This window comes from Phoenix dactylifera, unplaced genomic scaffold (assembly GCF_009389715.1).
Source record: "Phoenix dactylifera cultivar Barhee BC4 unplaced genomic scaffold, palm_55x_up_171113_PBpolish2nd_filt_p 000097F, whole genome shotgun sequence".
NCBI classification, from domain to species: Eukaryota; Viridiplantae; Streptophyta; class Magnoliopsida; order Arecales; family Arecaceae; genus Phoenix; species Phoenix dactylifera.
In genome coordinates, this window is record NW_024067681.1 from 1,055,544 (window position 1) to 1,199,722 (window position 144,179).

Below are 144,179 nucleotides of genomic sequence, written 5' to 3' on the forward strand. Positions count from 1 at the left end.
TCTTTTCGCAAATAGATAACTTCTGGTAGGAAACATGACTAAATCACTGATTCTAGAGGCCACACCAGATAGGCTATGGCTGATGATTGTCGAGGTTCTTCCATAGTAAGATTTTTTACCCGGACCTCTCATGAAGAAAAGTTTTTTGAGGGTGGCAAGGAAAGATGGAAGAAAGAGGTTTGGATACCTGGGATTTAAAAAGAGAATCTAATATGTAAATATTGAAGGGTTTTTAAATCTGCATCTGAGGGTCTACAGACTATAGAACCTTAGAACGCTCGAGTTCTTTTTGCTTCTCATGGGTATGAGCTTGGAGGCAAGTAGGATCTTGGCTCATCTTGTTGCAAAGTCGGAGTAAGGGTTCAAAAGCTCCAGAAAGGTGAAGAGAACTAAGAGAGTAAGAGCTGCTGGAAGCAATGGTAGGAGACGACCTCTCTAGGTCCTTTAAAAAACTTTCATGCCGTACAAAATGTATCCTCAAAGGATTCTAATCGACCATGGGGCCTCAAGAAATAATTTAATTAGAGGGATGAATCATCTTGTCAAGACATATGGATGATCCTCAAAGGGAGAGAAGACATATCGACAGGAGTTATGATCAAGGAATATCCTTAAAAATGCAGGAATTCCAAAAAGCACAAGTATTTCAAACTTTTGAATAGCGTACTTATTATAATTAATGTGGTAGCCAGTACATCCCATCACCTTCTTAATTGATTGTTTGCACCACATTATGAAGCCTAAGGATCACCAAACACATGGGGGTTTTGAAATAAAGTTTGAAAAGGGATTTCAAATCTTGAGCCAAGACCTAAAACTTTTGCATCATATAGTCACCTAAAAGGTTGGTGGTGAAAGGAAGGGATGCTTGATAAGCTAAAGTAAACAAATGTGATGCTGGGAGAGCCGGCCAAATTGATTTAAAGATACCTTTGCATGGGGATCGTGCTATAGATTGATTAAAGGATATCACAAAAATAATTTATTATGGTGCAAGCCGAATGAAGATATTATGATATGATTGAGGCTGATCAAGTATGATAATTGATTTGACAGATGATGCATGATTTGACCGTTATGATAAATATGAGTAGTGAAGGGCAGTTGGCATTGGTTGTCAAACTACTAGAAGTGAAGGCCTGGGCTATTGCTGTTGAGAGTGAACGATTACCATACCATTTGATTTATCTTCTTCTATAAATAAGTAGATATAATTAAAAAAGAACTTTTGGCCTATCAATGAAATCAATCGATCTTTATTTATCTTTAAATTTTTTATTCTTAGTTTATCCGCAAGACTTTAATTTATTTATAGGAGTAACATCAGAATACTTGGATCGTAGCCCCATTGTTATCCTTTTTTACCCTATCGATCTTCTTCAAACGAACGACGTGATGGTAGCAAAAGTCCTTGAAGGTTAAAGTCTCTGGACCTATGCTATTTCATTATCATCATTCTTTGATCATCCTATTTCTGGCTAATCCAATATTGATGGCATGCTCGTGCATCTACTCAACACCCTCCCATTGTATTTATGACCGGCAGCATTACTCCTATTAAATTGATGATTGATAGTATAAGTAAGTAACTTTTTTAGTATAAAATGACAGTATTATTTTTTTTATTAATATCTTTGAAAAATTTAAATTTCAATTTGTATTGTAAAATAATTATAATTTGTTACAAATTTATCAAGGTTATTAATCCAAAAGGTTGATAACTCATGACGTTACACTAAATAAATTTTTTATTAATATAGTCAAGAAAAATCTAAGAAGAGGGAAAAGTAGTTTGTAATTATATTTATATATATATATATATATATATATATATATATATATATATATATAAATCCTACGATCAATATATAGATTTTAAGCTGCCAGGCTCCGGTCCGACTTGTAGATACCCACACGCGCCGCACTACTCACCCCCACTATAAATACCAAACTCGGCCGCCGTCCTTCCACCCTTCCTTCGACTCGCCGCTCCCACGAGAGAGGGGAAAGAATCCACTTCGCGGGGATGCTGCAAAGCAAATCCTTCGTCAAGAAGACGAAGCAAGGGCGAGTGGTCAAGGTCTGCCACCCAAACCCTCACCCTAACCCTAACCCTAGCTCCCCACTTTCGATTCTAAACTTCTCTTCTTCTCCTAGGTCGTGAGGGAGCACTACCTGAGGGACGACATCTACTGCGGCGCGCTGTCATGCAAGGTCTGCGACACCTCCGCCGCGCGCCTGACTTCGTCCGCCTCCACTATTCTCATCGTCGACACCAACGTTGTACTCCATCAGGTTGGCTATCCTCTTCGATTCGTTCTGCTGCCTGTTCTTCTTGTCTTTGAACTCCTTCTCAAGCTCTGAGGGGTTTCCAGATCGATTTGCTGGAGAATCCGGCAATAGATGATGTCGTGGTGCTGTCGGTGGTGTTGGAAGAGGTCAGGAACAAGAACCTTTCTGTCTACAATAGGGTTAAAGCTCTCTGCACCAATTCCTTGAGGAAATTCTTTGTATTCTCCAATGAGCACCACAGGTTAGTTTTTCCCCGCTTTCCCTATCATTTTTGATGAATTTTTTTGTTGATTTTGAAATCACAAGTAAGAAAAAAGAACTGGTTTTTGCTTTTTACCTGGAATATGTGAAGGAGCAGTGAAACGTTTACATCTCTTCGAGTTTAGGTACAATGTGGGAATTTTCTTGGAACTATAGCGTTTGGTGGGACGTTAACTAATCTTGAGCTTTTATTTTGGATTAGGCTTTTTGTCTTACCAGTTTCATAAAATTAGTGTTTTTGAATATAGTGCTTTGCATTGTTTTGTTTCTTCTTGATTAAGTAGCCTTTTATGCATGTCATATAGTGTGATTGGTGAGTTGCTTTTTAACTAATTAAATTTCCCATTTTTCTAAAAACAATTTAAAACAGGGATACCTATGTTAAAGAGATGGTTGGAGAAAGTCCCAATGACCGAAATGACAGAGGTATGCATGTCAATTTTCGAACTTGAACCTAGAATTTCTTTGTTAACTCTATTTTATCTAGCATGATGCTAATGGTTAGGTAATTGCGAGGCTACTAGAACTCATATTGTGGGTCAGACATATATGACATAGGTCATTTTGCTTAAAAAGTTTTTGTTTGCCTTTACATGTGATTGCTTCTTATCAAATTTAAGTCAGAGCTTCCTATCTGCTGATAAAATATGTTTTAATCTATATATGGCTGGAAAAATTCATTTTTAAGGAGAATAAGAAGGGCATACTGACAATGAGGGGAAACTTTGTTTTTTAACTGTCCGCATAAGCAAAACCACCTCTGAAATGGAATAGATATTCCTAATTTCTGAGAGATTGTGGGCTCTGGATGGTTTAAATCATTCCTTCTCTCCAACATATATCCCCCTTTTACTTTATATTCTCATTGGATCTTATCCAAGCCATACAAATAATAATGTTATCAAAGGTGCTTTGGGTGGTAACCTAGGTGCTCAGGTGAGGAAGCCCTTGAGCGCCCCAACAGTCTCTAGGCGAGACGAGTTTACTAAGGTCATGATTGGGCAAACACCTGGGACAAAGTAGGAAGCATTCAAGCAAGCACTTCTCCAATGTCCAATAACATTCTTCCTATCTCTTTTTTGTGCCTTTTTTTAAGAGCTTTATTAGCTTTATTTTGAGAGATATGTTGGTGTATTGGGGGTAACTCTAGAATATTCTATGCTTTATATTTTTTTTCCATTTTGTTTAGAAACGTCTTTTTTGGGAAGTGGTATTTTCTATCATGTCCGGATTTTGATGTTTATAAAGAATATTCAGTAATTTTTTTGCCGACTTTTATTTAAAAGCAATATATGGGAAGTGGCATTTTGATGTGATATCTGAAAGATGTGAAATATAATATTTAATGTACAAAATAATTAGGATTTTTGATGTTGAAACTTAAATAACTAGTCTATCTGATCGGGGAGAAGGGCGAATTTTCTCAATCCGCTTAACTCGAATCTCTCAAAAGAAATATAAAAAAGATGAAGAAATTGATGAAAGTAGGGTTTAGGTCCTCTTTTTTTTTGCTGATGATTAATAAACTGAGATATAAGCCTATATTTATAATAGTGAGGTCTGCCCTTGCATAATTTAGATTGGATTTCTCTTCCAATTCGAATAGGACTATCTCTAAAAGTAATCATGGCTAGAAAAAATAAATATGAAAAAACTAAAATTCTATAAGGTAGATCTTGACTTCTATATCACTTTGTTTTTTGTCGCTCTGCCTAATCTTCCTTGATTGGGAGATATGTCCGATCAACGTCTTTTCTGAATAAGAAATTTTCAGTTTGACCGGCTCTTTCGGAGCCTAAATGATGAAATATGGGCCTGATCGCTAATTGTGCGGCTCCTTTTAGAGGGCGACATCATGCCGTAGATTTTGAAAAGTTACCTGATTTAAAAAAAATCATCTCAATTGGAAGTCGTATGACCAAGTTTTGGCTTTCAGAAGTTTGGCATGTGCTTTCTGATGTGGTAGATCTCGCTCCTGTACTTTGTCTAGCCCTATATGTCCATATCGAGTCCAGCAATCCTCTTAGATCATAGTCTTATAATTTTTGTATTATTTTAGATCAAAAAATGGGTATCTTAGTGCATGAGGCTCCTACCACTACGAGGCTTAGGGATGGTCAGATGTATGCAACCTTACGCTCGCATGCGGAGAGGCTATTTTTTTGCTTTGAGGTCGTGATACCCAAGTCACTATGGGGCAATCTTACCGTGGTACCAAGGCATGCCCTCTTGTTTTTAGATATATGTGGTATTTATTTCTAACACATTTATTTATCTTTTTTTTTGTTTTGAAATCAATGCTTTGCTTTCTTCAGGAAAGCACCTTTTTGGCACGTAGCACCTTAGTGATATAGGGTTCCTGTCACCTTAAGGGTGGCTTTTACTTTTGATAACCTTGTTGAATGGCCCTTAGTCTTCAGTCTTTTGTTCTATTCTTGTCATTTATTTAATATTTAACAATTTTTATATTTTTTAGGTCTAGTCTAGATCACTCTTGTGTTCTCTAGACACCACATACTTCTTAGGGTGGTTGGACTCTTTCTAGCATAGTTGGAATAATTCTAGCACAAATTATTAAAGCCCATAAGAAATGTAAATGAAAGGAATCAAGTAATTCACAAGTGGTTTTCACTCATTCATCTAACGTGGCCAACATTTATGCCTTTGTAGATATGCATGTATATGCATGCATTCATATAAATACATATATCTAAGCCAGGGTAGGCTGAACCGATGCCGATACCTGTATCGGTTAGCCACCAATTTGGTACGATATCGATTTGCTATTGTATTGACATACAATATTTTTTTATTTTTTCATTTTTAACATTTAATGAAATGCAATCAATCTTCTTTAGTTTTTCAAATGATTTAACCATAATTTGATTTCTTAATTATTAGGGTTAAAATCCTAATTTGATGGTTTTATCGGCTGGTATATCTTAAATGATGCCTTTTGATCCGAAATAGAGCATAATTATATCATGAAATGCAATCAAAGTAGATCAAATAGTGTATTTGTAAAGAAAATTAGGAAATATGAAACATACAATCATTTAGAGGTATTTAAAATACAACATACATACCGATATCTGAAATCTAGTAGAGTGTCAATATCTCTCGTAGATGTCGTGATCATTAATGTAATCTGGGGCACATTAGATCATTCTTCCAACTACATGGCGTTGTAGTTGTATATGCTAATCTCATAAGGCACACGCTCATGCTAGCAGAATTGTCCCGTCCGGTTCGAGGCATACCAGCTGTTCCATTGGCAGATCGAGATGGTTCCAACCTTCAAATCAAGAAATCGGCAAAGGAGGAGAGGTTGAGGGAAAGAGAGGAAAAGAGAGACGAGGAGGGAGGGACAGTTGGTGGAGGTCGGCGGAGTGTCGGAAGGGGCTTTACCCTCCAATTCTCCTATTTCATTCGAAGCAAGGGTCCTGGAGCGGGTTTCCTTTTTTATTTTGAAGAGTTTAAAATAAAAAAAGGCTTCACTTGATTTTTTTTAAAATACAAAAGAATTTTTTATTTTTAAAAAAATTAAGTGAAGGCCGCAAGGGGGTTGCTAACTTTACTTAAATTCTTTAAATAAAAAGGGGCCCTCTTGCAAGACCCCTGTTTCGAATGAAACAAGAGAACCAGAGGGTGGAGCCCTTCCGCCCCTCCATGCCCCTCTCTGGTCCTCCACGGCCCTCCACCGGCCTCCCTTTCTCTCCCTCCCTCCTCCCCTCTCCGTCCATCTCCCCCTCTCTCTTTTCCTCTCTTCAATTTTCCCTATTCTTTGCCCTCTTTGCTGTGTTGGGCCTCACTTCACCAGCTTTCTCCCTCGCTCTCCATTCCTTCCTCCCTCTTCCCTTCTCTCTTTCTTTTCCTCTCTCTTGTTCTCCCTCTCCCTCGCCCTCTCTGTTGTGTTGGTACGGGCCCGGCATAGAATAACACGGGGGCATATCGAACCATGCCATCGAGCAACCGGTACGAGCTTCGGTACAGGTATAACGATCCTTTGTATGTGCCCTAGGTTATAACTAGTTTCGGATCTCTCGCTAAAGCTCTGGTTCTGGAAAGTGTCATATGCCTGATAATACGATCATGGAGGGGTCATTCTAAATATGCTGGTAGCAAAATCTGACTCATAAGATGCTTTAGGATGCATAGGATGGCAGCCGCTAGAAGACGGCGCTTCAAAAGCACCAAAAAGTGAGGGTTGCTGCTTCTTTATATTTTAAAGTCCTTTTGTAATGAAAGTTCCTACTTAGAAAACAAGGGTTGATTTTCTGGTTGCTAATAATAAAGGAGTTAGAAGTAAAAAAAATTAAAGATATATCTATGCGGTCATGATTTTTTTTCATTTTTCACTTTTCTTTCTCTAAAGTAATTAATTGCATATGAATTATTACCCTAAATTCCTATTCTTTAGTGGTGCTAGACCTACTTTCTTGGGTGGTGAAACCCACCAAAATGTGCTCTAGGCCCTGCATGTGGCACAAAAACAGGATATCATTATTGGTGAAGCGTGCATTCATTCCAATCAATTAATGATGGAGTTGCACTTGTCTCTTAGCTTTTGCTTGGCCCAAATTCCTTTCTGCCCTTCATTTGGCCAATGCCCTTGTCCAGCCATGGGTGTTGAAAATTCTTGAATGTTCTATTGTTATTATGAGCAATGTTCTAGTGTGGTGGTCAAGGGACTGCATACTTATTGTGCATAATTTTTTTAACTATTTAAAAATAAATAAATTACAAAAAACAATGATGCTTCTTACTTTTTTTGGGATAAATAATAGCAATATTAATAACATAATAGCTAATAATTTGTACTTCCTACCAAAGTTCGCTATCTCGCCCGTGATTTGGCAGGATGTACTCACGTTCGAGTTATATGATATGAGTAGCCGTTTTCACCAAAAAAAAAAAAGTTCGCTATCTCGGTACCAGACCCCGTACCGATGCCACACTAGCATAGTGTTGATACCGTACGATACGAAATTTTTTTGGCGTACCGAGTGTTGGTACGCCATCCATACTGGTACCGGTACCGAATCGGTACAATCCAGTTCAGGCCAGTATGGCATACCATGCTTCCTAGAAAGTACATAATACCTAATAGCTATAGCTATATCATATTTAATATATTGATAATGCCTGTATCCAGCTTGCTCAAAATCCACGGCCACCCTACCCATTAAACTAAACCAACTCCACCTACATGGGCTCACATAACAGTGAGCCATATGTATGACGCACAATGCTAAATGAGATGCACATGCAGCAGAATGATAAGCAAGCCACATATGCAGCTGCACAAGGCCACGTGGATCATCTTTTGGCTCATATATGGTCTAATTGTATGTAATAACTGCATATGGGGAATGCGGTGCAATCAAGGGCAGCATCCACATATCTGGCTGCATATGCACAAGTGCATTTCCTTGTGAGAGGGGGAATAAAGGTGACTGTAAAAGGCAGTTATGAATGGTGAGTAGTAGTGGCGGTGCATAGAAAGTAGTATTTGTCCGGAGGCGTGGAGCTATCGATGGTGAGTGGTTGACAAAAGCAGATCTTTGTGGTAGGAGGTAGCAATGGTTGGGTCAATGGTGGGTATTTTGGTCTTAGTTCCAATGCGATTTTATCTTTCTATCTATCTATCTTCCTTCCTTCAGTCTATGTTCCTTGGGTCTGGGAGTGGAAGCTGTGAAAGAAACGGATAGAGAAGGAGAGGAGGCTATGTTCCTTGGGTCTGGGAGTGGAGGCTATCTTTCTCTCTCTGTGTATGTGCAAGCAATAGGACAAGTGTGGTAGGGCTATGTTCCTTGGGTCTTGAAGTGGAGGCTACGAATGAAAAGAAGGATAAGAGAGAGAAAGGCTATGTTCTTTGGGTCTAGGAGTGGAGGCTACAAATGAAAAGAAGAATAGAGAAGGAGAGAAGGACTATGTTTGTTGGGTGTGGGAGTGGAGGCTATCTTTCTTTCTTTCTTTGTGTGTATGTGCAAGCAATGGGACAAGTGAGGTAGGCTATGTTCGGTGGTTCTGGGAGTGGAGGCTATGAATGAAAAGAAGGATAAAGGAGAGATGTAGAGAGGAATGGAGCCAAGATACGACAATGGGAAGATGGAGGAGAAGGAAGGTGGATGGCTGGGGATATTTATCTCATCAGACATAACACCAAATCGATGGGATATGATATAATATGAAGCGCATATTTCTTTTTTTGTGCGAGGTTGGGGTCAAGCTTTCCAAACTTTCCAAGCTTTCCACTTCTAACATGACAATTTTAAAAGGAGGGGGGGGGGGGGAGAGTGAGAAAGAGAGAGAGAGGGTTGATAACTTGAAATGGTTGAGGGAGTTGGCCAGATGGTGATAATAGCATGGAAGCTAGTTGAGGTGAGAGAGCGAAGGGCACATGGTGGGGGAAAGAGGAGAGCACAAGGTTAATGACTCTCTTAAATTGATCGGTTAGAATTAGATTTTTTGTTTCTTGGAGCGATTTTTCTAGTCGAATGCCATGTTCACCTACTTGGGTGAGTAGATCTAGCAATCCTCATATTCTCTTGTTGAGGAATGGTTATGTTTCAATAGATAATCTATTATAAGGTTCGCCGTCTCGGTATCGGACCTCATATCGATGCCGCACTAGCACAGTGTCGGTATGGTACAGTACGAAATTTTTTCGATATACTGAGTGTCTGTACGCCACCCGTATTGGTACCGGTATTGAACCGGTATGGTATGGTATGCCCCGTACTGTCCGATTCAGGCCGGTATGGTGAATCTTGATCTATTAGTTTCTCATGTACCTAATATCATTCCTGACCTCCATAACCAATCTTGTTATCAAATATCTCTTGCATCTAATCTGTCATTTTCTTGTGTATGAATTATCATTCCTAACCTCTGAATCTATCACTTTCTTGACTCTCTAATATCATACATGACCTTGATAAATCTTGTTATCAAATTGGTGAATATTGTGCATTGGACATATAGTCTGTGCTGCATATTTTAGACATGAGAGTCCTCTCTCTGGTATGCCCTTTTGCTTTCTTCCTTACCAAGCCAGTTACTATTATTTATGATATGAAGTTACATATATTCCAGTCAATTTACTGGTGTGTGAACCTTTTGGTCCATGATGAACATGAATGTTTTTCCAATGCAGCTTTTTTTTAGCTAAAAGTTCTTTGATTTTCCCTACTCATGACTTTACTGCTAACTCTTTTATTCATTCAGCAATTAGAGTGGCTGCACGTTGGTATCAAAGTCATTTGGGTGGAAGCACACAGGTTTTACTTATTACCAATGACAGAGAGAATAAGAGAAAAGCCATTGAGGAGGGTCTTTCTGCAGAGACAGGTACTCATGTTTTACCAGAGGAAATCAACATCTAATTGATGAAACTTTGTAATTTTTTCAGAGTTTAGTAATGGGGATATGTCTGGTTTCAGTTGAATCATATGTAAAATCACTTGGGCAACCAAATTTGCTTGACTTGGTTTCTCTTCCAACATCTGAAGATGTTGGTATGGAGGAGGTTGAAGATCTGAGACCATCTAAGAGAAAAGTTATCTACAATGAGGTTTGTTAATCTTCTACAAATTAAATGTTAACATTGAAAATATCTGGCATATTCAATATTCTTTCTCCTTTATTCTACAGTATTAATATATAGTTTTAGTTATAACAAGCCTTTCACTTTGATGCAGCACAAACCTATGTCAGAAATTACGTCTGGTCTGCTTCGTGGGATATACCATCAAGGAAAACTTCGGGTTAATAGATACAATCCTTTTGAGGCTTATGTGGGGAGTGAGAGCATTGGTGATGAAATAGTTATACATGGCCGGGCAAACATGAATAGGGCTTTTGATGGAGACATAGTTGCTGTGGAGCTCTTGCCTCAAGACCAGTGGCATGAAGAGAAGTCCTCAATCATTGCTGATGATGGTTTGCTTCTTGGGACTTAAGCTCTTTTTTTTTGAATAAATACATGTGCTAGTATGTAATTTATTTGGATATCTTCTTTCAGAAGATGACGAGGAAGAAGATGTTCACTTGGTTCCAAGCAGTGCCGACGATGCTCCACGGAATACAAATCTAGTACAGCCTGCTGCTGCATCTACAGCTTCTACTTCTAGTCGTCCAGCTGGGCGTGTTGTTGGCATTATAAAGCGCAATTGGCACTCGTAAGTCAAAACAAGCATATTATCCTCGAATTGCTTAGATGCTTAATGCTTTTCGTTGTCCTTTTTTCGTTCAAAAAGTGGTGGAATATGATAGTTCTTAGTTTATGTGCTTCAATTGCACTGTTGGATCATATTGCTTCATAATTTTGGATGCTGTCTATTTAGGGCTTACTTAATGCTACAATTAATCTGCATACTGGATATATAAAATGCATGGTTGAGGTGATCTTTTGAAGGAATACATTGTTCAAATGATAAAATATTGTCCAAGTTTTACTGCAAAGAGGGATATTCCTTGTCTAGTCTGTTCTTAGTAGAACATGTCTTGCATCATGCGACAAGTGAGTAGTTTAAAGGTCACAACTACATACTTGCTAGCATATGTTGGATGGTCAAAATGTTATTCGAGATATTCTAAGATTTAACCTGAGGGCTCTGGATGTGCAAAATAATTTTGCCTAGACTAGCATAGGGACGCTGTTACTTTCTGTATTATTTTTAACTTGTACTGACCTCTGAGGCCCTTGCTTGATTTAGAGGGAAATAACTGAAAGGTCACAGGAAACAAGGAAATAACTGAAAGGTCACAGGAAACAAGCTGAAAAAATTTCATCTTTGTTTAGTTTGACAGACTGTTGCATCAAGGCTGACAATAAGCTTTCTCCATGATACAAAATTATACCATTTTAGCAGTTTACCTTTCTGAAACTTCATTTTTGTTATGATGTCCCTTAATGAGAATAGTTCAATAATTCCCATTACAAAATCTACATGCTTTTCTAAGATTATGGAAGTATATTTATTAAAAAATTGGGATAAGTTATCAAATCCTATGATAGAACTGCTTATTGTGATCAGGATGAGGGACCGAAGTAACCACAATCATAGTCTGTGTTTGCCAGCAGCACCAGTATGTCCAGTGGTGGGAGTATGCACATTTTTGCATTGCATTGCTTCAGAAATGCATACTAAAGCAGTCAGAGTCCTGGAGTAGAAGGAGGAAACAATGAATGTGAAATAAGCCTAAACGAAAGTTTGAAGCAGGTTGTGTGAATGAATTAGCGAAAAAGTGGAGGAGAAGGAATATTGTTTCTTCAACATTTAAATTATTAAGAATTCAATATTGAATTATGTAATGAACGAAAAGCAATCAGTATTCGTAGGAAGCAAGTTAGGTATTTGATAGAAGGGACATAGGTAGAAAGCTATGTGGAAAACAAAATCCTACTCTAGGCTAGGAGGGACAAAAAATAGTTTTTAATAGCAGATTAGGATGTGTAAATGAGCATGCCGTGTTAATCATGTTATAGTTTTCAAGTATAGGAAAGCTTTATAATCCTTCATTACACTTGGAAAGAGGAAAAATCCCTGTAAATCTAAGAATAATAAAAACATTAAAGATGCAAAATAACAATGACAGTTGATGCTACAATTTCTAAAGAAAAGGAAATAATTGAATAGTAAAGCAGGAAATCTGACAGGATGTACTAAACAAATGATCACAGAAAAAGCAAGGAAGAGGATGTGTAGCAATGAAGAATAGGTAGGAAGAAGGTCCATTCTCCATACACAAAGGAGTCTGTCTTGACAACAGGAGATGGCGATGCATGAGGTCAAGCCAGCTCATTAAGAGGAGCAAGCTGGCTCTCTTCCTTAGCCTACATGGATGAAAATGTCTTCACAATGATTCTATGGTGAAAAGGTTAAAATTGTAACAGGTTACTTTTCTCCGTGGATAGGTGGTTTGTGTGGTGCTAACCTACATAGTTACCTAGTAGAGGTAGAGCGAATGCAATGGAAATTGTGGAGACAAAAAATGAGTAGGCTTGTGTGTCGATGAACTGGATTTATGTGATTTCTTCTTTTATTTAGTTGTAGTGATATGATGCTTCTAATCTGTCAAGACTTTGTTGTATTGTGCATGTACATATATATGTGTGCATGCGCGTGCGCATTACTTGTCATTACTTCTCTTCTACCTAACTTTACACGTTTTACAGTTATTGTGGGTCTTTGGAGCCAATGCCAATGCCTGCGGGTAATGGTGGTATAGCCCATGCTTTATTTGTTTCCAAAGATCGCAGATTTCCGAAGATTCGGATTCAGACTAGACAGCTTGAGAATCTTCTGGATAAAAGGATTGTTGTTGCTGTTGATTCTTGGGATTGTTTGTCTCGATATCCATCAGGACACTATGTGCGGACCATAGGAAAGATTGGCGATCGAGATACTGAAAGTGAGGTGAGGCTTTTGGACTTCTATTAAATAATAGCAATTTCAATTTTACATCATTTTTTAGATCAGTCTGCAATAGGTGCAGATTGTTCCTTTTATGGATTGGGCTGCCACTATCATATGTTATGCAGATGAACAATTATGCGTGGATTTTAGTTTTCTTGTCTATAATTTTCATGCGTGAAACAGGTGTTGTTGATTGAGAATGACATAAATTCAAGACCTTTTTCTGCACAAGTTCTCGCTTGCTTACCACATTTACCATGGACATTATCTTCTGAAGTTTTGGCTAATCCTAATAGACAGGATTTGCGGCATTTAAGGGTCTTTAGCGTGGACCCTCCTGGTATAGTTCTATGTTACTTGTCAAACTCAGATAGTTGTATGTTTCTTATGGTCCTGTGATTGTTTCAGGATGCAAGGATATTGATGATGCGTTACATTGCACATCTCTTCCAAACGGAAATTTTGAAGTGGGAGTTCGTATCCTTGATCTGCTTTTTTTTAACTTCATGAGTGTAAGGAGTTTATCTTTGTGAGTTTGCATGCCCTTAAAAAACTATTGACATTATGTTCTTAGCTTTTCCTAATTATTACTCGTCAACGTGACCAAAATTAGGACAAGCTAAAAGGTAATTCAAGCTCCAAAATTCCTTGGTTTGCCTGTTTCTAAATTGCACTTGTTTAAGCTAGATGAATCTTTGATCTAGTTCTAGGCATCACAGCGCTAGCCTGGCCTTCTGCTTATGATTTTAAATTGGCTTAGTGGTGTTTTGCAATGTGAGTGAAACAACTTGTTAGAATATTTGCAGAGCTTTGGTAAATTCAAGAAAGGATTTGTTGAGTCCAAATGTTTTTTTTACATTCTATGACTTCTCCATCTTCACCACATCATTGTCATTGTTTCTGTTGCGTGACCCATGAAGTTCCATCCTCTACTGCTTATGCCTAAATTTCTGATCTGCTCAAAAGAGATTTTGTTCCTTGTGATATACCGATGCATGTTGTACTAGTGATCTTTATTGTTTTCTAAAGCTGCTTTTTGTTTCCTTTTATTTGGGACGTGCCTCATCTTATCATGGTTTGGCTGAATGTGTTTCATCTGGAATGTGTGATCTTTTATCATGTGTACATCGTATTTTTGGTTCTTCTGTACCATGGTTTTGAGGCTATGATCTTCCTAAATTGAAAAACCTTAATAACATTTCATCAGATATTGCTGATGTTACAAATTTTGTTCTTCCTGGTACTCCTCTTGATGAGGAGGCTTCACAGAGGGGTACATCTGTTTATCTTGTTGAGCGGCGGATTGACATGCTGCCCAAGCCTCTTACTGAAGGTATAGCTTTTGCTAAAGTTTCTCCGCATATGCATCAAGTTGTACAACTCAAAAGTCTTTTCACGGTTAAGTGGGTGCTTAAAGATACACATTAATTGTTTGTTGACTTCTAATATGATAAAACATAAAGTTGTTCTCCTGTATTCTGTTCTTTGCAGACATATGTTCTCTTCGCTCTGATGTGGAAAGGCTAGCATTTTCTGTCATCTGGGTAAGTATGTTTTTTCCTTCTTAAAATAAATGATTAGTTTAATGACCTTCTGTAATCATAATTCTTAGCAAAGTGGCCTTAAATGCAGAATTACATCGCTTTTGCATAAATTAATTGGATTTTCTTCTGCCCACCTGTCTGGAAATCTTAAAATGCATTTATTTGAACACACATACACACACACATATACATATATATATTAAGATTGCAGTTCATGCAATACATTAAGGTCAACCTTTTGCGTTTCAGGTCTAAGTTGACCGGCACACCACGAATATTCCATTTTATAAGAAGCCTCCTATATTCCAATACATTATTGTTGTAGAGTTTATTCTTTCATATGCAAAATTAATGAATCATTGCTTAGATTATATTTGATTAAACACATGTGGGCAGCTTTGCCTCCTCTAGATTTATTTGATTTTTGATTGTTGTAATTTCCCTTAATGTTGTAAGTTCATTATTAGGATTTAAAGAAGCTTTCATCTAGTTCTATTCTGAGAAACAGAAACAAGAAAATATATCTGAAGTTCAGAAATAATCAAATCAAAAAATGTTCCTAAAACAATAGAACTCATGAAACATATTTCAGCGTCAACTTCACTAATTTTTTGCATGATTGCTATACTATTTACACTATATTAATAATCAATGGTAATGAAATGCTGTAATTTGGTGGGCACATATGTTTTTGTTGCAATGTCTGAGATGCGTTTTTAACAAATCCATGTGTCCGGCAATGCTAGGACATTTGATTGTAGATATATTAACCACGTACAAAACATACATCTCCATGCATGTAGATGTACACACCATGTGTGTATATGTCCAGATTTTAGGGATTTGTAGTGTTTGACACCTGTTTACAAAGTCACCATGTGATACTCATCTTCATACTAACCAGATCATTGCAAGTCAATTTAACAGTATGAAGTGCATGTGCCTCATTCAATTTATACATGGTGCTTACATGCTGGTAGTTTCAAGTTTAGTCTGGTTAGAAGGGGGTTTTTAAGTCTCCAGTTTTGTTTCACATATATCAGAAATTTGTGTAATCTGGGATGTCATGGAAGCTTTTCTTGGGCAAAACAATCTAATGAAACCTACTTGAGTTGATTGAATGGATTAATTTCAGCCAAAATTCATAGTTGATATCCTGTTTTTTCTGAATGACAGGAAATGACATCTGAAGCAGAAATTATATCTACAAGATACACTAAGAGTGTTATAAAATCCTGTGCTGCATTATCTTATGTAGAAGCTCAAGCCAGGATGGATGATAGGTGCTCTACCCTGCCTTCTTTTTGTTTGTACCTCTATTTCGATTTATTGCATGAAAGCTGCTTCTTTATTTTATTCCTTATTATTTTTATGTTGGATCTGATATATTATTCAAATTAGTATTTCTTTATTTGTCTGATTTTACATGTCCAAACCAAGTCCACATATTCGCCATTCAAAACACAAGGAAGCCACATATAATCCCTTGAATGACCAAATATGAAAATTTGCCATGCTTAGATTAAGAGAAGAATAAGAAGAATAGTAAGGAGATGTGCTGTGCAGAAAAAGACATATATGTACCTATACTTCAATTTCATTTGAGTCTTCAAAATAGTTTGTGAAGAGAGATCAACAACCAATTCTTCCTCCTCTTTGACGTCCTCCTTCACTTTATCTATAAAGACAAGAAACTAATGTCAGAAAATTGACATGCTTTCAATAAAAGGTCTACATAAAGGAGTTATAATGAATTGACCTTGTAAGTGAAATACCCAATCCAAAGGCATATAATAGCTTCAACAATTTCTGGTTTAAGAGTACTCCTAAATTCATCTAACACTCTTCCTCTTGCACTAAAAGCGGATTCTAAAGCAATGTTGAAACAGGGATAGCAGTAATATCAAGAGTCATTTGAGCAAGTTCAAAAAATCTGAATCCATTAGCTCGTCACCAAGCCAAATATCTAGAGGTTGTTTTCTATCAGCATGAGGCTCGTCCAAATACATATCTAGTGGAGACTTCTTTTCTTGAACAAGAGAACCTTGACCCTACATTAAATATATGCTAGCAAATTAGAACTTATAGTTCAAATATATATTTATATTAGTAAAGTATAATAATAATTTTACCTCCATCATATCCTCTTTGTTGGCATTTCCGCTCGCTTGTGAAGATGATGCATGGTTTGTTTTGATGGTGCTATCATGTGGATCTTGGCTTCTATGTTCATCAAAGAGAGTGTACAAGCTATCAAAATATGCTGTGTCTGCTAGCATCCTCCTTTCCATAAATATTCATGAGTGCATACTCCACCACACCTATTTTATAGTGAGGATCCAACACCACCGCAATAACAAATACTGTGTTAAACTCATTCCAATACTAATCAAATGTTCCGTGCATCCTTGTGGTGATAGCATGCATGAACTGGTCATTACTTGTCACCACCTCATGCAAACATCGTTGTATCTTCCACACCCCATGAAAATACAAACTGGATGTGGGATAACATGTGCCCAAGAAAACATTTCTAGCATCATAAAAGACTAAAAAAATTATGACATCTTGCAGTCTTGGCCCATGCATCATCACTTGGACAATCTTCATAATTAAAATCATGTATCATCAAATTATTGAAGGTATTGCAATAAGTGTGTGCACTGTCGAGCATTAGAAAAGTAGAATCGATCTATAGGAACATCTTGACATAGTCCTCGTTCTGTCTAAGTTCAATTGTTCCACACGTTTAGCAAATTTTTCTTATAGACTTGAGATCCTTTGAAGTATTTGACATGTTCCTAAATTTGTAATTGCCACTATCAATTTCTTTTAGACCTTCTTGGACAATTAAATTATGATATGTGCATAACACCAACAATGAAAAAATTGACCATGAACTGGAAGTGCTTTCCTATTTTTCAGTTGTCCTTTGTTCATTTCAAAGTGTCACTGCTTGAAACATTATCCACTGTCAATGTTGGTAACCTATTCTCAATTTTCCACTTTACCATAGGTTAGAAATCGTAACCATGAGGGCCGAGTCAGTAGGTGGTGGAGGCATGTGTCTAGAATTCAGGATTCTTTTTTGCAGTGTCCAATCCTCACCAATAAAGTGTTCAGTGACGGAGATAACCATCATTGGTCAGAGAAGTCTATAAGCCAGTGGTAAGGCTGAACCCTTGAGGAATCGTTTGCAAAAATCCAAAATGGTTCTCCTGCTTCTTAAGATACTTTTTAAGGATGTCCGCCTTCCCAGTGTTATGTGAAATAGGTTTGAAGTCAGGATTAAGCAGTTCACAACAATGTCTAAGATCTTCATGCTCACAATTAAAAATGCATAGTCATGTCTCACTATGGCCATAGCCATTGCATCCCGAAAAGATTCATCATCATACTTATATTCTCTATTTCACTTATCCCAAACTTATGGATTGAGACAAAATCATTTGACTCACATTTTTGTTTTTTGGTCTCTCATGACTATCCATGTGACGAATTTTTTTTCCAAGCCTTGAAGTGGCAATATATACTTGGGAACATTTTTTTTTTACATTTAGCCCAGCATTTTCCATTAGGACCAACAAATCTTATTAATGCTTCATTGCATCAGTGTATACGACCAATACTTGATTGGACACTAGATTCCATAACATCATTTTCATCAATATCATCATCATCATCAATTTCATGATCGTGATCAATATCAATATCAATAATAGCATCAGCAAAGGCAGGCATTTAAAAAACAAATATAAAATAAATTATTAGTTATTTGTTAGAAAAATTTGAAAAACATATTGACATTATTAATAGGTAAAAAAAATCAAAACACTACAATGGCCAATATAATTGCGGACATCACCCTAATACACGAGTATAGCACAATCCTATTGAAAAAACATACATCGTTGTATAGAAAAATGAGAAAAAAGAGAAGAGAGGGCAGGCTGCATTTACCTGAAAATGTGCTATATTGGTGATGGAGAATGACACAGTGGGGCCTCTCTCCTTCAAAACAAGCGGAGGGCTTGTCTAACAGTTGCTTTGGTGGAGGGGTGGGGAGAGAGGGCTTGTCCAATGGTCACTTGGTGGAAGGTTGGAGAGAGAAGGTGCGGATGATGAAGATGGAGAGGGGATGGTGGTAGGAGAGAAGGTGGTGGTGGAAGAAGAGGGTCAAGATTCGCCATTTCGGCACCAGACCTTGTACCAGTATCATTCTATTATAGTGTTGGTATGCGGTACGATATGAGACGACAGCACATATCGAGTGTCGGTACGGTACGAGATGGCAATGCGTATCGACTGTTGGTACGATATGTGACTCGTACCGGTTCAATACTTATATAGTACAATACTTCCAGAATGGTACAGTACTGACGGGTATGGTAAATCTTGAAGAGGATGGTGGGTAAGTGGTGGTGGCCGTGGAAGAGAGGGATGGAGTGGATAGAGAGGAGTTGAGGAGATGAGGCGGCGGTCTAGTGCCGACGGCGTCGGTTGTGGCGGCAAGATGAGGTGGCACCATGGGTGGTGTGGTGCGGTGGTGTCAATTGAGTCGTGGAGAAGAAGAGAATGCAATGGAGAAGAAGAAAGGTTTTGCTAGGGTTGTATTTGGTGTTTACAAGTGAGTTAGAAGTCGTCTTATGTTTTAAGCCATAGAATCATTGATCCAATGACTCACATTCACCCCACAACCATTTAAACTTTAAGTAATGTAAATGTATATAAAATATATTAAAATAGTAATTATTATATACCCCCTCAACCTTACAGGTTGAGAGACCTTGACTCAAACCCACCCTGACCCGCTAGTGGGTTGCAATTGGCTGACCTGTACTCGACCTGCCAACCCAACTATTCAAGTTAGATGGGTTAGGTCTGGTTTGGATCAGGTAAATTGGTTGGGTCAAAAATTGCCATCCCTATTTATATCTGCATTTAATTGTGAAACTTATTGTTGGTCTTATGCTTTTTCAGTTCTTCTCTTTATGTGAGATGCTCTATTATTTCTGTTTTATGCTTAAGCAAATGATTTACTCATATATAACTTGCAGTCGTTTGATGGATTCATTAACCACCGATCTGAGAAATTTGAACTCATTAGCAAAGGTTAGCATTCCTAGTATAATGCCTTCATCCTTTTTTGGTGTTATAATTTGGGTCTAATTTGATGTGGATAAGAAGTTCCTCTTGTATCATCTGAGCTTGTTTTATCATTCATCATGCAATCATACAGGTTATGAGACACCGGCGTATTGAAAGAGGAGCTCTTACTCTTGCTTCCGCAGAAGTCAAATTCCAAATTGATACTGAAACTCACGATCCTCTAGACATTGGTATATTGTTATGCAATTACCAGCATATCTCTGTTATTAAATACCTCAGAACTGAGCTGAATTTTAAACTGAATTTTAAACTATGGTGGAAGGCATGTATCAAATTCGAGAGGCAAATCAAATGATCGAGGAGTTTATGCTTGCTGCCAATGTTTCAGTTGCAGAAAAGATTTTGAAACATTTTCCTTTGTGCTCCTTGTTAAGGTATGTATATGATTTTATTCCTTAGCATCTAGGTTTATTTGATGCAGTCAAGATTGTCAAAGGCTAAATGCACCCTTTAAATATAGCCTAAGGCTCTAGGTAATCAAACGAGACACTTGCATAAGAAAATGAAGTGCTAATTTGTGCTTTACAAATAAGTTTTTTTTTTTTGTATTAATCCCTAATATCTTCCTTCTTTGCATATTAATGCCTTTTTTTTGGTAAAATTTTTGTACTAATCCCTGAAATTACACCGGTTAGGCATATTAGTCTTTCTTCTTATTTATCTCAAGTGGTAAAATGGCCTAAATGCTCTTGTTTGTCCTTTAGGTGAAGAAAAAACATAAGATTAAGTTCTCTATGAGAACTTCGGATTGTAACTTCTAGATTCCTGTCCTCTTTTTCCATCTATCTCTTCTCAACTCTTGTGTTGTCTTCTGTCTTTCTAGAAAGCTCCAGTAATTACACTTTTAGTCAATACTGATGAACATTTTAGCAAGAGAGGTACAAATGGAAGATTTGTTCGTGCTTAACAGAATTTAAAAGTGAAAAATTTTCAATCATTTGAATATGAAACATCAGATCAGGGAGTGGGGAGAAATTAAGGATAAATAAGAATATCCAGTATAGCAACCAGAGTTAAGTTAAATATGCGTTGAGTTATATGTTTATGAGTCTAGACAATTATGGGACTAATATGCAAAATCAAAAACATTTTAGAGACTAATATGCAAAAGATCATTAAAAACTGCCTGTTTGAGGGATTTTCTATGAATATTTCTTCCAATTGTAGTGATCTAGACTCCAAGGACCTATATGCTATAGTTTATATAGTAGTAGAAATCAGTATGCGGATTTAAAAAAATGCGAGATTAATAATGTAAATAAGATTTTAGAAGCGAGCATGCAGAAGTCTGAAAAACAAATAGCATTTTTTATCGGAAAATAATGTAAGCATCAAAATTAACCATTGAGGTCGATATGTCATAAGTTGTAATGATTCAAATCAAGGTCGATACTACCGGAACTGACACTCGTGCTGGTAGGCCGGCGGTACGGTATGATATGGTACCATGCCGTGCCATTCCAATGTAAACCGACAAAGAAAAACCAGCAAGAGAGGGGGAGAGGGAGAAGGAGAGAGAGGAAAAGCGAGAGAGGGAAGGAGGGAGAGGGAGGAAGCAAGGGAGAGAGTGGGAGAGGGTGGCAGAGGGAGGGGGGAGAGAGAAGGAAAGAGAGGGAGGGAGGGAGAGGGAGAGGGAGAGGGAGGGAGAGAGGCAGACGGTGGTGGAGGGGCGGAGGAAGGGTATTCAAAACAGGAAACCGGAGGCGGAGACTGTCCTCTACCCTTTCGCACGGCTCTCTAGCCCTCCGCCGGCCGTCCGCCACCCTCCCCCTCACCTTCTCCGCCTCTCTTCCTCTCTTTACTGCTCTCTCTCCCTCTCCTTCATGTTTCTCGATTTCATTGTCGGAACTGACCCGGTTTGCTGCCAGTACAGCTCGTTACACTCTGAACTGGGTAGTTTGGGATGGTTTGCCTTTTTGCCCTTGGCATTGCCTTATGAAGCCTCCCTTACCTGGAGTATGTTGAGGCACTTCTTTGTTGGTGCTTTACCCAAACACCTAGGCTAGTGCCTGGAGCACTCTTGACAACACAACATCATTTTAGTGATGAACGACTGGGGAATGGCCCGTTAAGATATTAAAACAGGTGCATGAATTGACTACAGTTATTATACTTAAGAGAAAAGTTCTATAAAGCTGACTTGATATTGATGTGTGTAACCTCATGATTAGTGTCCAAAAAGTGGTTTAACTGGTAGACCACATTATGGGTAGATCATAAACCTGGGTAACTGGATTCTTCCACCTGAATTAGGTATTGATGTTGAAAATGTATCAACAACATGCCTATTGGCTGTTTATGATTCTTTTGGACTCTGCCCACTGAAAGATTCCAGTTTGATGGAATAAAAACTCTGAATCTATACAGAGAATCTCTTATAATTCTGATGCTTCATATTCACTTAGCATCCTTAAAAATTTCAAAATAATATATTGAGGTGAAACAAAGACAATCTCATGCTGTGATCCTATGGATTCATTTATGGACTTCTTGTGAAATAACCATGCTTCTTTGTGGGCTACGTTAGTTTTGGCATAGTCAAATGTTCGATGTTTATTTGTCTCTTGATTATTATCCTCTTGCAAGGAAACATATGTGATTCCAAATATCAAATCTTGCCTTCTTTGCTCTTTATCTAGGATAATGCAAAGTTGTAAAGAATATTGGAGGCTCTCCATTTGCGTGGGCTTAACTTGAACCAGTATGATTGGTTTCATACGTCTGAGTGGCCTTCTAGCTATCACGCACAAGGTACGTGGTACCGACTGTACTGACGTACCGGCGGGCATCGGTACCGATACGGTACCGATCCAAACCGAGCCGAACCGGTACGGTACCGATGGGGCTAAAAGCCAAAAAAAAAAAATTGGAGCCGGTACGGACTGGTCGGTTCGGGCCGGTACATGTTCGGTATGGATCGGTACCGGTCGGTACGGGCTGGTACGCATTGGTACCATCCGGGTACGGGCCGGTACGGTTCGGTACCGAAATATGTAACTGTACTGTACCGGTAGGGTCCGGTACCGGTATGTACCGGCCCGTACCGACCGGTACGGCAGACCATGATCACGCAAGTCCTTTAGAGTCTTGCTGAAGATTGCCTCAACCAGGAACCAGACACCAAGTAGCAGGTGGCATTTGGTAGTATGTTGATTGTGAAATGATCTCAACCTTAAGTGATCATACCCTGATCTCTTAGGATGACTACAGTGAGATTGGACAAGGCTTGGTTAAAGTTAAGAAGTATATCAAAAATATTTTACTTTGATCACACACGAGAAAAATGTTTGCACAAGATGAACAGCATCATACATGTTAAATTCACCCCTGAAATGGTCCTAGTGCCTCATAATGTTGCATTAACACCTGCAATGTTCATGCATCTGGTTGAGAATATCTCCATTACTGGCTTGCTACACCTTTCTATATCCCCCAGACTCCTCTCTGTCTCAGATATGCAATTAAGGGGTTATTACTTCTTTGTATGGATAATATTTAATTATTTATGAACTTTTCCCATACATTATCCAAATAACCAATGACAGTGAGATAATCCATAATTATTATGGCTTCCCAGTGCCTCATGATCGAGTGCTCTTCTCAAGTCATTGTTTAAATTTGCATTAGTTTGTGATTCTTGAACTATCTAAGTTAGCTTGAAGAATGTCGTCTTCTGATACATTATTAGGTAATAGTAGTTAGATGGCTTTTGTATTAGCTGTATGCCTCAAGGTATGCACATTTTTGTCACTGTAGAAAACTAAACTGAAAATGTTTTTATGCAATTTCCTAATCAATTTTAAGTATTGACATTATATATGTTTCGTAACTTTTGATTATGCAATCAGGCGCCACCCTACCCCAACCAAAGAGATGCTTGAACCATTATTGCGCACAGCTGCTGCTATTGGCCTGGATTTGGATATTTCATCTTCAAAAGCACTTGCTGATTCACTTGATCATGCGGTGGTAAGGACTCCCTAATTCAGTACTTTTGATGATGTCTTAGTATGTGTCTTTTGTGATTCGTATTGTTTATAGTGCATGCCTTTGCAAGTTGGTAACTTTTGAAACCGAATAATTTGTGCTTTGAGTTAGGTGTTCATCTTGAAATTTGCTGTTAATTGATCTGCAGGGTGATGATCCATACTTCAATAAGCTGATCAGGATTCTAGCTACTAGATGCATGACTCAGGTACATTAACTGGATTTTGAAAAGTAACATTGTTGCTGAATATTTGATCTTTGACTATGAATGTTTAATATGAACTTGTACTTAAATTATGTAGGCAGTCTACTTCTGTAGTGGAGATTTAAGCCCCTCCGAGTATCACCATTATGGACTTGCAGCACCTCTTTATACTCATTTCACTTCTCCTATTCGCAGATATGCAGGTTAGTTGAGTATGACTTGTTTTTTGTCCTATGCCTGTCAAAAATAATTATGAATCTGTTTCTTTTAAGTATTTGAATGACGAATTTTGGACAGTCAAAGCACACAAGTTGATTATGACTAAATGAACAGTTGATTACCTTAAATTTCTAATACTGTGTAGCCAGCTGATTAAATTTCTGATAATAACAAATGTTCCTGCAACTGATTGTGAATGTCACTGTATTGGCTTGCTACACCTTTCTATATCCCTCTGACTCCTCGCTTTCACAGATATGCAAGTTAAGGGGCTATTAATTCTTTGTATTATAATCTTTAATTATTTATGAACTCCCCCCTACATTATCTGAATAACCAATGATAATGAGATAATCCATAATGATTATGGCTTCACTAGTAGTTAGTCAACGTATTCAGATATTTTTATCAACCAATCAACTCTATGGTGTTCGTAGGAAAAAAAGGAATGATTTTGAAAAGAAACTTCATTTTTATCAGAAAAAGATGGGGGGCAATCCCCAATATGGAAAGAGACAATAATGTGTTTTTATACAATAAACTGGTCTACAGAGAAGTTAATATGTGTGATTACCTCACTCTTGATAATAAAGCAATGAAGATCCTTCATTTTTTCTTCCTTGGTTCGCCACCTTTCCTGAGTGTATTGTTTTTTTTAAACACCTGTGGGGAGATTGGAAAGTTATTGCTTAGAATTTCTTCTTTCTTAATCTTAGGTAATGGTAAAAATTGGAATCTGCGGATGTTTCTGTGGGCATTTTTGTTTTTTCCCTTGTATTTTCCTTCTTGGCATGAGCACTCCATCATCTTTATATGGTCGTATTTAGAATTTGAACATCTGATTATATATACCAGTGATCTCTTGTTAAGAAAGGAATTGTCAGATATAAAGAACATTTCATTTAAATGCACCTTTTTGATCATATCATCCTTTTCTTTGATTGACTTTGCAAACACTTTTAGATATTATGTTCTTTCTTCCTGTCTTTGTTATGTTGTTATAAATGGGATATGGGATGGTGGTGGACATGAATCTTTGTAGAAACAGGTGTCAAGCAGATATAGAGGGATATTGATAATAATTTTTGAGGAATCCCCTTTTTGTCTCATATTTATAAAGTTCTTGATAGTTCTACAGGATGTGCATATCTACTGCTGGAACTGCACTCCTGCATGACTTGAATAGAACATGGTTTTTTGCTCATCTGCTGAATCGCTGACAAGGCAGCATATTGATCTTATTATTCTGCAAGATTATTTCTCCTTTAAAATCCTTATTTCTTAATAAGATACTCGGGTGATTAACCTTAATATTTGTCAGGAATAGGGCAGTTTTTATAATCAAAGTTTGAAAATGTATATTACTAATACTGTTACATTATTTCTCGTAGATGTCATTGTTCACAGATTGCTAGCTGCAGCTCTAGGAATTGCCAAGCTTCCACCAATTTTTATGGATGGTCTACAACTTACAAGCATTGCTGACAGTATGTATTTAATTACTAATCCTATCCCTTCTTGTTGTATAACTTATTTATTACTTCCTAATTTTTGACTATTGTGAATTTAGATTTGAATTACCGTCACCGAAATGCCCAGATGGCAAGCCGAGCCTCGGTTGAGCTCCACACACTAATATATTTCAGAAAACGGTAATATTCTTGCTTTCAAAACAACTATTTTATCTTTTCTTCGGATGCTTCTATAAAACATATGGTGCATTTTCTGTTGCAGGCCCACCGACACAGAAGCCAGGATAGTGAAGATAAAGTCCAATGGTTTTATTGTTTTCATTCCCAAGTATGTTCTTCTGTATCTCCTATCTGTCCATATGTTCAAGGGACTGCATAATATGATAATGAGATGCTTCTTTGATTAGATGAAATTTCTGAGATTCTTAATACCTGATACTCAGTTGACTGCAATTGCCATGGACTTTGGTCTGTCCATAGTTTGTAGAAGTACCTTTTCTCTCTCTTTTTTCTTTTTTTTTTCTTTTCTTTTTTTTTGTATGTCTGTGTGCTTGTGTGTCTGTTCCTTGTGGGCTTATAATTTTTGTGATAGTAATGCCATAGCTGGTTGCTTCTTATTTTCTTTTAATCTTGGTTATTTATTGTATTAATCTTAATCTTACTCAAATATCACTACCGGACACTCATGCTGATTTATCTTTTTCTCCCCTTTTTGAGTAATATTAAATCATGTGAGAGCAAAGGGTTCTCTTTCCATTTTAATTGCTTTTAGAAATCTTTACTTAAAGAAACGACCTGCGAGTTCACCAGGAAAACTGAGTTTAAATCGTTACTGTTCGTGGAATGTTTTTTACAACTTTTAGATGGAAATTTATCAAATGACAACTAGGCTCTCTATATTGTATTTACTTGTCTAATGAAGATTAGCTGTTTTGCCAATAAGTTAGACCAGACTGCTCTTATTGGGGGGTTTTAACTTAGTTTACGCTACATTAGTTTAGTTTCCTTCTTCTGTAAATCAATCAATATTACACTTGATGCTTTCATAAGTTTCCCTGAACAAAGATAATTGTCTATTGTGCCATATGGAATTTGAAGCACATGCAGCTGATAGATATGGCAAAGTTTGGTACTGAATTTGGTATGGCATTTTCCAGGTTTGGTATAGAGGGACCGGTATACTTGATGCCAAGGGGGGACAAAGGAGGTGATTGGGTGGTAGATGAGGTGCATCAAAAAGTGATGAGGACAGGGACAAACATCAGTTATGGTATCTTGCAGACCGTGAGGATTCACATGGAAGTGGTGGAACCTCAGCCGAACAGGCCAAAGCTTGAACTCACGCTTACATAGGGATACATGTAACATTACTCCTCTCACTTGTGTTCTAGCACTTCTTTTTTCTTTTTTAAATTTATTGGCAGTGGTATTTGTTTTCCTATATTTATTTTACCTGATTATTATAAGATCTTGATTTTGTAAGACAGAATATGTGCCATAATATTAGCGAAATCTAGTCCAGTTGCTGTCAGTGTTCAGATTTATGCTCACTGAACATGCTGCACTTAGCTTCCTATTTGGAATGTTCTTTTATTCCTATCATTTTTATCTATACTAGTTTATGACTAGTTTTGAAATGAGAATCAGATGTAGGAATGTCAAGAAGGATGTAATGCAACTCTCATAGTGAAAGAGCGAGATACAAGCTCATACCACCAAGAGCTTCATCGGATGATCCCTTGCCTGTTGGCAAAGGGAATGGGGATTTGAATCCGGTTGGAGTTAGCCCTCAAAGGGTGGGGTGGATGCATGGGGGAAAAGGTTTGTATTAGCTTCTCTTAGTCTGCCAAGAAAATTAAGTTAAAGAAGTGTATAAATAAGAGCAGCTTCTTATTTGGAATGTTCTTTTATTACTATTATTCTTGTCTATAGTATTTTCTGACTATTTTTGAAATGAGGATCCATGTATGGTCGATGTAATGCGAAACTCGTTTCGTCAAAGGGTGAGATACATGATCATACCCTTGTGCTTCTTGATATCATATCATCTCTTGCCATTTGGGCAAGAGGGTGGGGGTTCTAGTAAATATGATAGTATCATGCAGCCACCGTCCCATGTACTGTGTAGGGTTATCATGTGGGTCTAGGGATGGCAAGAAACGATGGGACTTCAAATCCTGATTGGTCATGAAGGTATCTGGGTTGTGTTTGTTCAAGTATTTTCTAGTTAGGGTTGGATAGGATAAAGTTTTTAAGTAGATAAGATATAGGTTAAAAGTTTTGACCTGACTCAGGTCATGAAGGTAGAGATCTATTTGGTTCAAAGCCATTTAGATCAGGTTGAGTTATGATCTTAGATATATATTTTTTACATGGTTTTTCGTTTTTTTTTTAATACTAGTTTGAATCATATTGGAAATTAGCTAGTAAGAGTTGTAAGGATTAGTTTTGATAGGTTAGAGCAGGTTATTAGGGATTGAATCTTACAAAATAAATTAAGGTCAAATAAAAGATTTGAAATAACCCTTGGGTGGGTCTCTCAATCATGGCTGTTGTGCGTTATACGGGCGGCTGTGATTGAGGCTTAACGTCTTCCAGATCAACCGCAGAGTGGAAAGGATCCTAACTCTCAATGCTTACCACCACTGACAAGAATCAACTGCATGCGGGCTAAGAACGAACTCAATTTATTGATTGAAGAAAGTATCATTGGAGAAGTTTAACGCTGCAGTTTACACCAAGATCTTATTCATCATCTACATCTTGGTTTAATGACTTATTCTCATTGACGCTCTTCAATCCTCTATCCTTCTTAGATTTGCCATTGTGTCCGTAGATTTCCACATGCAGTGGGAAGGGCTCCTTTCTGAAAAGCCTAGTTTTCTGTAAGCATTCCATGCTAAATCTTTTACCTTCTTTCCAGAGTTTTTGGTACAAAATTTCCACTCGTTTCTCATGATCAGGAGAAGCAGACGTAGAGGGAAGATATTCTAGCTCTCAAGTTTTTGAATCAACTGAAAAACAAATTATGTCATCTATTCCTTTGAGATCCAGAAATACTTGTAGGGCTCGTTTGGTTGGCAGGAAGCATTTTCTCTTCTAGGAATATAATTCCTGAAAAATAGATTTCTAGGAAGAGAATGCCTAGGAAAGTACTTTTGGCATGTTTGGTTGACCATGGAAAAGTGACAGATTTCCAAAGTGCTTATGTTTGATTGACTGTCCACTTTCATGAGAAAGTTATGTATAATTCCTATTATACCTTTAATAAAAATTAGGTCTTTAATGCCTCTTTAATACTTCTTTAATGCTGAAGGTTCTTTTTGGGAAAAAATAAAAATGGAGTGATTCCCACCTCATGGGAAAGTAGCTTTTCCATGTTTCTCATGGAAAAGACTTTTCCATGAAATGTGGGAATCATATTTCCATGGGAATACAACTTTTCTATCTCTCTCCTTTGAAAACTCCAACCAAATAAGAGGCATCTCATTACTTTTCCGTTAACTACACTCCCCTCCCCCCCCCCCCCCCCCCCCCCCTTCTTTTTCTGTGAACCAAACGAGCCCGTAATAGTTGGAGAGGAAAGGCTCGGGAACCCCAAGAATGGAATTCTACAATCACGTCTGAGGGAATTTGGGGCATGAAAGGTCGTTGACAATACATAATCTAAAATTTTGGGATAGACATGAAAGATGTTGACCAAGCTGCAAGTGCAAGGGCAGCAACCAAGTAGGTCCTTAGAAAGATGGCAGAACACTCTTCTTGGCCTTCGTCAAACAACTGAGCCATTGTACCTGCATTCCGATCTGTCTTTAATCATCAGCATCCCATACCTGCATTGTAGATTAGTGAAATGGTTGTCTGCGTGCATGCCTATAAATCAAACCGAACCATAACTTTTTTTTGGTGTTCCATACATTTATACTCTTTGAAGCAGGTTGGAACACATTCTAAGCCGTTAGACAGTTAATAGAGTCATTGTGAGATGAAAACAGTTGTTTAGACTCGCAGAAAAACTAGCCATTACAGTTATCAGGCACAGAGGGGTCGACTCACCATTTTCGAGGGTCGACTCGAGATTTTGAAGAGTAGACTTGTGATCTTTAGGAGTTAGCCCGAGCTTGCTTCTGTTTCTGTTGCACTCTATCTTTCATCTATAGAGCTTGTGGAGTTGCTTTCTTAGTTCAGAGGTCGACTCAAGGTTTCAAAGAGTCGACTCGTTGATTTCAGGGGTCGATTCTTTGACGAACTATTTTTTGCTACTTTCTGTCCTTCCATTGTGGCCGTTCTGAGGTCGACTCGACTATTTCTAGGGTCGATTCTAGTTTTACTAGAGTCAGCTCGTGAATTCCACGGGTTGATTCGCCAATCAGTGATTTCATCAGCTATCTATCTTTTTTTTTTATAGTCATTCTGAGGTCAACTAGCTTTTATCTGTGGTCGGCTCATGCTATACTGGAGTCGGTTCGAGTACTTCATAGGTCGACTCGTCAATGAGATGAATTTCTTGGTTTTTTGCCTGTTCTGTGAGATTGTTCTAGAGTCGACTTGTAATCTGTTAGAGTCGGCTTATCAAGGTGCATGAGTCAGCGACAATGTTTCGGGGTCGACTTTTGAGGTAGCTCAGGATGAAATCTTTTGTGCTTGTATCCAAGGAATGTATTCATGGCCTTTTGGAGTTTGCTTTTGATGTAGAGCTTCAGATGGATAATCATTTTGAGAGTAGTTGAAGAGTTTCATCTTTGCTTCCTGAAATTTATCATTTAAAGTCAAAGCAAATAGATTAGTCAACTTTTGACTTAGCTATTTTGCATTATCAAAATCCACCTTTAAGGTTCAACAATCCTTTTCTTTTTTGTGATGACAAAAATCCTTGAGTTCTAAAATGTTATAAACAGTGATACGATTGCTTCAGTTTATCTCCACCCTCGAGAAAGTATAGTGGAGGAACAAAAGACCCTGTTGAAGCACCAAGCTAGCTGGGTCATTTAAATTATGCATTTGAGTCATATGAAAATCTAAGTTCTCTCTGCCAGGATGCTATTCAACTAGCCTATACAAAATTTGCTGTAACCTGCCTATTTGAAGCTTGAGCTATTGGCCTCCAATTGCTGGCCAACTGAGAACTTAGCAGCTAGTAACATAATCATGTTTATAAATGCCAACCTCATATTAAATGTTAATGATCCTTTTCATTAAAATCAGATATAAGTTAATGACCTTAAATTTTGCACACATATAAATAACTTGATAATATCGGTAAATGGCTGATATTTATTATATTGATGAAAATGCACCAACTAGTGGATTAAGCAATTCATTTTTTTATTATGTGAGTGCTCTGTAATTTTCATCAATATAGTCATGAAAAAAAGAATAGTCATCTGTTGCGCTACGGTATGTGATTAAATCATAAAACAGTTACTGGTTGCAAGATTTTAGACTTAATTCTTCAGGCTTAAACAGTCCTCGGTAACTTAAATTTTTTCATTAAAAAAAGAAAATTAACGGTCAAAATTGTTACAACCTAGTTACCCAAATAGCCGAGAATCAGAGAGAAAGAGTAGTAGGAACAGTGCAATTCATAATGCCTTGTTGCTCAGAAAAAGAAGGAAAATTGAAGTATGCAAGCACTCACCAGAGCTTAATCCTATGGGATATGTCTTACCAAGACTGCTTCTTAATCACAATACCATTTTTTCACTGCAAGAAACCATTAGCCAGTCATATAGAGAAAAATGTAGAAGGTCAGTAATCATATAATTGGCTAGACTGATAAAATTAAACAAAAATAAAACAAAATAAAAACAGGGATATATGATGATTTTAGAGGAAAAAGAACCACTTTTATCATCATAAAAAGAGGATTGATTGAGAAGACCGGCACCTGTAGATATGTGCAACAACCAAGCTTATCTTTCAACTCCAAATGGTTCTACAAAAACAGTAATTGTTATTTCATCATATTTATGGGCGGGTCATTGATGTGGTTTGTCAATTTTAAAAAAACCTAAAACATGAAAAATTCCATTTTATAGCGCATGGTCATCTCCCTCTAGAATTCTTCAACACTTTGTGACTTCTTTAGATAACGATTTACTAGAGCGGTCATATTTTGAGGATTCATTGGACAAACACAATGGTGTAAAAAAAAAATTTAATGCTGAAGCATCTAAATAGAAACTCCAGATTTTTGTTCTCAAGAAGAAGAAGAAGAAGAAGAAGAAAAAGAAAAAGAAAGACTCCAGGATGTTGCATGATGTATAGTTTCCGGCCAGTGAAAGCAATAGGAAATAGAAATCTTGTTAGGCTCAGGGAAACGGCTCTCGGATGACATTCATGTTTGAGAGAGAGAGAGAGAGAGAGAGAGAGAGAGAGAGAGGCTGAGCTGGAAGATGGTCATGAGTAGGTATAGAGGAGTGAAGAAGAGGTCGCTTCTAAAATTATAGAGATAAAGAGAAAAAATTATTAGTTGGACCAAAGCCATCATTGGGCTAGTGGACTAATCTAACCGCGAAGCAACGTGCACCAAAAAAAAAAAAAAAAAAAAAAAAGAGTGTAAAACACATGCATTTGTGTATAATATTGCTTCGCAGTTAGATTGATCCTTCGGTAGTGGATCTGATTGGGATGTTATTTCGTAGTTGAGCGTGTCCACTAGCTTAGCTGGTCTAACTAAAAATTTGGAGAAAAATTCAAAAAAATGATATATAAATAGAAAAAAAAAAATCTACAGTGTAAGATTGTTGGAAAGCAAATGGCTTTTCCCAGACAAAACAAACGTCACCTTCTGGAGGCGTTTGCTAGAGAAGTTTTCGCATCTAGATAAAGACCAGAGCGGAGCTGGCTACGCAAAAGTTGGTGGAAAAGGAGCAAGAGTTAACGCAGCCAGACGCAGCCAAGGCTGAAAAGCACCGGTGCTGCAGCTGGGACCCTCTTGCTTTGCGTTCTTGCAGTAAAATAAAGAGAGAAAGGAAGCCACGACTCTCTCTGAAACACAAAAGGAGGGGTGGGGGTGCGTGGGGAAGTTTAAAGAGGGCAAGGGAGACAGAGAAGTTGGTTTGTACAATAATGAGCTAAATGATATGATAGCTGTTGGGAGAATAAGGTTTTTCCCCCAAATGACACGAATGCTCCTAAGAAGCCGCACAATCGTCGACCCTGGAAGGCCGAAGTCGGCATCCGAACTCGGAACCTCCGACCTAAGAGAAACCCCAATGTCCGAGGCCTACTTTTGTCAGCCACCTACTACGGCCGTACGTCTCCGAGGTCCGGCCAGAGACCGTACTATGACGCCCCTCCGGCATTTATTGCGCATGACCGCTGTGATCCTCCGGCACACTCCACAATAAATGCGGATCTCCGGCTTACTCCACAATAAATGTGGATCTCCGGCTTACTCCACAATAAATGCGGATCTCCGGCTTACTCCACAATAAATGTGGATCTTCGGCTCACTCAACAATTAATGCACGTGACTCCTGTCATCTACGGACTCCCAGCTCTCCACGGCAAATAAGCCCAGCAGAGTCTAGTCGACTGTGATAAGTCTCTGATCTCGGCCATACCTCCGACACTGATGCAATAAATTCGCCTGGTAGCGTGCTAGTTCGGGTTGTACGACGCCCTCATCGCCGACATCAGTGCAATGATTCGCCTGACCAAGCGCCGACCTGAACGACATGCCGAGCCGTACTACGGCTTCGCCCCGTTACATCGCAGGTAAACCGACCCCCGGTCTATAAAAGGGGGTTGGAAAATCGGTACTCGGGACAAGCACTGTTGACCTCTACTCTACACGATTTGCCCCCTCCCTGACTTGAGCGTCGGAGGGCCGGCGCCGGAAGACCCGGCCACCGGTCCGTGTGCAGGCACCCAGACGGAGGACGCCGCCCACTGTCGGATCGTCGCCCAGCCGCTCCTTCTCTCCGATCGCCCCAGACGGAGGACGCCGCCCGTCGACGGACCACCGCCTCGCCGTGAGTAACCACCTTCCGCTCCCTCTCCTCGACCGAAGATTGCCCCCGGGTCCAATTTCTAGCAACAGTTGGCGCTAGAGGAAGGGCCCGAGTAGCAGTCATGGAGTTGAGAAGTAAGGGAGCCTCTAACGTCTCCCGGCGTCCCCCGCAAAGTCCTGGACACTCCGTCCAGAATTCCCCAACTCCAGCTGACCCAGGTCCTCAGGTCCAGCCGGAACAGTTCAATGCCCTGGTACAGCAAGTCCAGGCCCTGGCCGCCGTCGTTCAGGGCCTACGGCGCGTGGAAGCTTCACCGGCGCTTCCCCCGCAGGCCCAGGCCCCGCCGGAGTGTCTCCCCAACGGCCCGGTTCTCCCCAGTCAAAATCTGCATGGCTCCTCCAGAGCCAACAACGGAGAACGGGCTGCTCCCCGTAGGGAGTTACCAGGAGAAGGTTTCGATCGGAGACCCCAACTTTCCGAGGCGGAGTCAACCCCGGACCGCCAAGGGCCGGCGCAAACCACAACGACAATCCCACGGGTGGGGGAGCTCGACCGAAAGGTTGAGCATCTGGAGCGCCAGATTGCGGCACTCCACGGCAAGAAGGCAAGACAGGAAGGGGACTTTGAGTTCACTGCCAAGTCCCCCTTCTCCCGCCAGATCGAGGACGAGCCGGTTCCCGCGAGATTCAAAATGCCTCAGGTGGAGCCCTACAGCGGAATCACCGACCCCCTCGACCACTTGGAGAGTTATCGGGCCCTCATGGCCCTACAAGGGTCCTCGGAGGCCATACTCTGCAAAGCCTTTCCAGCGACCCTCCGAGGGACCGCTCGGCTTTGGTTTTCTGGACTGAAGCCGAACACGGTGTCCTCCTTTGAGCAGCTCGGCAGGCAGTTCGCCACCAACTTTGCTGCCAGCCGGCGCCAGCGACGGACATCAGACTCCCTCCTGGATATCAAGCAGAAGGAGGGGGAGTCCCTCAAAGAGTACCTGGACCGCTTTACCGCCGCCACATGGGAGGTCCGCGAGCTAGACCAGTCGATAGCCATGTCGGCTCTGAAAACTGGGGTTCGCTCCTACCGATTTCTCTTCTCCATCGAGAAGAGCTTCCCGGCCGACTTCACCGAAATGCTGGCCCGAGCCCGGAAGTATGCCAAGGCCGAGGAGGCAGTCGCCTCCAGGCGGGGAGCAATCGAGCCCGCCTCTAAGAAGCAGAAGAAGCGCCGCGAGGAGCGCGGCCGACAAAGGAGCCGGTCTCCCCGCAGAGAGAAAAATCTCCCCAGACTGAGGAGTCCGCCCCGTCAGCAGGGGCGACCTCAGCAGAGGACACCTCCTCGTCCGAGGTCTCCACCACGGCCCCGGATGTACCAGGCGAGGTACGAGAACTATACACCCGTCAATGCTCCCCGGGCCGAGATCCTGATGGAAATTGAGGGTCGGGACTTCTTCCGACCCCCGCCTCCTATGCGAGACACGGGATTTTCCCGAAATACCAGGAAGTATTGCCGCTTCCACCGAGACCGTGGGCACGACACGGAGGACTGCTTCCAACTCCGGGACGAGATAGAAGCGCTCATCCGACGGGGAGTACTCAACCGGTTCGTGAGGAATCGACCTGAGGAAAGAAGGCCGGCGGAGAATGTCGCACCAACCGAAAATCCAGGCGACAACAGGCCCATCGCCGGCACCATCAACATGATTGGGCGGGCCTCGGCAGGAACGGCCGCCCAGGGAACACCCCCGAAGCGCCCACGTACTGATGAAGTCATCTCGTTCTCGGACGAGGACTTAGAAGGGGTCGAGACCCCTCACGATGACGCTGTGGTCATCTCAATGATTGTAAATAGGTTTGATGTAAAGCGTGTCCTAGTTGACAATGGAAGTTCAGCCAACATTTTGTACTACCATGCCTACCAAAAAATGGGGTTGACAGAAGGACATCTCCGGAGAATCAATGCCCCGCTAGTCGGGTTTACCGGAGATGCGGTCTCGGTTGAAGGTGAGGCTAGCTTCCTTGTCACAGTTGGCCTCGCCCCCCGGGAGAGCACTGTGAGGATGGACTTCTTGGTGGTCCGTCTGCCCTCGGTCTACAACGCCATCCTTGGGCGCCCAGGGTTAAACACCCTTCGAGCCGTGGTTTCAACTCGCCATTTACTCATGCGGTTCCCCACCGGCCAAGGAGTAGGCGAGGTCCGCGGAGACCAACTGGTCGCCAAGCAATGCTACATGGCGGCCCACACAGTGAAACAACCAGCTGAGGCGCCAGACCGCCCGACGCGCCCTTCACTCCCCATAGAAACCCTCGATGCGAGGGACACCCCCTGGAAGAAGCAAGTAGAGCCCGGTGAGCTCCTTATTCAAATCCCACTACGAGAAAATTTTCCCGAGCTAACCGTGCAGGTCGGCTCCGGCCTCGGCGCCCATGAGAGGGATCGCCTCGTCAGCTTCCTGCGGGATAATGCCGACGTCTTCGCCTGGTCGCCCGCGGACGTGCCAGGAATTGACCCTGAGGTCATGGTCCACCGACTTCAGGTGAAACCAACCAGCAGGCCTGTAAAGCAGAAGAAAAGAGGCTCCGCCCCCGAGCGACAACGAGCTGCGGCCGAGGAGGTGGACAAACTCCTCGGAGCCGGCTTCATCCGGGAGGTCTCCTACCCGGACTGGCTCGCCAACATAGTCCTCGTAAAGAAGGCCAACGAAAAATGGCGTATGTGTGTGGACTACACCGACCTGAACAAGGCCTGCCCAAAAGACAGTTTCCCCCTCCCGAGCATCGACCAGCTCGTCGACTCCACCTCGGGACACCAACTGCTAACTTTTATGGACGCCTTTTCAGGATACAATCAAATCCGAATGGCGCCAGAAGACGAGGAGAAGACGGCCTTCATCACCGACAAGGGCACCTACTGCTATAAGGTGATGCCCTTTGGCCTGAAAAACGCTGGGGCCACCTATCAGAGGCTGGTCAGCCAGATTTTTAAAGACCAGGTCGGCCGGAACATGGAAGTCTACGTGGACGACATGTTGGTGAAGAGCCGAGCGGCGGAACACCACATAGTCGATCTCGACGAGACGTTCGCCAAGCTCAGAAAATATCAAATGAAACTCAATCCGGCGAAGTGCGCGTTTGGGGTCACCTCGGGCAAGTTCCTGGGTTTTATAGTGACCCAGCGCGGAATTGAGGCCAACCCGGAGAAAATCCGGGCACTGCAAGAGATGTCGCCTCCAAAGACAGTTAAGGAGGTGCAGCGGCTCGCGGGGCGGGTAGCCGCCCTGAGAAGGTTCGTCTCTCGGTCGGCCGAGCGTTGCCTCTCCTTCTTCAAGAGCCTCAAACGGCCGAAAGACTTCCGGTGGACAGAAGAATGCCAGCAGGCCTTTGAAGAGCTTCGGAGCCTTCTGGCTTCTCCCCCGCTGCTCACCAAGCCCCGGAAAGGCGAGGTCCTTTACTTATATCTGGCCGTCTCCCCAGCCGCAGTGAGCTCAGTTCTCGTCCGGGAAGAGGACAAGCTCCAAAAGCCGGTCTATTACACCAGCCGGGTTCTCAGGGATGCCGAGACCCGATATTCTAAACTTGAGAAGACCATCTTCGCTCTCATCATCTCGGCTCGGAGACTCAGGCCTTACTTCCAAGCCCACACGATAGCTATATTGACCGACCAGCCCATGAAGCAAATATTGCAGAGGTCGGATCGTGCGGGGAGGGTCGCCAAATGGGCGGTCGAGCTCGGGGAATTCGACCTCGAATATCGGCCCAGGCCGGCTATCAAAGCTCAGATACTCGCCGACTTCATCGTGGAGTGCACCCTTCCGGACGACCCCGAGCTGCCATCTGGACCCGCGGAGGAGGCCCCGAGGCAGCCATGGGTCCTGCACTCGGACGGGTCTTCGACCTCGGGGGGTAGCGGGGCCGGACTTATCCTCACTAGTCCAGACGGAGTGGTGGCTGAGCAAGCCCTGCGCCTCGAGTTTCCGGCCTCGAACAATGAGGCCGAGTATGAGGCCCTCATCGCCGGGCTCAAACTGGCGAAAGAACTAAACGTGGGAGACCTGACGGCATTCAGCGACTCCCAGCTGGTGGTGAACCAGGTCCAAGGAGATTTTGAAGCTAAAGAGCCATCCATGCAAAAGTATCTCCAAAAGGTGCGGGAACTCATATCTGCCCTGAATTCTTTCAACATCCAGTACATTCTCAGAACGGAAAACCTCAGGGCAGACCAGCTATCCAAGCTGGCAACCTCCCGCATGAGCGAGCTTCCTAAGGGAACCGCGCTCGAGTATCTTCAGACCCCCAGCACGGAGGAACCCGAGCCTACCATGTGCATCGGCTCCGAGCCAAGCTGGATCGACGGGCTCGTCTGCTACTTTCAGGACGGAACCTTACCTCATGACGAGATGGAGGCTCGCCGAATCAAGCGCCAGGCCCCCCGGTATGTCCTATACGAGAACAGGCTCTATCGACGATCATTTACTTCCCCCCTTCTCAGATGCCTCCGCCCCTCCGAGGCGGACTATGCTCTCCGAGAGGTCCATGAAGGGATCTGCGGAAATCACCTGGGGGGCCGGGCCTTGGCCCATAAGATCCTGCGACAGGGATATTACTGGCCCACACTCTGAAAAGACGCAACAGATTTCGTCCGCAAGTGCGATCGGTGCCAGCGAAACGCCAATATCCAGCGCCGACCTTCAGCTCTGCTGACCTCCATCATCGCCCCCTGGCCGTTTGCCCAATGGGGAATCGACATCCTGGGGCCCTTTCCCCTCGCCACCGGACAGAGAAAGTTCCTGGTCGTCTCCATCGACTATTTCACCAAATGGGTCGAGGCCGAACCTGTCGCCCGGATCACCGAGTAAAAGATGCGGGATTTCGTGTGGAAGTCTATAATCTGCCGATTCGGACTACCCCACAAACGGGGAAACCGAGGTAACTAACCGAACTATTTTGCAGGGACTTAAAGCTAGGCTTGATCGGTCCAAAGGACAGTGGGTCGAGGACTTGTACAATGTCCTTTGGGCGTACCGGACTACGTTCCGACTACCCACGGGAGAGACCCCCTTCAACCTAGCATACGGCACTGAGGCCGTCATCCCGTTGGAGATCGGCCTGCCTTCTCCCAGAGTGGAGCATTACGACCCCGACACCAACTCTTCCCAGCTAAGGAGCAACTTGGACCTTGTCGAAGAAACGAGAGAGGTCGCCCGGGTTCGCATGGCGAGATACCAACAGCGAACGGCCCAATACTACAACTCCAGAGTCAAGCCCAAGCTCTTCAAAGTAGGGGACCTCGTCCTCAGGAGAGCCGAGGCTTCTCAACCGACCGAGCAAGGAAAGCTCGCCCCAAATTGGGAAGGGCCGTATCAAATCGCCCGGGTACAACGACCAGGGGCGTACAAATTGAAGTCCCTGGAGGGGACTCTGATCCCACGAAGCTGGAACTCCGAGAATCTACGGATGTATTACCAATGAAACCCTAAGGGGTTCAAAACAATCAGGACAATGGACTCAGCTCCTTTTTCTGCAAATACTTCTCTCACCTTGATAACTGTAATCCTCTTTTAATATTGGGTCGTCTTTGATCCTCAGATTCTCCGGCCAAAATCGGGATGCCTCGAGGCTCGACCGTAGAGTCCCAAACTCCCTCGACCTCGGAAAGAATCGCAAGACGATGAAACGTGGAATGGAGCAGGATTCCTCGACACTTCGGGAAGACGGGGTAGTACCTTCGCGGCCCCCCGTGGCGCTCTTCACCAACAACGGGGTAGTACCTTCGCGGCCCCCCGTGGCGCTCATCACCAACAACGGGGTAGTACCTTCGCGGCCCTCCGTAGCGCCTCCTCGACAGTGCCTTCGCAGGTCGACAGTGCGTACCCAGACCCCTCGACCTGACGAACGATTCCTCGACCAAGGTCGGGATGCCCCGAGGGTCGACCGTAGAAAACCAGACTCCCTCGACCTCGGGAAGGCGCCGTGAGGGGTGGAAAGGGTGGCTCCACCTGGGGCGCCACGAAGTGGACCCCCAGGAGCGGTCGACGATCCCCGATCCCCGAAGCGAGCGATCCCTTGACTAAGGTCGAGATGCCCCGAGTGTCGACAGTGCGTACCCAGACCCCTCGACACTTCGAGAAGACGGGGTAGTACCTTCGCGGCCCCCCGTGGCGCTCATCACCAACAACGGGGTAGTACCTTCGCGGCCCCCCGTAGCGCCTCCTCGACTAAGGTCGGGATGCCCCGAGGGTCGACCGTAGAGAACCAGACTCCCTCGACCTCGGGAAGCGTCGCAGGTCGACAGTGCGTACCCAGACCCCTCGACCTGACGAACGATTCCTCGACCAAGGTCGGGATGCCCCGAGGGTCGACCGTAGAGAACCAGACTCCCTCGACCTCGGGAAGGCGCCGTGAGGGGTGGAAAGGGTGGCTCCACCTGGGGCGCCACGAAGTGGACCCCCAGGAGCGGTCGACGATCCCCGATCCCCGAAGCGAGCGATCCCTCGACTAAGGTCGAGATGCCCCGAGTGTCGACAGTGCGTACCCAGACCCCTCGACACTTCGGGAAGACGGGTAGTACCTTCGCGGCCCCCCGTAGCGCCCCCTCGACTAAGGTCGGGATGCCCTGAGGGTCGACCGTAGAGAATCAGACTCCCTCGACTTCGGGAGGTACCACAGGTCAGCAAAGCGTCCGCAGACCCGCCGACCCGACACAAGACCCCTCGACCAAAGTTGAGGTGCCCCGAGGTCCGACCACAGGGTCTCAAACTCCCTCGACCTCGCAAAGAGCTACAAATCAATAAAGTCTCCCCAAGCCCTCTCAACCTCGGCGGGTGCTGTCGGGTCCGTGAGAAGCCCGAGCCCCCTTAAAGTTAAAAATGACTCCGCAGGTCGACGAGGAAGGGAAGCAGCCTACTCCACCATGCGAAGCATAACTCTAAGAATGAAAGAGGTACATTCAACTGGACGCCCTCCTTGTCAAATTTTATTTACATATTGCTGAGCGGAATCTTAATGTTGGCGCCTTATCTCGCCCCAAAGTCGGGCCTCTCTAACGGGTCGGCTTAGGATCGACCTCCTAATTACATTATGCATGCACCGTTCGTCAAGTCTCCGAAACTGGTACAGAGGATTTCATAAATTAGTGCCCAACTCGGCTCTTCGACGTAAACTCCTACGTCCGGCTGAAAAAGTGGTCCCGGCCACGAATGTGCCAGCCAAACACGGGTACCAAGGCAATCTCTGGAAACCCCAGCCTTGCTCACCGAAGTCTCGGCAGAGTCCGAGAACAATAACTACGAAAACCTTCGGTAATAACCTGTCTATTGGCCCGCGCTCCCTCTGAGGGGTTTGGAGTTAAGTTCGGAGACCCGACTAAACTCCCCGATTAGCGGCACGCACAGACCTAGTCCGATCTTAGTTAAAGGGCTAAGGCCCGACCTCGACGCCTTGGGACTTCCCTAAAGGCTAAACGCAATGACCTCCACGACTCCCAAATCCGAGCTATAGGACTTAGAGAAATTTTCTAAAAAACTCAAGACTCGGAGCTCCTCTTCGTCGGGATGACTGGAACCCGAGAAGGCTAAGGCGTAGCCCGGGAAGAAGGGCAACTTCGTTAAGCAGCCCGGAAATTAAAATGCAAAGCTAGGCCATCGAGGCGGTTCGCTAAGGCCCTGGCCTCGGTCACGACAACAGAGGGAAAGATGAACACGGAATGGCAAAAATACTTTTTCATTAACAAAGGGCCGGAAGGCCAATTACAAAATTGGAAGTCGGCCGCTCAAGGGCCGACCCCGGATACAATGAAAAAGAAAAGAAAAATATGCTAAGTCCTAAGCGGCGGGGGCCACATCCGGGGGGTCGTCCGGCACATTGATGACCTCAAGACCTTCCTCCGGAACAGGCTCGGGGTCGGGAGCAGGAGCTTCGGGCACCACCTCCGGGACAACGTCCGTCTCGGCCGCCAGAGCTACCTCCATGACACCGTCCGCCTCGGCTACCCCCGTCGAAGGCTCGGCGGGGTCTTGCTCATATATTCCCGCCTCGGATGTCAGGATGGTGGGAAGGGCTCACACGTCGGACCCCCAGCCCCGGTCCTCCCTCGGACGGACCGTCGAGAAGTCGTACTGAGGGCAGTACAGGCGCACCTGCTCTCGGAAGTTCTCGAAGCCTCGGAGGAAACCGTCGACCGTCTCCTCCTCCAACATGTCGCGGAACTCTTGCGACTCTTTGAAGAGCTCCACGGCGTGCTCGGCTCGTTCGAGAGCCCTCCTCTCCCGGGCCTCAAGTTGCTCGAGTCGGAGGCGAAGGGCCCTCTCCTCATACTCGAGGGCCGCGACCCTGGCCTGGACCTCCCCCAAGCGCGCCTCCGTGCCGCGCATGGTTGCCTTGGTCATGGCGTGAGCCGCCTTCTCCTCCTCAAGCGCCCCCACCACGGCAAGGCGCTCGGCCTCGGTGGCCGCCCACCGAGCCTCGGCCGCGGCCGACACCGCTTCTAGCTCGGCGATTCTTTTCTTGGCCGGCTCCAGCTGCTGGCCGAGCTGCCGAACTTCTTCCCGATACCCGTGGGCGAGGAACGCCATGGTGTCGAGCTCGAGAATATGCTGAAAAAAAAAAAAAAAAGAAAGAAGAAGCGAGGGTATTGTGAGTTGAAAGGCACGTATGCACGCTAATAACTCCGGAAAATTAAGAAGGGAACTTACCCGGGCGGTGCTGCAGTAAGCACTGCCGGCGACCTCCTCCAGCGAAATCCCCCGGAACACGGCCCGGTCTGCTGGAAGCACTGCACGCCGCAACATGGAGCGTGCGACCTCGGCGTCCTGAAAGGCCGAGCTCCCCTCAGGAATGGAAGAGTCCGGCTCAACCGACTCTTCTCGGAAAGCTCGGGAAGAGCTCGGCACGATCGAACCCGAGGTCCCGGAGCCGCTCGCCTCGGGGCCTCGGGCAGGCCCGGGTCCTGGCTGCTGCGGCCGGGCCGCGGACGATTCCCCCCGCCGGGCAAGGGGGGCAGGGCAAGGAGGGGCCGATGGGCCCGCACCACTGACCACCCGCTCCCGCCTCGGGACGGCCGCAGGGGCCCCCGCCTCGGGGCCACTCGTCCCGGCCGACGAGGAAGCGCCGTCTGTCCTCGCCCTCCTCCGAGGCTGGGGATTAGCCCCCCCGGCCTCGGCCTCCCGCCTCCTCAGGCGGGAAAAAAGCGACGTGTTACTGGTCGGCATACGGGGAATATCTGAAATCAAAAATTTTGTTAAGTGTCAGGCCAGTGGCAGTAAAAGCGAAAGACAAAGAGTGAAAATAACGTAGCCGCCCTTACCCTCGGGGCGCGCCGAGCTCAGACCCACGCTCGCCAGGGCGTCCTCCCGCAGGAGCTCGGTCAGGTCGTTGTCCCTCCCGAGGGCTCGCACAGAGTCTAGGATCCTCAGCTCCCTCCCCGTGGGCTCGGAGAGTCTGTTGAGGGCCTTCAGCCGTGGGTGTCCCCACCTCGGCTCAAACCCCCAAGGCGCCGCGGACGCCAGGAAGAAAAACTTCAACTTCCACTCATGGATCGAGGAAGGGGCGCCCCGGAAGAGTGACATACCGCCCCGAAAGGCGAAATATAGCCACCCTGCGTCCGCCGGGTTCTTCTTTAACAGAAAACACCGGCGGAAAAGGCCTACTGTGATCGGGATCCCGTGCCCGAGGCACAGGGACAAAAACCCGATTATGGTCCTCCATGAGTTCGGAGCCAACTGCGCCGGGACGAGCTGGTACTCGGCCAGCAAGCTGCTCACGAACCCATGGGTGGGAAAACGCAGGCCCGCCCAGAGTGTCTCGCGGTAAACCGCGATCCGACCTGGGGGCGGCTGCGTCACCCTGTCCCTCGGCCCTGCGGTTTCAAGACGAAACCCGGGCTGGAAGAAGAAACGGGAGCGGATTGTCTCCAGTTCCTCCTCTGACATATTCGACCCAACTTCTTCGGGACCGAGGCCCATTCTCACAGAAGAATGGAGTAAAAATTAAGAGCAGAAAATGGAAGTTGGCGAGGAGAAGAAAAGAGGAAACTCTAGTGAAAACTGGAAGAAAACCTACTGGACATTGCCGGAAATTGCTCCGGGCACCGCCGGCAAAATTCGGTTGAGGGAGAAAACAAGGGGAAAAAGACGACGAAAATGAGGGGAAGCCAAACAAGACCTTTAGGGCAGACTCGTGGGGTTTATATAGACCCCCCTGACGGCCCAGATCGATGGGGTCGGTTCCCATCCCCCGATCGGGCTGCGCCACGTGGCGACCTCTGAGGCCGAGGCACTGCATCCACTCCGGATCAATAAATCGAATACGAAATCAAAGTGTTGTCCCATCGGATCTCGGGACCTCATTATGGGTCCACAGAATCCCACCGCCTCGAAGAATGAGCGGACGGCACCCCCGCTCCCCTCGTTTAATAAAATCTGGGACACGTGGAGCCCCAGTGTGGCCTCCACTCCCCCGAAATTATGACCCGGTAACACGAAATCGGAAGCGTCCGACCCCTGGTCATGCCGCGTGTCCGTTTTGAAACCCGAAATGGCATGCTCATTGATGAGCGGGAACTCTCGATTGTGGGGCCGAGGCGCCGCCTCGTTGAACCCGAGGACCCTCATCCTGGGTCCGCCTCGCAAAGCAACCTCGGTAATCCAAGAGACACCGCCCCCGCTATAGTCGCCTCGAAAGACGTAGGGATATGGACCCCATCATTAATTCGCCGAACAAAGTAACCTCGAAACGCCCAAGGGCGCAGGTCCTACCATGAAAATTCCAAGAAACATGAGGGTGCGGACGAAGTTCGCCCCTCAACTTTAACGATGGACTTTACTTCCTACGTCCGAGCCCACAAGCCGCTCGAACTCGGAAGTCGGGGGGTAGTGTTGGGGGAATAAGGTTTTCCCCCCAAATGACACGAATGCCCCTAAGAAGCCGCACAATCGTCGACCCTGGAAGGCCGAAGTCGGCATCCGAACTCGGAACCTCCGACCTAAGAGAAACCCCAATGTCCGAGGCCTACTTTTGTCAGCCACCTACTACGGCCGTACGTCTCCGAGGTCCGGCCAGAGACCGTACTATGACGCCCCTCCGGCATTTATTGCGCATGACCGCTGTGATCCTCCGGCACACTCCACAATAAATGCGGATCTCCGGCTTACTCCACAATAAATGTGGATCTCCGGCTTACTCCACAATAAATGCGGATCTCCGGCTTACTCCACAATAAATGTGGATCTCCGGCTCACTCAACAATTAATGCACGTGACTCCTGTCATCTACGGACTCCCAGCTCTCCACGGCAAATAAGCCCAGCAGAGTCTAGTCGACTGTGATAAGTCTCTGATCTCGGTCATACCTCCGACACTGATGCAATAAATTCGCCTGGTAGCGTGCTAGTTCGGGTTGTACGACGCCCTCATCGCTGACATCAGTGCAATGATTCGCCTGACCAAGCGCCGACCTGAACGACATGCCGAGCCGTACTACGGCTTCGCCCCGTTACATCGCAGGTAAACCGACCCCCGGTCTATAAAAGGGGGTTGGAAAATCGATACTCGGGACAAGCACTGTTGACCTCTACTCTACACGATTTGCCCCCTCCCTGACTTGAGCGTCGGAGGGCCGGCGCCGGAAGACCCGGCCACCGGTCCGTGTGCAGGCACCCAGACGGAGGACGCCGCCCACTGTCGGATCGTCGCCCAGCCACGGGAACCAGCCGCTCCTTCTCTCCGATCGCCCCAGACGGAGGACGCCGCCCGTCGACGGACCACCGCCTCGCCGTGAGTAACCACCTTCCGCTCCCTCTCCTCGACCGAAGATTGCCCCCGGGTCCAATTTCCAGCAACAATAGCTACTAAAAAAAAAAAACAAAAAGAGCTGATATATTAGAACATGAATACAACATCACAGCTTTGGTAGATGGAGAAAAGAATTATCACGTTCACCTCACCATCAATGATCAATCTATGTATATGCTTGGTATCATCATTCTCCTTCCTTGGCTTAGTAGAATATATTGCAAAGCATACTCTTGTTGCATATCAAATGTAAAAGATACAAGATAGGTGTAACAATAAATGCTTGTTATGTTTTGATGGGCTGCTTCTCCGATTCTTTACCAACATTAACCAAGCTTGGCTGATGGTGATTTGAAGAGTTTATGGGATGAGATGATGAGGGTCTATCAGCCTAACGTCCAGATGACTCCTTTTGAAGCTTTGGATGGAAGAAAATATAGACCTTCAATTTGTTGAGATGATGTGGGTGAGAGAAAATTATTAGACCCAGAGATTGTTCAGCAAACAATGGATAAGATCCAATTCATCCAGATGCAGCTCCTCACTGCTTAGAGTAGACAAAAGAATTATGCTAATAATAGGAGATAATTAAATTTTCAAAGAGAAGATCATGTGTTTCTCAAAGCATCTCTTACGAAGGGTGCAACGAGATTTGAAGTTCGAGAAAACTTGAATTCGAGATATATGGGGCCCTTCAAGATATTAGATAAGACCGAAGAGGTGGCCTATCATTTGGCTCTTCCTCCAAGTTTGGTAGAGCTGCATGATGTGTTCCATGTCTTTATGCTAAAGAAGTATATATCAGATCCTAGTCATGTAATCATGTTCAAACACCTATAGCTTATTGAGGATCTCTCTTATTTTCTTCTCTATGCCCGAGCCCTATCTCTTGGACTTTCAACCGGCCAAGATCCTATCCCACCGCCTCTTCTCTTTTGTTTTGCCTCTTTTACGCCAGTTGCCACTTACTGGCTACGGACCCACTGTCACCCATGACGCAGCCTCTAACCACCACCAGACTTATTTTCCCTTCCATATTTTCCCTCTATTTCAAGAGAGTTTTCTTGTTCATGCCCCTTCTTCCCCTCTTCAATTCCCTCTTCTTTCATTCACACTTTCTCTCTCTGCATATCTCTCTCATTGCACCCTATCGGTGACCATAGGAGGTTATCTGAGTACACTCCCTAATTTGGGTCCAGACTGAGCCTAATCCTAACCATTTAGCTTAATTTCCTTTTAACTGCAACATTAAATCTAACCCAAGAATCTCAATTTGATTAGGTGGAAATTAGGACTAGGATAGCTGGTAGGCATGATCGGGACTACTCCTTCATATTTAGGTAACTACGAACTCTATTTTATTGAGTAATGGTTATGTCAGTGCTAGGTTAAAGTTAATTATTAGATCTAAGGGGTCATCGAGACCTTTGGATATTAGGTTAGATTTGGTTGTGTGGACAAAGATTGGACCCTACCTTGGGGCCGTTACCAATCCACGAACCTAGAGATCCTTAATATATATGCTAAGACTCTTTTTTTTAATGATATCTTTTGCTTTAGAAGCGAATCTAACCATTAGGGAATACTTTTGTATCGGTCACGCCTAATATAATGAGAGAGTTTCTTGTGCCCTGTAAGTTGAGCTGTAAGTACGTCTATTTTAATATCTTCTCGTATACATGATTTGTTTTATATATTGAAATTTAACTCTGCATATTATCCGTATATCTATATATTATACGTTGTGTATGCTTTGCATAAATATGAAATTCTAAAAATACATGATCAAGCATTGAAATGATTTATTAGGGTATTAATTTGCATTATTGTTGCATTGGTATATTGTCTATTTTATTCGTGATGATGATTTGTTCTCTAGCCTAACTATGATCACACAAGTCAAGATCTAGTCTCCTTCCTGGCTTCCAGTGGGACAATCATCAGTGCATGTTGATTGATGGCATATTAAAGTTGGGAGCTAGTTTTTTTGGGGCCACATCAGTAGGGTGATCACTAACACATGCTATTACAAAGCATATTTTTCAAATGATCTCAGAGCTAGTCTCCTTCCTGGTCTCCAGTAAAGGGATCAATGGCGCATATCGATTGAAGGCATATTGTAGTCAAAAGTTAATCTCTTCCAGAATTTGCCATGGGCTGATCATGGTCATTATCGTAAAGATTAGAAGAGAATGTGAATGGTTAAATACATCGATTTGAAATTTTAATTTTTGATCAGATGCATTAAATATTTTTGAAATATATATTTTATGTTCTTCATCATTCTTCTAATTATAACTAAAACTCTTATATTATAAGAATTGACATACTACGGTTAATTGAACTAGACATAGAGGTAGCTTAGAAGGGTTTTTAGCTCACTTTTGTTTCTTTTACCTATTTCATATGCCGATAATTAATGCGGATAGGATCTTAGGTCGGATTTACAATCAATCCTCCTTTTTTTTTTTTTTAAACAAAATGATATACAGTCGAGTTCAAAAATTTGCTGAACTTTATTTTATGTATATTTATTATTGTAAGAAGTCTTAATATCTTAGTTACCTGCACTGTTACTATATGTACTTTTTTTTTTTTTTGCATATCCTATGGGGCACACTTCATAGGTATTCGGCTGTATGTCGCATGCCCATGCAAGTGAGATGAGGCATGACAATTTGCCCAATTAAAAGAGCGTCCTTCTCGATCGAATAGGCCGGCGGGGCTAATCAGGGGACCCCCGACCAAGTTTCTGAATGAGGCCACGACGTCCCCTCACTCTTCTTTCGGCCGGCAGCCATGGATAGAATTGACAAGAAAACCAGAAAAATGAATCTCTGTTTTCATGTTTTATCCTATCGTTACGTATTGATTGAGGTTTAGATAGATTTTGTCTTGACTTTCGTACCTCAAAGTGTGATTCTGCTGCATCCTATCACTTCCAGGAATTTTTGATTACCGATTCGCTCTTGAGCTGCTATTTCTTTAGCAACTTCTATCTCTTACTAATATTTGGGGTTTGTGAGAGCATCTACTACACCAGAGATAATCTCCATACAACTATACCATGACAGCTTTTTGGCCACCTTTTTGAGGAATCCATATCGCTTTGTCTCTTAATTATTGTAGCCGATGTGGTTGTGACTGACGTGTGAGAGCACTGAATGTTAGCTCAGTTAAGAGTTCTCAATTATTGAAGCTACCCTCACCCTGTGTGTCAGTGTGTGTGCTTGAGTGAGTGAGTGAGAGAGAGAGAGAGAGAGATTGTTATACTGTTATTGTGAAAGAGGAAGGGCTGAATTGCTTCAGAAGCAGAATTCTTTAATCGAATACAAGAGCTGGTGGAGCATAATATTTTCGGTTCATATCATATCATTATTACATTTAGGACAAGATCCACATAAATATTGTCGACCAAACTGTAAGTGCAATGGCAGCAACCAAGTAGGTCCACAGGAAGATGACAGAGCACTCTTCCTTACCTGCATCAAACAACTGAGCCATGGTACCTGCATTCCATTTCCAATCTTTAGTCCCATCATCAGAAACTAGAGACATTTCTGTTCTTCTGATTAGATGGCCAATGCATTCATATGCTGTAAAATTTACTACTGAAAGAAGATTAGTAAACATAAGCATTTATACCAATAGACATGGCGGGTGGCAGAGTGAACTGTATCAGTAACATGTATTGGAAGAGGGGAGATGGTGGCAGGAACCCAAGCTCTCCTGCTGCTTCTACCACGGCAATCCCGAAGAGGGGAAGGATCACATACCTCACACAGATAATTGCTACAATTTCCACAGGCTTTACTGCTGATCCACGGATCCCTGTTTATATTTATCAAGGAAGATCAGTGTATGTTTCGGGTACAAGTTACAGAGTTCTTAAGCTTTCAGTAAAATAACAAGATGAAGTTTCTTGAGCCTTCACTGAAGAACAGCTCACCTGGGGTTAGGTTGCCTCCAAGAATTAGAGTGGCGCAAGGTATCGAACCATCCCTGCGACGAAGACTCCACAGAGTAAGATAAGAAAATATGGAAAGTCTGCATGAGTTGAGAGGAAGACCAGAACAAGTGTTGAGATTATTTAGATAGTGATGAAACAGGATAGCAGTTACCCTAGTAATGAGATGGAGTCCTGAATCACCCTAAGTGGAGCAGTGGCTCCTATGATAAGTGATTTTAACCATGGTATCATGCCAATGACAAGGCCAAAAATCTGCGAAAGGTAAAGAATTGTTGATCAACACAAGTTTTATACTAACATTGATGAATGGACTGTATATATAAAAAAAATATTACTGCGGCAATAGTTGGTGGTGCTAGCAATTCATTTGAAATCTGGTGTAGAGTTGCTTTTAGGCTCATCCAGAAATTCACCTTATTTTCACTACCCTCTCCTTTGGATAACAGTGGGACAATCTGCATAGTGAAATATCTCAAAGATAATTCAATCAATTGGATTCATTTGTTTCTTTCTATTCATCATCATCATCATCATCACCATCTCTTAAACATAATTAGAATCAATCATTTACTTCTTATGCTAAGAAGATTTTTATAATTAAAATTGTTATCTTATTTATGAATTCCAGGACATTGAGAACTGGTACATAGTACTTACACTTTGATGTTGTGCAGCTCCATCAGTAGGTTTAGTTGGTGGCAGAAGCAAAGCTTCCTGATCCCTACGTCCTTCTTTGTACTGGTTTTGAGCTTCCACACTGGTCATTGAATCATTTTCAGGAAATTGTATCCCATTTTCACTATGGATTTTTTCATGAAGAACACTCGATTTCCGCATAAGACTGTAGGTATGTGACCATATGAAGAAATTCCCTAGCTGCATGAACAAGAGTGAGATGTCTACAATTTTTGAGAGAGAAACCATTGGAAATATTTGCCTTCGGGTAATCTTGATTGTTTTCGAAATTGTTGTTATTATCTTATCTCTGAACTATAAGCACCATGTTATGGCTACTTACTACATAGAGTGGAAGACATTACCGCCATCGAAAAAGATGCATAGGAAAGTCCCAGGGTTTTGCAATCACTGGACTCCCCAAATGGATTTCTATCTTCATTGCAGATTGCTGGGATAATGATCAAGAGCAAAGTTCCCAGGTTACCTGCATTTGGATGCTAGAGGACTAAGATTATGTCTGCAAACGGCCAAGACCGCAGATCCGTTCATCAAATTTTCAGTCATAGAATGAGAATTATTTACCAGCTGAGCAGCTAGCAATTACAAGGCCTTCAAGATGATGCTCGGGTTTCAAGATCTTCACCACTACCCATCCAAGGATTCCTCCAATTGAGAATATGATGCCAATATTAATGGGCATAAACCACCTTAGAAGGTCAGAAGATTGAGTCATTTTGAAACAAATTGTCACTTAGGAGACTAGGAATCAGATGACTTACCAAGAAAGGATGTCTTGGAGAGTAATCGTTTCAGATAGGCTCGCAAACACGAGGGCTGGGGAGAACACGGCAAACACGATCTGTATATCAAATGCATATTAACAACAAGAAGCGAAAAAAATCATAATCAGGGAGATTTAAACAACACATTATTTCTTCTGAAAACCTTGTTCACATCTCTTAGCGCATTGGTTGACAGGATATTAATATACCCAGATGCCAGAAAGGCTCCAAGCAGGCCTACAAGCAAGACCTGCAAGTTTGGCATGGATGCCACCATTAACAGGGACCAGAACCCCATCTTCCTTTCCCTCTCCTTCCTCCTCTGTTGCTGAATAGCAAGCTGTCTCTAGAGTCAAGAATCACAATGCTTAAGCTTGGATCAGCCTCAAGAATTCTTGTAGAGGAACAAAGAGATCCTGTTGAAACACTCTTGTAAGCTCATTTGGTAGTCTCTTTGTATTTCTTTCATTATAAAATTCATATAGTTTCCAAATGGTGGCATCTTTAGATTGCTCAGAGGTTACTGGTAAAGGTCATTCTAGTTTCAGCAGATCTGCTGTGTCACACTGATGCAATTTTATCAACTAAATTATAAAACATTCCTGCAACCCTGTGTCTGTGTGCTGGCCAGTGGTGGACATACTTGCTCTGGGGCCACAAAAAGTACCTGGTGTCTATAATTGATCCTTCCCTAAAAATTGCAAGTGGTTGGTTTTAAAACATCTTGATTCCTTTTTCTTAGTTACATGCTAACTAGTTGTTCTGGAAATGATACCATGCTGGTGTCTAATCCCTATCCTATCCAGTTTTGAACTGTTCAACAGCAACAGTACCATAATAAAAAATAGTGATTGCAAGATTTGAAACCTTACTCTCTAGCAAAAAACCATAGTTCTTGAAGCTCTCTCTATTTTCTTTTTTGGTACAAGCCACCAGAAAATCTACTGTGAGCGCAGGGAAACAAATAAGATTAAATCCGGCATGATGCCTTCTTTATAATATTTCCACTCCACCTAAACCATTGAATTATGTGATATACTGACCAAGCTGTATTCTCCGAAATATGTCTTCCAATATCGGTCTTTCTTGTTTATCATGTGATCATGCCTTTGCTGCAAAAACCATTAGGCAATTATTGAGAAATATAGCTCCCTTTCAATCAAAAAAAGAATTATTGGGAAATATAGACAGAATATAAGTAAATTCAATGATGACACTCATTTTTTTTCTTTCAAAAAAGAACAAAGCTAAGATGTTATTATGTATTATCCAACAACCATCACATGTCTGTATTATATTATTGTCTTCTTACTAAAGTAAGAAAACTATATATTATATGGAAAAGCTGGCGATCATACGTGTGTAGTATATCATGATTTAAGAAAAAAAATATTTAAAAAAGAGAAGATGATGATCTCTTTTATATAGAGAATTAGAAAGATGTAGAGAACATAAAACTACAAAGATTTCATATGCAGTATGAATTTATCGTATAGCGAGCGAGCGAGCGAGCGAGAGAGAGAGAGAGAGAGGGGGGGGGGGGGGGAGGCGCTAACCAGGGAGCTGGTCTTGAGTTGAGGTAGAGCAGAGAAGAGATGGGCAGTGGAATTGGAAAAGATATAGAGGAGGAAGAAGGAGATGGGGAAAGAATATTACTTGGACCAGAGAGGAATCCATTTGGAGATACTGAGCTTGTCAGAGTAGAGAGATGTCATGTATGAAAAAGACTGAGGAAGAGGAAGCATGGCTTAATTTTATAGGCATCGTATAGTTATAGGCATCGAGAGGTTCTGCCTAAAGGAAGCCGAGAGACGGATAACGGACGGAGAATTTTGCTCGCGTTTCAAAAAGTTTGTGAGATAAAAGAAACGGGATAATATTATACGATCCACGGCTGATACCACCGCTGCTGCAGTGGGACCCCCTCTTAATTTTGTCTTTCTTAGCAGCCATCGCTCTCCAAACGGATAGATTACGAAGGAACAATGGAGACAAGAAGAGGCGCAAGAATGATGAAAACGATGCCTTACAAATTTAAAGAGGTGAGAAGAGAGTTATTTGCTTATATAATTAGATATTGTTGACGCCGAGAATTGATTTGACCGAGGCACCGAGCTAGCTGAGTCGCTAAAGAGCTTAGTACTTGACTGTTTAGATTGTAGAAGACAGTAAAAGGTCGCGATATACCACTGAGATAGCTAGATGGTGATCGATATGCTCGGATGGTGATGGCTCCAACACCGATCGTTTTTTATTAGTGCTGGAAAGAGAAGATCGTGCTCGAATCTTCGCTCCAATGTCAGATCTAACCTGGACCAGCAAAGATGAAGAAGTCCTCTTATCAGAGAGTATCCAACGGAGGATTCTCTAATGCCTAAGTCAGATAGACTCTCAAAAAACAATGGAGGCATCGTGAGAGCGGCAGAGCGATGACACAGTATATGAGGGCTCAAGGACACTTACTTAAAGAGTCCCTCGAGATTGGTTTGTATAAGAAAGGGTCGGTGCTCGTGGCTGAAGGATTCGGGCGTGCAGATCGACCATTTTTGGTAACCCGTCGGACGTCCCGAAGGTTATGGGCTGCCGTTTCGTTCGCACATCATGTCCCATGCATCTCGTCTATGCATCTCGCCTATGCGGTTAAGGAAATTACTCTCGATCGTGGCCAAGATGTCACCAGTTGGAGAGAGATTTTGAAATTCGAAAGACTCTCCATATGCCTATGAGCTAGCCATATGCTGGGTTTGGTTAGTTGATTAAGGGCTTCATGGCGAGCTCTGATTGCTCGGTTTGCCACATCGGTTGTGGTCGGCTCCAAGGTGTATTAGGTATGATGGATCCAACTAAGCTAGTGGCAAATCAATGCAGTTACAATGATAACTAACATTTGTGCATATATGTCCTCTTCATCGTCCTATTCAAACTTTATTTGGATAGGATGATGAAGAAAAGAGAGGAGAAAATAAATAATTCTATCTTTAATGTTACGTTGAAGAGAAAAAAACTATATTTTATTAGAGCATCCACTTTGGGATCAAAGGAGGAATAAATGTAAATTTTAGGGGCATTCATTATTCTCTCCAAATCTCTCTAAGTTCAAGAGAAAAATTTCTAGGCTAGAAAAAAGTGATTTTTCTAAAATTCTCTTTCCATCTTTTTCTTTCTTTTTTAAACAAACAAAAGAAAAATTAGATTTCTCTTCTCATTTTCTTTCCTCTCACTTTCTCTCCATTTAAATAAGATATTAATCTTTTTTATCAGAAGAAGCAAGGGATACAAATAGGGTTAGCAAAAAGTGACCCAATCAATCAACTCGACCAGTATCCAACCCATAATAAACAAATTTAGGTTTAGGCTAAATAGGTTTTGGTCATAAACAAATTAATCCGTTTTGATCTATTTATTAAACAAGTTGGGTTTGGGTTCCAGCAATATAACCTATATAATCCATTCAACCTATTAAGTATTAATGAGATCAAGTCTAAATTCCAACACCCCCACAAGGCTGACCAAGCAGTAATGTCTGACATCTAGGTCAATCCGATCAAAGTGAAATTCATTGAATCATGCTCGAACTAGGAAACAGATGATTCAACAGAGATCGGAGATGATCAAATCTAACAGTATTGGTAAGGACCATAGCGGGGGCTGACACGCCGCCCGATGACTATGAATCAGGGCTGTTCACCAGAATCAATCCAAAATTACTGTGAAGTGTTCCTACTGCATCCAACTACCTTAGAGAAAGTAGAGAGAGAAAGTCCAATAGAGAGAAATTTTATAGAGAGAAATGATGAAGAAGAGAAAGAATCTCAGTCTAGGTTCAATCAGAAATTACGGGTCAACCACGATCAAGCAACATATATGGCCATGAATCAAGAGAGAGAAAATCCAACAAGAGAGAAAAGAGAGAGAGAAAGAACAGAGAGAGGTTCTCTTTTCCTCTTCTCCAAAATAGAAAATTCGTTCCCCCTTCTCGATCGGAACCAGGGGCGGTCGTGGTGGCCAGCCTCGATGAAGGCAAAAGGTGGTGAGGTAGGCTCGACCAACCTCGACGGCCAACGGCAGCACACACGGCCAACGACGAGTAAATACGGGCCGAAACATAGCACCCTCATTCGAATCACATTCCGGCGATTAGCCGGCTCAAAGCTAAGTTGGGTCACGACCGAAGGACCAAGAGAGGAAGAGAAGAGGATGTGGAACACTTACCTCGGTCTGGCGGAGTTCCGACGGCTCTCTCTCTCTAGGAACAAATCGAGGAAGACATCGGAGAAGCTAGGAGTCGGTAGCTCAATCTCGATGAACTCGAAGGACAGAGGAGGAGCTCTATAAATAGAGTTTTCCAAACCTTATTCGGCGGTCTCTAGATTGTGATGGACTTCCAATCCCATCACGATCGAATAGGAATCCTCCCCACGATCGGGAGGGAGGAAGAAGACTCCAGTCGGAATCTTCCTCCCATTTTCATCTCACATGCGTTGCACATGAGGTTGACCCAAACGTGGCTGGGCCGATCAAGTGGACTAGGCACAGTCCACCGAGTCTCACAATATATGATGTCCTCAAGCAACACAGGAGATTCTTCTATGTTTGTCCACTTGGTATCTCCCACTCTACAATAAGACAATGCCCGAGAGTCCCCAGTAATAGCCAGAACTACACAGTCACTTGAATGGGTTGAAGGGTCTGCAGATATAATTGCTTTACGTATATAAAGGCAGCCAACAGGTTCACCGAGCCTATTTATTTGTGTGTGTGTGTTTTGTGAAAGAACACAGAGATGGAAGTTGTATTTGAGCCCTCGTAGTTGGATTCAAGAGGTGAATCTCTTCACCACCAACATCTACTGTCACCAACCAACCCCAAGAAGATCCATATATCCATTTATTAATAGCCTCCAGCAGAAAGAATCCACCATAAACCTTTTCATCAGATAGGCAAACAAACTTGCATGAATCTGCGTCTTCCTTATATGGGCACAAAAGCAATGGAACTGCAAGTTGGCGAGGATGACAACGGCATATCAGAAGTTTCTGAGGAAGATGATGACGATTCTCCATATAAACAGAGCGCCATGTCTTGCAAACAGCACCGAAATGAGGAAAATTTTAGTTCTTCAGCAATTACTTCTAAGATATCTCTTGGAGCATCAGACCATGGGTCCATTGATAAACCTGATAGAGCAAAACAAGTTTTAAGTACCTCACCAAAACAATAACGCAATAACTTTCTTAAAAAGAAAATGGGATAAAAAAGAAGGAATGCTTATAGAAACATTAACAAACTAACACGATTATTGTTGAATATATACATGAAACAAAGTACCATGGGCAGTGATGCTGTAATGGATGTTAAGCTTTATAACATTACAGCTCCTATTTTGCTGACAAGACATCATGCTAACATCAAATAGCCCACAAATCAACGCACGATGACTATCCTTAAATTATAAGCAGACAACTAAAATTCATCTGAGAGTGTTATTAAATGGACAATTTAAGCTCAAAATCATCTTTGATACAAAAATAACATGAATTGGGAACATATTCAGAACAAGCCCAAAGGCCCTCGAGCAGAAACACATAAGCTCAAACAAAGCTTGAGTCTGTTTATGAAACTCAAGACTTCACGCCTTGACCCTAGTGACACTCTAAGAATAGTCAAGCAGGATCACATGAACTTGATAGCTTAATAAAATTGAACTTTATTAAAAATCTTAATTTTATAGGAGTATCACTAGAAGTAAGATCAACCACTTAAGGGATCAGGCTGATCAAATCTATAATCCAAGTAGCATATCACCATAGAGACTTTATCAGATTAGGATACTTGAAAATTGTATACATTTTTACTATTGTTAAATTTTTTTAGAACTCTAAGGCGCTAGATGGTTTTCAAATCTATTCAGCAACTTGCAAGAAACAAAAAAAAATCCCAGACTATAAAAACATGTTCTTAGAATGGTACTGGTTTGTAACTTGTTTTACTGTATTATTTGATAGGAGATGAAGAATGGGTGGATGGAAAAAGGAGCAAGAGTAGAAAAGCATGAAATACAGGAGCATAGTTTGATGTAGTACCAGGCATCATACTGGTAGTCCATTGATATTATACAACCCTTGTATCAACAAATGTTATGCTGCAGAGGTGAGGCAGCAATTCCGCCATTTATCATTTCAACACCATATCAAATCTTGCAATGGTACCTTTTCATTATGATATGCCTAATACCAGCAGCATGGCTTGGTACAACAAACCGTGGGTTCAAGAACCAGCTAGAGATTGAGATGAGAGTGGAGAACTGATGGACTTGTAGAGATAAGAAAAAAGACAGACATTAGTGGCAGATGTGGCATCTGAGGTAGGATTCGATAGTGGAGAAGATGTGGCGCAGCAGGAGCAAAGAGCGCGGCTCGAAGAAGAAGGGAGAAGGTTAGGTGGCATAGGCTTTTCTTTGAGGGGGTAGAGACAATTGAGAGATAAATTTGGTCTCTTCCATGTTTTTGAAAAACATGGTTCCCCAGAGGTATCCCATGGGATTCAATTATACTCGATTTGCCTCATGCTCCACCAGGCATCTCACCAAACCTAAGAATTAATAAAACTTAATAAAGCATGTTTTATAAAATCTTATTTGTCTATGATCTAGCAATCCAAGAGACTGCAAATATCCTTCAGCATAAAGACAGACCAACAAAACTTTAAAGCAAAGGGTAAAGAGACAATTATTAATCAAATACAAAAACATAACTATAAACAAAGAGCCATATCCAAACTATTAGGGTTGGCTCTAAACACCCCATTTACTGATTATTCCTATTTAAGGTTGCCTGTAATGTTATTGCAAGCTCTCTCATCTCTGCAAAGTGCACCATCATATCATAATAATATGCTAAGCGTAAAACTCAAGGCACATTAGATGAAGGCAAGTGATTGATCCCTTAGCACTATTTTAGTGTTATCAACTTAGTGTTAAGTGTTAAATGAAATACTTATTTTAGTCCCTTTCCTTTTAAAAAAATATTTTGCTGAAGAAGCATGGTTATAGTATGACTCCTTTGTCTTTAGATGATTCTTTTTAAAAATAAAATAACAACACGGTTTTTTTTTTTTTTTTTTTGCTGAAAATGGATGCTTCATATAATTCGAGTACAGATACACCCAATAAAATTAGAAAACAGCAAGTCTCGGAGTGCTCTCGACAACTCCCCCTCTCCGGCCTACAGGATGCCCTTGAAGCGACAAGCCACATAAGATGCCACTCAGTCTGCAGCCCCGCTGGCCTCCCTAAATACATGCCTAGCTTGAAAGGCCACTCCTAGATCTAGGGGATGTCCTCCTCCACCACCACTCAAGCCACCCTAGATCCAGCTGATCACGGTAGCTGAGTCCCCCTCTAGTATAACCAAGCTGGCTTGTAGGACTAAAATTATTTAGATGGGTGACATGGGTCATGGGTTATTCAAATGAAATATAACTGATATGCTTAAGAGTCAAAATATTAAAAATACCAGACTCTAAATATCACAGAGGAATAAAGAGTAGCAAATTTTAAGAGATTTCAAGACATAAATACAAATAGATACATCAACATCTTCACAATTTTTCTTACCATCTCTTTCTTATTACATATACAAATCTATTTGTGAATCTTAAATCTCCATGCTTTTGCTCCTCTTTTTCTCTAAATAAATCCATATTTTGAAGACTAGGTGATATATCATAGCCATCCATCCTTTTCACTTTCACCCACATGCAAAACACATGCTAAATACTTGTTTATCATAAGATAGGCATGGAGCAAAAATGAAATTTGTGACTTGATTATTAGTCTCAAGTTTCAACATGTCATAATAATAAATTATGTTACATTTTGTAAACCATGCATCTCGCTACTTTGATTAGTCCTTATTGTGACTACAAGATTATGGATTCACAAAGATGGATACCTGACCAAGAGTTGGATATCGGGTGGTAGCACTATAATAAATAAAGTAATGATCCAAGAGAGTAAAATACACCTATTGTAAGAGGAAAATTAGACATGGGATCGCCCGCCCAAAGCAACATCTAGCGAGGATTCGAGATGTGGCACTCTATCATAAAGTTTCTATAGATGTGAAGAAACTTACACATGCACATGTTTTACCAAAAAGAAAGAAAAACAAATTACAATTCAGTAGGTGACAGCAATAACAATGGTGATAAGGCTTTTGATAAGGATAAGAGATAGGGAATATAGGAATTACAGTTAAGAAAACCAAACACATACTCATACTAGATTTGTGTGATTCATCCGTCTTAGCAAAAAAAAAAATAAATAAAATAAAATAAAACCAAACCCACACATCTTGAGGAATTCAAGATACATGCAAAGATAGAAAGTCTAAGTATCACTTTGAGATAAGTATCAATACCATAAATTCAACAACTGTCAAAATGGGACAGTCAAAATATGATGTAAAACCGGCACCAACAAAGATGCCAGGATGCTAAAACCCTATGCACTAGTCCATGCCAGTCATATTGGTCCATACCAACACGTACCGACTCAATTTCTGCGCATCACCAGCACTAGCAAAATCTATTATCACCGCAAGGTTGAATTTATGGAGGCAAGCCTAGTGTAAACTTTGGACTCTATCTCGATTGCATATTCAAATGAGGAGGTGAATGAAACATGGATATATATGCACACATTTGAGAGGCAAAAGAATAAGTCAATTTGAGCACTAATATGTGATGGTTAGATAACACAAAATAGAACATAGTTAGTTTCCTTGTTTAGAAGTGCCATGGTATAGTGTTTTTAAATGAACAAAGCCGGTGATCACTTCGAGAGCAATAAGTGCATTTTTTTTGAATCAATTGATTTTATGGTTAAAGAGATTGGTAAGTCCTGAGTGGTGCACTTTGTTGCTAACAATGGTCCAAATTAGGAATTAAAAGGATAGTTATCGATGGAGAGAAGGAACAACTTGTATTGGACTTCATATGCTGCCCATTGTATTCATTTGATTTTGGAGGATATTGAAAAGGAACCAAAAAATTAAGGAGGCCATTTTCAGGGAAATATGTTGACTTTGGAGATTTGTAAAATAGATGATCTTCAAAAGGTTCGGATGTTCAATTTAGATGGCTTATTATTGATTCTAAAATTGTTTGCTCCTTTTCACAAGGAGTTAATTGTGTAATCCAATATATATATATATATATATGTGTGTGTGTGTGTGTGTGTGTGTGTGTGTGTGTGTGTGTGTGTATAAGTGGGTACTTAGTTTGATGAGAAGGGAGACAGGAGACAGGAAACAAGAAGAAAACAGAAGCTCATATGGCCTCACATTACCCAATTTGTCACTCATTTCCTAGATATAAGCACACCATGACATCAAGAGAATGTTCACCTAATAGATTTAGCAATAATGACCAAGCTAGGATCAAGATGGAAAGATTAGAAATAATATTTATACCATGGTTTTGGATGATACATTCTTGAATTTGCCTATGTAAGTACTGTAACACATCGAAAGAAGCAAGTATATCACATACCATTGGCTTGCTTAAATTTTTTCAGCATTAACAAATTCTGATCCATGTTTTCTCTAATTGGTGTGTATGTTCAATCAAAAAATTAGAGTCTTGTAGTTTTGCTCTAACAAGAATCGGTTTTTAGCAAGTATCCTTTCAGATTAACTGTGACCCTTAAGCAATAACTCTTTTTTTTTTCTTTCCTTTCTTTTGTTTCATGACATCGTTCCACCCATTTGATGAGAACCTTCTAAGCTATTTGATTATAGGGGTATAAGCAGTTCTTCTATCCACCTAAAACAAAACAAAAGCGAGAATATTATCTCAGCAATCTCATAATCTACACAAAGGATAACAGAAAACTTGCACACAATCTTGTCTCATCAGAAGAAGATACATCAATTGATCGGGGAAAAAAATAATAAACGCTAAGACAAGTCGAAGAAAAAAATAACCCTACAAAAAATTTCCATACTGATTGTGAGAGATAACTGATAGATTCACCAACCAGCCCAAGCCAATCAAGAACAAGAAAAGATCGTTTACTTTAAAATGGGCAGACAAGGAAACCAGAAGCTAGACAAAAAAAAAAAAAATAATGCAAAGAAAAGAACTCAAAGGGATCGCAACCGCGTACCTCTCTCCGTCCAATCCGATGGGTCCGCAATAGAGGTCGAATTGATCTCTGGCGTAATCTCCGAAGAGAGAGCAAAGGAGAGGACAAAGAGAGAACGACGAAGAGAGACGGAAAAGGAGGAAGAGTGGGAGCCGAACCAGTTTAGGAAATTGGATCCTAATTGTACAAAACAAGGGCAATGGACAAGGACCCAGTTCTACAAAACTCTTTCCACGTCCATTCGCCTGCTCCACTTCAAATTTTTAATGCAAGTAGCTTCTCTCCATGATTCCGTCCATTTGGAGCTTAATGGCCGGCCCAATATTATACTAATCTAGGAAACTCAACAACTTTTGACCACAGAACAAGCTCTCCGGCATTGTCCGAGAAACGGCCAACAGCCCCGGCGGCAGCTACTTGTGTTCATATAGCCCGTGTTTGGGTTTGTGGAAGAGCAGGATTACCCCATCTTGCAACAGAGCAGCTGAGCTCTTAACATCTTTCCGGCATGGCCGGCGGCAACCCGGCAGACCGTTCACTCGAAGACACGCCGACATGGGCGGTGGCGCTTGTTTGCGCAGTTATGGTGATCATCTCAATGATGATGGAGCATGCGATCCACAAACTTGGAAAGGTAAATGGTGTGGATGTTAGAATCAAGATACGCCAAATAGTATGGTAGAGTGTATCATACCATACCGATTCGATATTGGTATGTGGTTTGAAAAGCTTACCAATATTCGGTACACTGAACCAATCTCCATACTGGATGTGCCGATATATTAAAAATGTAGCACCGGTATAAAACTCGATAACGAGATAGCATACTTTGATTGAAATTAGTTTTTTTTTGCGAGAGAAGGCATTCCCCCTTGGATTGGAGTTTAGCATATGAATATTTCTGTTTAAGCTACTAAATTAGTTTTGTTGTGTCATGGCAGTTGTTTCAGACGCGTCACAAGAAAGCTATGAATGAAGCATTGGAGAAAATCAAAGCTGGTAATTCGCAAACTTTAGTAGCCTCTTTCATTATCACATCTTGTTTCTATGCACAGCTATATATGTCTGTTTTAATACACAAGAATAAGTGTTTAGATGATAGGTCCATCTTAAAATCGATCCTCTATATAAGTACACAAGATATCACCTTTTAGACATCTGGGCTTGTGCAATTCTTTGATAAGAATCTGGTAGAATTTTTTGAGCAGAAATATTGGAAAAAAGATCTTGACATGTTAGATTCTACTCTGCACTGCAAGTGAAAGAACAGGGTTAGGCTATATTAACTAATAAAAGATAAAATAAAAAATAGAAAAGGGTTTCTAAAGCCTACGATTTATGGATTAACTAATAGGTTAATGAACCAAAGCCAATTTTATCCTGCTGAGGTTCAAAAAATTTGAAACTAAAGTGGTAGCTTGATATATTGCATATGTACACGAGGATAATTTATATTAGAGGTGCAAATGAGACAATGCTCAAACTCGACTTGACTATTACCAAACTCCAATCGAGCTTAAGTAGCTTGAACAATTTTTCAATTTTATCTCGTATAACAAAATACTCAGCTCGAAGTCTTAAAAATATTTTTTTAATAATATTAGATTTTATTTACAATATATATTAATTTAATATTTTAATACATAATATTAGGTTATATTTTGTTTAAATTATATTTTTTAATTATGATCAAGACTTGAACTCGAGCTCAAGTATGAGATTTGAATGTAATATTCATTTTTGTCTCTATAAGATGCAACCTTAAAGACCACTAAAACATGTGATTTTTCATTTGTCAGTATTTTTATAGATTTTTGATTTGGATTTTCTACTATTGATTTTTGGAGTCGAAAGAAGTAGATATCCCCTACTATCAAGAGAAGCAAAGTCTAATCTATTTAACACTTTCACCTCATGCTCCATCAATCCAGCATAACCAACACTTGAACCTACGAACCTAACGAGTTCCTCCTCTTTTGCCCCCCTTTGTGTATCTCTCTCACCTTGTCTCTTCATGGGCACCCATTTCTCTCCTAGCCTCTTGCCTCACCATCTCCTCTAAACGAAAGGGAAAAGAAATAATTAATCATGAAGACAAGTCGGGTTTGGGCACCAAAATCTTGGCCAATACCTTGGATCCAAGGCACAATTTCTAAACTTCCTAGGTTCATAGGCGAAGTTACATAAATTATCTAAACTATTAACTCATATTCAAGCCATTGCCTGCCTAATTCACATTATCATGTCCTATCAAACGCATAAGTAACACTCTGTGCACTTAAAATCAGCATGACAATCCTGTATTCCCAATACCTGATGAGGACGAAAAGCGGCCGTGTTTCTTTCCAGAGGTATTGTCCGCTTTGGAGCATGTCGAAGTCTTCCTTATAGTTTTGCCCCACAAAAGGCGTCTCTGAAGAGAAAGAGGCAGTCCCCCATTTAAGGCACAGCCCTCTTCGTCACTCAAGCAGTATGGGACTAAAGGTCCCGAGGTCCGCCCCCTCCCCCCAACATAGCCCCCTCGGGACAGAGAGGGCTGTGATTCCACCTTGCGGTTTTATAGGGTATAAGGGGGGACCCCTACCTAGCGCGCCAACTGATGAGGATGAAAAGCAGCCGTGTTTCTCTCCAGAGGTATTGTCCGCTTTGGAGCAGGTCGAAGCCTTCCTCACGGTTTTGTCCCAAAAAAGGGGCCTCTGAAAAGAAAGGGGTAGCCCTCCCCAATTTAAGGCACAGCCCTCTTCATCACTTAAGCAGTATGGGACTAAAGGTCCCAAGGTCCGTCCCCTCCCCCCAACAATACCTAAATAGAATCTTACTAGGAATCATGAGATTTGCAAAATGAAAAGAAGTATTGGTGACTCCAGATAATTCAATTTATTGTAAATGAACTACAGTATTCAAATATTAAGCTAATGAATTAAACAAAGCCTTGGATTAGGTTATATTAGAAAAATAAACCTGAGTGGTGATTTTGTAATAAATGGTTCCTAGTAAGTCACAAAAGTTTATATAAGAACAGGACATGCCATAATAACTATAATTTTTCAAGTGTCATTGAAACATGAGATTTAGAAGCATGTGTTATATCATTTTGAGTATATTATGTAATACTTGTCTTGCCAAGCTGCACCATCAAGAGATCAAAAGAATTGGACTAAAGCCAATCTCAGCTATTGCAATTTTTGACCCAAGTAGCATCAAGCAAGGATTTACTCCTATAACCTTAAGGGGAAGAGATTATTGATTTGAATGTCATTTTATAGCTTTTTTAGTTATATTTTGAGTTATAGTCAAAACAATGTTTTTGACATATCTAGATACCTACTTAGACACAAAGATTGGTTAACTAATAGGCATTTAGGCTAATGCAATATAGAATCTAAATATATTTTATATTTAAGACTTTGTATCTGAGCTCAGAAGGCTTTGTAACTAAATTGATCGAGAATCTTTTTGTAATTTTTCTAGCATGACAAGAGGCCTAAATGATGCATCAGTACATTATGCATCTTCAATTTCCACAACTTTATAAATACTCTGATCTTTTAAAAAATACAGGCCTCTTAATTATTTCATGCTCTTTCAAGAAAAGTAAAAGAAAAGTGCAACTTCAAAACTGGATATTTATCAAATTACTTAAACAAAACAAACACTACTCAGTTCGATGGAAGGGTCACATCTATCCATGTATTCTATCACATTCACAGAATATGTTATTTAGCTATTTTGTGCAACATTTGGGTAGGCAATAAACAAATTTAAGATAAGGCCATGCATACATTATTGGAGAAGGGTGAACGACAACTCTATTTTCATTCTAGATAAATAAGAAATTAATAGGTTTTGGTACTTCTTGATGATACATCTAATGATAATCATTTCTTAAGAGAACATATTTTAATAACAATCACTTAAGAAATATAAAATAGGATAAGTGCACGAAATGGGAAAAATAAGTTAAAAATTGTTTCTAAACATAAGAACCATGATCCTATATCTATAAATTTTATAATTATTCTTTTTGAAAATTTAAGTATTTTGTATAGCAATTGCATCCATGAGTCAAGCTATTTGTCAAAAAAACTGTAATGTTCTTTAATAAATAAAGGTTGTTAACTGTTTTAATGATGCAACAAAGGGAATCTTTTTCACTAGTTATGAGTTAGCTTAGAGGTCAATAAGTTTCCTATTTTGAGAAGTTCAAAATCCTATCAAATTGATTAAGGTTTTTGGAAAACTTGCAAGTTTAGGATGCTAGGAAGGATATAATACAGCATGATATGAGGACTCATCTCATATAGTCTTGGCCTAAAATCCTAATGCCCTATAAATTTTTGGCTTCATGCCTAGGGTAACTAAGGTACCTTAACCTTTGAGAGAAAAGATACTTCCATCTTTCATCTTTGTTTTTGATCAATGGCTTAATTTTTTCTTATACTGATAGACTAACATGCATATATTCTGACCCTTTAATTTGTTATAATATTCAGAGTTGATGCTACTAGGCTTCATATCTTTACTTCTTACAATTGGACAAGCACCAATATCTAAAATATGTATCCCTGCAAAAGCTGGAGATATTATGCTCCCATGCAAGAAAGCACATGATGTTGAAAAGGAGGATGGTGATGGTCGAAGAAGATTACTATGGTACCAAGAAAAAGTAGTTTGGCATCGTATTTTAGCTGAAGCAACAGTAGATCATTGCTCTAAGTATGAGGCAAGTGATTAATTACTTCCTTTTCAGGGTAGTTAAGTAGTATTATATTTTACTTTCTATCATAACTTTCAATTTGATTTTTTCTTCGGAGTGGATGAAACTTCATTGGATGTTTACTTGTTCATTTCTAAGAAAATAAATAAATAAGAGTTACTATAAGAATTCTTTGCTTAGTTTTTGGCATTATTATGAATTAAGGATATCTTGTATCTTTGTAAAATTGATAATTTTTAAGTATAGATTTAATAAAAAACTATAGCTGTATATGGTCTCACAGCATTCCTAATGATTTACTATATTTAGTTAGAGCTAATGCTCAAGGGCTTGAGCATGTTCTTTTTCATTAGTCATCTAGTCCCCTTTCTCTTATCCCACACACACAGAAAGAAATAGAGAGAGAGAGAGCAGGAACAGAAGGTTCTTTTTCTATCAAAATTATGCAATCTCGATCACCTTAGGAGAAGAAAACAGCAAGACAAAAGAAAATTAAAGACATTTTATCTGAGATAATTTTATTATTGTTGTAAAGGAAGGAATCTAAAATAATACATGCAGTGTTAAGGCTTAAGGTGAAATCGAATTTCATTGATATGAAGCTACTATTTGAAAAAAGTTAAGACATACCATATTATTGTTAAAATCATAAAATGAATTACCAAAATATTTTTTCAAAAGATAAATTACTAGTGGTCAATATAGTTATGACAGCAAAAAAAGTTACAAAAATGTATTGGAAGAATATAACAACTTATTAGGCTCTTGAGTACAAAACAAGAATATATATTAGTAATTAATTTATTTATCGGAGATCACTCTTCATATATATATATATATTCCTATGTATGAAAGGACTTGTTATTTTTTAGTTCTTGACTATAAAAAGTGAAATGCAAATGTAGATAGTTGTATTACAAGAAAAGAAAAAGATCACTACATCAAAACTAATCTACATGCATCATACAAAATAAACAAGTAATAAATCATTTCACTATGTAAAAGCAATAAATGGGTTCAGCAACATTTGAGTTTATTATGCAAAATAATATATTACATTATTTGAATATATGATAAGTTGTACAACCATGTGTAGATATGTTGTGTGCACTTCTTACATTTCTAGACATGGTTTATCTAATGCCAATAATAAGCTCTGTTTATGCTATTTTTTATTTTAGTTTGTTTCAGATAAGAAATTGTTCTTTCTAAATGTTATCAATAAAAAAAAATCACTAATATTCTTTTTGACTTGTACTGGTGCAGGACAAAGTGCCATTGATCTCACAAAATGGAATTCACCAATTGCATATATTTATATTCGTGCTTGCTGTTTTTCATGTCCTGTACAGTATCCTCACAATGGCTTTAGGCCAAGCAAAAGTGAGTAATTTAATTATAAAGTAAAAATATTAAAACAAATTTATAATTAAGAAAATAAAAATATGCAACAATAAAAATAAAATATCTCTAAAAAATAAAAAATAAATAAATTATCTCAAACCAAGTGGAATTGGTAATTTTCATGTTCAAGAAGGCAAGATTCAAAATATTAGATTATAGATATCTAAAGTAATACGTATCTTGATAATCATTCATTATGGCGGCCGTTGGTTATACAAAAATATAATATATTTTAAATAAGTATACTCTATAAACTCAATAATTCTATTAAAGGCAAAAAATAATAGATGAAGGTTAGAAGATATGACGTATAAAACTTTGAAATAGCAGATTGTGTATACTCCTACAAATTTATTTGCGCAAGTGAAAATGGGTAAAATAAAGATCTGAAATAAGCATTTTAACATATTTTTATATAACAAGTATTTTTGAAATATATTAACAATAAAATATTCTTTAGATTACTAATGCTCAGATTAGTCTTAAATTAGCTTCAATTACTTGTTCTTTCAATTAGTATTTGTTGTTACTATTTACAGATGAAAAAGTGGAAAACTTGGGAGGCTGAGACAGCATCACTAGAATATCAATTTTCAAATGGTGAACACATTGTATTCTCAAGCTAGCTTTTTTATCATGTGGATATTCTTTTAATGCACATTACTATATCCTTTGCAGATCCCTCAAGATTCAGGTTTACTCACCAAACATCCTTCGTAAAGCGACATGTGGGCCTTTCAAGTACTCCTGGCATTAGATGGATGGTGAGACCTTTCTACTCTCCCCTTGTTTTTTTTAAAACAAAAAGTTGACATGAGATATAGGTTGGTTGATTGATATTAAAAAGACCAATTTCATTTCATAAAAGCTTTCCAAGCTAGGATTTATTTAGGTACGTTATCCTCCTAAAGAAAAAACGAAAAATTTTTATGCAAGATTTGTTGTCTCGATAACAGGCATCGTATTGGTACCATCCAATTATAATATCGGTAATACCTGGTAAGAGGGCCAGTTTAGCATACCGAATGTCGGTATGTCCCTTGTACAGTATACTAATTTAGTACTAGTGCGGTTTGGTATAGTCGGTACGCACCAGTACTGACTGGTATGCAAATTTTATTCCTATGTGATCTAAAGTATTGGCAATTCACAAGAGGTAGAGGATTAAGAGGACAAGTTTCATGGATTACATAAAATTGTTTCCAAAGCCCAATCTTAACAAGATAGTGTTGTAACAAGGGCATTAGTCTCTCTTTCTATATTGTAGATGGGTTTGTAGTGAACTTAGATTCTACTGTAAAATAGACCTAAATCATAAACATTTCAATTGTTAGAAAATTACAATTTTCTTTACTCCCATTATATATGGATTCATAAACTTGAATATAACAAAAAATATAAGGATAGATAACATTCTATCTTTAGAGGGTAAATGATAACTTTTATTTCTAAATGATATGAACCAATGACAATATGTATTCTCATTATTATATGCAAATAAATTATCGTATAAGATCTGTAATTGCTTTTCTTTTGCACTATCAGGTGGCATTTTTTAGGCAGTTCTTTAGATCGGTAACGAAGGTGGACTACTTGACCATGCGCCATGGTTTTATCACTGTAATATTTATATATTTCATCATAAATATTACTTTTATTTTTATTTTACAGTAAAATAGTATCTTTTTTTTTCAAACTAGCTATTCCTCTTAACATTGCGCCAAAAATGAATAAATTACAGGCTCATTTATCACCAAATAGCAAGTTTGACTTTCATAAGTACATAAAGAGATCGTTAGAAGATGATTTCAAAGTTGTTGTCGGCATCAGGTCGGCACTATCCAAATTGTGACTATTTTGCAGTTTCTACTCTTCATGTCTCTAACATTAAAGTTTGTTTATAGCTCTCCATTGTGGTTAATGGCAATCGTCATACTACTACTTGATGTCTATGGTAAGTGATCTTAACTTTTTAGCTATTTATCTGGAATGGATGAATGGAAGATCCTTCAAATCATCTCACTTATTTTATTATAGGATGGTATACACTTGTTTGGATTTCTTTCGTGCCTCTCATAGTAAGATCCCTCTTCACAAGCTTTCCATTCTCATTAATTACTTCAGAAACTTGTCATGTTATTAATTTTCATATTTGTTGTAGATCCTCTTGATAGTTGGCATGAAGTTAGAAATTGTTATTATGGAGATGGCCCATGAAATTCAAGGGCGAACCACTGTGGTTAAAGGAGCACCAATTATAGAACCAAGTAACAAATTCTTTTGGTTCAATCGGCCTCAATGGATCCTTTATCTAATACATCTAACTTTATTTGAGGTAATCTTGCCAACTTTTGTGTGCATCAGCAAATTCTTGTTTAAATGAACTTGAAATGGTTAGTTATTCATATATGTGTTTGAAATTTGAGAATAATTGTTGATTGTGATATATTAATCATTTTTATTTAAAAAACTTAAATAAGTATAGTAGGCTTGAAAGTATTAAGATACAATAATATTGAAGTGAATTTTGAAAGGTCCGAACACGCTAGAAATTACCCCTATCATCCTTTTGTGTTATATGTGTATGTATTTAAGCTTAATGTCTCTGAAACTTTATCATCTTATATTCGAAACCCTAACTGAAGCATAATATTGTGAACCCCTTGATGACTTATTCTTGAATCAAAATTTCAGTCCATATCCTTTTTGGACTAATTCTTTTTGTCTATTATCTACACAGAATGCATTCCAAATGGCACACTTTTTATGGACATGGGTATGTTAATAGCATCTTTTTTTCTCATTTTAAATTCTTAATTATAATGGATGGATTATCTAAATTAGTATTTTCATTTGTGCAGTATTCATTCAGTTTAAAGTCATGCATGCATGACAACTTGCCACTTACAATAGCGAAGATCATAATGGGACTAGCTCTTCAATTTTTGTGTAGTTATATCACTTTCCCCCTTTATGCATTGGTGACACAAGTAAGTTCATTGCCTTAGAAAGATTCAACAACACTAATGCTAAAGCAAATATTTTAATAGCAGGGTTGATTATACTAACTACTTTTCGCATGTTTATAGATGGGATCACATATGAAAAAGGCCATTTTTGAAGAACAAACAGCCAAAGCTCTTATCAGGTGGAGACAAGCAGCTAAAGAAAGAAAGAAGCATAGAGATGCAAAGTCAGATGCAGGATATTTGAGTGGAGAAAATACACCTAGTCAAGGATCATCGCCCATACATTTGCTGCACAAATACAAGTTAAACTCTGTAGATGTAGAAAGTATCCCGAGTTCACCAAGGTTTTACCATTCAGATAATGACAACTCTGAAATGGAAGCCCCTCCATTTGTCAATCATGGGGATTCGGAGCCAACGAGACCTATCTCTGTGGGTAGAAATCCAAATGTTGGCGATAGTGATTTCTCTTTTAGTGCACCACAATAATTGATCATCCTTTCTGTTGGCCATCAATTCTGCTTGTAAAAAGACTACGAAATATCAGTTGAACACTAATAGATATCAACAATACTTTACTTAACACTGTTCATGGACAACTATAGTGTAAGAAAATATAAAATATATAAATAAATCTATCTTATCCTATCAACTTAAGCTTTTGAGACAAGTGGTGATTTTAACATGGTATCAGAGCAGAGATTAAAGAAAAGTCCGGCCCACATGTGAGGAGGAGTGTAAGAAAATATAAAATATATAAATAAATCTATCTCATCCTATCATCTTAAGCTTTTGGGACAAGTGGCGATTTTAACATATAGGACTCAGTAACCAAGTAGTAAGAGTTACCTATTCAAAGATATCCAAAGGTTGGCTAACAAGTTGAACATGCAAGTAACAGGGTTATTCATTTATACATGTAATGGCCCTGTCTACATGATTTAATATTATATGTCTTGTCTTATATATCTAACTTTGCTATAATTTTTGTTGATTTATAAAGGTGATTTTAGTAATTAAAATTCAAAAATAAAAAGTTATAGATAATAGGATAAAATAACAGTTTCATGATACCTGGAGCAACATAACTTTTTTGTTATATTTTGATAAATTATAACTATAAATTAATGAGTTTAATTGTAGTCACTTTTAAAATATATCAAGTATGATATATTGGAACAAAGTTTTGCTTAAAAGGTCAATTTACAAAACAATAGTTAAGATATTGATAGACTTTAATGCCCTATTGAGAACATTTACAAGACTTTAATGGTCTAAGATATAAGTTTTGAAAAATCAATATAAGCCGTCGATAAAGAAAGGCTAACAACTTCTCTTTGACCTATTTAACCAGTGGATTAGTTGAAATACTTGAAAGTCATGGCTGACAGTAATTGGATTGCAGTCGACGAGTAATTTTGATCATTAGAAATGCCCATGACTAATGAAGATGATGTACATGTTAATGGTAAGTGTGGAAGGCCTAGAACCTTGAGGTCGAGATGAAATTATTAATCCCCAGTAAGTGCTTCAAAGTTCCTTCACATTACCAGAGGAATTTATTTATCCAACGAAAGTATCTTCATCCATCAACTTTCCCCAACTTGGAACCAATGATCTCACTTTTCAATGCCATATGACATTCTTTCTTTTGCTCTTATTTGTTTCCCCCTCATTAGAATAGGGCAAAGGTCAATATTGATAGTGTGTTAAAGATAATGAACTGAGAGGCGCAGGTTGTGTTATTAGAGACTACAATGCTCGCATCCTTTTAATTGGAGCAATTAGAAAGAATGTTTGGGATCTAAGCTCATCTATGCAACGATTCCATATCTCTCTTACCCATTGCGAAGGAAAGCGAGCTAGTTAGCTTATTGGGGAAGCATTGTCCATTTTAAATATGTTATACCAAGTATCTTTTGAGTTTCAAATGTTTGTTATTGGGGAAGATCTCTATTCCCTTTCCACCGGCCAAAAGGGCAGTTTGTAATTTTTGGATATATATAAAATAAAAGATTTTTTGCATAAATATCCTTCTAAATATCGGTTTTTGCATGAATACTTTCTCAAAATTGATATTTGCATGTATATTCTCGTAAACTACTTGTTTTACTATTTTACTATTTTTTATTTTTTTGCATAGGTGCCCATGCCATCTAATACCGTTAAAAAATTAATATTTTTAAATTAAAATAACTAAAATACTCTAAATAGATGTAAAAAAAAATATTTATAAGGCAATCGCGATGGGAAAAAAAAATAATTTTAAAATTTTCTTTATTTTTATGTATAATAAATATGGTTTTTATTAACGGTGTTAGAAGAATCATTATATTAGAATTATTTATGCAAAATCAGTTATATTAGAAGTACAGAAATAAATATTAATTTTATAATATATTTATGTAAATTTAAATTTTTAGAAAGATATTTATGAAAAAAACTCTAAAATTAATTATGAACATTCCACTTTCATACAACAGTAACAGCATCGGGTACAATGTGAGAAAGAAGTTAATATTTACCCTTGTTTTTCAAAGAAAGGAGGGGAGAGAGAGAGAGAGAGGGAGCCGCAAAGAGGCGGAGGATCGGCGAAAGCGAGTGGATTGGCGTCGGAGATAAGGAATTGTCTCGAAGGAAAGAACGCAAGGAAGGAATCTCTCTCGCTCCACAATCATCCTTAGAGGAAGAAGAGGAGAAGAGAGAGAGAGAGAGAGAGAGAGAGAGAGAGAGAGAGAGAGAGATTTGGGAAGGAGAAAAGAATGAAGGTGAGAGATCTTTTCGAAGGAGGAAGGAGAGAAGAAACAGGAAGGAAGGGAGGAAGGAGCGTGTGCCGTGGCCTCGGTTGGATCCAGGTATTGAAACCCTAGCTCTGGTGAGTACCAAGCAACGTGCTAGGCATGGGCTACTTCTTCTCCATCTCTCGTCTCATCTTTTTTTTTTCTCTCCCAAATCCGTGGCTTCCCTCTACCAAGCACGTCAGACGAGCAAGATCCGCTGTCGACCGCCTCCATCCAACAAAAATCGGAGGTTGTTCGGCATTTCTACACCGAAATGGCATGATTTTTTTTTTCCGCTGCAGCGGGTGATTCATACAACACATACATGGATACACGGACACCCAATAAAGCCGGAAAATATAATATTACAATCCTCCTCGCAGCTCTCCATTTTCTGCCCATATGGTGCATATATGGTCATTTAGTCTGCAGGCCTCGTTGGCTTCTCTAAATATATATTTAGAGCCGACAACTCTTCCAGCTGATGATTGTAGCTGAATTATTTTTCAAAATAACTAAACTAGCTGATAGCACACGATGAGCACATTAGAAATCAGCCCGGACAACCCATAGCTCCGCATAGAAAATCATGCAATTAAATATTTGGCAACCTCTCGCTGCCACAATTTTTAAATGGATTTCTAATGACGAAATCCGCTCGATCTTTTTACCTTATTCAACACTGACCGACCAAAATTGATCAGGTGAAGAACACCCTGCGGAATGCTGCCGCATAATGAAATGGCATGGCGTGATTTCTGAGCGTTTTCTAAGCGAGGAGAGAGGGATAGATGATCATGGCCGCCGCTACGAGGCTGCGCCTCCTGGGAAGACCGAGATTCACAAGACAATGCCACCAGCAACCAGCACGAGTTCAATCGCTCCTTGATGTCATCTCCACGGGCGTCGGCGGCCTCGATGACATGGAAGCCAGCCTTAACCGTCTGGGAGTCGCCGTCGCCCCTTCCCTCGTCACCCAGGTCGTCGACTCCTATACAAGCAGCGGCGGCGGCGGCGGCGGCGGCGGCAGACGGCTCCTACGGTTCTTCTCCTGGTGTCGGAGACGGAGCCGCGAGAGATTGGGGGACGAGGTCTTCGATCACGCCATTCGAGCCTTCGCGGGGATGAAGGACCTCACCGCCATGGAGATCACCATCTCCGATCTCGAGGAGGAGGGCCGGAAGATGACCTTGGAGACGTTCGTCCTGGTGACCGAGACCCTCGTGAGGTCAGGCAGGGAGGACGAGGCCGTCCGCCTGTTCCGGAGCATGGAATCCAAGCAGCTGCTGCCTCCGTCCTGTATCCCATCCATCGTCCACGCGCTGTGCGCCAGGGGCCACGCTCGCAAGGCCCGGGGCATCGTCTGGCACCACAGGGACGAGCTCCAGGCGGCGCCTGCGGCCATCGCCGCCGACATCCACCGTAGCCTTCTCCACGGGTGGTGCGTCCATGGGAACGCCAGGGAGGCCCGCCGAGCCATGGACGAGATGAGGTCGCTGGGAATCCGCCCGGGCCTCGCCTCTTACAACTCCCTCCTCCGCTGCATCTGCCAGAGGAACCTCAGGTTCAACCCCTCCGCCCTCGTCCCGGAGGCCGCCGATCTGATGTCGGAGATGCGGGCCTCCGGCGTCTCCCCGACCACCGTCAGCTTCAACATCCTCCTGTCCTGCCTCGGCAGGGCGAGGAGGGTGAAGGAGGCCTACCGGATCCTCCACTCCATGCGACAGCTGGGGGAGTCTGGATGCGCACCAGACTGGATGAGCTACTATATCTTAGTGAGGGTTCTCTACCTCACCGGGAGGTATGTGAGAGGCAACAGGCTCGTGGATCAGATGCTCGAGGAAAGGTTGTCGCCGGGGGCGAGGTTCTACCGCGGTCTCGTCGGCGTCCTTTGTGGGGTGGAGAGGATGGACCACGCCCTCAAGGTGTTCGAGAGAATGAAGAGGTGCTGTGAGCAGGACCAGGGGCCGACCTATGATCTGCTGATAGAAAAGCTCTGCAGGAATGGAAGATTTGACGCAGGGAGGCGTCTCTGGGAGGAGGCTGCGGAGAGGGGCATCATTCTCCAGTGCTCCAAGGATCTCTTAGATCCTTCTAAGACTGAGGTTTTCAAGCCGAGGGAGTCCGCAGTGAAGCTGAGTCCACGGGACTACAAGAGGGCAGTGCAGAAACGAAAGAAAGGTGCCGTTGGAACTCTCCCTTCTTTTTAATTCTTACATGTAATTTTAGCATCATGGTACGTGATGGTTGCTGGGTTCTTGATGACCGTTGCTGCATTTCAAGACATCAAAATGACACAGCGCTTGTAAAGTTGAAAGTTCGATGAGCATGCGAGCCCTAGTTCTTGCTATGGAAGTGTGACATGGAGTTTTGTCCATGATTCACGAATATTTATCATCTCGTCTCCTGTTTAGGAGGTATGCAATTGACAACAACCTGTTTTTTTTTTTTTTTTTTTTGTAGATTGGCGTCTCACTATACAGTGCAAGTACGCCATGAGAAGTCAAAATACAAAACACGAGCTAGGCTCTGGAAAATGTAGGAAGTGCCGTCCCATAAAAAGGCTCCGGTGTGATGTGCTGCAAAGAAGGCGACCCAATCAGCTACACTGTTCGCCTCTCGAAATATATGTGTGACCCAAAATGCGTCGAAACCCTTCAGAATGTGGTATACATTCCAGACTAGTAGATGTAGATCTGATCTAGTACGCATATTCCTGATCCAATTAATTATTGTAGCCGAATCACCCTTCAAGAGTATCCGCCGAGCTTCCAAATGCACTCTAGCGTAAACAAGGTCTTTCCATGCTGCGCGCAGCTCCGCCATTGGGACCAACTCATCAAATATATGTCGTCCTCCTGCCGCAATCATCTAGAGATTCTAGTCCCCGATCACAAAGTCCACACTACAGCTATTACTGCTCTTTGAAATGCTACCGTCAAAATTCATCTTGAGAAAATCATAATTCAGTAGCAAGATGCTGCTTTCTAAACGAGTTTTGGAAAGTTCTTTCCGAACCTCAAGGTGAAGCGTATCAGCATTTTTATAAAGGGAGAACCTCTTTTACGACATCTATATTGTGCTGCCACTTTATCTTACTATCATTGCTCTTGCCCTGTTCTATAGCTTTAATGTCAATAAATAGCTATTTTAGATGAATGATCCAGTTTGTACTCTGGTTTGTGTGTGTGACTGCACTATAAATGCCTCCTCTACCACTGTCGTTTATATAGGAGTATTGATTTGAAACTGTAACCACAGCTTTTCATTGCTTTATCTAAAAAAACATATTGTTTGGCCTGTTACACATCGTTGCACATTGTGTCGATGCAACCTAGCATAGAGATTATGGCCTCCACCCTCCAATATGGCCTAAGCCATTATGTATTGTAGCTCATTGTGCAAAAGTACTGCTGCTACTCAAATTCATTTCTGTGACTGCACTATAAATCCATCACAGTGATTTGTGTTTATGGGAATACTGATTGGATCTGTAACCAGTTGACATTTTTTCAATGCTTCATCTGAAAATCAAACTGCTCTGTTTTGTTACATATGGCCTATGGTGATGAAGTGTTGGTAGGGGGTATTTATCTTCTTTGGGAGGAGTGCTCTGCCTCACGTTGCCCGAGCTTTTCCACTCTAAACTTTTTACCTTCTCCGCCTTCCTGTTTACTTCAACCGTACATGCGGGCCGGCAGCGTGCGTTTTCCCGTGTGTCTATTTCTAATGGGAAAAGGGGCGGAAAAAATGGGAAACAGGGTGGGAAAAATAAATAACTAAAAGTATATTGATGTGAGAGTGGGGTATAGGTGGGGTGACGCAGAGGGGGATGAACATCCGCTTCCGGATGATATTGTGAGAAAATATGGTGCATTTCAGAGCATGCATATGTCACGCCTCCGGCTCGAGATTGCAAGCCGAGGGTCTCCACCAACCGCCGTACACCCATAGAAAACTCTCCTCACGAGCATGCAAGACATCTTAACCAAATCTCAAAAATGTAACTACAATAATTCAGCTGAAATAAATGCAATCTTATTCCATTGACTAACTCGAGTCATAAAGTCTCACAGTTCTAAATACGCAGTAGAACAATAAAGATAAAACATCAATTTAAATAAACCCTAATTCAAGATAACTTGTACCACAGTTCTTTTAGTCGCTCTCTCATTTTGAAATCCCAATAGACTAGTTCTCGGAATCTGTAAAACAACAAGAAAAATATTATTCCAATTCATCTATCTATTTTTCATTCGAATCATCATCTCGTAAAATTCATAAATCACATATAAATTCATTAACAATTTATTCGATGCAAAAATAATATTATATAAATGAAGAGTCTAGAGAAGGCTGTTCATTACTTACATTGAACGCGATCTACAACAAATCCAATTAATCTCGCAAATCCCTCGCAGAACCTAATATCCAAAAATCATATTTTTCTTTTAAAATTCATCACAATATATATAAAACTTAAATTTTAACATTCTCCCAGGGCCAACTCTGCAGAAGTGTCTAGCACCCCGGGTTCGGATTCGGATTCAAGTTCATACCCGTAAACCACCCTCTTCCTTTTATTTTATTATTATTATTATTATTTTCTTTCTTTCTTTCTTTTCTTTTTCTTTTCTTTTCTTTTTTTTTCTTTTCTCCTCTTCTTCTCCAGAAGCTTCTCCCGACTTCTTCTCCTTCCCCCTTTTCTTTCTTCTTCCTTCTTCTCTTTCTCCCACGAATGGAGGTCGGCGAGCTTGAAAGAGGTCAAGTCGAGGCCAGTGGCGCCCGCGGCGGCCGGCTCTCTCCTTCTTCCCGCGGAGGAGGTATGCGCACGGGAGAAGAGGAAAAGCCCGCGACGATCAACTTTCTCCTTCTTCTCTCTCTTCTTCTTTCTTTCTTCTTCCACTATTCCTTCCCTGTTTTCACTGAACAGAGAAGAGGAACAAGGGACGGGGGTGCTCTTCGGTCCTCAAGGTGGCCACCACTGAGGGCCGGCGGCGCCTGTGGTTGAAGGCATGCCGACTGCCACGGGTGCCTCCCCCTCCTTTTTCTTCTCTGTTCTTCTTCTTCTTCTTTTATTTTATCAAATGGTATAACAAAGAGGTGAGGCTAGGAATCCTTACCACAGCTCCGACGAAGATCCGACGGCTTCCTTCCAGCGGCGAACAGAGGAAAAAGACCACCCGGAAAAGAAATCTGGCTTCGACGGCTCCTTCTCTCTCTCTCTCTCTCTCTCGGGCGGCTGCACGTTGGGGTCTGGTGGCCTTTTCTTCTGGTGGTCTCAAAGGGGAGGATGAAGCCCTAAAAACAGGGGAGTCGGCTTCTTCGGGATGGCTCCCCCCTCATCACGCGCCCTCACGTGCGACGCACATGAGGCCAAAATTGGGGCTGGGTCGGTCAAAGGACCGGGCCCAGTTTTAGGGTCTCGCAGCATATATATATATCGAGAGGCGAATAGAGTTGAGGACTGGATTGCCTCCTATACTGTCCAGCATTCTAGAAAGATTTTTTGGACTCGACATTCTTCCATTCCTCCTCTACTGATTTTTTTTTTTTTTTTTTTGACTCTATTAGCTATGCTCATACGAGATTAGTGTAAATGGCCAGTGTAAATAAAAAAAATAAAAAGGCAAAATTGACAAGGAAAGCCAAGTGGAATAAGCTTCTTGTCATAGAATTAGACAAGCACGCTGAACGAGACCTATAAATTTTTATGTTTATTAAATTCTATTTTTTAAAATTTTATTATATGTTTACAATTTTATTAAAAAAATTATTTTATAATTTTAGGATAAGATTAACTGATATTTTTATTCTTTAATGATTTGATGATGGTCCTAGTGGATGCTTTTTCCTGTCTAACTTCAATATAAGTTAGCTTTGCTTCATTCAGCCTAAAACATTCGTCTTTCGTCAATCTAATTTAGTCCAGTTATAGCTTTATTTGACTCTTTCTAGTTTGTTGTTTGTTGGTCGCAACTCGATCGAAGAGGTTGGATTTATATTCTATAATTTAAATATTTTATTTTTTCTTTCTATTATATCTTACAGGCTTATACTTTCATTCTAATTCCTTTTCTTGCTCATATTTTCTGATTAAAATTTTCAAATTTATCCCTTAGCTAGTATTGCCTTTTTTAATATTTCTAGTGCTTATCATATCAACTAATAGATATTTTAATTCATTCTATATTTTTTATTAAATTAGTTTACTAATAAGTAATTAATTTAGAGTACTCTTTAATAAATTTTTATTTTGTATCTTTGGTTTTTATTGGTATTTTTTTTATCTTAGTCTATTTTAAAATAATTAAAATTAAGTGTTTAATTTATTATCTATTTTATGATTTTTTTAATTTACTATATTGGCTTGTGTCTTTATGACTTCACTTTGAAGGTTCCTTTTATTTTGGAATTATATTTTCTTTTATTCTATTTTAACTTATTATCTTATATTTTTATTTATCATATCATCTAATAAAATCTATAACTAATAAATTATATCATTTCATTTTAAAATCATGGAAACAAATAAATAAAAAACTTAAGAATTGGGCACAAATGTGTAAAGAAAGGGCATATAAAAAAACAAATATAGGTTCCATTTTTTTAAATTTTTTACTCAAATATTTTTTATTATATTTTCTCAATTCATTTGCAACATGATTTTGATTTTGTTTATTTACTTATTTATTCTCATAAAATGGTGGTAAGAAAATAACAGATAAAAATGATTTTCTTATAATTTTGTAAAACAAAATATTTTTATTATATTTTTAAATATGATTATAGTTAGTATTTTTTGTTTGTTCTTATTTTCAAACATAATTTTTAGTGCCTTTTCTTACATGTTTGTAACCAGTTTTCTTTATTTTTATTTTATTGGATGACATGATTTTATTTTTAATTGTTTTTTGGTATGCTTGTAATTAAGTAAAATCTTTTGGCATCTAAAATAGCTATTTTAGTTTTATTCTCTTATTTGTATGAGCCAATATTGTATAAGTGATATAAAAAAATGGAAGGATATTTTCAGCATGAAAAAAACAATATATAGAATTTGCAACAAATATATCTAGATATCAAAACTCATATTTCAGAATAATAGAAATTAGAGTTTCAAATATGCTATGCATGTGGTACAGCCATATTTAATGTGGTCTTGCTTAGTAGACTCCAAGATATATATTCTTTTAGCCTTGATTTAGAACTTGCCATGGATGATGCATGTTGGAGTCTACCTTTTCTTGCCTCCTCTTTTGTCTTAAGTTGTGTCTAGTAAAAGTTTAGCCAAATGCCATCCGCAAATGGGACATAGACTTGGAATAGGCTATGCCCGATGAATCATTTTACACCAATATTTTGGCCCTAAACTATTTTATCCATCATTTAATAGTCTTAAGCATATTCCACCCTTTTAGATTGTATCCTTCCAATCTAATTTCTATTGTTAATTATACTTAAAAATATTATAATATGACAATAATTATTATACATACAATATAATAGCTTATACATTTTTACATGTATAAAATATTTTTTTAATAATAAAATAAATATTATTAGATTGTTGTATTACAATATGATATGTAATAACTTTATATAGCTTCACATGCTATAATATTCATAATATTATTATATTACAAAATTTTGATAAAACATTATCTTTAAATAAAACTAATATTAATACATTAATATATAAATAATGTCATCATAAATATTACACTATATGAGATCATATTATTATATCATCTTGTAAAATTATATTATTACATAATATTTTATTAGCACGAAGATATTGCTATAAGATATTTATATTCTGCGACAATATTAATATTTATGTCAATGATAATAATCCTTCAATATCAATATTGTAACATAATATCATAATATCATTAACAATATATGATCTGTAATATATATTATTATTCTTCAATATTGGTATTATATTTAAAATATTAATATTATCATATAAATATACTAAAATAGGCCAAAGGTAGTCTTGTCATTTAAATGAACAATTTACTCTAGTGCATCATAAATATTTTGGCATAGGTATGCTACTTGGCATAGGTTTCCTTATTCCTATTTTTCTTATGCTGCTACTTTGATGTTGTAGGTCATTTTCTTTAGCACCTTGAGGAAAACTACATAGTCTGAGATGTGTATTGGACCATGGCCTTCTCATCATAGATAGAGTAGATACAAGATGGGAGGCCTAAGTCCGAGACATATGCTCGATTTCGAGGTTTTTATTTGTTATACTTTTGTAATAGGAGTAGATGATGCAGATATTTATAATAGAATCCACCTAGCATGTCATTTTATTAATAACACTTTCTGTGGCCTCCAAATGTCAACTTATAGAGAAACTTATAAAGAAGTATTGAACTATGAGCATGTTTTTGTTTGACCTGCAACAGAATATTGCAGTTAACTATTCCCATCTTCAATAGCAGTCTATGCCTACGTCTACAAGGATATGTTTAATGCAAGATTCCACTTAATGAGCTGCCAATTCTTTGTTAAACAAAAGAGCTGTCCTTGACCATTACTACCAAATCCCATTTAACAAAAGCCATTTGGCAATTAAAAAGTACTACCTATTGGGGCTCAGACCAGCACATGAGTAGAGCACGCCAAGAAAAGAGTGAATCGTGCTTTTAACTTAGCGAGTTAAAAAGGCTCCCATTCTGATGCAGGCGGCAAAGATAAGACACACATTACATTCTACCTCATTCTGATGGATTTTTGATAGCTCGGGACATCTGAAGCTTCCTCTCTGTTCAGGCAGCCTCTTAGATAGTGTTCTTCACCTAGGAGCCCTATCTTTGAGTTTCCTTAAGGTCAATTTCGACGAATCTGTTGTGAATGGAGGCAGGAGAGGAGGTGCAGAATTTGTCATTCGCGATTCGTACTTCAGAGTGGTGGCAGCGGACGTCTGCTAGTTATTTGACATTTCGATCCTTGGAACGAAGTTGAGGGCTGCCTAGGCAGGCCTTCGACATGCGAGACGAGTACTACAGGCCAGTTCGATTATCTTGAAGGGTGACTCGGCCACAGTGATTATGTGGATTTAGGAGGGTCCGAGATATGCAAGTTTGGATCACCCTTTGCTACGGAACATCTGGACGATGATGAGAGATGTAGAGGCTTTTTAGGCCAAGCATATATTCCGGGAGTACCCTATGGTTAGAGGAGGGGAAGTTGTCTTGAGCACTTCGTGAGATTGTCTTTTTCTGATTTTATTGGATGTGTTCGTACATGTATTGTATGATTGATGTGTTAAAAAAAAAAAAAAAAAAGCTCGCATGATTACAAAAGCCTCCGCCATGCCAGCCCGCACATAGCTTTTTCTTTAAAACCGCTGATTAGATTCTATTAATTGGAGCTCCACTTATTGGACGGTCCTGATCTAAGGTATAACTGGCAGTTAGCGGTCAAATTAAGATCAGACGGTTAAGAAAACAGGGAGCCGTCAGGAACGGGCAAAAGGCGAAACTTAGGAAAGGGAACCGAACGGGAAACCGACCTCGGTAAAAGTTAAAACCCTTTCGCTTCGCTTTCCATTTCCGCGGCCTCCGTCGTGGCCGATACGTTCAAACGCCCCGTAAACCCTTGGGGGTGGTTCCAAACTCCGAGACGGACTTTGGATTTGCGAGGATTCGGATCGGAATCAGGGAAAGGAGTGGAGAAATCCAGTTGGGATTCGGTAACAGTACTGAGTTCAAGCAGTAGATTTCGTAGATCTCGTGGCATTTCGGTCGATCTCCGACATGGATTCTGGGAGGTAATGCTGTTGTTCTGGCGCTGACTTTGGTAGTCTGGTGATGGCGAGGCGTCATGGATGGCAACTCCCAGCCCACACTTTCCAGGTAGAGGCGATTATCCGTTCTTATTTGACTCCAAAAATTCCTTTTTTTTTTCTTTTGGTATTGCGTTGCATATTTTTGTTGTTTCGTTCGTTTTTTCTGTTTTGATGGCATGAATTTGGCGAACTTGTGCTTTTTATTTTTCTGAGTGGGATCTAATGGAAGCTGTGAGCGGTTAGCAGTTCTTGCAATGCCGGTTGTGTTAATTTTACGGCGTGGGATTTTGATGTATTTAAAACATTCCAGGGAACATTATCTCGTAATTTGTATTGTTTGTTGTTTGTGTAAGGGGGGGATTAAAATACTTTATTTGTTGCAAATTGTTCAGAAGTTCTTTTTGCTGGTGGCTCCTTTTGTCAATCGCAAAGCCAGTTGCTGTTTCTAATGGTTCTCATGTCTTTGTAAATTTTTATTTTATTGATATTGCATGAAGCTGCACTTTTGACCATCTAGATTTGCACATCATTTGAATTACTGAGTGAATTCATATGCTTTAATTTCTGGTAGGGGCCGTAGGGCCAATTGATTCTTAAAATATTATATTTGCCTATTTATATGCTCTGTTTTTTCAACACTTCAGTTCCTTCACAAGATTTGGTTTTTCTTTGCCTCTTTTTCTTCAATCATCAAGAAAAGAAAAAGATGATCTTGCTGTAAGTTTCTTCTAACCAGTTGTTTTATCACATATCAGTTCATTAAACAAGTGTTCCAATAAGTGATGATGAAATTAAAATAAGCTAATGATGTTATTAATTGCAATTAATATATGGTTATGGTGTTATTAAGAGTTTCTAGATAGGTACAAGATTTGCAACTTAACTTGGCATGGAATTGGATCACAGGTAACTGGAACGAATACATGAAAAAAGATGTAAACTGAGAAATTAGTGATGATGAGATGACAATAAGCTAATGGTGTTATTCATTGCAATTAATATATGGCTATGGCGTTATTAAGAGTTTCCAGGCAGGTACAAGATTTGCAACTTAACTTGGCATGGAATTGGATCACAGGTAACTGGAACAAATACATGAAAAAAGATGTAAACCGAGAAATAGGTTCGTTAGAGGGGAAGAAGAAATTTATGCTCAATCCTTGACAAATCAAAAAGGAAAGAAAAATAGTTAAAGTCATTAACCTCCTAATTTTTACTTTTTTTTTCTTATCACATTAGATATGTTCATATGCAAAAACATATAACCCCATATTAAAACTAATGCTAATGTTATTATAACTTCTGTAATCACACCTTCACTTCGGACTTTTTTTAATTCGATGCCTTCTAATAGAATCAATTGACAAACGAATGCTGTTTGAGAAAAGGTATTTTGTATTATTTTATTGTTTTTTAAGTTATCTTGTGTCATATCTCATGTAATTTTAGTAGCTTTAGGCTAAACTTAACTGTCTTGAAGCTTAATCCACAAAAAACATCTAATAGATATACTTATCTATTGAGTAAAATTCCAAATATCTCTTGATCAAGTATAAATTAACAAGGCAAACGAATAAAAGTATCAAATTGGGTACATATATTTGTTTGGCAAGACATACTATTGCAAGGTGCACCATGCAAATTATTATCATTACAATAGGGTTGGTAGTTTTGATATGGACGAGGATAGTAATGAGATATCTCGTACATCAGCATTGTATCTAACTTTATTACACCGTACACTGCTGTTTATTTGTTCAGAATTAACAGCATATAACAAGATTGCATCTTTTAACAAAATTTACGTGAAATTAGCCCTTGATCAAACTATTAGAACCTTAAATAAATGTATGCCTTAATTATAAGATGACTTTTTTTTAAAAAAAAACTATTTATTTGTTAAACCAAAAAAAGTAATAAAAGAAGAGTTTTGGCCAGTTTTTGTAGTTTACCTAAACTGCCGAAATTGGTCGAAATGACTGAAATTGACCAAAACCAAATTTTTTTGTCAAATTTGGATATGTTTCGGCCGAAACTTTAAGCCTTGTTATATATTAAATATTACCATATCATTATAATACAATTATTATCCAAATGTGCATATATGTATAGAATGCTTTGTTATAATTATACAATATACTGTCATATAATCAAATGTATGTCATATATTATACTTATCACATTTTAGGATATAGTATGTGATGATATAATATAATAACATTAGTATGATATGTTTATTAATTGTATTATAAGTATATGGCAATATAATTAGCATTGGACTCCACACTTTACATTAACTCCTTGAAAAATGAGCTAATGATTTAAAATCAGTCATAGACTATCCAAATTCAAGATCGAAATTGTTGAACATGGTCTAAAATTTAAAAACTGCCTATAAACCAAAATTCATGCATTTTGATAGTTTCTAACCTAAGCATCGAGAGATGTCAAAATGGATGGTTTTAATAGCATGATATTATGTTATAATATATACTAATCATCAAAGCCTAGTGAACTGAAATCTATCCATTTTTTAAGATGTGTAGATTATAATCCATAAATAGATTTCCAATTTATGTGGCCTGTCATCTATTTTAACATGCTAGCGCAATTGATACTGTTCATTTTTGTAATGATTTGATGCATATATTAGAGACCGGTAAATATATGAAATTTGTTTTCTATGCATTATTTGTAGTTTAGATCATGTTTAACAATTTCGATCTTCAATCTGGATGGCCTATTATTGATTTTAAAGTCGTTAGCTCCTTTTTCAAGAAGTTAATATTGTAAAGTATGTAGGTTAACTCATATAATTATATTATATTTATGTGATGGTATATTGCTTCATATTACTATAATAGTTATTATGATTATGTTGTGTTTGTAATGGCAGTGTACTCTGAGGATGAGAGGGGTACTAGTAATAATAAGAGGGGAAGGTGCAATCAGTTTCAAGTCAAGTTGTGATCTGTGGGAGGGAATGCACTCGTGACCAAATATGGCTGCAAGTGGTTTTGCGATAAAAAGTCAAAAAGTTAAGTTAATTACTTGCGGTTGAAGCAGTTTGTCGCAAGGTCGAAGGAACCGGTACCGGACCCCGTACCGATTTCTTGGCAGGACGGCTCAGTACGGGCCTGCGCTGTGCCGCGACGGGTTCGTACCGACACAGCGGAACAGACGAGGGAGAATGAGAGAGGAAAGGAGAGAGAGAGAGAGAGCGGGGGAGGGAGGGAGGGACACCGGCAGAGGGCCGATGGAGCCCAACGCCGGCCCCCTCGCGGCCTCCGCCGGTCTTCGCCGGGCTCCGCCGGCCTTCCGCCGGCGTCCTTTCCCTCTCCCTTCCTCTTCCTCTCGCTCTCTCTTTTTGTTTCCCTTCTTAGGCTTCGGGAACGCGTCCCGTTTTTGGAGCCGAAACCGTACCGGTGAGCCATTGGTACGGTTCGAAACGGATGGAACCGCCCTGTTCGGATCGGTTTTGCCGACTTTGGTTTATCGGCTATCATAGACGTTGGTATAGTTACTCACAACAAACTCACTTACAGCTGGCATCATTGCAAGCAACCAAACAATCCTTGATTGAATCCATCCTCACAATGCCTTGGATGTCATCCAAATGTTGGATCCCCATTGCATCTCTAATATTTGATGATGGAGACCTAGTATAGGACTTATTAATGATCATACAGTTGGATGCCCAATCGGGTCTCCTTGGTCAATGATGAATCACCTTATTGGCAGCTGGACAAAAGCAGATTATAGAATCTTTAAATCATGACCGAATGGATTCAATAATTGATGCTAGATCGTTGGTTGTTGATTTAACAATCATGTCTTCTGGTTATTGCTCCTCTTTTAGATTTTTGTTGATTGGATCGTCTGCAGTGTTCCTTTCATTGTCAACTAGATTTGAGATTTTGGAGTACTATTGACATTTTCAAGGGATGAATGTCAACACAAGTGATCCCCCTTAGTTCATCCTCTACTATAGGATTAATAAACAATTGATCTTCAGCCATGGAAATTTAATTTGGTTTTCAATATCTTCATTGATTGTCTCAAATCCTTTTTCTCCCTGTTTGCAATGAAACTTGCTATCTGGAGGAAAAAGATCAATCCCTTTCATCAATACATTCCATTTTTAAAAATTTTGCAGTAAGCTCCTAATTTTTCTGCTCAAAATAGTGATCTATGCATTCAAAAGTAAATCATGTGTTAAGGTGACAGCTCATATTACCGATGCAATTTGCCAAATGTTGTTGACAGTGTTTTCAGTCCATATGCTGCTCTATAAAGAAGGCAGTTTGTTATTTTATTCTGCACTGAGGATATTGCTGCTTTAACACCATTGTTATGTAGAGATATGATCAATCTTAGCTTGGAAGATCTGCATGGAAATTAATCCATGACCTGGTCAAACTAATGCTCATCCTGGAGGTTCATGTTTAATCCTCAAATTAGAATCACAATAAGGTTGGAAACTAGAAGAAACAGATCAGAGAAGCAAGGAACAGAGGTTAATTGGATACATAGGGGAGGAGAGAAAAGAAAAGAAAGGAAATTAGAGAAGACAAAGGAAGAGAAAAGAAATCACAAGAGAAGAGAAGGAGAGTTTCTCTTCTCTCTGGCTTGCTGCATTCCTGGAGTTATTTGTCACGCTCATTGCACGTGTGCCTTCCAATTTCAATGAAGTTATATTATTACAATAAAATTATTTGGTTTAAATATAATCAAGATGCTTCATTCCAACTTTTGTACCATAAGTTCTCTATGCAAAATCACCTGTAGTTCTATATTTAAACTGCCAATAATAGTTTTAAATTTTGTAGCAACCAACTGAAGTAATCCTCTTTTCAACATTGTAATGTATAAAACTATCATATGCAAAATAGCTGCAGTTATGCATTAGGTTACTGTAGCTATATTATGTAGCTATTTATTACACAGGTCACTTGATTTTAGCACCTCTCATTAAACATTATATTATTTTCTACTAACATAATATGATTAAAATAGCCAGACTACTTTGCAAGCTTATGGTGAAAACCATGTAAGGAAGTCCTTATCCAAGAAAAAGTCAAAGGGAATGCTTGATCATTGCCATGTTATTGCAGTATCCAATTGGAAGTTTTGAACATATACTCCAATTTTCTCAGAAGTCCTGACATGTTTTGCTAAGAGACTTAGCATAGGTCCATAGGGAAACTGAAAGTGAATTACTGCTTCAGCATTAATGTGACTTTTTTTTATGAAAAGGGAAAAAAAAATTTCCACTTTGGTCCAGCTTGCAGTGCATGGAAGATTTTGCCCCCTCTTCCATACAGTATAAAAAAGGGACTTTGAGACACATGTTTGTTATCGCATGGTAAGTGTGTACGGAAAATTCATTATGAAGTCATATCCACATTTCAGAGCCCAATGCCTATTGCAGGCAGGCAGGGCCAAGTTGCAGCAGACCCCTAAGTAGCACAATTCAGTAATGGCAGGCCTGTATGGAGTTTGTTGTAGAAGACATCGGGTGAACTAGCCTTTCATTTAGCTTGCTATTACGATATTCTTCTGTAACATTACGACTTAGCAGTCTACCATGTGATCTTGAATTATAGGATGCAGTTTGACCTTGCTCCTAATGCACCCTCAGTTTCATTATTCTCACCTATGCAGCTCCTTCGTGAAAATTTCATGTCATATTATCATGATTCTCACCTATGTGGCTCATTCGTGGAAATTTCATGTCATATGATCCAACTGAATTGTTCACTTAATATAGTTAATAGAGGCAGGTGTTTGAGATCTATGTGCTACATGCAAAATATCATTTTGGTTGTTATGGTGTTTTGCATACGTTAAGATCTAGTTGATGGTTTCACCATATATTGAGTTCCTCCGATTACTGATGCTGAAGGATCTGATATGTTGCATGTAAGTGGATATGCATGGTCAAGTTAGTGACATAAATTGTACACCTTCAAGAACTTGTGTGTTTAAAACAAGTAACGCAACTATTAGGGTATATGCCTCCTCTGTTGTAGAAGTGATCCAAGCAAAGAAGGTTCTAAAATCACTTCTGACGACCTCTAATTTTAGACTTTTGCTGCTTTGGTTGAACATTATTGACGAAGGTTGATCATAATCAGATATGGTTAAGCATAGTATACCATGCATGGCATTGCAGCTGATTATGCCACTTTTTGTCGTTTCTAGAAGCTTAGTTCTGTTGCGCTAGATACCTGGAACCATAACTCAATTTTAAGAAGCTTGTATCGAGTTTTTATTCACTACCGGTACGGTATCGTATGCCTAGTACCGAGCAATAACAAAGCTAACACATCCTGTATTGAGTGTCAATACCGCGAACATACCTGTATGGACTCCATACCAGCATGATATAGGTACAGGTACTGAAACTGGTATTGCAAACTATGTTTGTTAGAACTTATAAGTATTGAAATTAAGTTTGAGAGATGTGCCTTTTTGAAATACAAGCTTGATTTTTGATTATGTGGCAAAATATGAGTTTCTAGAACTGACAAAAGTTACATGCTCAATTTTGATTGGACATGGCCATACATTTTAATACCGTTGATGCTCTTATAATCATACATAGCCAAGTATGGTCCAAAAAATGGCAAAAGTTTAAACTTGGTTACTTTGAACTTGTAAGAAGTGAATTTTGAATTTTTTTCCACATAAATTTGTCCTAAAAGTGACAATCAAATATGGGAGTTTCACCCGGTTGCTTATCAAAAGATAGGGATAAGTGTCACCTGACTCCATTACCTTCAGATCTGTTGACATGCAAGCAAGCAGATCTCTTTAGACATACTCATTTCCAGTCAATTATGTGATTTCTCGGGCTGTTGCATATCAAAAGAGTGAAAGAAAATAACTTCACCATCTCTAGATCCATTAACATGGAAGTGAGCAAATCTGAACTCACTTTTAACCAGCTCATTTCCAACTCTTCCTGGACTTTCATGTAGCTAAACTTGCCCAAAGTCCATTGAACCTTGTGTTATTCACTAAGTTGATTTGAAAAGAAAAAGGTTGACCAAGATAAGATCCAAAGTATTAAATAATTGACACATTTAGATTTCCAAAAAGGAGACAGGCATGTATGGTCTAACACCTGAATCATGTTCCAAAGGTCTGGGGTGATGAAGATTTTTAGAGCTAATATAGCATTTCTGTCCATATTGCGTTCCATTAGGAAAGTAAGAATAATGATAAGAGGCATATTTTTTATTGTTGGGGCTGTCATGGGTGGAGGGATCTGATGAACTGATCCAGGAGGAAACAAATTGCTATGTCCATTACAAAAACATAGGATGAAGAAAAGTTTTGATTATTTTGAATATCTTGTGTGCAGATTTGCAGAATTTGGTTATTCTCAGAAGTTTTTTATGTAGGCTTTACCCTAAGTGTGTGTGGGTGCGTCTCTCCATATCAAGCAGGTGGGCAGGTTGGTGTGGGTTTGTGGGCTTGCAGGTGTGCATGGGAGGGCGCATGCATGCATGCCCATGTCCCCTTAGATGTATACACTCGCAGAAAAGTAAGTATATTTATACATACACATATAAATAGGTATATATAAATACCCATATGTGCATATATGTACACAGGCACATGTAATAATTTTGTAATGCTAAGCATTTCCGATGGTAAAAATAACACAAGTGCACTTATGAAAGCACATAACGGAACCTAGATGATTTCAACCATATCCACAGATAGTTATGTGAACATAGGTGCATTATAGAACACACATACTCACGAAACACATGCATCATAGGCACACATGAGCACACAAACACAGTTATAATATCACACAACACAAACTCGTAAGTGTCGTAACACATCTCGCAGCCATTCATAGTGCATGCACATGTAGAGTCATGTAGACATGCTTTTAGTGCATTGGCATCTCCATGAGGCGCATTTTTAAGGCATGAGCACGCATGCATCATAGGCACACATGAGCATACACAGTTATAACATCACGCTACACAAACTCTTAACACGCCTTGCTGCCATTGATAGTTGCATGCACACGTAGAATCATGTGGGCATGCTTTCTAGTGCAGTTGCATCTAAGTGAAATTCATTTACGGCTCAAAGATTAGGGGTGTCAATCTCGACCTGCTGGGTTCATAGATCTGATCCCGCCCTTCCAGCAGGTCAGGTTGGGCTTGAGTTAAAAACCCTTTGACCCATTGGGTCATGAGGGCTTTATGTGTAATGATATATATATATATATATATATATATATATATATATATATATATATATATATATATATATATATATATATATATATATATATATAGATATATATATTCACATTATATATTGTTGTTTTATGTAATGAGTGACATGAGCCATCAGATATTTGATCTAATAACTCAAAATTTAAAGAAAAATAGATGGAGAAAGATTGATAATTTTTGTATTGTTAATGCATTTAGTTGTTAATCAGGTTTTGATTATTTGATACAGGTAAAAGATTTTGAGATAACTTGTAGTACAAATAGTATAATGAAAATGAAAAGATGTGCACTCAGTTGAAAATAGGAAAGATGTACTGTGTGGATAAAATTGCTTTTCATTTTTCATTTCTGTTTTCTCGAAAACTGCTTCTCATATAATTTATTTCATTGCGGTTTGTTGTTTGTCTATGAACTGTGTCTTTCTGGAGTGGAGCTTCTTCACATATGAATGTTTTACTACTTTTATTCACTGATGTTGTTTTTTGGTTGGTAGGTGGTTGCAATAACAGTATTCTTTGTGCTATCTATTGCGTTCTATGCCTTTTTTGCACCATTTCTGGGAAAGGACGTATATGAGTATGTAGCTATTGCTGTTTATAGTTGTTTGGTAAGTATTTTTGTTTCTGATTAATAATATCTGTATTCAAAATTGATAGTCTCTTGTATCTTCTGACATCCATATCATATTACTGTTGTTTCAGGCTCTATCTGTGTTTATTCTCTATGTCAGATGTACTGCTATTGATCCTGCTGACCCTGGGATTTTAATCAATTTTGAAGGGGCATCAATTTATAAGGCACAGAGTAAGATCAAGTTGTTTGTTGCTTGTTTCCATAGAAATTTATCATGTATAACATTAAAATACATTTTGATCTTCTTGTGTGGGAAATTGGGGATGAAGGTTCTCTAGAAGAGCCTAGCAAGATAGGCTTGAAAGCCGAGGAAAAAACTGGGGAGCATAAGTCAACAACCTGCCATAGTATTGGCTGTTTCTTTTGTGCTCTTTTGGTTAAAGAAGATTGCTGCAAAGATGAGGATATCACTGAGCAACAAGCCAGCAGCGATGAGGCACTATTTTGCACGCTATGCAATGCAGAGGTGAAAAATTCAAACTTATCTAGTTGTCATGTTGCTATTGGCAGGATAGTCAAGTGCCTTTTTTTTTCTTTTGCATAGTTGTCAGACTTTTCATTTTCTTTGATTGTAACATTGTTCTACGTAGCTTGCATTTGGGCTAGAAAAACTCATTATGCTTATATCATCTCCTCCATGATATTTCTTATCTTCATTTATGTTATGCCTTTTATTGCCTGTTGAAGTCCAACTGATTAACTCTTATGGCTTTGGAGTAGACCACTGACTTCACAAATCCTAATAATAAACAATTAAAACATTATTATTATTTTATCCCTAAATAAACATGTTCTGTGGTTGATCCAGGCATACAATGACTGTTATTACAGTTAACATAAAATAATAGCCCAAAAGGGTCCGTTAAGAGGGGATATGAGAGATACAAGGAATTGGTGTAAAGAGCAAGTCTTTTATCATTGTTATAATTCCATTATAATGGCCCCCTCTAAAACCTAGACTGTTATCAACTATAATGATCATTATATGCATAGATTTGCTTATACTAGGATTATTTTAAACAAAATAATAATGGTTGTAGCAGTTGTTATTTACTGTTATAATGATAAATAATGATTAATAAAAACAATGTTATTGCTAGCCCAAACTTTTCTTCACCTAATAAAAAAATGTATTCAGCTGGTGAAAAGAAGAATTTAGAATAGTTATTTTATCTAGTTAAACAATGTAAATGCCAAGTAATAATTGTAATTTACATTGTAACAATCATTATATTAAAATAACAGCTTGATAATAGTTAATTTTATATTTATATAATCATATGTTACTAGAATGATCTTTTTTGAAGCTATTATGGTGCCCATTATCTTGTGTTTCTACAAGGAATAAGAGTAAGCTGATGGGCGTTTCATTTTAAGGAAAAAAAAAGAGATTAAAAATATATTATTAAATGCAAATGCTCCTCAAAGGGCATCATCAAAGCCTTGCTACGGAGGAAAATAATCCATCAGCCACAAAAAATAATAATACTAGAAACAAGAAGGAGCACATGGATGCAAATAGTGGTCATGTTTCTTTGATTTTTTTATATTGGATGAAAGCCAATGTGGGGATGCCTTACCCATTGGAATTCTCCCAGCTGGTTTTCCAAGCCCTAAGCAAGTATCACTTATGGCATTAAATATGATGCTAGGTGGCGCTACCTCATGGCATGTAGGCATTTTCCAGCTACATGCACAAGTATACTGAGCAATCCTCCTCGGTAACATAGTTTGGTTTTATTTGAGGAATCTGCAATTGACTTTATTTAACAGTTAATTGAGTAGTCCCTAATTATTGAACTAGAAGAAAGCAATCAATCGTGCGATCTTTCAATCATGTCAAAGTCCTTCATTGGTCTTTGTTAGTAAGTTTTGAAATTCTAATAAAAACAAGATGGTAGAATTCATGAAGATCTTGGGAATGAGATCTACATGGTGGAAGCAAATGGGGAAATAATTTTTTTAGTTTTAAATTTTTATTGAATTTTCATTTTTTTTGATTTAGTAATTTTTTAATGCTAGCTCTGTAGTCCTATATTCCTATTTTAAGTTAGATTGAATTTAGAGGTCCTACATGGCTATATGTTGGATTAGGTAAGTCCTAAAGTAATTTAGGCTTTAATTTTCCAATTTTAGGTTTTCCTATGTGGTATTATGCAAATCTTAGTTTTATAATTTAGGACAGGTTTTGAATTGGAGAACAAATGCTTAGTCGTAATTACTTGGTTCAACTTAAGAAAGTTTAGAAGATTGCTCGAGTCTATGAATAGTTTACAAAGGCCAGTTGAAAGGGCTGCTTATGCTGAATATTTTATTTTCAAGAAGTAAATAGTTTCATTGGCCATATCTAGCCTTTTATCACTCTCTCTTCCCTTTGTTTTGACTCATTTTTCATTTAAATCATTTTCTTTTTTTTTATTCTAATTTTTGCTTTTAACATGCCAAATTAAAGTATGTCATCTTGGTACTGGGCTCTGTACCGATGCCACTAGATTACTATGTCGGTACATTCGGTATGGAGGCCGGTTCGGCATACCGAGTGTTGGTATGCGCTCCGTACTGCATACCAGTATGGAATTGATATAGTACGGTATGCCTTGTATCGTCCAGTTCGATACGGTATGTGGCATACCTTGTGCCAAATATCTATTACTTATTATCTTTTTTTAGTCTTGTGGTCCAGTATTATTTATTTGCTCACATTTATTAAAGCCTTCACTTATAAATTCAGAGTGGGCAGAGTTCCATATGTTGCCTGAATTAAAATTCATGACAGGACTAAGATCTCTCTGAGCACCTAAAAAACATCAAATCTCTTTCCCTAGTATCCACACTCATTCTTTAAATTCTTGGGTGGACCTAGAAACCTTTCCTATTTCCTTAAATTGACAAAATCATTCACAGACCTTTGTCCTGCTTATTGAGACTAGAGAACAGCCAATGGAAAAAAGCAGCAAAATCCTACATCTCATAGCCCATTAAGTCAACCCCATGTGTAGAGAAACATGGTTTAGACGACAAGAGAATAAATGTCAGTAGTGTCTATGTATCATCTACATGATATTTATATCAACTCCACATGCACCAGATTAGGTAAGCAAAGAGTGATCAAGTTTGCAGTTGAATTTACTTGTCAGAGAAAGATATGCACCTGTCAGACGGCTATAGTAATGCTTCTGCTGCTCCTACTAGGAACAGTAACAACAACAATAACCATAATGTCACTTCTGTGCTTGATGAATTCATTTCAGTTAGCTTCATCTTATATCCTACAGAATGTCAACTTATTTTTTATTTTCTAAATGATATTTTTTAATTGTTTGGATTGGGATATAATGTGCATAGTAAGTGTTGACATTTATTGTTCACACACACATTTGCAGCTACATGAGCTATTGAGATCTACTAATACTTGATCATTTTTGGAAAAATATGATATATATGTCCACTTTTACATTTATAATGGTTCTTAGGTGCGTAAATTGAGCAAACATTGCAGAAGTTGTGACAAATGTGTAGACGGATTTGATCATCATTGCCGGGTATATTTCCAGAGTTCATCTTGCTTTCCTTTTTGTCCCTGTATTTACTAAATTGATTTTGATGGTTCAAGGTTCTTGTCCTTTGGTGCAGTGGTTAAACAATTGTGTTGGGAGGAAGAACTATATTACATTTTTGTTTCTCATGGTCATGAGCCTTGCATGGGTAGGTGGTGGAGTGTCCAATAGTGGTTCTTATTTCTACTTCTGAAATCTGCATTCTTGGGACTTGACTATTCTCATGATTTGTGGTCTTTAGTGATGGTAACTTCTTTTGCTGTTTATAAGCTTGCGGTTGAATGTGGGGTTGGTATTGCTGTCCTTGTCCGGTGCTTCACTGATAAAAGGGCGACTGAAACTCAGATAGCTGATAGGCTAGGAGATGGTTTCTCCCGTGCTCCTTTTGCTACAATTGTGGTATGCATCAACAATATTTGATCCTTTTTTTAACCAAATTGCACTCCTATGAATTTATGTAGATGCTAAATTGAACAGTTCCATTTTATAAGGTTAGAACTAGGAATTTTTAGAGAAGATGGTAATGACATCTTTTAACATAACGTTGTGTAGTCCTTAAACAATGATTTTTTTAGTGCTTTTTATATTAAATGCTGTAAATTTTTAAATGTTCCTTTTCCATGATTTAACAAGAAAAGTTTATAAAAGCTTCTCTTTAGGATCAGTTCCATGTGAAAACGTTGCATTTTATGCAAATTTTCAAGTCTGTTGGAATAATATAGGACACTGTTGCTTTCGTACACTCTTAATAAAATTCTAACAATGTATTATAACAAAAGTTACATCTTTTTTTAAGTCTACAAGATAATAATATATTTTGTTATTGCTAGTATTAATATTTGTTCATATAAATCCTCTTGAATACTGATACCTAGAATAATTGTTTATTTTTGCAATTGCATGTGTCATAAATGAAATCAATTATTCACTAAATGTGATTATACGGAAGAATTTGATTTCATTCTTGGATTTGGAAAAGTCTAGGATGGAAGATTCCATCATTGGATGAGATGTTAGTATCTTACATATCAAACTTTTGGCATGTTAAGTTGTTAGTGTTTGTGACGCACAAGACACAAGGTTGTTACAGGCTGCTGCCTAACCGCCTAAGGGTTCCTGCCTAGGCGCATGGACAACCAGACTTCATATGGTCCTCGCACTTTCTAGGTCTTTAGGCGAGGTGGCTGCCCAAGTACCTACGTTGGCACCTCGCATCATGGGTGCTGCTTTAGTTGGGGCCGGTGCCTTTCCTTTGATTTATTTGAGGCATTAAACTTAAACTAATTTTCTCTTTATATAAAAAGCATTTACTTCAAAAGAGACAAGGTGAGTCCATTTATAACGTGTTCCTTTAGATACTAATTGATGCTTGATAGTGTCATGTCTCTAAGAAGCTTTAATGTAAGTACTTAAATTAAAGATTTCATTATTGCATAACTTATGTAGCTGATGGGCCTTTTGGTTGATCAATATAGTGTTATTTGATGCACTTCTTGTAAACTATGCGTGACCCTATATATGTCTTTCGTAGGTTGTTCAACAAGCTTTCACACCCATACTTTGGAGCTTGCTTTAGAGTTACTTGGGAAACATAGCTTCTGTTCATGTTGCAATGGAAATTGGAACATTTATCCCTCGGGATATTTAAGTAATATCACAATGACAGGAAACGAAGTAATATCACAATGTGGTAGCGACATTAGATTTTTTACCTACTATATTTTTCACTAAGTAGACTACAATACTTGAAAGGGGAGAGAGCAAAATGTGGGAGATACTTGGGATTGTCTATTTGTCTCTTGATGAACCATTTGGAGGCTATTTATTGGTGAAAGCAGTGTCATTGAAGATGAGCTAGTTGAAAATTGATTGCTTTTTCGCGAATGTGGGGAATTGGGGGAATAAGGTTTAAGGTTTAGCGGATTAGTCTTCTCTTATTCTTGATGAAGGTTTAACCTCTAAATGATTTATGCTTAACTTAGATGATAATGCATTATGCTCTAAAAATATTTCTTGCATACGTAACACATATATGGATGTATGTATATATTATAATGTTTTTATGTACATATGTCTGTAAATGCTTACTATGTCGTGCCTATATTTTTTATCCATCTCCATATCTTAAATCCATATTATTCAGTGCTTATATTGGTTCATATCAACAACTGATATGCTGAAGAAAAAAGAATAGTATTTAGTTACTTTATTGTTAGAAATAAGAGAATTATAAATTATAATTTGAAAACATACACTCCAAAGGTTGTATACAGTGAGTTGGTTTAACTGTGTATTCATTAGGATTTAGAGTTTCAGACTCCTGCATACCTTAGACGTATCTTGAGCTGAAATATTGCAGCATTTAGTTTCATTTCAGGTGGGTTCCAGACAAGCTATAAAGAGGGTCCAAGAAAATTAGTTGAATGTAGCAGCAATGCGAATGTTGAGATTGATGTATGGTAAATCTAAGAGATCGTGAGTCAAAAAAATAAGAATACTGGAGAAGTTTAGGAGTTGCACGAATTAGGACTTTGACAAATTGATTGAGATGATATTGGCATGGATGACAAAGTTCTACAAGGAGTTTTACTTTGTTCATAGTTGAAGGTTGTAGGAAAAGGGGGGAATATACATGAATGAAAATTGTGAGAGAAGATATGAAAAAAACCTCTAATAACATCAAAGGTAGCATTAAAAAGGAATGCTTGATAAATGAGGACCCATAAATTTGACCTGAAATAGTCAGACTGGTTGTGGCCAGTATTGGACTCAAACGATACAATTGATTTTTTTATTTTTGATAGTAAAAAGTTTTCAGTTCGAACCATAACTAGAAAATGATGTATCTTTTAGAAATGATTTTTTCAAGTCAAACCGTAAGAAAAAGAAGAAAAGTTTCAGGATGTAGCTAATCATAGAAGTGTAAAGAATATGATAAATTTAAGGTTTTATTTAGTTTAAATCATACGGGCATTTGTCATTACTGCTTTATATTTAAATTGGTAATCTCTCCTTTCTGAGATAATAATAAATATGCCATCTTTTGTCTATATCAGAGAGAATCTAAATGATTTCAATCAAAAATGTATTTCTGAGGAAACCAATTTGGTTTCTTAAATGCAGATAGCATGTTGTTGGAATATTTTTTTTTTTCAATGTTCTACTTTGGTTTGACAATATAAGTACTGTAACATTATTGGTGAATGTTCTGTTTTTGTAGAACATTTTAAATCGTTGATTCACATTTTCCTCTTTTATATTGCATTATTGAATCAAGTTTGTGTATCAGGACAGCCAAACATATCTTGATGATATAGGATGTCAGGTTTGTTGGAGCAAGCCGATTATATGTGGTTTAAATCATTAAAAAATACATCTCCTTATGTATACATAGTATTTCCGTGGATGTTATTGCATGTATGTTTAGCCCAGTATGTGCTGTAAAATCTTGGATTTTTTTTTTGCGATTTTTCAAGATGATATATTGTTATCATTTTGTAACTGATTTTAGTGCTTCTTCATGTAGGGTAATGAGGAATGAAGAAAGATAACCAAATAAAGCTGGGTCTAATTAAGAATCTAGAGAATTGGTTAAGGCCATTGGGAGGCTAGGGATGGCCCACATTATTTGATAGGTTGCAGGATCACTTATGTTGAAGCTCATGTTCCCATTTTCAAAGTTTGAAGTTAAAATTGTCTAAGATCTTTGGTCTTGTGATCTTGCAAAAATGAGGATGACTGCATCAATCTTTTCTGGAATTTCACATAATACTGATGGTTGAAATTACCTTATGAAATCAATGTTTATGATTCTGGCCAGATGTTGCAGAGTTGTTTCTTATTTCGATAAATGGGAGGGACAAAGAGGGATTTTGGTTGTCAAGTAACAGTTGAAGAGTAGATGAATGCAGCGACTCCTTATGGTGATTCTTGGTCAGAGTTAGGATTATCACATTGTTTGGTAATAACCGTGTGTTCAGAGTAAGGAACAATTTTCAGTAGTAAGACTTTTGTTGCAGAGATAGTTGTTATTTGGAAAAGTTAGAAAATATCCGGGTGGAACGGGTGGACCAAATGCTTAACTAAGGGTCTTGTGGAGTTTTTACTTGTTTACATTTGCTAAAGATTTCAAACCCGCTACTGTTTTAGAGAAGAATTATGTGACTTGAGAATGTTATTCCAGATATGAGCACCACGAGAATGGTTGATGAACTTGAGAGACCTAAATGATGAGAGCAGTGTGTAAATGTCTATCATCCTTTCAAGGGAGGAATTAATACTGTAGAGAGCAGTGGACTTCTTTGTGTAGCAGGAATTTTGATGAAGCAAGTATCCTGTTGTTATCATGGGAATCATTAAGGAAAATCTTGGTAAAATAAAAACATCATTTCATATTGTAATACTGAAGATCCAAGAAAAATGATTGAGAAGTTGAAAGCTAAGGATATTGAAGATATTAAACTCTTGATTCTATACAGATATTAAACTCTTGATTCTATACCAATTGCTTCAAGCTTAACTTAATCACATGGTTGGAATATCAACTCTACTCACCATAATCTCAGCATTGGTTTTTTTGATCAATAACATCAAGCAAAATGAAAAATGCCATACTGCCCAATGGCAAGAATCCTAGAATCCACCATAGGTTGTTATATATAATCATGCAAATTTTATTTTCACTTTGTTTTTTAGCTTGGTTCCCACAATACCATAGCTTTCTGGTTCATCTCATGAATATGATAGAAGAGATCCATTCTAGAATATTTTGACTTAAATTTTAATTTTTTTCTTGGTTAATTATTTTGAAATTTTGGAAATCCTGCTTCAAAAGAGTATTGGTAGCCTAAATCTAATGCAGCATCAGATATTTATCTTTAGATGATATAATGGGTGGCTTGCAATCTACTGACTATTTTGTTTCAGGCCTTATGTACAGCTCTTTCGTTGCTGGCTTCTGTGCCTTTGGGGGAACTTTTCTTTTTCCACATGATATTGATTAGGAAGGTTGGATACTTGAATAGCTGCTATTTCCCTCTGCCTTTCGTTAATCTTTGTATTTATTTTATGGATCACTTCTATTTCCCTCTTCTTTATATTATTCTTGTAATTTATTCGACAGACAACCTGATACCTTAGTTATTTTAATCCTTGTATAGGGTATCACGACATATGAGTATGTAGTCGCAATGAGAACACAGAGTGAACCCCCTTGTCCATCTGTACATGAGGATCTCCAAAGCTTGCCATCTTCACCAATGAGTTCAGCTGCCACCGCAATAAGTGGAAGCTCTCTTGGCTTGCAGTACAGAGGTGCATGGTGTACACCTCCACGAATCTTTGTGGAGCAGAAGGTAGTTCTTTCATAAATCATGAAACACATCTTTCAATGTGCGACTCTTTTCTGTGTCCCCCACTGATTTTCTCTCTCTAATAACAGGATGAGATAATCCCACATTTAGAACCGGGCCGAGTTCCATCGACAGTCGATCCTGATGCCATGGATTCATCAGAAAGAGGAAAAAGGCCAACCAAACGTCCAGTTCGCATCAGTGCTTGGAAGCTTGCAAAGTTGGACTCTAATGAGGCCATGAGAGCTGCAGCAAAAGCCAGAGCCTCATCATCAGTTTTGAAGCCCATCAGTTCCCGCGTCCAATATGATGCTGACCGATGCTCAAGCGGGAACGTAAGTAGCAGAAGCAGCACTGTAAGCGCCGATGTTGGCTTTCATAGAGAAAATCGGTTGGGTATTTTGAAGTCTTCACCTCTGAAGACGTCTTACCCACCAAGCAGAGCAAGCAGGGAGGACCCCGAAATCTATCCTCAAACTCCAAGTAGCTTCGGCAGCCCTCACCACACCAACTCATTGAGTCTTGCTCCATTGGAGCAGCAACCTTCCAACACGAAACACTTCAACCCGATATACCAGTCATCAGCAAATCGATCTCCTTTATCACTGAAATCAAATGATGGGAATGAAAATATGGCTGGCAATAATTCAGAGCAAGGGCCTCCTAGGCAAAGCACCACAAGTACCTTAGTGGGAAGTTCAAGGACCTCAATTTACTGGGATCCTGAAGCTGGTCGTTTTGTGTCCTCTCAGAGTACTCTGGGGTCGGCTTCTCAGGGTGCTCGCACTGAGCTTTTGTGTACTGAGCAATCTATATTCTTTGGCGGTCCTCTTATAAATGAAACCACGTCAAGGAGCTTCAGACATGTTGGTGCTTCGAATCAGAGGCAAGGTTGGATTGACAGGTCAAGGGGGTCTCGCCAACTTCCTGTGTTTGTCCCCAGTGACTCTCAGATTGATCAGTTCTCTAGATTGCCATGAAAAATTTGTAGATAGAGTCGTATTTTTACATTGTTTGCAGGATTATTCCTTTTATGAGGATCCTCTTTGCTTCTTAACACACTGAGAACCTTCTTAGGAGTTTCTCTAGATGTTTTACGCATTCTCATTTCATATATAGTTTCCTCTGCGCTGGGTTCAATGAGCTTAGTTATATAGATGGATTTTGGAGATTAGGTTTTTGAGAAAAGGATGGAAAGCCCCTTAAACATTTCTTTAGGATCATGAAATCTGGACAACAGGAATGCAATCTTAGAAACAGTCACCAGAAAAAGTGATTTTTTATTCACATCTAATTTCAGTACCAACAAATGTTGACAAATGAAACCAGATATCTTTGACCTCCTCTGGCAGCATATCTGAAATTCCTGCTTCTCTCTTTCCCAATCTTCCGCCAAACAGCAGTCACAAGCATGCCTCTTTTTTGTATCTTTTTGGTTTTTTTAATCCTCTATCAACCCCAAAATAATGATAATGACCCTACCCTCCTTTCCATGATAGCATAAAGCACAGGTATTTTGGGGCCTGCCAGATTTTTTTTACCAAATTATCTGCAGTTAAATCTACCATTGAGCTAACAACATATGGTTCGGCCTGTTTCGTTTTCTGAAGTTACTCAGTTTGTGTCGAAAGTGCTACATGTGGTTGTAATGTTAGTGTCATGATCATCGATCTAAATGTAATGTATGAGATCAGGGGCTTCAAGAAGATTTGGATGTCAGCAACATGCCTAAATTGTTCCAAGTCCAAGATCAGCCAATTTTGCTGTGATGACACTCTCTCTCTTGATAGTTACAGGCCTGGAAGAGTCCACAACTAGAAAGTTATGGTTCCAGATCAATCCAACATTTGGCATGAGTGTTCTAAATTCACCATGCGCCAAAGATTTCCAGATCAATCAAATATGAGATTGCTATCTCTAAACCTAGTAAAGAAATAAGATGGATAAGAGGATTTATGCATTTTATTCCTTTTATTAATTCTGCTACAAATTCTGTTACTTTGTAGTGTGATAATATGGATACTGTTCACATCACAATGAACAAAGAGCATACTAGAAACTTTGGAATATTGCTATGAAATATGATCACGTTAGCGGACTTGTGAAGAAAAGTAAGATAATATTGGAAATCCTACCTATTGATCAAATGCTTGCTAACCCTCTTAGTGTATCAGTTAGCAGTCTATTTTATTGTTGGTAATCATTACTCATTATAGTTTATTATTCTATAAAATAGAAGTTACAATGGATGAAGTTCAAAGGAAATTAATCAAAGTTTATCCAACAAAAATTCTAACTAATATTTCTAAATGCACCAAGTTCTGAAATAGTGGGGATGGCCCAAAAAATTGGGCTAGATATTTCATAATAGTTCCATAATTCAAAGAGAGCTTTCAAATTTTTGCGACAACAGTGGTGAAACCTAGACTTTCTCACCAAACTCATATCTCAATATGTGAGAAGTGATATAGGGGTTGTGGATACTAGTGAAATGAGTTTTGGCGTTACAAGTATAGAAGATTTTCAATTTTTAAGTGGGAAATTGTTAATCATTGGAGTATTTTTAATTAAAAATAGATTTTCAATTTTTAATCATTGGCCTTATGAACTCTTTTTTATTTTTTAAAAATTGGCTTTATATTATTAAGATGATTATTAGCTAAATAGCTATTCTATTTATTTGGCGATTGTTCGATAATAAGGAGTCGCTTGTATAATTTTTTTACTTTTTTATATATAGAGTTGTATGGTATGAGCGAACATATGATGAAATATTTCATATACTCTTTCTGTTTATACTTACAAAATTTCCAAACACTCTTGCTAATCATTTATTTCCATTTCTCATAATTTTTAGATTGGGTTTTTTGGTTTCTTAAGCCAATCAGTCTTGCAGAGCTTAATATCATAGTCCTATGTTAACTAATAGAAAGAGTGTTACAAGGGGTTATTAGTTTGAACAGATTCTTTTCCTAATAGCTTAAGCTTTTGAGTTGGGAATCCATGAGAACTGATATCAGAGTCAAATGTGAAGGCGGATCCAGTGAGATTGAGGAGGATCCACCGATCCAGTAAGAGCCAATCGTGAGGAGGGCTTCATGAGATTGAGTGGAAAAAATTATTATCAGATATTGACTAATAAATAGGTGCCATTTGGATTTATTAGCTTGGGCTACTTCTCGTAACAGCTCCTTTTATGGATTTCTTGTAGCCCGTCGGCAATCCCGTTATAAGAGACGTTACTACATTTAAGATCAAATAGCCCAAACAGCTTGAGAAGAAAATGTGAGTCTGCTGTAAATCGAAGCTCTAGCTCCCAAGAACCCGAACCCGAACCCGAACCCTAACCCTAACCTTCAATTCCGAGTTGATGTATTATTGCGAGCATCGATGACGTCGATGACCAAGGCCCTCTCCCTCCTTCCGTTCCAATCCATCTTTCCGCAGGTTAATTCTCTTCTTATTTCGATTTCCTTCTCATTTCTGTCTTTTTTCCTTTTTTTTCTTCGAATTTTCACTTATTTCGTAGATTATTTCAATTCGTGATGTCAAGGGTTGGAATTCCAAGACTCTGCAATCGTTTCGATTAGATTCTCGTTGGTTGAGGCGCACTCGAGGGGACTCTAGGCCCCTTATTTCGGTCAGAGCGTCTGGAGATGCTCTTGATTCCAGTGGCGATAGCGAGCGTGCCGGAGATGGTACCCCTGTGGAGGTGGAGGGGAATCGATTGGATTTGGAAAGAAAACTTGGATCCTTTAGAGAGTTGGGGAACGCTCTGCCTCCTGCTGTCCTTGTGGTGAGATTTCGTTTGATTAATGTTTAATTTATTACTGTTTGCCATCAGCTTGAAAAGAAATTGTGGACGAAGTGCTGAAGTTGATATCATTAAGTTGTGGCAACACGTTACACTTTATTAATATCATTAACCTTCATTTCTTCACTATTGTGGTGTGACACTGTAGTTAGAATTTTCATGCAACTGAGATATGAACAACTACTAATTATTCTCTGCCATAGCAATTGCATTGTCTAATAAGTATTTTTACTGGGTAATGATGTTCCTCCTTACCATCAAAGAAAAAAAGAAAAAAAATCAAAGACCATAACTCAACAATGGGAGTTTCCATGGCTATGATTATTTGGTTGGAGTATCATCATTTTGTGTTTCTTCAATCATTGCCTTCTTCCTTTGTAGGTTGTCAGTCACTCAGCGGTAAGATTAAGTAGATCTTCCATAATTGGATCTTCAATTACATGTTCAGTGATGATAAGAGGGTCTCTAGTTGAGATTTGTCATCATTTAGAAGGTTTGTAGTAGATGAGTTGACAATTTGGATTTAGCAGTCCAAAAATTCCAAATATAGTATTCTGAGAAGATAGAAGCACATTGCATAGTCTGTATATATTTCATTTGATCGTAACAATATTATTTGAATGGTGTGCATTTCTTTGGTATCTGGCGTGGCAGTTGGCAACTATTCAAAGGTTGAAAAGAGAGATTCTCCCCATGTTTCATTGTTCTTGAAGCTCTGCTGCTGTTAAGGTAAATTAAATTTTTAGCTCCAAGTAACCAAGATGCAACGAACTAGATTTAGTTTCTGGCTAATTTTGTTGCAAAATTCTAGTAATAATAGAATAAAGAAGGATATTAAACAGGAAAAGTAGATTAAAAGCATAAGAATGAGAAGAAGAAGAAGAAGAATAGGAAAATGAAAAAGGGAGGAAAGGGAGAAGTAATAGATAAACTTTCAAGTCTATGCACATATAACAGTGTATGAGAAAGCAAGAAGAGTGGAGACAAAGTAGAAGAAATAACAGAGGAAGAGAAATATATTACATGACAAAACAAAAGGACAAGAGCATAGTAGGAGGTGGAAAAGGGGGATTGATAAGATGGAGCATTCACTGCAAAAGAAATTCCTTTCCCCCAATTATCAATCTGTTTATGAAAAGCATCTTCTTAGAGCTATTATCCTGCCACCGCTTTAGATGACGATCCTAATGATTCTTTCCCCCCAATTCTTTTATAATCCTGACTTTTCTGAAAATAGAATTTCTGAGAAGATTAGGTGACTAGATTTTAAAAATTAATAATTTCTAAAGAAATTAAGATCTAACATTCTTGTTGGAAGGAATTTCAGATCAGTTACAACACTCTCGTGTACATCTTCTATTTTCATCAATTTCATACCTCAAGATACATAGTTAAGTAAATAGCCTAGAAAAAATTACATTTTAATACTCTACTACTTTTCCATTTTTTATCACATATACTGAGGTAGTTAACCAAACCTACTTTTTCTCTCCTTTGATCTTTGATGCCTAAATTGATATTTCAATGACACTTTATCTTGTACTATTTTACATCCCTTACAAGGTTAGCTTGAGTTCCTGGAACTGAAGAATGGATTTTTAGATCCTATGGTGGTGTTTCTTTAAATAAATTCCTTTTTTAAGAGTTCTCGTTCAAGTAATTCTGAAAATAGCCTATCAGTTTTTGTCAACTGATTTTTAAAGTGACAAGATTGTGTTATACTTACTCTTATGCACTAATTTGATATATATTCTCATGCTTGATATGACCTAATTGCATTATATATTTACATTTAGTAGACATTTGGAGTTTACTTTTAACTATTGGTCATATATGAAGTTCTTGTCACGTTATATTTCCATCATAAGGGACCAGACCTGAGTCCTGCTGTAGTGAGTGGTGTACTTCTCTTCTTCATTTTCATTGCGAGGATGTCTTGCACGCTCATGTGTCTTGAATTTTGCTGTTTCAGATAAAAAGAAATAGTGTTTCAAAATTTGCAATAGCTTTATATATTGCATTTGCGTTTTTGGCGATCGCTGCAAGACAAATCATGCTTAAAAAGAAAAATCATCATCAAGGATCTGTTGCTGATCTGGTGAGACGAGGCCAGTTGAGATCTGATAGAAGAGGCATGTATGTTCTCCAACTAAATGCCTGTCTTGTTTCCATGAGAAGAAATATAGGTTACTGAGAGAGTTTCTGCTAAGTAATGCTTAGTATTTTTTTTCCTGTTTGTAACCAAGTTATTACATTATTCTCTGCATCACATCTCATATGCTATATATGAATGTATTATATATGTGGAATACAGGTGAGGTTATAATATACATAGGGTGCAAAGAAAGGACTTTACACCCATCACCAAATTTAATTTTAGTGGTTGAGAGATGGAACTCTAAACCATTGGATGTGATTTAGGGTCTGTTTGGGAACTCTAGCAGGATTGGGCTAGATTTCTTATTGGATTCATGGAGTGGGCAGTCTATTTGGGTAGGCCCATATCAATCCAATACCTCCCCAGCCCAGATCCCGTGGAAAGGAAAAAAAGACCCATAGAGGTCTTTTTTCCCTTCTACAGGCCAACAAACCCACTGATAGGATTTACGTTAAGATTAGGATGGGCCTTTAAAAGAATATGGACTGGCCAGGCCAACAGGCCTGTAGGAGGCTTAAAATACTTGTGAAAAATCACATGCTTTGGAACCCCTAGCCGATGCATCAAGTCATCCCAAAATTGATGCCATATATCATTTCATTACAACTATATACTTGGGATGACTTGATGCATAGGTTAGGGATTTCCAAAACATATTTTTATAAGGAGGCATTGTAGACCTCCTAGATCACCTTCCAACAGTTTAGATTTTTCCATCGACCCCTAACATTGAATTTGGTGATGGGTGAAATGTGTAACCCGTATATATTGTGAGTTTAACTTTGGAATATGTTTACTATATCCATATTATACTTTATGTAATTATTCGATACCCTTTTTAAGATAGTTCATTGGAGCAGTGATCAAGGGAATAGGTTTTCCTGCAAAATGATGTGCATGTTGTCTTCTTAGACATTGCACTTATTTACAATTTGTATATTTGTCTGCGAAATGCATGACCATATTGTCCTAACCATAAATTAAAGATAGAAAATCTCTGTGAGACTGTATAGACATCCTTACAGCCTCAAGGTTATATGACTATTTGATATGTGCAATGCATCTGCCAGAAAGCCTCGGGATCCCTTTGTAGCCTCACGCTTCCCAAAAATCAGAAAAAGGGAAAAAGAAAATAAGGAAAATGTGGAACCACACATGTTTGGGATTTGGAGATTTATTAGGAACCTACAAAAAAAGTGGAATTTCTGAGGAAGAGTCTAAAGTCTTCAAGCCTGTAGTGATAGAGATGTTTATTTATACTATTTTAAGAAGAAAAGTTGGGTCATGGGTCTTTGAGTTTATTGAACCCCTAAGTGGTTATAAGCAATCTAGATTATCTAGTTATTGTAACTTTTCATTGTACTAGCAAACTAGGCAAGTGTAATGGATGGCCAAAATTTTAAGAAATTAATAATAAATGTTTAGCATATATAAATTAATAATAAATGTTTAGCATATATAAATCACAGGATTTTGTATTACTGAATATTTTTAGAGGAAAATGTGCCAATTGAATTGTATCTTAGTAGACAACAATTTGTTTTGGCATATAAAGAAAAATCATTTTTGCTAAGACTAAGACTACATTTCATGCAACATAAGAACGACTTCTAGATAGTAACTATATTAGAATGTAAAATATCATCCGAAAGGATACATAATCACATACATTATCATCCCTAAATGATTTGGCATGGTTAATTTTTTTCTGATTTTTTTTTTGTTTTTTCTTAGAATTTATGAAATTCCATTAGCTCAAATTAGCATATTAAGATTTTGTTATTCTTGATGTTGTTAGTTGTTATGATATTTAAGTTGTAATGAGATGTTCGCTAAGTGGATTTCATTTAAATTAAATTGTGTATTTTCTCCTAAAGTATATTAAGGTAGTTTAGATTCAATGGTAGGGAGATAGAAGAGGTAACATACTATAAACAAGAAAAGCATGTAGGATATTAGAAAGTGCTTGGGCCTTGTTTGGCATTTCTTTGGGAGGGCCAAAAAGTGCTTCGTAGAGTGTGAAAAGTTTTTTTTGGATTTTAAGGTATTTGGTAAAAATTTTGAAATAGCTTTTTAGATCCTCTAAAAGATGAAATAGGTTTACTAGGGAAAAGCTTTAATTTGGAGCTTTTGGGCAAAAAGCTTTGCTTGAGATGCATCGGGAAGCCGTTTTCACCCGTGAAACTCATGTTTGGGCAATGAAATTTTTTCAAAAATTAATTTGAAATACTTTTTATTGCCATAATCATTTAAGTTGGTGTTTTTTATGCCACTCGGTGAACATCTTATTGCAATTTAAATATAATAACTATTTGCAATATCAAGAATGATAGTATATGCTGATTTGAGCTAACGAAGTTTCATAAATTCTAAGCAAAATCACAAGATAGCCAGGGAAAATGATCCATATCATTCCATTAAAGGATGATTATATATGCGATTATATATTGTTTAGATGATAATATATATGTTGTTATAATTATAACCTAGAAAATTTTCTTTTATTGCATGAAATGTATAGCCTCTGTTTCAGCAAAACTGATTTCTCAAAAAAATGCCAAATCAAAATATGATGTGCACATTTTTTCCAAAAATATTCAATAATATGAATATTATAATTTATAAATGCTAAATATCTAGAAAATTAGGCATGCGTAGTGCACATCCAAAATTTTTAATAAAGTAATAATAGATATTTAACATTTATAAATCATAAATTATAATTCTTTTAAAAATTATTTATTTATTAAAAATTTATAATTATATTTTGTGTCTCGATGATGCATAGTTTAGAGATCAGCAAAATATGTGATATTTGGTTTTTGGGCATTTTTAGTAGTATAGGTATGATGAATGGTTGGATCTTCAATTGGATACCCCACTATCGATTTTGGAATCAAGATGACTTGATTGTCCTCTCCAGAGAAGCATACTCTCTCTCTCTCTCTCTCTCTCTCTCTCTCTCTCTCTCTATATATATATATATATATATATATATATATATATATCTTAGATGTGCATTTGTACTTGCCCATTTACTTGTATGTATTGATGTATGCATGTGTGCACATGCATGCGCATGCATTGTGTTCATGAGGACGTTACTGTGTTTATCAAATGAATTGTTCTCTTGTCAAATTAAGGACATACTTTGTATCTGATTAGGTAGTAAATCCTCTCTATTTTTTTTAAAGTTGCAAGAACATTGTATTAAGAAGGATTCTACTTTATTGATCAAGTAAAATTAGTCTCTTATCATTTTTAGAACATATTTTATATCTGATTATGGGTCCTTTTTTTCCAAAAAAAGAAATCAGAGGCAATCTATAAGAAATTGATGAATCACACTGGCTTTCAATTTTCTCCTTCATGCAGCTCAAAGCCTATGAAATATGACGATCCCTTTAATAACCCCTTCATAAAGTTTGGTAAGGGTGATTCAACAATTGAAATGTTTGGAAAGGTTTATCGCTTGGCTTCTGTAACCCTTACCAAAGAGCAACAGTCAGTCCATCAGAAAAGGAGGTCACGTGCATACCAGTGGAAAAGACCAACAATTTTTCTGAAAGAAGGTGATCCAATACCACCAGATGTTGACCCTGAAACGGTCAGATGGATTCCAGCTAATCATCCATTTGCAACAACCGCTAGTGACATTGATGAGGACGTGGCGCAACATAATGTGTATCAAAAACATGGTGTTCCTTTTCGTGTTAAAGCTGAACATGAAGCATTGCAGAGAAAGCTCGAGTCTCTCCAAAGTGTAAGTTATAAATCTCACACTACGTTCTTTGTTACAGAACTTAGCGTACAATCATCTTGTAATGAATGGCATTTCACATTGTTAACAAGGAAAATAGGTCATTATTATATGAGAAGGCTTAGGTCTGCCAAGGCTTCTTAAACCTGAAACTCAGTGAAATTTTCTAGTAATATGCAGAATGATATAAAAGAAGAGATTATGTGAAATAACTTATCAGTGATATAAGATCATCCATCAGAAGGCAAACCAAAGCATGGGGGAGGGAGTGGTTGAAGATGCTTAGGTTTGAGCTTAGCATTAACTCAGTGTTAGCTTTTTTTTTGGGGGGGGGGGGGGGGGGGGGGGGGGGGGGGGGGGGGGGGGGGGGTAAGGGGCTCGGTTGGTAATTGGGATCACCTAGCCAAGAAAGACAAAGATAGAGAGATGTTAGGGTTTCCATCTGATTATTCAACCGACCACTAGCCATTGTGATGGATAAGGGGACTGAGTAACGCTGTTTCAGCAGGGGGAGACAGAGAGAGATGATGGGCTTACGTTTATAAGCTAGGGTTTTGTCAGCGTCCGCCATTTCATAAGGGAGGATAGAGCTGGACTGTTAGAGGCAGGGGGGAGGGGTGTGAGAGTATAGAGCAGCACTATTAGAGCCAGGGATTTTTGGGCTAGGGTTCTGTTAATGTAGACATGGTAAAGGTTTGTCCAACTAACAGCCACTTGTTAAGGATTGGGGAAGAAAGTAAATCCAAGGGAAGGGGTGAGGAAAAGAGAGTCATTATTCACCTTTGCTAGAGGTGATAAATTGTTAAAGAGCCTAATTCGAAATTTCAGCAAGACTTAAGGTGGACTAAGCTTCGGAACTTGAGTGGTTGGGGTGGGTGATGGGATTGATTAGAGGGGAGGGTAGCGGGATGCAATTGATTCTCCACCCACCCACAACTCACCAACCATTGCTTTTGACTTGTCATAATTCGACCTGGAGGCGGTCTTCTATAGGCAACCAATTAGCACCCTACTCCTTTTGGAGCTGTCCTCCATCAGTCATATGTCCAAATTTGCAACCTCTATGAAGATGCTAGCCAGGCCTAATACCAAGGATTTTGGCCTCCATCAACACCATAGCCATGAAGGTGGCTTTGTCTCGGTTTCATCTTGGTAAGCATATATGGTTGTCACCTTCTTGTTTGACTGAGCCTCTTTCAACTAGTTTGTATGAGCTCTTTATTAGCTCGTATGATAAAGGAAAGTGCTCACTGTGATAGATGAAGCATCTCAAAAGTGGTTCCTACATGTCTTGCCCTCCTATCATTCACCACTTTCAGATGGCTTCTAAATTGCATCTTCTCCTACTCCCCCTACCATGCCTCCATTTGAGGTTGTGAACTTGTATGGTTGAAGCTTCGTTATTTTTGGAGATGAAAAGTATCTTGAATTTGCTGCCCTACTTAAAGTTATCATATAAACATCATAAAGTCACTCTTTCACCATTTTTAGCACTGTTAAACCATTGACTCTCCATGGGTAGCTAAAAACAAAAAAATATTTTACATGTTTCAGAAAGAAAACTTAAGAAGTTGTGTTGATTAGAGAAAATATAAAAAAGGCGAGTTTCAGTTCATAACAAATCATCTTATGCAGTCCATATAATCAAATAGAAATGACATAGTCATTACATCATTACAAATGATGTGAAAATGTGATACATTTCAAAAAAATAATATGTATCATTATAAAGCAACATAAATGAAAATTGTAACGATTAGCACCCAGCCATATTCAAATCATTTGGCATAGGATTTATAGATCCACATTCACATTCATGAAGCATTTGTATTAAAGGACAAGTTTTATTTCTATCTCTTCCATATCTTTTCTCATAATCTCCATCTTTGTTTCCTTGCCCTCATTTTATTACATTCTTCAACACAAATTAAATCACCTCTCATCAGTGGAGTCCCCATATTTGCAGCACAGAATGAAATAAAAATTTATGCATGTCACCATGAACCCCTCATTATCTCTATCACATCCAAATTCTAATCATTTGCTTCTAGATATGCTTCACTTAAGACTCATTTCCAGTTGTAAATTTGTCTTCCTCACCATCAACTGGATCTGGTTGTTGATGGATGAAGAAGATAAATTTGTTCCTCTTTTCAGTTTTAGGACTTTGTTGTTCCTTTAGAAGAATATGATACTTGAGCTGATGGGCTTATTTCAATTTTTCACCCATAGATTAGGATTTTGTGAAATCTGATATGATATATCATGTCCAACATGGTTGGAGTAAAGCCAAAGGCTTCCCATGAACTGTGGTCCTTTTGCTCTTTGCTCACATTATTTCGTGATGAAGGTGAAGATTGTAATAAACTAATAGATCTACAAAATAAGGGCTGATTTCAAATTAGGGTTTTGGTGATCTATTATAGCAATTGCTTGAAAGGTTTCCCAAGGTAAGTTTCAAAAACTCATGCTAGAAGTGCGGGCTTGTAGAAAATTTTAAAGTTTATAGCTTTGAAGACTCAATTATGACGTTTACTATCATTCTTAGATATTCACTAAGTGTCATGTCCATCATGAAGATATAAATTTTAAGAAGTGAGCCTTAAAGCCACTTTTTCTTAGTTGAAGATTAAGTTGAAAATGTATTTAGAGAAACTAAAGTGCAAAGTAAGGAATGCAGAATTGTCCTGAACACTTGATTTGGGGCGTACCAAGCTTTGGCAGCGAATTGGGATGATTCCGACATTCAAAATGAGAAACCGGTGATGGAGGAAAAGAGGGAGAAGAAAAGAGAGGAAGAAAGAGAGGGGGGAGCGACGGAAAGGGAGAGAGATGGAGGATGGCAGACTGCTGATGGAGGCTACTAGAGGGGGGCGCGGAGGGCTAGGGAAGGGAACGGAGGGGTGGAGGAGGGGCTCCGCCCTCCAAACTTTTATTTCTTCGAAACTGGAGTCTCGGACGAAACCTTTTTTTATTTTAAAAATATTAAGTGAAGTCGACAAGGGGTTGCTGACTTTACTTAAAATTTTCAAAATAAAAAAAAGCTCTGCCAAGGATCACTGTGTCAGTACCAAAGCCCAGACCAGTTTGCCTGGCAGCACAGTTCAGTACACCCTTGTGTCATTTCGTGCTAGACCTGTACCAACACAGTAGAGAGGGTGTGGCTGAGAAAGAACAGGAGAGGAAAAGAGAGGGAGCAGACCGTTCGGAGGCCGGCGGAGCACGTCTTGACACGACAAAGAGAGTGGGAGAGAGGGAGAACTGGAGAGAGGAAAAGAGAGAGAAAGGGCGAAGGAGGGAGAGAGGAGGGTGGCGGATGTCTAATGGAGGTCGGCAAAGGGCCGCAGAGCTGTGCGGAGAGGCGAAAGAGGGGCTCTGTATCTAGTTTCCTTGTTTCATTGAAAATAGGGTTCTTGAAGGGGGTCCTTTTATATTTTCAAAGATTTTAAGTGAAGTCGGCAAAATCTTCAAAAATAAAATGGGGCTCCCTTCACGACCCCTGTTTCAAATGAAAGAGGAAAACCGGAGGCAGATCCCCTCTCCGCCCCTCTGCGTGGCTCGTCGGCCTTCCACCACCCTCCCTCTCTTTCTTCCTCCCCTTTCCCCCCCTTCTCTCTCTTTTCCTCTCTTTCCTTCTCCCTCTCCCCCTTCGTTGCCAGTTTTTCATTTTTCTTGCCGGAACCATCCTGGCTCGTTGTCGGTATGGCTTGGTACACTCCAAATGGATGGTTCGGGATGGTTCCGCCATACTTGGTCGGCAAGGGTGTTATTGACTTCACTTAAAATTTTCAAAATAAAAAAATAAGCCTTGTTCGGGACTCTGTTTCAAACGAAACAGGGGTCTAGAGGGCGAAGCCTCTCCTCCTCCCCCCCCCTCCCCAGCCTTATGCAGCCCTCCGCCGGCCGTTCGCCACTCTTGATCTCTCCCTCCCTCACCCCCTCTCCCTCCCTCCCTCCCACCCTCTTCCTCTCCCTCTCTCTTTTCCTCTCTCCCATTCCCCCTCTCTCCTGCAATCTTTACTGTGTTGGTATGTGCTCGGCATGGAACGGCACGGAGGCATATCGAATCATGCCGCCGGCCAACTGGTATGGGCTTTGGTACCGGCACACTGGATCCTTGGTGCAAAGAATGGCAATTATAAGTTTTTCGTCATATGGTAGATCAGCCTTTGTTCCCTCTTTGATGATTGAATGAATATTGAACAAAGATTTTGAGTGTATAGGACATGTGATAAGTGATGCAAATATTTCCGGTTTTCATTTTGGGCAGTATTTGTTTGGCAAAAAAAAAAGGGCCCACTTATTTCTCCCTGTTAAAACAGTGGTATTGTTGGTGATAATATGCTTCATTTGGAATGGTTGAAACTAGAAAGAGTGGTTGTCTGATGCCACTTGCTTGGTCCAGTTTCAGTTAGCCACTTGAAACTGTTAAATGTTTCACCTAAAATTTAGACCATGGTTATTTGTAATAAGGATTAAGTCGGAGGACAAGTAGGTGAAGAATTTAATGGGGTGTAACCTGTCCTCTGAAGGCTTATATTGTGGTTATCCTTTTATTTGGAAATTGATTTCTCTGAATAAAATTTCCAATCATTTCTCTTCTGTCAGTATGATTCCATGATAAAAAAAGATGACTTATCCAGCATATGAAAATGAAAGTCATTCTTTTCCTCTCTTTAGAATTGAATTACTTGATCTTGTTTTATTCCTATATTAGATCTTCAGCCTTTTATGCTTTCTACCATAATCCCAAATTAGTTCTATTGTTAGTGCTTGAATCTGTTATCTGCAGTTTTTTTTTGAACAAAATAAGAAACCCATTTAATTTCAGTTGCAGACTTGAATAGCTGAACCTCTCATTACTCTTGACACTAATAATAAAATCACTTCCTAAAGCTGACAGCATGTAGAACATCATACTTGGTTTATTGTTAATTGTTTCCTGGTTTAGATGATGGACGTTACAGCAGGTGAGTTGCTGTAGGTTAGTAAAAGGAGAAGGTCTGGCAATGGATGGTGGATAAGACTAGAGGTAGGAAAGAATTTTGTTGAGAGTGCACACATCTATATTGCCTAAATTCCACCATTCGTCAACTATTGTAACAGGTTTCTACTTGTGCGCTGTTTAAAAAATTCTGCACTTGGAAATAAGTTTGTCAACTTAAAATTTCAGCTCGGTAAAAGTTCTTTTTCCTTAAAAGAAAAGCAGTCCCCAAAAAAAAAGCAGTCGGTGGTGCTTTGGTGAATGAATACACACCTTTAGCACGTGTTTAGTGGTACATATAGCATGTTATTCCACATGAACGCAAGGCAAAAGTAAAGAATGGAGCATGTCCACCTGGATGATTGTATAAGTTGCAGGTGACATTCTGTATGCAATGAAGGCCAAAGTACGGAACAAATGCATAGAGCTAATTACTCATGCACCATCTTCACCAGCTATTTTGTGGTTAAAGTTAGCACATTTTACCTGTCGAACTTCCAAGAAAGGAACCCAAAATTTTTCTGCACTAGGTGTATGAGTTCCACGTACTCTCCACAAATGGAGGGTCTCTTACTCTGTTTGCTACTAGCTTCAATATTCTAATTTTAGCTTGATCTCATTGTTGTAATCATGTCACCATCTGCGATAAAATATTAGAATCGTGCTTCTAATTTTGGTTATGGATCCTAGATGATGGGGATCCTGATGTCTATCTATATATATATATATTCTAATTTTTCTTTAGGTTGCTTTTTTGGTTATGGATCCTAGATGATGGGGGTCCTGATGTCTATATATATATATTGTAACTTTGTGTAACCTAGCAAAACCTCTCATTCATGTCTATACTTCTTGCAGGAGCAAAAGCTTAATGAAGTGGCACTCGATCTAAACAACATCCGAGATTTTGAAAGACCATTTAAGACATCAATGAAACCACAGGACCCCGAGCCTAACTCATCTGCCAATCAGCAGAATGGTCTCCTAACCTTGAAATCTGATGAAGAGACTGGTACATCTGATGGCGAGTCATTTTCGGGTGAACTGAAGAAATATTAACAGGTGTTCTGGTCGCTTTTCCAGTTATCTTGTGATGGCCATCTTCTCTGTCATTATTGAAAATAGATGGGAGTGGCCAGCACCTTTACATGCATACTGAATTTTGAATCTCTACAGAAAAGAAAAAGATCCAAAGTTTTGGAACATGCACAGTAGTTCAACTCAAAAACCGAGGCTGTAAATAGAATTGCTTGTATCTAGCTTGCTGTTTTCAAGTCGGTTATAGACATCAAAATTGCTGTTTTTCTTTCTGATCTTGTTCATCTTGAGCTCTGAGCTCTGTGGTGGTCAGGGATTGGTGCAATACATCAGGTATATATATCAGCTGGGCCATTCTGCAAGTCCCATGTCGGCACCTGATTGGGATCTTTGAATCAAGTGATGATCTTTCGCATCTTCCAAATGTACTCTTTTAAGATCTGTACCGTTCGTAAATGGGTCTGAAAGATGATTCAGAGACTAATTACATATGCTGTAGAGCACATAATCTCAACTTTTTTGACTGGAAAGCAAGCAAGCTTATTGTAGTTTGATCCTTCTGTTGATCAAAGGGAAATCAGTTTCGTAACATATATCTGGTTGCAAGAAGCTCTCATCATCATTTGGAACTGCTATGACCAAAATTAGATGATGCGATAAAAAGTTAAAGAAAAAGTTTCTTCCAGCAAAGAAAAAGTTAAAGGCATGGCAAAGATGATGCTTTAGCTAAGAATGATGATGCAAGATTTATGAAAATAAGTTCTATTAAAACATTAGCATCAAATTAAGCGCATGTGGACTTGTATGGTCTGCGATTTCTCAAGATTATACTAAGGGTTTCAACTTGTTGAAAGAACATGGTTCAGAAAAATCGAAGACTTGAAATCTGCCCTTAGATACCGATATGTTGTCTTGCCAAAAAGATATGGATGTGTGGTGGGCATTTTGAAGCAGGAAAAAAAAGGTGCTACTTTTATTTTATGTACAAATTTATCATAAATGTGCACTTCGTGACCGAAACTGGATGTTTTTTATCATAACATCATGACATGTAGGTAATAAATATGTGAATATCAATGATATTTGTACATCTGGACCTTTGCATTTCGAACCGGACTTGAGGATTAATGTCCTCAGTTACAAAATGATAACCAATACATACAAACAGAAATTCATATCACTATGAAACGGAAAAAAAAAAGAAAATCAGGTTATATTTTTTTTTCTCACGTAACCACTATTTTTACAACCTCGGGCCTTCCAAAAGACCATGCGGTTATGAACTCATAGACCACTGCAAGTATTAATAAGGTTAATTCTCATAGCAAAATAGCTTTATTTGCTGATTTGAGAAGCATGAATAACAGTTTGTGAAGATGTACCCAATAGCCAAAGTTCATTCTTTGTGAATCAAAAATTACGATATTTGTTAACCGTACCACAAAGTGTTTACAACCTTGAAATCTTTATTGATGCCTTCTATAACTACTTCCAAGAATCTGGAATTTCTTGTGAACTGTTTCTCTCCATTGTTACAATGATGCAATATTGACAAAATGAGAGGACCTCCTCTCGGCATTAGCCTTCTGTAAGGGGTTTAGCTCAAATTTTTGCAGTAATTTAAATTTTCCTTGTATGAAAAGAAGACTATATGTCATGGATACTAGAAAATGATAATAATGTTGACAGAGACAATAAGTCTGTGAAAACCCATAACTGCGCACGCTTTATGGCAATGTGCATGCAGCGAATTAAAGTTAGCTATGTACCATAGAATAAATGTGCACCACAGAAATGGTGAGTGTGTAAAACTACATAATAAATGCATGTCATATGATAATGTATGCATAGAAAATTGATTAACGTGTACAAAGTCGACTATTACAGACGAAAACTTTGTTTTAATTGTTTATAGTACGATTTATGTAATAAATATAGGAGTACATTCACACAACAATGGCTTTGATCCATTATATTCTCCAATAAGAGAGTTATTGAGCTAATTTGGTTATAATGATTAAATGAAAATAGATTAGCATAATTATAATATATTTTAAAATAGTGATCATGGTGTAGAAGAATGTCATAAGAAAATAAAAAAAAATTGACATAATAATGACATGCCATTTGAAAGTAAGGAGTTTTTTTTTTTTGGTTAAAGAAGTAAGCAATTTGATCTACCGAATAAGTGAACTAATATAGTGATGAATATGTAAAGTGAATTGGCTCTAGCAGTTTTTACCTAAAAATATGACTTTCACAATAGTAAAAAATAATAATAACAACAACAATAACGACGAAAAGCTGAGAACATGTCAAGATGACCATACTGCTCAAAGGAAAGATTTCGGTTCCGAAAATATTTTGATAACTTGAAAGAAATAGTAGACCATACTGGCTCGGAGTTGTGGTGTCCTATCAAGATATTTTCAAAATATTCTGGTGATTAATGCAGGCAGATGTATTTATCCAAAAACTTTGTAAAATAGCCAAATCAAAAACAAAAAAAAGAAAGTAGAAAATATAGAATTACAAATGAGGGTCGTATTGCTACTTTAATTGTAACAAAACAAAAAGAAAATTAAAAGTGATTTATTAATAGTTTTCTGGATGAGTATAACCGTTAGTTTATACCTTCCTTTCAATTGTGTTTACCTAAGCCACATAGAGAAATATGTTAGATAATATTTAGATATTTAAATATTTTTTTTGATTTTTGGTTGAAAAAGTCTAACCATCCAGGCATTTGCTTCTTAACTAGTTGCATAATATCAGTCCCAAATTGAAGAATTAATACAAGAAAAGTCGCATTTAATAATTCTCCAACTAATGGGTTTTAACTTTTAATTAGATATGTTGGCTTTCCAGACTATTCATCATACATGTACATGTGCATCCAGCTCATGCTTTTAATTGTTTTGACTAAGCCCACAATTTTTTTTAATTTTTTTGAGAAAAATTTTTTTATTTTTATTTTTTTTGGGTGTATAAATTAGGTTTAATCATAGGTTTTATTAGGCTAGTCATTGGAGAGGCATTTATGGCCAAGTTAGCTGTTAAGAGGGCATTATGAGCCCATCATGCCTAGTAATCTCTCAAGTACTTAATGCCTAGTAATCTCTCAAGTTAAGAGGCTGCAACTAGCGATTAGAGTTGTGACCACGTGGCCTCCATACAAGGGCCATGGTCCAGACTTTTGGTACAACCCAATTATTGCTGCCCTTTCCGTCCAATTCCATATGAGCAAGAGAACTCGGCAATCCAGAAAACTCAATTGGTCGGGTGGAAGGCGCACCGACAAGCTTGCTTGGCTAAGGCTTAGATGCATGCTCGGGCATGCTACCAGTATTAGGCTAGCTAGAAAGATATGGATCGAAGGAAGGGTAGAAAGTAATGTGAATCCATCTGCCTTGACTTTCAAGAACTCTCATTATTGTTACACCATCGTTCAAAAAAAATGAAACTTGATAGAAGTGTAGCACTGGGCTACAGTAGATGATCTAAGTTATCCCTACTTCTAAGATAAATGGTTAAGAGAAAGATAAAAATAAAAATAAATTGATTGTATTAATGGTCGAAGGACTCTTACAAAATATAATTCTAATACTTATACTAGAATAAAATAACTACCTATTTTTGATAGCTGTTACCCACATCTGCTTTCACACCTGATGGTTATGGTAACTGACACTAGTTGTCTTCCAACTACTATAGGACCGTCAACACAGTTATAGGCACTATTTCCAAGAGTGGAAGGTAATACTATTGCTCTCCTCACATCCTTAATGATGGTACGATGGATGCCATTAATTAGTTTTGGCACTTATCCTGGGTAGTATGTCATATGACCTACTATTTCATGTATGATAATTACTGCTACCCCACTTCTTATGTCATGGATAGTGGAAAGAGGGCTACCACTACTCCCATGCATACTAGTCCCTAGTATTGTGTTCCACATGAGCCACTATTACTATGCATGATAAGTAGTTCGACAACTCCTCTAATGCATGGTTACCACTATTCTTAGACTTCGCTCTACTAAGATCTCATCCTAGGTCGAAAAAGATTCTTTAAAAAATAGATAATTTATGATTCTTTTTATTCATACTATAATTAAATAATAATAATAATTTTAATAAAGAAAACTTTTAACTTTATATTATATATTATTTAAATAGTTTTAATTTTTAATACAAATCAAGGGTTAGATTAGTGATTTAAACTCTTTGTCAATTCAGTCTCTCTGCAAGTTTAATAATTATGTCTTAGACCATTACCTAGTTAGGATGTGTCGCTTGAAATCTTAGTAGTAGATTTCATACCCATATTACATCTCGGACCATAACCTAGTTAGAGTGCATCGCTTGCAATCTTGGTAGTAGATTTCATTCCCATCTTTTATAATTATATCATTTATATAGTTTATATTATTGAATTCCACTTGATATTCAATTTATGTCTGAATGTATACAGCTTATATCTATATTTAGATAGAAAAAATATAGATACAACTAATATCCGACTTGCATCTATTTTCATTTAAAACAAATATGGATATGCTTAATTTTTGATTTGTGTCCATAACTATTTATAACAAATATGTATACTAATTTAGTAATGACTTAATATCCGTGTCTGTGTCCATATTCATTGAAAAATATGGACATACCAGTATCCAAATTCATTTTCAGCCCTATTCTCAAGTAATGCTACAAGTTCTCATTACGTGCTCACAAACAATTCTCTAGCCATGTGGCAAGAGAAGATTGGTGCAACTTGCAACATTTGTTGCCAAACATGGATGGTTGTGGACTCACCATGGGCTCAACGAATTTTTTGTGTATGTACAACGGATGTCTCAAAGCATCCTTCATGGTGCAGAATTTATCTAAATATTAAGTTCTTCATAAGGTATAACAGCTTTACCCAAGGTAAAAAGGGCCATAAGTAGTTTGTTTTGAGCTAAATAACTCGTATCAAGTCAATCTATTCTGCTATGAAAAGAGCCTCAGCCTCAGCAGATCCTTCTTGACCACTATTTACTTAATTTTAATTTCTTCTTTCCATCTTTTGTTTTCTATATATTTTCTGTGATTTTCCCTGCCATCCAAACGCTCGGATACTCTGTTTCGTTTAGCACCAAGCACTTAGTACAATCCAGGCGTTGGCTCTTCATTAGTCCCACAAAAACGTTGCATGATGGCAAACTTGTTCCTTAGTAACAGGTTTGGGTTGCATATATCGCATGAAAGAGTGGTTGATCTTCTTTCACAACATCGACCGTTGGATTTCACCCTGCAGAGATCTCAAAGCACACTGATCTTCCTGATTCATCTGCTGCACAAATCTCAAAGCATATCCAACAGTGCATTCGTGCAAAAAAAAAAAAAAAAGATGAATCCTTCTTTCGGGCGAAATATACAAACCCTGTCCGGCTAGTAACCTAGTTTTGGATCCTATGCACAGTAGTTTTCAGATGCTTGGTTTCACCAATAAATTTCAGACCTAACCCAATCTGATCAATTATTTAATCCATGGACTTTTTTATCCATGTCCAGTTAGATTAAATCATAATCTATAAACCAATTGCAGCTTCACATGTCAACTCTAATGTCCACTCTTAACTCCTAATAACTATTCAAAGTTACATCATATACCATTATCTCCAAGGAGATTTAAGTGACTTCCAATAACTTTGGACAAAAAGTATGTGATCTAACCTAAGATGTGGGTTAACATAAAGAGATGGATAGAATATTCCAATTGTCTCTGGCTCCTTCCAGGAACCAACTAATGTCACTAGTGGGACTGCGGTCATCCTCTAGAAAGTTAGATTTAGTGATGATGAAGGTCTAAACAAACAAGATATTCTAATATATTAATAGAGAAAAAAAGGTAGTAGTAACATTTTTAGCTTTGTTAAAAGCAATCTAAATAGAAGCAAAGCTAAGTAATTTGTCCAATTCGTGAGGAAGTGGAAGACTAGATGGTTGGAGACAAGAAGACCTTGACCCCCTACTCTCTCTGATTGGCTTCAGCTGCACATTGAGCCACTAAAATGTTGAAGGATTTTAGCAAGGTGAATACTAGCCAATCCTCTTTAAGGAGGACCCCGGGATGTCCAAAATTTGTCGGAATTAGGTTCCATGACTCAGAGTCAACTGCATTCTTTAGCTGCATTGAGGATGACTTATCTAACTAAATTAAAGAGCAACACTTTCTTTGCATCTTTTGTATTATTAAATTACTTTGTGGTATACTTGGCAAAAATATTGAGGGTTAGACTTGAGAGAACCCAACACCACTGTGAGGATCCGTGCGGGCATGTGTTTAGTCCCACATCGGTTATTTGCTGGGTAGATCTTGGGTACTTATACAGGATCAAGGAACCCAAATAATACCTTCCGACTAGCCATTTTGGGTGAGATCCTGGGTTGTTACAAATGGTATCAGAGCAGACCCGGTCCATAACCTATGTGGACTAGGGGATACTGCAGCACGAATCTATTAGGGCTGACCACGGGCCGATCATGGTGTTTGTGATTAGATTTGAATAGATTTGAACTCTTAGCTTGAAGAGAACATTAGGGCTTGAAAGGGGAGAGTATGTGAGGATCCGTGCAGGCGTGTGTTTAGTCCTACATCGGTTATTCGCTGGGTAGATCTTGGATACTTATACAGGATCAAAGAACCCAAATAATACCTTCCGACTAGCCATTTTGGGTGAAATCCTGGGTTGTTACAACCACAAAGATTAATATCCTCCTTGCTTTGAAGGATACATGCTTGCACCTAGCAACATCTAAACATTACCATGACCTCCTGCTTTGTATTTAATCATTTATTTATCGTTTGATTCTCCCATGTGAGAAGAGTCACCTGTAAATGACAACAATGGTGGTTGCAAGCCCACATGAGTTAAGGTTAGAAACCTTAATTACCATGTTTTAATTGGGTTGAGGGCCAAAAGTTGGTTATGTTGTCCTAGAACTCATCATATCTTTTGATGATGTCTGATTTTAAATTAAATAAAAAAAGGAAATATTCATTTGCCACCAAAAATAAGAAATGAGCTTCAACATTCTCTTCTTCTAAGAATATACAAAGTCCGGTCTTCGAGCAGGAACAATGCTCTCGACAAGATTAGAGAACGTTTTTAACATTGCTAGATCTCTCATTTCTTAGCCTTCTTTTGACATTAAATGTGAAATGACCGCCAAACATGTTAGATCTACTATATCAGAGAGACAAAGACTTGATGCTATGCTAAGAAACTATTCATCCACTGTATCTTTATAAGCATCGATTCATTTGAAACATAGTTCGTCTACAAGTTAATTAGCTTCATAAAACATATTCATGCCTAGTAATCAAGCCACTAAATAAGAGCATGGAGGTATCAGTGGGATCTAATACCATGTTAAGATTCTATCTAAAAATCTGAGTATTTAGATAGATAGACCGAAGAATCCTAACTTATCCAACATGGGAATATTATTCCTCAGCAAATATAATTCTCTTCATGGTTGTAGCAAAGATCTGAATTCGTATCCTGCCATTACAAGGGTTTGGGATCTGAGGACCTATTTTGGAGATACCTTTTATGTATCCCTTTGTCTATGGGCAGCTTTTATTAAGTAGGAAAAAAGAAAAGCTTATATATGGTTGCACTACCATTACAACTGTTTTTCAGAAAGCACTATTATTACAATTGCAGATGATAACTCCTAGTTTCAAAGTTATGGATACAAAAATTGCTATATAGATATATATAGTACAAAGAATATATGTAGCAATTCACATGTACATATTCTCCTGAATGAAAGCAATTGGTGCAATTCCTAATATTGGATCTAGGAGGGGATTGTTGCATAAACGGCTAAACAGCTCATGCCAGGCAGCACATGATTTGCTGAGAGAAAATGACTTGGAAGTAAACCAAAAAAAAATTGCACCACCTTTAGATAAGATCACACACTTCCCAAAAATTAGGTTGCATGGACCCTCAATGGAACCTATTGAAGGTTCCATTGACTCTGAGTCAACTGCATCCTGTTGAAGGTGGATGCTCGCATGTCCAAAATTGGACAGAATTAGGTTCCATTGACTCAGAGTCAACTGCATTTCTTTAGTTGTGTTTCTATATTTTCTGTGACTTTCACTCTATTATCATTCCAGGCTGATAACTCTCGCTCTCTTGAGTTTAAATCTAACTACTTGGCATTCATCTATAGTACATCGGCCCTTATATTGTAGTTGTTAGTTTGGATGTGGTGTAAACAATATCCTCAACATCCCATTAGCCAACGGTCAAAATCTATCGAGCACCATATCCATTTGTCTCTTGGAAAAGATGAACTTGGACAATAGGTGTAGTCCATGAAGGATCTGATGGATATGAAACTCATCATCATATTCGTCTCCTGCTATATATGTAGGGTGGAAGTTGAATAGGTTGCATCCTGGCATACAGATTTGGCATGCATGGTTGTCGATGTCGAGGAGGTGGTGCATCCACTATAGTGATTGCACTCCCGAGCCCTCAGGGTGGGGATAAGCTACACTATAGACAGTTTGAACTGCTGCCCCCCATCCATTGCCCCAAGAGAATGGTTGGTTCCAATAACAAGGCTTTGTGCTGGTGTGATTCCAGCCATCTACAAACTAGAATGGTCGAAGCTCGTCTCAAGCTCGAATATTGGTCTAATGTTGACTGAAGCATGTTGATTGCCTATTCGATCTTATCTGTTCCTGCATTTGCCTACAAGATCTCTTTATCATTGCTTTGATTTGTATATTTTAAGGGCTCCATAAGAAAAGGTTCGGCCTCTTTCTTTTGTCATGCTAAAACTTAATAGTTAGATTCTTTGCAAATCCTGACATTTCCATGATGTAGTAATCGATGAGCCGATTCCTCGGTGACAAAAATAGTATCATCTAATTTCACCATAATATACACCGAAATGCATTAAGGCTTATAACATCGGAGGATACTTTGACTTTCAAGAACTTTCACCACCATAAAAGTAATGATTTAAGGGAGGATACGAGAGTAGTATGAATCCAGATACTTTGACTTTCAAGAACTTTCACCACCATCATACCACTGCTCGAAGAAGATGGAGTTAGATAGGGATAAAGTGTAGCCTAGGCTATGGTAGTAGAGACCTAAGTTAATACAATTCCTAAGATAGAATCCTACTGATAAATAAAGTGAAGAATAAATTAAAGCTAACAAAAAATAAATAGAATTGACTGATATATTGGATGTCGAAAGGTCTTTCATATAGTACAAATCTATTTTTTTATACACAGCATGATAACCATAAAACAACTGTTGATCAATGCAATTGTCAACGTCGCCATGATCCTCAGTGATTCTAGAAATTCAGTTCCATGTCCTATGCATCGTATAACTGTGAACCAAATTATGATCCAACATCCTTCAACTTATGACTTGTTGATTATGGCCAGGTCTTGATTCTTCGGCCTGCTTAACAATATCATGGTAAAATTTTGCCTTTTCGGTTTGTGCTTCCACACTTAGTGAAATTTATCATGGCCAATTCCTTTTACATTTAGCAAAGATCACATGACCTTCATCTTCTTTGATTCCACCTAATCTTGTCCATTTGGTGCTTTCTTACGACCGCCAGCTAGTTTGTTAAGATGAGGTGTAAATAAATATATTTATACAAAACTTGTTCATATTATAAAGTGTGTCATCGCAAATATTTTATGATATTTCATGTTTCCATAATTAATTATCTTTATAAAAAATTCAATCATCTTATTTTTTATAAATAAAAAATAACTTTATTTTTTAATAATATTTTAAAATTATTTTTGTTTAGAGCATTTAAAAATATTAATAATTTCAACATATGTCTATATTCATATATTTTTTAAAAGTTTTTTAAAATAGATAATTTATGATTCTTTTTATTCATGTTGCAATTAAAAATTAATAATAGTTTTTATACAGAAAACTTTTAACTTTATATATATGTTATTTAGATAGTTTTAATTTTTTAATATATTTTTAATATATTTTTAATACAAATCAGATTGGATTTTTTAATATATTCTTGGACCATTACCTAGTTAGGATACATCGCTTGCAATCTTGATTGTAGATTTCATACCCATCCTTTATAATTATATCAGTTATATAGTTTTCATTACTAAATTCCACTCAATATCTTTGAATAATATCTAATTTTTATCCCTATTTGGATAAGAAAAAGTATAGATATTGTTGCCACCAAAATCTGGTCTAATGATCTGAAGGGCATCGATTGACCCGCATGGAGGATAAAGAGGTGCTGATCTGCACACAAAAAAAAAGAAAATAGAAGGTTGCTGGAGCTAATTTGGTCGGGGGCCCTCGATGCTTAAATCAAAGACAAGCCTTTGGAAAATAATGGAGAAGAGGGAGAAGACCTCGAATAAAGTAGAGAGTATGGTATAGTATTATGTACATATTGCGTACCTCATACCTTGAGACTTCTTTTATAAATAAGGAGTCCTTATCTTGTTGGGGTTAGACTCTAAAGTCTAGAGTCAAGTAAAGCACTATCTCTTTGACTTTTCTTATTTGGATCAACCTAGAAACTCGAGTCCAACTGAAACAGATCTCCCTTGATGCCATGTGTCAGCTTGTTATTGGTAGATCGAATTTGGGCCACATCACATGCCCCCCGCTTTCGAGTTTGAGCCATTCTCCCTAGCTCGAGCTACGAAAGTAGATAGGTGAAGCAAGTTGCAGGTTACTCACATTTGAGTGGGGATCTTGAATTTTTGGCAAACTAATTGGGTAGATTTTTTGAAATCCAAAAAGGATTTATATGACGAGATATGTGGCATTTTGTTAGGTCAAGAATGTGATTAGACGCATGGATCTTTGGTTGATCTAATCCATTAAGATCTTGTTCTAAGAGCCATAGGGAACAGTATTTCGTATTGAGAGTCGGCTTCTTGATCTGAGAGTCGTTGAGGCCAACTCTTTGACCTTTGCCCCCCTCCCACCCCACCCCACACACGGTTCGGCCTTTGGAGGCTATTAGGCATTGGAGTTCGATATATCAGGTTTTTCTTCTTTAGGTTGGCTCTAGGGATTGTTGTTGCACAAGATCGGTCACCAAGAGCCGCTATTGTATGAGGTCAGCTTATTTCTACCTTTGTTCTCTAGGTCAGTCTCCAAGAGTCGTTATTGTGCAATTGATCTCTAGGAGATGTTACTATGCAAGGTCGATCTCTAGGAGCTGTTGTTGTGCAAGGTCGGTCTCTACGAGTTGTTATTGTGCAAGCTCGGTCTCTAGGAGGCAATGTTAGATTGATCTCCAGGAGCTATTATTACATCAGTTTTTAGGAGCCGTTATTAGGTTGATCTCTAGAAGCCATTATTAGATTTTCTTTCATGATGTCAACCATTGGATCTCAACCAGCACAAATCTCAAAGTACTCCAAACTTCCTTATTCATCCCTTTGCACAGAACTCGAAGCAGCTATTGCACGATCCAATAGTAGATTTGCAAGAAGGAAGGTAAATCCTTATTTCATGCGAAAGATATAATCTTTGTCTAGCTAGTAACTTAGTTCTGGATCAAATCTAGACCCTTAAGCCTGGTCCTTGATTCAGATTCAATTCTCCATTGTCAGATTTCGCAACAATGGATCCTACCCATAGTCGATATAAAAGGTTTATAGATGCTTGGCTTCACCAATAGATTTCACACCTGACAAATTAATCCATGGATTTTTTTTTATCCATGTCTAGTTAAATTAATTCATAAATCTCTAGACTAGTTGCAGCTTCACATGCCAACTCTATCGGCCAATCTTCACTCGTAGTAACTACTTAAAGTCATATACCATCAGTTCCAAGGAGATTTAAGTGACTTCCAATAACTTTGGACAAAAAGTATGCGATCTAACCTAAGATTGGGACAATAAAGAGATGGATATAATATTCCAATTGTCTATAGCTCCTTCTAGGAACCAACCAATGTCACTAGTGGGATTGCCGCCATCCTCTAGAAAGTTAGATTTAGTGATGATGAGCTGTCTAAACAAACAAGAAATTCTAATATATTAATAGAGAAAAAAAGGTACAAGTAACATTTTTAGCTTTGTTAAAAGCAATCCAGTGGACGCATACCTAAGTAATTTGTCCAATTCTTGAAGAAATTGAAGACCAGATAGTTGGATGATGGAGGCAAGAAGACCTTTGCCCCTACTCTCTTTGATTTGGCTGCAGTTGCCCACATTAAGCCACTAATATGTTGAAGGAATTTAACAGAGGAATATACCACCCAATCCTGTCTAAGGTGGACCCCAGGATGACCAAAATTGGTCAGAATTAGGTTCCATTGACTCAAAGTCCACTGCATTTCTTTAGCTGCATTGAAAATGATTTATATAGCTAAATTAAAGAGCAACTCTTTCTTTGAATCTTTTGTATAATTAAATTACTTTATTGTATACTTGGAAAAAAATATTGAGGGTTAGACTTGAGAGTACCAAACACCACAAAGACTAATATCCTCCTTGCTCTGAAGGATTACATACCTGCACCTAGCAACATCTAAGGATTACCATGATCTCCTGCTTTGTATCTAATCATTTATTTATTCCTCTGATTCTCCCATGTGGGAAGAGTCACCTGTAAATGACAAAAATGGTGGTTGCCACTAGATGTTTGGTGAAGGCAGACAAGCAAGCCCACATAAGTTAGGGTTGGAAACTTTACCATGCTTTAATTTGGTTGAGGGTCAAAAGTTGGCTATGTTGTCCCATATGTAATCATATCTCATGATAGAGGTGAAAGTGGATTAGATAACATCTATCTGAATCCATTTTCGTATTCAGCTCGATCGGAATATGGATAAAAATTTAATCATTCAACTAATATGCGTGTCCGTATTCATGTCTATCAAAAATAAATAAATAAATAAATATAGATATGAATAGACAATTACTCGATCCGTATCTGAATATCCGATTCTATTTGTAACTTTATTTAATTTTATATAGCACTCATGAACTTTTAAGAAAAATAAACGACCATATTGATATGCTATTAACTTGATTTCTCATTCATTTAGTAATATCTTTAATTCTATAGTCATAAAATTTAATTATTTGACTTATATTCGCATTTATATTTATTCTTGCAATACCTAATTTATATATGTATCCGCATAAAACAAATATGGATATAAATTTTTGTATCCGACTAACATCCATATCTGTATCTATATCTGCATTCTTCAAATATAATAAGCATGGATATGAATGTACTAGTACATGATCCATACCCAATCTAGTTTCAGCCCTATCTTATGATGATGTCTGAATTAAAATTAAAAAGAAGCATTTGCTACCAAAAATAAGAAATGAGCTTCAACATTCTCATCTTCCTCTAAGAATATACAGAGTCTAGTCTTAAAGTTTTAACATTGCTAGATCTATCATTTTATAGCCTTCTTTTGACATGGAATGCAAAATGCCTACCAAACATGTTAGATCCACTCTATCGGACGGACAAAGACTTGATGCACGTTCATGCTTCCTTCCATTTTAGGTCCCACAACCAAGGATGGGGGGGCCTAAAGCACTAGTGTAATGTGTAGCTATTTGATGAGGCATGCTAGCATTTCTTCTTTGAAAATTGTATCATGAAATGCTATGAAACTATTCATCCACTCTATCTTTGTATGTGCTTCCAACATATGAAAACACTCTCCAGTATCAATTAAAATCCAGGAGTTTAGATGAAGGGATCACGAGGATATAAGCATCACAAGAATTCTTAACCTATCCAATATAAGACTATGAGACGACACATAGATGAGTAAATAGGAGCATGGAGGTATGAGTGGGCTTTAATATAATTTTAAAATCTTATCTAAAAATTTGAACATATAGATGGATAGATCCAAGAGTATATAAGTCCCACAAGGATCATTAATTAACCCAACATGGGACTATCATTTCTCAACAAATAAAATTCTCTTTGCGGTTCTAGTAAGTATCTGAATTCCTATCCAGCCATTACAAGGGTTTAGGGTTCAAGGACCTATTTTGGAGATACTTCTATGTATCCCTTTGTCCATGGGCAACTTTTATTAAATAGGAAAAAAAAGAGAAAAGCTAATATATAATTGCACTACTATTACGACTGTTTTTGAGAAAAGCACTATTATTACAACCGCACATGATAACTTCTAGTTTCAATGTCATGCATCCATAAGTTTCTATATATATATATATATATATATAGCAGCAAGAATATATGCAGCAATTCACATGCACATGTTCTCCTGGAAGAAGAGATTGGTGCAATTCCCGATGTTCGCAGCACATGATTTGCTAAGAGAAAGTGACGCATTACTAAGACATTTCCTCTCCCTTTCGCTTAGAAGTAAACCAAAAAAAATTATACTACCTCTAGATACAGCAACTTCTTATGCACTGTTACACTAATGACTAGAAGTAGCCCAATGTATTTGGAGATCTAAAGTTATTTTATTTTTGATGCCTTTCCTAGGTAAAGCATCCTAAGACAAGCTCTTCGCCTTTTTTTTTTTTCATTTTATCTTTGAGGTCTTTCCTGCAGTGATTTTCTTAGTACCCAGCAAAATTTTGGATCAAGCAACAATCCTTCCGAGCGGAACCCATCCTGTTTTGCTTTGCCTTTTAACGTCACAAATAACAGAATCTCCATACAAGTAATACTATGTAGTTAGTTCTATGAACATCTATAGGAGATATTTCCTCTCCTTTGTACGCTTTGTTTTCCCGTGATTTGGCAGGATGTACTCAAGTTAGAGCTATATAAATTGCCGATTTATTTCAAAAAAAAAAAAAATACTATGCAGTTACTTCTATTTCTCTCTTGAGTTGGGATGGCAGTTTAGAAAATTTCTTTTTGGAACTCCAATCCAACTAAGAGCTAATCATCAAACACAGTGTGCAAAATAATCATCAATACTTTGTTCCCCTTTGGTAACATCCACCTACTCATCCATAGCCCTCCACCTGTTCCCTCTTCTAGTTAAAGCCAATCCGGTGGGCCCCCCACTCATCCACTACTTCCCCCCTTTGAAAGGCTTCACGTGCTTTCTATGATCCCCTCAACCGCCCCTTCTTTCCCTCTCCCTTCCCTCAACCGAGACCCAAACTCAAACCCTAAACCAAACCCACGCCCAATCTCGCTCTTGCGAGTAATAAAACCGAACACCAACCGCTTCACAAACCGTCTTACACGTTATTAAAATTATTAAAAGAAATTATCACTTTTTTCTGTGAAAAAAATTTAATAAAAAAATATTCTCACTAGCTTCACTTACTTGAACTATTTCTTGTTTTTTTTTTTTTCTTAAAACTTAAATTCTATTCCTTCTATACAACAATCCTAACATACAATTATGAAGAACATCATCACCTGCTTCTAAATTCTAAACCCAACACCACTCTAAACGCGTGGGAATACTTACAATTTTTTTGCTAAGGAAAAAAAAAGGGGGCATGGGAGGAGGAAGGAGCTTAGGGGAGGAACGTGTTGGCGTTGCCCTCCGCCGCGGCCGACGCGGCGGCGGAGCTCGCCCCGCACCGGCTGCACCAGGACGGGGTGGTGGGGGCGGCGGCGACGACGAGGACACGGCGGCAGGAAGGGCAGGACGAGTGGGAGACCAGCCACGTGTCGACGCACCCGACGTGGAAGCGGTGCCCGCACGGCGGAAGGATGCGGATCTCGTCGCCCTCTACGAACTCGGCGAGGCAGATCGGGCAGTCGGCGAGCCTCCCGCCGGCAACAGCGACGGCGCCGTCGTAGGAGAGCTTCGGGAGGGAGCGGAGGGCTTTCTTCTTTAGCCCCTTATTCGGCGGCGGCGGCGGCGACGACGGATTGCCGGAGGACCGCCGCAGCCAGGCGCAGCGTGCCACCAGGGCCAGCCCCACCACGCAGATCAGCGCGCAGAGGAGGGCCGCCAGGATCACCACCACGTCCGAGTCCACCTCCACGGGATCCGGCGGCTCCGCCACCGGGAGGTGGCCGGAGTTCGTCTGGAGAATTCTAGCCGCCGGAGGCATTCGCTCATCACCAAGCAAAACAGAGGAAAAGAAGAGAGAGAGAGAGAGAGAGGAAGGCCGGCGCTTGGGACAGAGACTCGTTTGTACTTTTTATAAGAGCACAAATCAAATTAAAACAAAGGCTAATGAAAGAGACCCTGTCATTGCTTGAAATTACGAGAAGCCCAGAGGGGAATCCTTTAAGGACGAAAATATCCTTGATGGGAAATTACGACAGTGACGTGGAGGTCATGCCGGCTTAGGGAAGGAGGCGGCGAGGATGGGGTGTGGAGCCCGCACACCGGATGCTTGCATGTGGCGGCATCTGAACGAACGAAGGGTGTGGGTGCACGTTTTCTCCCATTGGTGGGCCCCGGTGGCCTGATGGTGATATGGACGGTACGTGATGCTGATGCGAGTAGAAATGATACTCAGCAAACTGCTATTAGTTGTACCTACTTCACTGGTAAGAATTCTATATTATTTGATGCAAGCCTGTTTGATTGGATCCGGAAGGCTTTTAATTGGCTACATTTATGGCTTTTTAATTGGTGATAAAGGGAAGTTGGTTCCATGTATCAATCTAACTTGACGATATAACTTTTGTTTGTGAATCACCAATACCTAATAAAGCTAGCTTTTTAGTCTCTACCTGATTGCATGTACGGCTATAAATAGATTAGGTTGACTTGTCACACAACCGATCCGACTTATTTAGACTCGATCTAATATAATTTAAGGATCCATGGGACTAAATCGGAGTTTCAAATTGGACCCATTTTATTTTTTGATTTGGATCTGTGTTCATTAAATCTCAACCCGACCCAATCCGATCCAATTCATTATTTTTAGGTCAATTTTGAATTTACCCAACAATCCGATCCGAAACTAGAGAAAATGTCTATTGAAACCGTTGTTCAAAGAGACATTTTCTTCTATCTTCTGGAATAAGACTTAAAATTGACCAATCCCCTATCCATCCTGCCAAAACAAGTGCCTAAGAAGCTTCTTTTCATGGCCTCTGGACTTGGTGATTAGTTCTGCCCCACCTAGTTGGAAAAAAAAGGTCACTAATACATTAATCCTCATCTATTACTATTTGACTTTCATCTAATGAAGGAAAAGGAATATACTTTGTAAAGATGGTCGAGCAAGGAGAAGCCTGAAGGGGGAAAATTAGATCTTATTGAAAACATGAAAAATTTTGTCATCTAGCTATTTAAATAAGAAACTAAACATGGCTAAAAGTTTTAATTATTGAGAGTCGGGATCCTCCATGCTGCAAAGTCATTACTATTATGGATAGTTGCTACGTCATCCATTTTATAGATGGGCAGCTCTCATTTATCCTGAAAATATTTTCAGACACTTTTAAATACGATGCATGGCGCGAACAGAGATAAAGAAAAGCTATTTATCTATGAGATGGATAATATGGTGGCTATGTATGATAATATCATACTCTATGGTGCAAAAGTCATGCCGCAGAGAATTCCATTTGAATTGTTGAAGAGGATTTGGTTTCAGATGAATCAGCGGTTTGCCTTTGCTTGGGTCCTCTTGGGAAACCATTGGAGTCGCTTCCAAAAATAGCTCCAAAGGAGATAAAGTAAAGAGGCTCTATGCTTTTGTTTTGCGTTTCCTTTGCAATGTGAAAACAAGTGTTGCACTAAGTGGAGGCCCAAACAAAAGACAGTCATCAATAAATGAATATCACATTGAATAGACATCATGCTTTTTTTTTCCGATCTAGTTAACATATCAACTTTATGATCAGATTCAGAAGAAACATCAGACTCGTTGTGAGCTATTTTAGCCATTACAGTTTAGAAATGGATAGGATCTATAAGAAAGATTTGTTATATTGGAAAGCCAAATCATACGTCAAATTTTTGGAGGCTATAACTTGATCATACAATGCTAGATTGAGATGATTTTTTTTGTCCAATTGGACATTTTTTTGAAATTTATGATGTAGCACCACCTGCTAAGGGGACCATGCCCTAGTGATCACACTCAAAATTTCATCATTTGGGCTCCAAACCAAACCAATCAAACTAAATTTTTTTTCTTTTTGAAAAAGATTTTGACTTTCCAATCTAAGAAGAATTCAATAGAATAACAGAAGACAAAGTTGAAGTAGAAGTGCAGATCTACCTTCTATAGGATTTTAGCTTTTTCGAGTTTATTTCTACTAGTTATATCTTGCATAAAAATGAGTCCTATTAGAATTAGAAAAAAAAAAATCTATCTTGAAATGTGCCAGAACGGATCTTACTATTATAAATAGAAGTTATATACCTTGATATTAATTAGGAGGATCAATAAAAGAAAAGAAGAAGATGTAAACCCTATTTTCAAAAAAAATTCAATTTTTTCTAAATATTTTTTGAGTGATTCAAGTTAAGCAGATTGAGGAAGTCCTTCCTTCTCCTCGATCACCAATCCTCTTCCAACTTGTTAAAAAGTACCGCCATTAGAGGTGGCTGCCTTTGGATTCAACAATCCAAGCATCATCTTCTTGGGGAGGAATGACTGAATACATTACACTGCCGATGGAATCGGCATCTCAAGAATTGCCATGGTAGCTACCATTAAATTGTTTTCAATTAAAAGATCAGCTATATAGGGTCATTCGGTCCCTCATGGTGGAGCTTGAACTATTGCCATTTCCAAAAGCTAAGATTCTGCTTCAGTGCCTGTCACATTAGAGACCCACAGTAAATTTTAAGCAGTTGGACATAACATTACTATTAGCTTTCCATGAATTCAGAACATGTTCCTGCCATTTTGCTTTTAACTACTTCCTAATAATCCAGGCTACATTATTTAAATGTGAAAGCATCAAGAGAGGATTGGAGCGTGATTCACGAGATTGGTGCCATACTAACATTCATGGTGATGTTAATGGCATAAGGCTCCTATTTCCCTCTTCATGCACATCCTGTGGAATATTTCTTAGTTCAATATATTATTATTTGTGACTTTGTTGGAAATATTTCTTAGTTCAATATATTAGTACTTTTACTCTTTATTTTTTGGAGGTCGAAAGAGGTCTTCAAGCTACATAATGAAGATAGCCTTCCTCTAAATAAAACTTCCCAAATCCTGGTAATGGGCATGAAGTGAAGTGTAGCGATTATCTACAAAAGAGAAAGTGGGCTACTGAACTGAGAAGGGAGGAATTATCTATAATTTGGACAATAACAAGTAGCTTTCTGGGAAAGTTTAAATAAGAGAAACTAGAATGAAAGTGCAAGCTGTGTGCACTGTAGGATAATAGAGGAAGGAGTTGAATATTTGTTCTTAACTTCAATGTTGTTGTTGGAGTTATTAGAAAAATTGTATGCTCCAAAAGTTATTTGTATATTAACAAATATATATATAGTTAAGAAATCATAATTATTTTTGTACATACAGTCAAATGCAATATAATGTACATGTCCCATATTGATTATAGAGCTAGAAAAGAGTTTTTGAATATTCTGAGAATTTGTCCAAATAGATAGAGTTTTCCATAGAAGATTGAATGTTCCTAAGTATTCGAAATTTATTTATAATTGTGGATAAGGTTGGATATCGCATACGTAACGTTGTAGGCGTGGACAGTGACTTCATGAAGTTTATTTTTCATTAAGATGACAACTCACAATGACACCCAAGTGTACCATCATATTGAACAATCAACACTAGCAGTCCATCTCACAAAAGATGTCAAGGGTAGAGATGTGAACCAGGTGTACAAACATACAAATGGTCCGTTGACTTAAAGGATAGGGCACCTTACTGTTCTCTGAAAATTAGTAAATTTAGAGCCAAAGCTGTGTATCAGCCATGATAAAATGGACTTTATCCTGAATAGCAAAAACAATATTTATTGGATTTAGATACGATGGACTATCATAATAGCATAATATTCATATTAAAATAGAGATGTTGTCAAACATATTAGACTTAAGGCAATAACTTGAAAGGTATTAAAAATAATCATTTTATAAAAATTATAATTAATAACTAGTTATTTTCGAAAGGATTCGCACAAATAGCTATTATAAAAGGCTATCTAACACAATCCAAAGTTCTAATGGACTATGGAATAGTATGACTGAAGATCTAATGGTATTACACTCAATAGTCATACAAGGACATTGGAATGCTAGGGAACTGAATTGCGGGATTAACTCGTGCAAGAACGGAGAGACCGACTAGTTTCTTCTACTCACCAAGAGGTTCAATAATGCGACGTAGGCTCTATATCCCCATGCTTGACTATGTAATTAATGTGTGACTAGATGGACCTAGTAGGTCATTGGTGAGCAAAAATCTAAATAAGTAATATAGCAGGTTTTATCTGTCTCTAGGTCAATTAGAAGAAGATTCTATTTTTATTCTCTTATAAATTGGATCAAGAAAGATTTGGATTTTATTGAAGAAAGGATTGGACTAGAGAAATAATCCAAATACAGGAATTGAGATAGGATTTGATCCAAATGGAGGTTGGCCAACCTAATAAGGAGCCCGATGCTCCTACTTTATATGCACCTATTAAAAGGCGCATGTCCACCAAGGCACATGCTTCTAGAAAGGACTCCTAGGGGTGGCATGGATAAGTATGCCAACACCTCCTCCTTATCTCCCTAGACATGGTCCTACTAAGCCTCAAGGGTATCCATATAAGGAAAGCCTAGAACCTCCCCTCATCTATATAAAAGGAGGAAATGTCTAAGCCAAGATCCTATGGACTCGTTTAATTCGCAAAAAAAGGAGAGGAAGTGTGGTTAACGCAAAAATAACATATACTTCTTGTTTGGTTGGATTTTCAAATGAAAAAAATAGAAAAATAGCATTTTCATAGGAATAAGATTTTCATATTTCATGAGAAAGAAAAACCTATGAGAAATATAGGAAGCCACTTTCCACCAGTTGGAAATTAGGGTCTTTTTTTTCTCCAAAAGTATTCTTAAGCCATCAAAATCTACGGGTAAAATCTTTCTCTTTATTAAGGGTCTAATAGGTATTTCATACAATTTTTTTAGGAAAGTAGATGCTCAACCAAACATAAGCCACTCTAAAATATGTCATTTTCTTATGATCAACCAATCATGCTAAAACTAATTTTTCAGGCATCATATTCTCATAATCATCTTTTCTGAAAAAATATTCCAAAATTTTTTTTTCCACGAACCAAACTGAGTGCTATACACCACATACACATAAAGAGAAAGAAACACAGGTAGTGTTTTTCTTCTCCATTGGATTAATATGAGAAAGAAAGAAGACTTATAAGACCAGCCTTTCATGCAGAGCATCCCCTTAGCCTACGATTCTGGAGACTCAAAATTAGGCAAAGCTCTAGATAGGTACATGGATTGAAGTGGCCTCAAAGGATTGTGGCCTCTTTTTCTCTTAGCGTGTATACTTCTATTATGCATGTAATCTCTGCATTTATGGTGATTTAGCCAAAAAAAAAAAAAAAGGATCCTGCTCTACTCTTTGTATTTTTTCCGCTGCACAAAATCATGCTGGGGCCACTGCATGTCCTTCAGGTGTTTGTAGGTATTCTTTGCATCAATCAATCGTTCGGTATAAGCCCAAAGAGGAAGTGAATATATTAAGTTCCTGGAGGAGCAACTGGGTCGAGAAGTCTTGGAAATGGCTGCTGCTTTGTGTTGGCCTGTAGATTTGGAAAGAAAAATAGGGCATTCAAGGGTGCAATGCTGCCCTTGATGAAGCTCCTCGAGAAAGTAAAGAAGACGTTGAAGGCCTAGCTAGTGTTTGTTCCAGATAAGAGGATCAAGGCTCTTCAGAGGTTCCTCAGATTGATCAGGATGAAAGGGTTGTTAATTACTAAGGGTCAGTGCTCCGTTTTTTTCTCCTTTTTCTTTTTGTTTTCCATTTTTCCTGATCCATTGGTAATTGTACTCTTTTTTATTGATAAAATTCTTTAGTAATTAACTATATGTCAATGCTTCATCAATGTATATATATGGACAATTCAACAGTGTGGAAAAGCGTGATTTTCAAAGCTGGAATTCTCTGATGAAGTATTGGTTGGTATACTTAGAGCTGGTATTCATGAACACTATGCTATTGTATCCTGTGCAAGTTGTCAAGGGAAGTAGTATTTAGGTGGGTCATGGATGTGAATGATGTTTGAAGAATCCTATCTTTTCCAAACCTAATTGTAGCTATAGATCTTCCCTATGTTTGCTCTCCTCTATATGTCACCCTATAGATGTCATGGAAGAGGACATTAGTAACAAAGCTCCAGTATTTATCTCCACCTCCAAGTCTCCAACCAATATGTCCAATAGTCTAATAGTTTCAGTGATGTTACTGACGCTGTTTTTGTGGGTGTGTGAGAGAGAGAGAGAGAGAGAGAGAGAGAGAGCAATTTGGATTTTGCTATCTGAACCTCTATTACAAGGGATCACATCATTGGTGGGCGAAAAGCTTAAAAACATTTTAAATTGATTTTCTATCTGTAAGCCTATCTATCTATCTATTTATCTGTCTGTCTATCTATCTATATATATGTATATATCTATCTATCTATCTATCTATCTATATATATATATATATATATATATATATATAAAATCTTTTTTTGGCCATTTCTCTCGAGGCTGTTTTCTTAATATAGGTTGTATGTTTGGCTTCTATTCTTGCGTCGTTAGCTATGCAAAGTTAAGGCGACAAGGTCAGCTAATGCAGTAAACTAGCTGGTGTGGCTTCTATCATCGAAGAAATTTCATTCGCTCATGATGCAATTTGACAACTTGTGCATGAGATCAGTTCTATCATCATTCTTGTCTCGCATCTTGGTTAACAATTTGACTATCCCTATTAATTGCACCTGTTTAACTCTATACTAGCATTATGACTAGTGTCTTGATCTAATGCACCATGGCTGATACCCACTAACTTGGATCAGATTGGTTTGATTGGCTTTCGGTTACGAAGTAAAAAACGAAAGAAAAAAAGAAAAAGAAAATGAACTTGAAATATACTGACCCTTTTGGAACTGCATATCTTTTAACTTGCATAGATGGCGATCGGTTTCTTTGTTCATTAATCAGAACATTAACCAGAATCAAGAAAATGATACCTCGTTAATGATTTCGAACTCGAACTCTGCAAGATTTTCCTCCGAGAGAGAGAACCAAGATAATTTACTATTAAGCAAGGCTAACTGGAAATATTGGAGTCTACGTGATCAAAAATTTTGCCACATAACCACTGTGGATGGCTGGCCTAGTGGAAGAAGTTTGCCTCGCAACTCCCTGCGATCGCAGAGGGAAATGGCAGGCGGCTGTGAGGCTTGTCTTTCCCTCTCTACTTTGAGACGACAAAATCTTGTCCAAGATCACAATGAGCTTTCTAGCCGTTAACATCTCGGCGCCTTCCCACAAACATCAAATCAGATTTATATCAAAGGCACATCCACTAAGGTGGAATCTAAGTGGAATAATAAGATCCAAGTGGTAAACGGCCTATAAAGACTGAGAAACCGAAGCAAGAATATGAAAAGAACTCAAAAGTAACACTACAAATTCTCTCTAGCACCATGAGAATGTGATTAGTATAAGGGGTTATGATGTTATTGTCGCAGAATCCCCCGATGGCTCTCTCCTTCACTTTACCTTTTATTCTTCAATCATTAGCTCTTGAATTTTCCTTGTTTTGCCCTTGTGGAACTAGTGTCAATTTTTTAGTAGGTGGGCTTTGGCACGATGGTAAGATTGCCCTACTATGATTTGAGTGCCACAAGTTCAAAATACGAGAATAATCACTTTTCGTACGAGGGTGTGGCTGTGTATATCTTGCTCTTTTCTGACCCCGCAGTGATGGGAGTCTTATTCATTCAAATGCTCTTCTTCTTTTTCTTTTTAATGCAAGTGCCATATATTTGAATGGGAGATATTACCGTTACCGCTACTGCGCTATATTTTCTTTCGACCATATTTTGTCTATTTCAAGAGGTCTACAATATTACCCTAACAAAGGAGTAGACGTTGTTTCTCAATTTACACATGGTGTGTTTGGTTATTCATTTGAGTTCAAAAGTAGTTGATAGGAAGCTATGGATGGGTCAACAAAGTTTTCATCATTTGGTATTCCAACCACGATTGTACATACATATTGCCCCCAAAAAATCAAAACTATCTAGTAAAGTACTTATTTCAAAGAGACTGATACAATTTTACTAAATCCTATCTATTTTCAAAAGATGAGAAGTGATAATCCACAATAATCATAAAGAGAGGCTAGAGACTAGGGCATTACAAGGGAAAGGAAAAAGAAAAAAAAGGAGAGGAGAAAGAAATCCTATGACACATCTCTCTCCTCTTTTTTTTGCAATATATAATTGAGCCTCGAGGCACATCCATGTTACCTACTCCACAACATCAATATACTCTCTCATCAATTTTTGTGAAAACTATAACAAACCCATCTCTCTTATGCTAAATGGATATTAACAAAGTTTTGTAAACCAACATCATAAAGAAGCAAGAGAAATTCCTTTCTTGTATCAGGTAAATCCCAGAAAGAACTTCTGCATAAAAACACTTTCAAATTGTACATCAATTACTAGTAATAAAATACAAGTTCCTTATCATATATTTCTGGTAACCCCCTCCCTCATTAATCTCTCCTTTTTTTTCTTCCAAAATATGTTGGTTATTCGCCACCACTTAGGCTTGAACAACTCTCATTTAGAGAGATGGGTGCCAATCAGCTGAACTACCAGCTGTTAGCCTTTTTTTTTTGTTCCCTTCCCAAATTGGTGCAAAGAAAAAGGGTAGCCTTATCTTCCATTAGACCATGAAACCTCATGCCCAATGACTGATCCCTGTCAAGTGCAAAGGCATAACGCCTCACCAACTACTACACTATCAACAACCTGGCAAATCATTCCCTTGTTGATTCTTCAGAACGAATCATTTCCATTTGGATAGGTTCCTGGTAGCACATCCTTGTCACAATAACTGAAGCTTGTACTTCTCTTATCCTAAACTCATTTAGGGATAAATGATTTGATTGCTAACCTTCAAAATGTACCTTCTTAGAGCGTACAATAACCAGCACGAAAAAACAGCTACAATTTTATCCAAAAAAAAAAGGTAAATTACCGACGCTTCTATCTAACGTCGACATATATATGTTGGTATTTTTAAATTTTTCTATAGTGAAAAAAACTACAAGATAAGAAAAAATTATTAACTAGACCTAGTATATTAGCATCGGCTGTAGACCGAGCCAATCATTGCTCATCACATCAGACTTTCAGAAGAAAAAAAACCTATCTCATCCCCAACACCAGCAGAGTTATCCAAGGTTTCTAGCGTCCGAGGCATCAAGGTCGGGCTTGATCAAGGAGCAGAGAATTAGAGCTTTTCGGGGTTTTTTTATTTATTAGAAACGAAATATCATTTTATTCTGCTTTCTTGGTCGTTAATAGGGGATGGTTGAGAGTGGAAAAACAGGGGAATATCTGAGGTGGCAGAAATGGCTAAGGTGGAAGGCAATCAATGGTCTAGTCCATAGCTGATGCTGGTAGACCGGGTTCGAGCAACAATTTTCCCAAGATGATATAGAAAGCTAATGAATGGAGATCCCAGACTCTTGGCTATAAGAAAGAGCAAATATACATGCCACTACAATCAGGCTCAAAAGAACATGCCATTATAATGCTTCATTGGTAGTTGGGAAGAAGTTGTTGTGTGTGGTAACTTCAAGGTTTTCTTGCTCATTAGCAAAAATTATGAATTTGATGATGCATATGCATAGAATGCAAAATCACATGAAGTGATTTCTCCCAAAACAGGGCGAAAAATCTGAATTGAAAAACTGAAAAGAAGGAGCAGAAATTTTTGGAAATAAATATAAAAGATGAACTCATTTTAAGGATTTCATTTGAAGGAGACCAATATGTTCATAAGACTATCTTCATAGAAAGGAAACAAAAAGAGAGAATGGCTCTTGTTGGGGGGAATAAGATTTTTTCCCCCAAATGACATAAATGCCCCTAAGAAGACGTACAACCTCCGACCCCGGACGACCGAAGTCGGCGTCCGACCTCGGAACGTCCGACCTCACGACGACCAACCTCGAGACCTCCGACCTAAGAAAAACCCTGATGTTCGAGGTCTACTCTTGTCAACCACCTGCTACGGCCGTGCACCACTGAGGTCCGGCCAAGGACCATACCCTGACGCCCCTCTGGCATTTATTGCGCCTGGCCACTGTAACCCTCCGGCTTACTCCACAATAAATGCGGATCTCCGGCTTACTCCACAATTAATACGCATGGCTCCTGCCATCTACGGACTCTCATCTCTCCACAGCAGATCAACCCAGCAGGGTCTAATCGACTATGATAAGTCTCTGATCTTGGCCATTCCTCCGGCACCAATGCAATAATTCGCCTGATAGCGTGCTAGTTCGGGCTGTACGACGCCCTCACCGCCGACATCAGTGCAATAATTCGCCTGACCGTGCGCCGACCTGAACAACACGCCGAGCCGTACTGCGGCCTCGCCCTGTTACATCGCAGGTAAACCGACCCCCGCCTATAAAAGGGAGCCTTGGCCTCTCGGGAGGGGGGGGAAAAAACATTCATACACTCTAAAAACACTGTTTATCTCCCTTCTTTACACTATTTGCCCCCTTCCTGACTTGAGCGTCGGAGGGCCGGCGCCGGGAAACCCGGCCACCGGTTCGTGTGCAGGCACCCAGACGGAGGACGCCGCCAGCCGACGGATCGCCGCCCCGCTGCGAGGACCCGCTGCTCCTTCTCTCCGACCCCCCAGGCGGAGGACGCCGCCTGCTGACGGATCTTCGCCCCGCCGTGAGAAACCGCCGCTCCCTCTCCTCGACCGAAGATTGCCCCCGGGTCCAATTTCCAGCAACAGTTGGCGCTAGAGGAAGGGACCGAGTAGCAGTCATGAAGTTGAGAAGTAAGGGAGCCTCTAACGCCTCCCGGCGTCCCCTGCAAAGTCCTGGACACTCTGTCCAGAATTCTCCAACTCCGGCGGACCCAGTTCCTCAGGTCCAGCCGGAACAGTTCGACGCCTTGGTACAGCAAGTCCAGGTCCTGGCCGCCGCCGTCCAAGGCCTACGGCGCGAGGAGGCTTTACCCACGCTTCCCCCGCAGGCCCAGGTCCTGCCGGAGTGTCTCCCCAACGGCCCGGTTCTTCGAAGCCAAAACTTGCATGGCTCCTCCAGAGCCAACAACGAAGAACGAGCTTCTCCCCGGAGGGAGTTACCGGGAGAAGGTTTCGACCGGAGACCCCAACTTTCTGAGGCAGAATCAGCCCCAGACCACCGCGAGCCGGCGCAAACCACAGCAACAATCCCACGGATGGGGGAGCTCGACAGAAAAGTTGAGCATTTGGAGCGCCAGATTGCGGCGCTCCACAGCAAGAAGGCAAGACAGGAGGGAGACTTTGAGTTCACTACCAAGTCCCCCTTCTCCCGCCAGATCGAGGATGAGCCGGTTCCCGCGAGGTTCAAAATGCCTCAAGTGGAACCCTACAGCGGGACGACCGACCCTCTCGACCACCTGGAGAGCTATCGGGCCCTCATGGCCCTGCAAGGGTCCTCAGAGGCCATACTCTGCAAGGCCTTCCCAGCGACCCTCCGAGGGACCGCTCGGCTTTGGTTTTCTGGACTGAAGCCGAACACGGTGTCCTCTTTTGAGCAGCTCGGCAGGCAGTTCGCCACCAACTTTGCTGCCAGCCGGCGTCAACGACGGACGTCAGACTCCCTCCTCGACATCAAACAGAAAGAGGGGGAGTCCCTCAAGGAGTACCTGGACCGCTTCACTGCCGCTACATGGGAGGTTCGCGAGCTAGACCAGTCGATAGCTATGTCGGCCCTGAAGACGGGGGTTCGCTCATACCGATTCCTTTTCTCCATCGAGAAGAGCTTCCCGGCCGACTTCACCGAAATGTTGGCCCGAGCTCGGAAGT

General features: G+C 39.0%; 7 protein-coding genes and 2 long non-coding RNA genes across 24 annotated transcripts; 5 read left to right on the forward strand and 4 right to left on the reverse strand.

The window, feature by feature from the left end:
* Nucleotides 1-1,913: 1,913 nt before the first annotated feature.
* Nucleotides 1,914-27,147, forward strand: LOC103704930 (exosome complex exonuclease RRP44 homolog A). Its single transcript, XM_008788449.4, has 24 exons — nt 1,914-2,080; nt 2,158-2,295; nt 2,376-2,533; nt 2,924-2,979; nt 9,784-9,906; nt 9,999-10,129; nt 10,257-10,497; nt 10,580-10,736; nt 12,737-12,977; nt 13,161-13,317; nt 13,386-13,454; nt 14,185-14,310; nt 14,469-14,521; nt 15,698-15,804; nt 19,579-19,633; nt 19,761-19,860; nt 19,953-20,064; nt 23,539-23,659; nt 23,826-23,885; nt 23,980-24,085; nt 25,493-25,588; nt 25,672-25,753; nt 25,836-25,901; nt 26,731-27,147. The coding sequence occupies exons 1-24, from the start codon at nt 2,027-2,029 to the stop codon at nt 26,924-26,926; spliced, it is 2,805 nt and encodes a 934-aa protein (XP_008786671.2). The 5' UTR covers nt 1,914-2,026; the 3' UTR covers nt 26,927-27,147.
* A 2,074-nt stretch (nt 27,148-29,221) lies between these two features.
* LOC120104761 lies at nt 29,222-32,236 on the reverse strand. The gene is made up of 2 exons (XR_005507135.1): nt 29,630-32,236; nt 29,222-29,406 (listed from the first exon to the last, which is right to left on the reverse strand). It is a non-coding gene; the product is annotated as an uncharacterized LOC120104761 (long non-coding RNA).
* A 16,348-nt stretch (nt 32,237-48,584) lies between these two features.
* LOC103704931 (protein PIN-LIKES 7) lies at nt 48,585-52,505 on the reverse strand. Of its 11 annotated transcripts, none has more exons than XM_026803807.2 (13): nt 52,397-52,505; nt 51,784-51,852; nt 51,613-51,681; nt 50,904-51,156; nt 50,738-50,817; nt 50,541-50,665; nt 50,321-50,442; nt 49,938-50,156; nt 49,616-49,735; nt 49,432-49,532; nt 49,260-49,312; nt 48,956-49,141; nt 48,585-48,819 (listed from the first exon to the last, which is right to left on the reverse strand). In XM_026803807.2, the coding sequence occupies exons 4-13, from the start codon at nt 51,036-51,038 to the stop codon at nt 48,695-48,697; spliced, it is 1,266 nt and encodes a 421-aa protein (XP_026659608.2). In that variant the 5' UTR covers nt 51,039-51,156; nt 51,613-51,681; nt 51,784-51,852; nt 52,397-52,505; the 3' UTR covers nt 48,585-48,694. The 11 variants fall into 11 exon arrangements, with proteins under 11 accessions (XP_026659608.2, XP_026659607.2, XP_008786677.2 ...); XM_026803806.2 differs by having other exon boundaries at nt 51,613-51,684; XM_008788455.4 differs by having other exon boundaries at nt 51,613-51,684; nt 52,297-52,498.
* Nucleotides 52,506-55,646: 3,141 nt separating this feature from the next.
* On the reverse strand, nt 55,647-61,395 carry LOC120104763. Its single transcript, XR_005507136.1, has 2 exons — nt 60,909-61,395; nt 55,647-55,917 (listed from the first exon to the last, which is right to left on the reverse strand). It is a non-coding gene; the product is annotated as an uncharacterized LOC120104763 (long non-coding RNA).
* On the forward strand, nt 61,380-70,560 carry LOC120104762 (MLO protein homolog 1-like). Its single transcript, XM_039116505.1, has 14 exons — nt 61,380-61,521; nt 61,829-61,886; nt 65,381-65,610; nt 66,871-66,987; nt 67,548-67,608; nt 67,687-67,772; nt 68,554-68,628; nt 68,750-68,838; nt 68,913-68,962; nt 69,046-69,086; nt 69,170-69,343; nt 69,749-69,784; nt 69,870-69,998; nt 70,098-70,560. The coding sequence occupies exons 1-14, from the start codon at nt 61,396-61,398 to the stop codon at nt 70,464-70,466; spliced, it is 1,641 nt and encodes a 546-aa protein (XP_038972433.1). The 5' UTR covers nt 61,380-61,395; the 3' UTR covers nt 70,467-70,560.
* Nucleotides 70,561-72,503: 1,943 nt separating this feature from the next.
* Nucleotides 72,504-75,830, forward strand: LOC103704976 (pentatricopeptide repeat-containing protein At5g61370, mitochondrial). 4 transcript variants are annotated; one of them, XM_039116508.1, is made up of 3 exons: nt 72,504-74,938; nt 75,221-75,424; nt 75,496-75,830. In XM_039116508.1, the coding sequence occupies exons 1-2, from the start codon at nt 73,549-73,551 to the stop codon at nt 75,391-75,393; spliced, it is 1,563 nt and encodes a 520-aa protein (XP_038972436.1). In that variant the 5' UTR covers nt 72,504-73,548; the 3' UTR covers nt 75,394-75,424; nt 75,496-75,830. The 4 variants fall into 4 exon arrangements, with proteins under 4 accessions (XP_038972436.1, XP_038972437.1, XP_038972434.1 ...); XM_039116509.1 differs by having other exon boundaries at nt 72,504-72,852; nt 73,462-74,938; nt 75,221-75,830; XM_039116507.1 differs by having other exon boundaries at nt 72,505-72,832; nt 73,462-74,938; nt 75,221-75,830.
* A 6,490-nt stretch (nt 75,831-82,320) lies between these two features.
* Nucleotides 82,321-101,513, forward strand: LOC103704933 (protein S-acyltransferase 21). Of its 2 annotated transcripts, XM_008788458.2 has the most exons (10): nt 82,321-82,632; nt 91,326-91,439; nt 91,534-91,636; nt 91,735-91,931; nt 94,939-95,007; nt 95,099-95,170; nt 95,293-95,421; nt 99,949-100,029; nt 100,182-100,376; nt 100,463-101,513. In XM_008788458.2, the coding sequence occupies exons 1-10, from the start codon at nt 82,588-82,590 to the stop codon at nt 101,351-101,353; spliced, it is 1,896 nt and encodes a 631-aa protein (XP_008786680.2). In that variant the 5' UTR covers nt 82,321-82,587; the 3' UTR covers nt 101,354-101,513. The 2 variants fall into 2 exon arrangements, with proteins under 2 accessions (XP_008786680.2, XP_038972438.1); XM_039116510.1 differs by lacking the exon at nt 91,326-91,439 and having other exon boundaries at nt 100,463-101,353.
* Nucleotides 101,514-103,396: 1,883 nt separating this feature from the next.
* On the forward strand, nt 103,397-116,402 carry LOC103704934 (protein MULTIPLE CHLOROPLAST DIVISION SITE 1). Of its 2 annotated transcripts, none has more exons than XM_026803811.2 (5): nt 103,397-103,820; nt 103,903-104,169; nt 106,160-106,323; nt 109,721-110,108; nt 115,948-116,402. In XM_026803811.2, the coding sequence occupies exons 1-5, from the start codon at nt 103,764-103,766 to the stop codon at nt 116,146-116,148; spliced, it is 1,077 nt and encodes a 358-aa protein (XP_026659612.2). In that variant the 5' UTR covers nt 103,397-103,763; the 3' UTR covers nt 116,149-116,402. The 2 variants fall into 2 exon arrangements, with proteins under 2 accessions (XP_026659612.2, XP_008786681.2); XM_008788459.3 differs by having other exon boundaries at nt 103,400-103,820; nt 103,927-104,169.
* A 15,046-nt stretch (nt 116,403-131,448) lies between these two features.
* On the reverse strand, nt 131,449-132,382 carry LOC103704935 (probable E3 ubiquitin-protein ligase ATL44). Its single transcript, XM_008788460.4, has one exon. The coding sequence runs from the start codon at nt 132,223-132,225 to the stop codon at nt 131,680-131,682; it is 546 nt and encodes a 181-aa protein (XP_008786682.1). The 5' UTR covers nt 132,226-132,382; the 3' UTR covers nt 131,449-131,679.
* Between the last annotated feature and the right edge of the window lie 11,797 nt (nt 132,383-144,179).

What these genes read in the sequence shown, in the direction of transcription:
- LOC103704931 (XM_039116503.1), bottom strand. Translation starts at nt 51,038, where the DNA reads ATGGGGTTCTGGTCCCTGTTAATGGTGGCATCCATGCCAAACTTGCAG. An exon ending in GACTCCATCTCATTACTAGG is followed by an intron (nt 49,313 to 49,431) that starts GTAACTGCTATC and finishes TCTTCGTCGCAG; the next exon opens with GGATGGTTCGATACCTTGCG. An exon ending in TGGAGGCAACCTAACCCCAG is followed by an intron (nt 49,142 to 49,259) that starts GTGAGCTGTTCT and finishes AAATATAAACAG; the next exon opens with GGATCCGTGGATCAGCAGTA.
- LOC103704930 (XM_008788449.4), top strand. Translation starts at nt 2,027, where the DNA reads ATGCTGCAAAGCAAATCCTTCGTCAAGAAGACGAAGCAAGGGCGAGTG. An exon ending in TTCTCCAATGAGCACCACAG is followed by an intron (nt 2,534 to 2,923) that starts GTTAGTTTTTCC and finishes AATTTAAAACAG; the next exon opens with GGATACCTATGTTAAAGAGA. An exon ending in ACTTACAAGCATTGCTGACA is followed by an intron (nt 25,589 to 25,671) that starts GTATGTATTTAA and finishes TTGTGAATTTAG; the next exon opens with ATTTGAATTACCGTCACCGA.
- LOC103704935 (XM_008788460.4), bottom strand. Translation starts at nt 132,225, where the DNA reads ATGCCTCCGGCGGCTAGAATTCTCCAGACGAACTCCGGCCACCTCCCG.
- LOC120104762 (XM_039116505.1), top strand. Translation starts at nt 61,396, where the DNA reads ATGGCCGGCGGCAACCCGGCAGACCGTTCACTCGAAGACACGCCGACA. An exon ending in TACATCTAACTTTATTTGAG is followed by an intron (nt 69,344 to 69,748) that starts GTAATCTTGCCA and finishes TTATCTACACAG; the next exon opens with AATGCATTCCAAATGGCACA. An exon ending in TTTATGCATTGGTGACACAA is followed by an intron (nt 69,999 to 70,097) that starts GTAAGTTCATTG and finishes GCATGTTTATAG; the next exon opens with ATGGGATCACATATGAAAAA.
- LOC103704976 (XM_039116506.1), top strand. Translation starts at nt 73,549, where the DNA reads ATGATCATGGCCGCCGCTACGAGGCTGCGCCTCCTGGGAAGACCGAGA. An exon ending in AGTGCAGAAACGAAAGAAAG is followed by an intron (nt 74,939 to 75,220) that starts GTGCCGTTGGAA and finishes TTTTTTTTGTAG; the next exon opens with ATTGGCGTCTCACTATACAG.
- LOC103704934 (XM_026803811.2), top strand. Translation starts at nt 103,764, where the DNA reads ATGACGTCGATGACCAAGGCCCTCTCCCTCCTTCCGTTCCAATCCATC. An exon ending in AGATCTGATAGAAGAGGCAT is followed by an intron (nt 106,324 to 109,720) that starts GTATGTTCTCCA and finishes TCCTTCATGCAG; the next exon opens with CTCAAAGCCTATGAAATATG. An exon ending in AGCTCGAGTCTCTCCAAAGT is followed by an intron (nt 110,109 to 115,947) that starts GTAAGTTATAAA and finishes TACTTCTTGCAG; the next exon opens with GAGCAAAAGCTTAATGAAGT.
- LOC103704933 (XM_008788458.2), top strand. Translation starts at nt 82,588, where the DNA reads ATGGCGAGGCGTCATGGATGGCAACTCCCAGCCCACACTTTCCAG. An exon ending in TTGCTGTTTATAGTTGTTTG is followed by an intron (nt 91,440 to 91,533) that starts GTAAGTATTTTT and finishes CTGTTGTTTCAG; the next exon opens with GCTCTATCTGTGTTTATTCT. An exon ending in GCACGCTATGCAATGCAGAG is followed by an intron (nt 91,932 to 94,938) that starts GTGAAAAATTCA and finishes AATGGTTCTTAG; the next exon opens with GTGCGTAAATTGAGCAAACA.